The sequence below is a fragment of the Paramormyrops kingsleyae genome, chromosome 12 (genome assembly GCF_048594095.1).
Source record: "Paramormyrops kingsleyae isolate MSU_618 chromosome 12, PKINGS_0.4, whole genome shotgun sequence".
Classification (NCBI taxonomy): Eukaryota; Metazoa; Chordata; class Actinopteri; order Osteoglossiformes; family Mormyridae; genus Paramormyrops; species Paramormyrops kingsleyae.
This window is the reverse complement of record NC_132808.1, coordinates 26,117,118-26,260,191: the sequence shown is the minus strand read 5'-3', so window position 1 is coordinate 26,260,191 and position 143,074 is coordinate 26,117,118. Positions and strand designations below refer to the sequence as shown.

At 47.6% G+C, this 143,074-nt stretch overlaps 6 protein-coding genes, 1 long non-coding RNA gene and 1 other non-coding gene across 15 annotated transcripts in view; 4 read left to right on the top strand and 4 right to left on the bottom strand.

Annotated features, from left to right (window-relative positions):
* LOC111852109 (phosphatidylcholine:ceramide cholinephosphotransferase 2-like) overlaps positions 1–7,686 on the bottom strand; it is a 10,375-nt gene extending 2,689 nt beyond the window's left edge. The window contains exons 1-3 of the mRNA XM_023827654.2: positions 7,541–7,686; positions 1,007–1,580; positions 242–359 (exon numbers count right to left, since the gene is read on the bottom strand). Coding sequence (XP_023683422.2) covers positions 242–359; positions 1,007–1,580; positions 7,541–7,673 — 825 coding nt within the window. The 5' untranslated portion in view covers positions 7,674–7,686. The remainder of the gene's footprint in view (positions 1–241; positions 360–1,006; positions 1,581–7,540) is intronic.
* A 2,820-nt stretch (positions 7,687–10,506) lies between these two features.
* On the top strand, positions 10,507–10,579 carry trnar-ccu (transfer RNA arginine (anticodon CCU)). Its single transcript has one exon. It is a non-coding gene; the product is annotated as a tRNA-Arg (tRNA).
* Positions 10,580–34,046: 23,467 nt separating this feature from the next.
* Positions 34,047–42,134, top strand: LOC111852131 (dickkopf-related protein 2-like). Of its 3 annotated transcripts, none has more exons than XM_023827691.2 (4): positions 34,047–34,548; positions 38,006–38,156; positions 38,741–38,869; positions 40,475–42,134. In XM_023827691.2, exons 1-4 carry the CDS (start codon positions 34,357–34,359, stop codon positions 40,723–40,725), a joined length of 723 nt encoding a protein of 240 aa, XP_023683459.1. In that variant the 5' UTR covers positions 34,047–34,356; the 3' UTR covers positions 40,726–42,134. The 3 variants fall into 3 exon arrangements, with proteins under 3 accessions (XP_023683459.1, XP_072574558.1, XP_023683460.2); XM_072718457.1 differs by having other exon boundaries at positions 34,047–34,615; XM_023827692.2 differs by having other exon boundaries at positions 34,047–34,682.
* Positions 42,135–54,191: 12,057 nt separating this feature from the next.
* Positions 54,192–58,029, top strand: LOC111852112 (GTPase IMAP family member GIMD1). Of its 3 annotated transcripts, none has more exons than XM_023827659.2 (3): positions 54,192–54,274; positions 55,643–56,069; positions 57,551–58,029. In XM_023827659.2, the coding sequence occupies exons 2-3, from the start codon at positions 55,662–55,664 to the stop codon at positions 57,815–57,817; spliced, it is 675 nt and encodes a 224-aa protein (XP_023683427.2). In that variant the 5' UTR covers positions 54,192–54,274; positions 55,643–55,661; the 3' UTR covers positions 57,818–58,029. The 3 variants fall into 3 exon arrangements, with proteins under 3 accessions (XP_023683427.2, XP_023683428.2, XP_023683429.2); XM_023827660.2 differs by having other exon boundaries at positions 54,194–54,274; positions 55,648–56,069; XM_023827661.2 differs by having other exon boundaries at positions 54,205–54,274; positions 55,571–56,069.
* Positions 58,030–58,216: 187 nt separating this feature from the next.
* LOC111852110 (aminoacyl tRNA synthase complex-interacting multifunctional protein 1-like) lies at positions 58,217–63,865 on the bottom strand. 4 transcript variants are annotated; one of them, XM_072697792.1, is made up of 7 exons: positions 63,708–63,865; positions 61,639–61,721; positions 61,132–61,245; positions 59,928–60,041; positions 59,617–59,843; positions 58,751–58,919; positions 58,217–58,593 (listed from the first exon to the last, which is right to left on the bottom strand). In XM_072697792.1, exons 2-7 carry the CDS (start codon positions 61,715–61,717, stop codon positions 58,427–58,429), a joined length of 870 nt encoding a protein of 289 aa, XP_072553893.1. In that variant the 5' UTR covers positions 61,718–61,721; positions 63,708–63,865; the 3' UTR covers positions 58,217–58,426. The 4 variants fall into 4 exon arrangements, with proteins under 4 accessions (XP_072553893.1, XP_072553894.1, XP_072553892.1 ...); XM_072697793.1 differs by having other exon boundaries at positions 61,639–61,717; XM_072697791.1 differs by lacking the exon at positions 63,708–63,865 and having other exon boundaries at positions 58,217–58,283; positions 58,408–58,593; positions 61,584–61,704.
* Positions 63,866–81,220: 17,355 nt separating this feature from the next.
* LOC111852115 (nephronectin-like) lies at positions 81,221–95,412 on the bottom strand. The gene is made up of 11 exons (XM_023827666.2): positions 95,042–95,412; positions 92,593–92,693; positions 89,701–89,793; positions 87,145–87,264; positions 86,797–86,916; positions 85,813–85,947; positions 84,333–84,836; positions 83,518–83,601; positions 82,828–82,938; positions 82,230–82,489; positions 81,221–81,984 (listed from the first exon to the last, which is right to left on the bottom strand). Exons 1-11 carry the CDS (start codon positions 95,113–95,115, stop codon positions 81,874–81,876), a joined length of 1,713 nt encoding a protein of 570 aa, XP_023683434.2. The 5' UTR covers positions 95,116–95,412; the 3' UTR covers positions 81,221–81,873.
* Positions 95,413–114,875: 19,463 nt separating this feature from the next.
* LOC111852123 (methylcytosine dioxygenase TET2-like) lies at positions 114,876–135,347 on the bottom strand. The gene is made up of 10 exons (XM_023827679.2): positions 134,984–135,347; positions 121,947–124,514; positions 121,625–121,715; positions 121,453–121,546; positions 121,146–121,354; positions 120,172–120,322; positions 119,949–120,038; positions 119,528–119,665; positions 118,955–119,300; positions 114,876–118,831 (listed from the first exon to the last, which is right to left on the bottom strand). The coding sequence occupies exons 1-10, from the start codon at positions 135,024–135,026 to the stop codon at positions 117,534–117,536; spliced, it is 5,028 nt and encodes a 1,675-aa protein (XP_023683447.2). The 5' UTR covers positions 135,027–135,347; the 3' UTR covers positions 114,876–117,533.
* A 1,047-nt stretch (positions 135,348–136,394) lies between these two features.
* Positions 136,395–138,512, top strand: LOC140593540 (uncharacterized). Its single transcript, XR_011993938.1, has 3 exons — positions 136,395–136,752; positions 137,680–137,812; positions 137,974–138,512. It is a non-coding gene; the product is annotated as an uncharacterized lncRNA (long non-coding RNA).
* Positions 138,513–143,074: the final 4,562 nt, after the last annotated feature.

Genomic DNA, 143,074 nt, shown 5'->3' with positions numbered 1-143,074 from the left:
TGGCCGGCTGTGGATCCCAGGTGAAGGTCCCAGCAAACAACATGAGGGCCGCAGGACCGACATCACCTGCACCAAGGGCTCCCCTGTCTCTCTATCCTCAGAGAGACAGAGAGGAGCGCAGATCACTGTTTATATTAGTCACAACCCTGCCTTTGCAAGCATGATCCATGGAGGAGGTTACAGGGTACACCTGCAGAGCGGGGGCTCCGGCTGGGGGCCACAGACGGGCTGGTTGACTCACCTTGGGCGCACAGCTCATGAACATGCCGGGCACGGGCAGAGTGGTGATGTACATGGTGATACAGCGGTACAAGTACAGGGTCCCCATCAGGAAGAAGAACCGTCTGCCCACTATGGCCCTGGCGGGATGCAGGCACATGGTGAGACGAGGCCCCTCTGCAGCCCCCTGGACGCGGGAGAGAGCGGGCCTGCCGCGCATTAGCTAATGCTAATGAGGACCCGAACCCAGACAGGGGCTCAAACCAGCAGCAGCTACGCATGTAAACATCCGGCAAGAGGGGGGCACTGTCTGCAAACTGACAGAGTGTAGCTGGCGGAAACGAGAGCGCAAAGCAGGGCAGCGTGGGAGCCCCCCCCAAACCGACAGCCTGCCCTGCAGGGCAGCGTGGGAGCCCCCCCAAACCGACACCCTGCCCTGCAGGGCTCTTGCAGCCAGAATCATCCACCAGGGAAGTGGGGAAGCAGCAATGAGTCGAGCTTTTCGTCTTTTTCGTAAGCGATCCCAGGCGAGACGCTTTTCCATTTTATAGGCGAGCGCCGGCAGCGTGACACACGAGCCCCGTTAACCGGGCCAACCTGAACCGCGGTTTCTACTGGCTTTCCGGCGAACGCGAGCCAGAAGGCGGAGGCTCTCTCGAAGTGCACAGAACCGCCGATGTTCTCCCTGAGCGCGGTACACGCGCATCGCATAGTTTGTTGAATAAAAGCACATAGGTTGCAAAGGACAGGAGGGCAGTAGGAGGAGGTGAAGGAGGAGGCCACTTACTTGTATCTGAGGAGGAGCCAATGCCCAAACCACAGGCTGACCAGGACCATCCCATTGATCTCGGTCACAGAAAAGGCCCAACTGACACGGTCAAAATAATCAAAGAATTTATCGGGCAAAGGGGCGCAGATCTCCTTGGCCGGAACCCTCTCATGGACCACGGTGATCATGACGGTGGTGAGAAGCAGGTTGAAGAGGGCGTAGATGAAGGCCACGGCGGTCTTCCACCACTCCGAGGGCAGCTGCTCACTCTGCGGGTCCGACAGCGAGATGGTGACGTAGTCTCTGTGCTTCCTGATAGCCCGGCAGAGGCCCTGGCAAAGGCCGTGGCAGAGGCAGATCCGAGGGGCCCGCTCAGGGGTCCCGTCGGCCCCGTCCGTGGGCGGGATGCCCCGCGGCACGCCGTTGGGCAGCGGGCTAATTCCATCTTCAGTGTGGATGTCGACATGCCCATTAGGGGGCGCTGTTGTTACCGGGAGCTGAGATCTCGCCATGGGGCTGCTGCGGAGGGCCAGGCCTTTGGGATGACGGGGGGGGCGGGGGGTTTGTCCCGAGCAGCAACGGGACTGCAACCCTGACGGAGAAGATACGAAAAAAAGAGAAAATGCTGAATTCCCCTGAGTCAGGAAAAGAACGGCAGCAAGGAGTGACAGTGAGACCCACTTAACCTGTTCCAGAAGAGGGAAGCGTCACAATTTGTGTGCGCTCCCAGGGATTCGAACCCATAACCTCTGTGGCGCTGAGCCAGTATGTCCTTATGCGGGCAGACGGGGTATTACAGTTAGTCATCTGAAAAATGACTATATTATTCTATAGAGCCGTTCAGTGTTGTGCCGGGGAGTGATGAATCACTCTCCAAATTTACGAATAGCAAGCTTGCGCTGAGTAATGTTAGAAAACTGCCCATTACCCATGATAAGAGATCTATTTATACACATATTGACCAGCTATTTTCGCAACATTTCTCCTGCAGCCAAAACAGCACAAGAGAGGCAGAGCTATTCACGGCTGACATAATGATTTCTGTTTAAAAGGATTCCGAAGCAGGACTGAAAGGACGGAGCCCCGCCCGGCAGCCTGAGCCGATCCTCACGCTCAAACAGGTTTTCAGCTCTGTGCTGCTTTTCTGATAAGGACTCAGATTCCTCCTCAAAACGTCATCAACCCCCACTCCACCCCACCCAGAGGTTTCAGTGAAACCAAAGCAGGAACATCGATTGTCCTCTAGTGTCTTGTAACCAATTCACAATGACAAGGAAATGAGCAAGACCATACAGACAGAAGCGCAAGTCAACTGGCACAAAAGTGCTTTTTACCCCCACAAATCCAATAAAACTACAGACACATCAATCTTCTAACTGCTGATGCTGGTCAGGGTCGTGGGGGCGGATGGGAATGGGGCACAGGGCAGGGGGACACCCAGCCCACCAGTAAAACTAAAGGGGAGGAAATTATTTTAAGCAAACTGGGTTCTCTGCTCTTTGGCTAGGTTCACTTTGGCTAGGTTCACTTTGGCTAGGTTCACTTTGGCTGGGTTCACATTACAAGCCTCATTGTCTCAATTCTGATTTTTTTGCTCAGATCGGATTTTATCTTTGCGGTTCACATTTGTAATTATTGGGTACCTGTATCTAAATGTAACATGAACACATCTGCCCTCCGAAATGGCGCACATGCACACTGACACGCTTTGCATGAGCTAGAACAAAAAACACTCAGCACATGCGTATACGCCAAAAAAAAACCACATGAATTCTGATCTGATTGTCATGTCGTATGACCATGTATCTGATCTAGGACACACATGAAAACGACTTGAAACCATCAAATCTGTGTCACATTAAGGAAAAAATCAGATTTGAGTGACTCCGGCCTAAGAGGAAAGGCGGTATGTAAATGTGTGGGACAGCCTCCGGCACTCAGGGCAGGATAAGTGGGAGACAAACGCCCAAGCTGGGGTGTGTGAGGCTGGGAGGCCAAGCTGATCTGTGGAGGCTTGTGTACACAGCAGGTACACACCCTCTCTCTGGGAACCCAGGGTGGGTGTGAGGCGTCACCTCCGCAGGCTGCTTCCATGCCGACAGGGACACGCAGGCGCAGACACAGCCATGCAGGCGCAGGCACAGATGCAGCCACGCAGGCGCAGGTGCAGCCACGCAGGCGCAGCCACGCAGGCGCAGCCACGCAGGCGCAGACACAGCCACGCAGGCGCAGACACAGCCACGCAGGCACATAACCACATAGGCAAGCTTTCACACAGTGATGCAAATGTACAGTCATACAGGTGCACAGCTATGCAGCAGAGAACACAGCTATACAGCCACATATGCCCACACAGGAACATGGCCATACAGGAACACAGCTACGCACACGGCTATGCAGGCACACGGCCAGTCACACGGCTACGCAGGTATTTGGCAAAGCAGGCACACATGGCTGGGAATATCAGCAGTGGATAGCATGCATTCCATACTACGAGTGGTGCAATTACTCAAGACAGCGGCTGATATGTTCACGTGACCCAGAGCCACTGGATCAGGTGACCTGCGTGCTTGGCAGCGATGCAGAGCGGAGCTAAACAAAGGCAGCTTTACGCTTCACTATTAAGGAACTGGAATTCATTCAACAATCTGGCACACCCACTAACTACATACAGCCTGGTGACCAAAAATACACAGTGGAGGCACAGCACAGCCCTGTCTCTGCAGCAGCCACAGAAGCCGTAAACACAGCCGCGACCCACCTGTGATAGGGTCAGGGGTCAGGCCGTACCCACAGGGATAGTCATTGACAAGGCAGCCCTAGCTAAATCAGCTCACATTTTCTGATAAAATCTACAGCACAGAACCAGCACAGAAAAGGAGTCCGTTTCCTGCTCAGCAGCCGCAGATCAGTGGAGGACTGTGCGGCTGTGCGGCTGTGTGGCTGTGCTGCTGTGCTCCAGCATTCCAGGCCATTCCGGGCAATGACAAGCTATACAGGTTTTTCTGCTTCGCTTGAGCTCAGTACCAATCTATTGTCATAAAAGATTCCTTCAAAGGCCATTTGCTATTGCGTGGTTCCTGAAACACATCCGCCTTTTTCTTAAAAGGCTCATTATGCGGGCTGTCAGCTTACTCTCTATCTCCCTGGGGGGCTTGCCTTCCAAACAAACAAACAATCAGGAATGTGGCCGAAAGCCTGAGAGGGTCCTGTTCATAGTGCCTACGTTCACAGGGCAGGACAAATGTGGCCCAAATCCGATTTTCTGCTCATATGACTCAGATTGCATTTTTTCAGGACAATGTGAACAGCACAAGTCACATGGAATACGATTTTTTCAATTCCAATTTGGGCCACTTCAGTATGTGGTCATAAATCGGATACAGGTCTGATTTTTTTGCAATGCGACCTTAGTCTGAACAGCAAAATCGGAATTCATGCGACTTTTACGTCACTCTCGATCGACGTTCGTCACAATTCTGCGCAGGCGGAAGTCACCATATGTCCCCGTCAAAGTGCCAAACATGGAGGAGAGCACAGAAGCTGGCCAGTGGAGGGACAGTGAGGTGCTGGTTTTAAAGTATCTGGGGAGATAAATCTGTTTGAGCAAAACTGGAAGGCTCATATCGTAACCGGGCAGTTTTCGAATCAATAAAGTGACGTCTTTGTTTTTGCGAATGCACGTCATTGTGTCTTTGTTGTTTTGTGCGCACGTGGGCCAATTCAGTATAGTTGAACCGTTCACATGGAAATATGATATTGACCACTTTAGAAAGAGTAATGTGAACAGGCAAACAAAAAATCTGACCTGAGCAGAAAATCAGAATTGAGCATTAAGCCCTGCAGTGTGAACGTAGCCAGTGTTTCCAGCCTGAGATCCAGCTGATGACGTCACTGCATGATCAGCATGGTGGCACTCAAACCGCTCATCTGTGATGGAAACTCCTGTCATGTGTTCTTGTGGGATTATGGAGACACTTTATCTGAGGGGCAACCATATGGGACAATCTAATGGAGAGACCAGCATTGATGCCATCGTTGAAGGACACTCAGTCTCATACAGGACGGTCAGTTTCACACTGGACACACGGCCTCACACAAGGGACACTCAGACTTAGACTGCACACATGGTCTCACATAGAGAATACTCAGTCCCAGACTGAACACACGACCTCACACAGGGGACACTCAGACTCAGACTGCACACATGGTCTCACATAGAGGATACTCAGTCCCAGACTGAACACACGGCCTCACACAGGGGACACTCAGACTCAGACTGCACACATGGTCTCACATAGAGGATACTCAGATCCAGACTGAACACATGGCCTCACACAAGGGACACTCAGACTTAGACTGCACACATGGTCTCACATAGAGGATACTCAGACCCAGACTGAACACACTGCCTCACACAGGGGACACAGACTTAGACTGCACACATGGTCTCACATAGAGGATACTCAAACCCAGACTGGACACACGGTCTCACACAGAGGATACTCAGACTTACATTGCACACATGGTCTTACACGGGATGCGTGGCTTCACACGGGACACTCTGCCTCATTAGAGACACTCAGTTTCACAGAGGACATATGGTCTCATATTGGATGCTCTGTGTCATTGACACTCAGTCTCATATGCGAGACACGGTTGCACACAGGACGCTCTGTCTCATCTGGGACACTCAGTCTCACACGGGACGCTCAGTCTCACACGGGACGCTCAGTCTCACACGGGACGCTCTGTCTCACTGGGGACGCTCAGTCTCACTGGGGACGCTCTGTCTCACACGGGATGCTCTGTCTCACTGGGGACGCTCTGTCTCACACGGGACGCTCTGTCTCACACGGGACACAGAGCTGAAGCCTTAGGCAGCATCTCCATCACACAAGCCTTCTTTAACGATGGGGAGACTTTGAGCCCCATGTGGAGTCTGTGTTTTTCTCCACACTGCCTTTTCCTGTCCTGTTATCTCCTCATTACCTGAACATCGCAGTCACAGAGGCTGCAGACTTCCCTAAAAAACTTCACCGCGGATTTACAGCTCTGCAGGAAAACACGGCACCCCAAACGGGTCCAGGGTGCAGCTATTAACCGGAAACATTTTGCTTCATCAAAGCGAGCCTGGAGCCCCAACACTTCCCCATGTCTCAGATGACGAGGGCACATTCGGTGGGCCAGTGATTCACCGTAATCTTCATTTTCTGTAATAATATATGGAAAATCAAAGGCTTGTTCCTGCATTCGGCTCTCTTTAGCAAATGCTAATGCATCCTGCAGCACTCAAGTGTCTCAGCTGGAACTCATCTCATGTCTCCCATCAGCAACACAGCCATTTGTCTAATGCGATTTGCAGTGAAAACTGGGCAGTGAGACATGACGCCACATGGTGGCAGGACAGTGGCGGTGCAGGGCAGAAAGGCCACCGTGCTCCGGGCACATCCCACACAGAGGAGCCCGCCTCGGACAGGAGAACAGCAGCAGTCAGGGCGCCTCCCCAGGAGCCTGACAGTGGACATGGACACTTTCAGGGTAAAACCCAGAGATTCAAAGCAGATACAGAAAGTCAGACATTCAGGGTGAAAACAAACTCAGCATAAAATGCATTAATATGCAACTACACAGCTCATACATGAACTGTAATATCTAAGCAGGTTTCTCTATCAGAAATACCAACTGCAGTACCGTGCCTTTATCTAGCCTATTGTACATTCCTAACGAGAGCGGTGGCGGTTAGCACGTGCGGTACAGCAAGGTGGGGTTACCCTGGGAACCCTAGAGCTCACCAGAAATTCTGGGCCCATTGACAAAATGTCACCTTGGTCCCCTGCTGGGGCTGCCACTTTCAACCTAAAGAAATATGGATCCCTCCCACGGAACGGTTTACCGACGCTGGGGGGAGGAATCCCCAAAGGTAGGATTTGCCGAGCAGAGGTATAATGTTCCCCGAGCTCCGACGTCCATATATCTTTAGGAAGGTCTGCCGTGCTTAGTCAGGTGGGCGTTTCTGCGAGCGCAAAGCCCGGACTACACGCAGTCACCCACGGTGAATGAAGGGCACTACTGTACGTTTAGCCCATAATATGCCTTATGGGCTCCATCAGGTTATCACCCGCACAGCATCGCCAGCAAGGAAACTTCAGTATGATCGGTTACGACACTAATCCTTGAACTTGATTTATACCTTCGCGGAGAAATGATACACAATTAAACACAATTAAACACAACAGAGGACCCCAGACACCTGTAGAAATCGCATCTGATCTAACCCGTTTTTGATCTAAACCATAAAACCTATTTAGAAGAAGCAATAAGTAGTTAATGTCTGAGACGGCACCAAACGACAGCGCCGGATTTATCGAAACTAAAACTGGACTGTTCGTCCTTTAAATAGAGAGTAAAGAAATAGAAATGGCATCTGGGTCGGTACCGAAAGCTGTCGAGCTTTTACGTTCCGCATTGGGAGCGGGACGGAGTTAGAGCAAAGCGACCAGTCAGCCCATAAAACACCGGATAAGAAGCAACGGGACGGCAGCGCCTTACTTCCAGAAATTGCCAGGAGGTTCTTCGGGGCTTTCGTGGACCCAAACGTGGCCGAGATTGCTGTGAAGCCACGGCTGAAAGAGCACTCCCTCCGGCTGGCCGCCCCGCCTCGGAGCTCGGAGCCTCCGCCCATCCCCAGGGGCGGACTTACCGTGAGGTAGGTAGGCAGCCGCCTGGGGCCCCCGAAAACCAGGGGCCCATGAAGACAAAATCTCCATAAGTTACAGGATATAACACAGTATGAACATTCAAATAAACGCCGACCTGACCAGCCACAGCAGACCTTCCTAAAGGTACAGGGGCGTCCAGGACATGCCGATTATCGCCCTCCACTCGGAGAACATAATACTTCTGCTCGGCAAATCCTACCATCGTGTGTGTGTGTTTGTGTGTGTATGTACATATTACATTGTAGGGACCAGATTTCCACACAATGTGATACAAACTTGTTATTTTGACATTTTCTTCAGTCCTCACAAGGGGAAACTCAGTTTTATAAAAAAATATGTGAATGCAATCAAAAAAACTAAAAATGCTGAAAGTCTTGTATTTAGTATGGTTACTTATGGGTAAGGTTAGGGCTGGGTCGCCATAAGTGGAATTTGGGTTATGCCCATAGAAATGAATAGAGATTCCCCACAATGATAAGAATGAACTGCTGCTGTACTACCGTTCATCCTGCTATCAGAAGCAGCACCAGCTCCTGTCTTCCTTTCACCTGGCTGTTCCCTGCTTCAGGACCCAAATCTTAAAATTTAGACAGTGTGAATTGGGACTTTGCCATCTTGGGTCTCCTTAGGGTTAGGGTTAGGGCTTCCTCTGCTGCCCCCTGGTGGATGGGCTCCCCCTTTGGGTCTGGTTAGGGTTAGGGCTTCCTCTGCTGCCCCCTGGTGGACGGGCTCCCCCTTTGGGTCTGGTTAGGGTTAGGGCTTCCTCTGCTGCCCCCTGGAGGACGGGCTCCTCCTTTGGGTCTGGTTAGGGTTAGGATTTCCTCTGCTGCCCCCTGGAGGATGGGCTCCCCCTTTGGGTCTGGTTAGGGTTAGGGTTTCCTCTGCTGCCCCCTGGAGGACGGGCTCCCCCTTTGGGTCTGATTAGGGTTAGGGTTTCCTCTGCTGCCCCCTGGAGGACGGGCTCCCCCTTTGGGTCTGGTTAGGGTTAGGGCTTCCTCTGCTGCCCCCTGGTGGATGGGCTCTTCATTTGAGTCTGGTTCCTCCGCAGGTTAGTTCCTTCTACATTTTTCTTGCCACTGTCACCTCTAGCTTGCTCACTGGGGGCTTTGGGCAGGGATAATGTAATGCACTTTGAGACAATGTAATGTTGTGAAAATGCGCTGCACAAATAAAATTGAAATAGAATTGAATTGAATTTACATTTGTGATCTGATTGCCCAAGACACATTTTAAAACCAAGTGTAAAGATTCAAGATTCATTCAGAATCTTTATTAATAAAAGATTAAAAGAACTTTATTAATCCCAAAGGGAAATTGCTTTGTCTTGGTTATACAGTTGCTCTGATTAACAGGGCCTGTGACACAATTTAATGTTTGATATCTTACTTTATTTGAACATAATATGGTCAAAGTACAGCAATGACAGTAGCAGTTTTGCTTTTGTTTAACATGAAGCAAATAATCCATTTGTGTTTCACATTTGCCATGGATTTGTAATTAACTGAAACCTGTTTGAAGCATTACACTGCAGCTAACTATAAACACATTATAGATATGAATGTATCATTTACTTGAAGTAGACAATGAATTATTATACATTTTTATTATAAATTTTGACACAGTATAACCACAGTCTTCATGTCTTTTGATAACAACAAAACAAAGCATTTATAATGTTTTATAATGTTTTATGTAGAATTGGTAGAATGATTAGGAGCAGGTGCGATGGGGGAGCTTACGAAGTGTTATAATAAACACTGTAATGCCTTATGACTATTAATGGAAGATGCCTTAATGCTTTATTAATTCTTATTGTGACTGTAATAATGCATTATAGATGCTCTGTTGTCATGCCCTGCTCGCGCTGATCCTCCTGTGTGCCACACTGCCCTCGTTACCTCGTGTGGAATGCCCATGCCATCAGCTGTTTCTTGCTGCGTTTCATTAGCTCTGTGTATTTAAGTCCGTGTTAGAGTATGTTTCCCCAGTCCGCTCATTGACGTCACTCCTGCGTGTTGCTCCGATTTCCCCTTGACTCTTGGTTGTGTAACATTCCACTCTGGTGCCTCCATGTAAGTGTGAAATAAAAAATGGTTAAAAAAATGGATTATAAATGACGGCATGACTGTGGTCTGGAGAGACCCCAGTGCCACTGATAATCGAGGCAGATCTTACAAAGGAGATCTGAGTAACTTAACGCAATGAACACAGAAACAGGAGCCCTATACAACCATCTCGATATCTGACTAAAAGGTTCTGTCGGCTGTGGGTGAGGCTGGGTGACAGAGAAGGAGTGACCCTCGATCAGAAGTTTGAAAGGTACCTCGAGGGGCCGTGACTCTCTATGAGGTGGAAACAGGGAATGCCCTGGGAATGCCCTGGGAATGCCCTCAGTGCAGGGACAGGTACAGCAGCATTCCTCGGGGCTTTATGTGACGTATGCATTCATACACATGTTACGCTGTCATGGTTACATTCATACATACCTTATGCTGTCACATTCACATTCCTACACAGGTTACACTGTGACATAAGTATAAATATAATTAAATATATGGAAGATGGATGGATGGATGGATGGAATAGTATAGGCTGCTAGGGTCCTGGCGCCCCGTGACAATATCCTGGGTGAATGGTTTTTGTTTTTGGCTATGCTAACGTTAGCTTTGCTGCAGTATAACCAGCTAAGAAGCGGATCAGTATGAAGCAGAGAGCAGTTTGTGAAGTTCCTTCCCTGCTAGATATTCTATAGTCAGCTGTATTATTGCAAAGTGGAAGCATTTAGCTTAACCTATAGCCCCAGTGGCCTAATGGATAAGGCACTGGCCTCCTAAGCCAGGGATTGTGGGTTCAAGTCCCATCTGGGGTGACAAATTTCATGAGCCCTTCAGCAAGGCCTGTAACCACCTGAAATGCTCCAGGACTGATGGATGGATGACTGACCCTGTGCCTGGACCCCAAACTTCACTCTTACCTGTACATACACTAGATGGACAGAAGTATTGAGACACACTTCTCAATCATTGAATGTGTTTCATTCAGACCCAGTGCCACAGGTGTATAAAATCAAGCACCAAGCCATGCAGTTTATAAACATTTGTGAAAGAACAGGTTGTTCTGAAGAGCTCATTGGATTCAAGATTGGTACTGTCACTGGATGTCACCTTTTCTGTGTGTGTGTATGTAGCCTAAAGATGACGACCTTCTTGAATATCTCTGAAGTGGGGGGGGGGGGGGGGCCTGTGTGTGACTCCCCCCAGGATTCCATCCTGTCACCAAAATTGGTCGCGATTTGCGTGAGCTCAACAGGCTGTTTTGTCTGTGTTTCATGTGTTTGCCAGCAGAGGGAGCTCTGAGCTCATGAACACCCACAGCCGATTACATGAGTAATTTAGGGACACCTGTTCACTAGCATGTATGACATGAATATGTAATTCTTTCTTTGCTTTTAGCAGGCCCCCGTCTGGGGTGTTATTTACACTGTAAACGTTTGTGATGCTTTAGAGTCCTGTGGACCTGAATGGCTTCTCACTCCTTTTTAAATTGGACCTTACAGCTTTTTCATTTGGTCTTAATCTAGGGAATGATCCAGTGACCACTGCCACCCAGTGGTGGCTCAGGACCACTGCAACAATGTCCACTGAAAATGGAGAGACTTTGAGAGAGACACTTTTGGATGTTTCAAGTGTCATGCCATAATCTCATCAAAGCTGGTTCTGTATTTGATGCTTTCTTGTAGTGTGGTTCAGGATGAGGTGCAGACCGGTCAGACTCTAAGAGAGGCACAGACCGGTCAGACTGTGAGGGAGGCGCAGACCGGTCAGACTGTGAGGGAGGCACAGACCGGTCAAACTCTGAGGGAGGCGCAGACCAGTCAGACTGTGAGGGAGGTGCAGACCGGTCAGACTGTGAGAGAGGCTCATACCGGTCAGACTGTGAGGGAGGCGCAGACCAGTCAGAGTGTGAGAGAGGCTCATACCGGTCAGACTGTGAGGGAGGTGCAGACCGGTCAGACTGTGAGAGAGACTCATACCGGTCAGTCTGTGAGGGAGGCGCAGACCGGTCAGACTCTGCTCGACAGTATATCAGACACAGAGCTGTACAGCCAGTGTGCTCACCGATGGAAGCTGTCCTCGTGTTTTGTCTGTCACCCTCTGTGAAAAGCTTTAGTTCTGTAAGGTTTATCATGGATTTCCACCCGTCACATTTGGATTTGATCTTCATCCATGAGACTGTGATTTTGCAGTGAGACGCAGCCTTTGAAGCCTCCTCAGGCCGCTAGTAGTAAAAATCGGGGTGGGGGTGGGGGGGTCCCTGGTCCCCCCCCCCCCCCTCCGTAGAAGCTCCCTGCTGTTTCCAAAATATTCCTTAATGTAGAAAAAATTAATAAATAACTAAACAATCAAACAATAGAGCTTTATAATAATGGTACAGTTTCTCCAGCGTCTCATCATTAACAGGCAGAGTAGCACCCGGCTGCCTGACCCACCCTCTTCTCGGACCACACAGAATCCTGGAGGGGGGACACTTCAAGGTTGGCCAATGCAGCTCCTCTCAGGCTCCTCTCAGGTACACAGCAGACCTGTACGCAAGCTGCTGAGGGAGTGACACCCCGTTCCCCATAGCAGGACGGCAGGTCATCTCCTTGTCACGCTTCTCCCCCGCCCCCCAACGCATGTGTCTTCACTCTGCCCACAAACTGTGCAAAGTGCACCATTCACCACCAGAGGTCGCCCAGGCCTATAACCCAGCTACCTAGGTTCTCAGACCAGACGAGGGGAGTGGTGCCCACAGAACGGGCCGGAAATACTGCATCTCTCCCGACTAATCACATGGGCCCAGTATTCTGACACTGACACAGTGTGTGGTACCTATATTCTGACACACTGGATTAGTGTGTGGTATCTGTGTTCTGACATTGACGCAGTGTGTGGTATCTGTGTTCTGACAGTGACACAGTGTGTGGTATCTGTGTTCTGACAGTGACACAGTGTGTGGTATCTGTGTTCAGACAGTGACACAGTGTGTGGTATCTGTGTTCTGACAGTGACACAGTGTGTGGTATCTGTGTTCTGACAGTGACACAGTGTGTGGTATCTGTGTTCTGACAGTGACACAGTGTGTGGTATCTGTGTTCTGACATTGACGCAGTGTGTGGTATCTGTGTTCTGACACTTTCACAGTGTGTGGTATCTGTGTTCTGACACTGACACAGTGTGTGGTATCTGTGTTCTGACAGTGACACAGTGTGTGGTATCTGTGTTCTGACACTTTCACAGTGTGTGGTATCTGTGTTCTGACAGTGACACAGTGTGTGGTATCTGTGTTCTGACAGTGACACAGTGTGTGGTATCTGTGTTCTGACAGTGACACAGTGTGTGGTATCTGTGTTCTGACACTGACACAGTGTGTGGTATCTGTGTTCTGACAGTGATACAGTGTGTGGTATCTATATTCTGACACACTGAATTAGTGTGTGGTATCTGTGTTCTGACAGTGACACAGTGTGTGGTATCTGTGTTCTGACACTTTCACAGTGTGTGGTATCTGTGTTCTGACAGTGACACAGTGTGTGGTATCTGTGTTCTGACAGTGACACAGTGTGTGGTATCTGTGTTCTGACAGTGACACAGTGTGTGGTATCTGTGTTCTGACACTTTCACAGTGTGTGGTATCTGTGTTCTGACAGTGACACAGTGTGTGGTATCTGTGTTCTGACAGTGACACAGTGTGTGGTATCTGTGTTCTGACACTTTCACAGTGTGTGGTATCTGTGTTCTGACACTTTCACAGTGTGTGGTATCTATATTCTGACACACTGGATTAGTGTGTGGTATCTGTGTTCTGACACTTTCACAGTGTGTGGTATCTATATTCTGACACACTGGATTAGTGTGTGGTATCTGTGTTCTGACAGTGACACAGTGTGTGGTATCTGTGTTCTGACACTTTCACAGTGTGTGGTATCTGTGTTCTGACACTGACACAGTGTGTGGTATCTGTGTTCTTACACTTTCACAGTGTGTGGTATCTGTGTTCTGACAGTGACACAGTGTGTGGTATCTGTGTTCTGACAGTGACACAGTGTGTGGTATCTGTGTTCTGACACTTTCACAGTGTGTGGTATCTGTGTTCTGACAGTGACACAGTGTGTGGTATCTGTGTTCTGACAGTGACACAGTGTGTGGTATCTGTGTTCTGACACTTTCACAGTGTGTGGTATCTATATTCTGACACACTGGATTAGTGTGTGGTATCTGTGTTCTGACACTTTCACAGTGTGTGGTATCTATATTCTGACACACTGGATTAGTGTGTGGTATCTGTGTTCTGACAGTGACACAGTGTGTGGTATCTGTGTTCTGACACTTTCACAGTGTGTGGTATCTGTGTTCTGACACTGACACAGTGTGTGGTATCTGTGTTCTTACACTTTCACAGTGTGTGGTATCTGTGTTCTGACAGTGACACAGTGTGTGGTATCTGTGTTCTGACACTTTCACAGTGTGTGGTATCTGTGTTCTGACACTGACACAGTGTGTGGTATCTGTGTTCTGACAGTGACACAGTGTGTGGTATCTGTGTTCTGACACTGACACAGTGTGTGGTATCTGTGTTCTGACACTTACACAGTGTGTGGTACCTCTGTTTTGTATCTGTATTCTGACACACTGGATCAGTGTGTGGTATATGTATTCTGATACTGACACAGTGTGTGGTACCTATCTTTTAACACTGGATCAGTGTGTGGTGTCTGTGTTCTGACTATGAAACAAGATCTGTTTTCTAAGTCTGTCTTTAATTCGAAGTGATAATAATGCAGTACATAATACTGATAATGATAATTAAACAGTAATTATAAAAGTAGCTACATATGGCTCTGTACCGCGAGCTAACACAGCTGAAGCTGCACTATGTGTCCGAGTGTCACAGAGTAGCACCTGCATCTGTTATCACCAACCACTGTATTTAACCTGAATTTTTAATATAACAGGCTTTATGGGAGTCCATTCATAAGTACGAGTTGTTCGTAAGTTGGACATTCTTAACCCGGGCACTGCCTGTAATTTCCAATTAATGTGGCTTGGGTCATATCTAAGCAAAATGTTTAATCACTGGCGGAAGGATGCAGGTCTACTAATAAGTGTGTTTCCAGCTGGTAACATACAAATAATGTCTTTTGGTACAAATGTGTAAGCCAAATGTGTGGTAATTGTAGTGTAAGCATGTTAATAAAGCAGCTAGAAGCTGTGCTTTATACATTTTTTAAAGCACTCCGCAGAGGCAGAGGACACAGGACACGCAATGGAATCCCACGTTAACCCTTAATTGCTGTGTTATTGTTCTTTATTCATTTTAAATGGCTCATGGTATAATCTCAAACAGCTGGTGTGAACTTTTATACAGCTTATGGCCAAGAGGAAGGAAAAGCGAGAAAAAACCCCGAAGACCACAAAGTTAGTATTTAGCCTCAGAGTCAGCTTCAGAGTCACCTCAGAATCAGCCTCAGAATCAGCCTCAGATTCAGACTCAGATTTCTCTAAGAGTGACCCTCAATGTCACCTCTGAACCAGCCTTAGAGTCACCTCAGAGTCGCCTCAGAGTCTGCCTCAGAGTCTGCCTCACAATCTGCTTCAAAGTGGCCTTCTTTCATCATTTACTCTGGGCCTATTTTCACTTCACTTCTATTTCATTCACTTTTCTCACAGAAAAAAGGACAAAAACCGAACCTGATGGAGTCCTTGTGACCAGACCATTCTTCTATCGATCCTTCTGCTATCTGCCCTACAGATTCAGGGGAAAATACAACATCTGTACCCCACACCGGACTCCATTCCAGAGCCAAAAACAGCACAATTCACTGCTGTTGTTGGCACAAAAGCCCAGCAATTTGTTTTCAAACTTCCAAATGTAATTACATTAGTAATTACCACCATATTCAAGCAGTTAGACTCCTCGCTGCCATTATATTTCGTAAATTTCCAAGTTATGTACATCTGTGTGTTGTCTAACTATTTAGAAAAATGTAATTACTTTGACTCAATCAGTCATGACTCAGTGCAGATCAAGGACATGTACAGTTCTGGGAAAGAGAAAAGACAACAAATAAACAGCTGGACATGTTTTCCAAAGCAAATACATGATGCTACAAAGCATCAGAGTGCTGCACATGTTACAGAGAATCGGTCGGCGATCACTCTGGTGCAACTGAATTTGAAGCTATACGGTGTGAACAGCAGAGGGCACTGTGTCTAACGACGGTCATTCAGGCGGTGGGTCTGCGGAGAGGCCTGTACTGTCCCGATGGTCCTGACTGAGGTCTATTCAGCGTTGGTCTATGATGATCACTCAGTGCAGCTCCTTCCCCATTCGTTATAATCAGTGCAGGAATCGTTGGTTTAAATAGGGGTCAGGAATGTTTAGTGTCAGAGACAAAGGAGTGACTCCTTTTCCTGGCTTTCGTCTGGCAGACCACAGTAATGGCAGCGTCTCTCCCACTTTGTGACCTGTTTCCTCTTTACTTTAATAATTCACAGCTGAGGCAGAGATCTTATAGGTTACATATTCTTGTAAATGACTGTGTAAAATGTGCTTGTCTTGACAAAAGCTTGGGGTGAGATTATGCACTGTAATACTGCAATATTTAATTTTATTTTTAGCTTTTGAGTAGGCCTGAGTTTGTAATTTAAATTTGTTGTTATATATTTAATTATGTGTAAGACTATTTATTGTTTCATTATGGTTTGTACAGCACTTTGGTTTACTTTTGTTGTTTTAAATGTTCTTTATAAATAAACTGACTTTACTTGATATGACATTGTACTTTATTCCCTGTCATTGCAGTTTGGTGTTGGGGTTAGGGTTGAGTAGGGTATATGGTGTACCATGTGCCAAAAAACTTTCGTCATATGATGTCTGGGCGATCATCATGTGATCACTGGGTCCTTGTCATGTGATTTCTAGACCCTCACTGAGCCCTTCTAAAGCTTTATGGCTGGGGCAGTGACCAATACAGATCCTTCCCCAGGCGCTCTGGAACAGGGATACTGTGTTTTAATGGCTCTCCTTATGAAGGTACCAATATTCTCTATTACTCATGGAGCAGAAGGTGGCAGTGTTTTCTCTCCAGTATGTGCCTGGAAGCCACAGACCTTAGAATAATCTGGTGTCTTAGAGGGAGGAGTGAAATTGTGCGAGCAGGTCTGGACCTTGGACATGATTTGTGATCCTGCAATTTCCCAAAGAAAACCAGACTGAACATCAGACTTCATGATGCAGTTATCACTTTTATGAGTTATTAGAAAAAGCTTTAAAAAGTTCTGAGCTGATTAATGGAGTTCTTCGATTCTGCCTGTGGTTCTGGCATTCACAGCCTCACAGGCCTGTGTCTGTGAAGAGATGGTTTGAAGTCTGCTGTCCTTTAATCATTTCTTAGAAGTCGTTTGGAATTCATTGGAGCCTGATTGGTTTCTGTTGGATAAATGTGCCGTAGAAAAACTTACTATTAGGCAACATGATTGTAGGTATGAGGCCATGGGAAGCTGCCCTTCCTTCATCCCTCACTAGGTGGCATTGTGCAGGGCCGGAACCACAGCTTCCTCTTGAAAGAAGACGCTCTACTTCGTTCAGTTCATCATGTCTTTCTTCATTGTTGTTTTCACCCCAGGCTCATACTCCTACACATTTATTCATTTATTTCTTTGCTTACAACACATTTTATTACTCTACTTCTGTTTTTATGTTTGTTTTGTGTATTTGTGTCTTGACAATATGTTTATATACATATATTTATGCCACTACCCGCACAAAAACTGCCAAAACCTGTCAGAAAGGTGCATAATTGCACTCCTGTGGTCACCCTGCCCTGCTAGGCCACTGAATGGCAGCTGCATGACTTCAGTATACTTCAGATGCTTGATAATTAATAATTATTAAATCTGGTCTGCCAGTGGATCGATTGTTTTCCACAGAAAACACAAAATGCTTCAACGTCATTCTGCTAATCAGCAGTGGTAAAGTTTGCTTACACCAAACCCATCAATTTTACCATCGGCCCCCTCCTCCCCCATCCGCTTTATCTGAGATCTCCTAGCCTGTGCCTCTGAGGTTACTGTAGTCTGAGACCCCGGGTTTAGAGAAGTATGGGTGAAACTGAGGAACCTGCCATCAAATTACGGAATGGATGAAGCTCTTGACTAAAAGCAAAAACCCCAATTCTCTATAGTTATAGTGAATAGAGCATGAACTGCTGTTAGTCCCAAGCTTGAGCCCATCATTGCTGGGATGTAGCAGCTGACAGGGAGCATGCTCAGGCTTAGGGGTTAGGTTTAGGCTTAGGGAGTACCCTTAGGTTTAGGGTTAGGCTTAGGGAATATGCTCAGGCTTTGGGGTTAGGTTTAGGCTTAGGGAGTACTCTTAGGCTTTGGGGTTAGGCTTAGGGAATACGCTCAGGCTTTTGGGGTTAGGCGCAGGCTAAGGGGTTAGGCTTAGGTGTAGCAGTTAGGCTTAGGGGTAGCATATATAGACGTTCGGTTTAGGGGTTACTCACAACACCTGCATACTAACATTTTCTGTTTATTAATCTTTATTAACTTCACAGCATAAAAGCTACCTTTCATTGTACACTGTCTGTCCATGCTATAGAGATCAGATGTTTTGTCCTATGTACCAATATTACAATTAGAGAGTCATAATAATTGTTCTTAACAGACATTAGGTTAAACAGCTTTTGAGAGTAACCCCTCCTCCCAATTTTACTCTAATACTGGGTCTTCTAAGGGGGACCGTATGTAGAGTGACATCGCCATAGAAATGCTGCCTTCATACAAACATTCCCACAAATTTCCATCTCCATGAATGACCTCAGCTCAGCTGCTCTCCTGGCTAAGCAGCCCATCTGTCAACATGTGAGGTGGTGTCGGTCCTTCGGAGGGCGCTAAGCAGGGCCAGCTGAGAGCCACATGCACACGAGGAACGTGCAGGGTTAATCTCAGCTGCCACTGCCCTATTGGCCCTGGATATCGCAGCCTATCCCTCAGCCTTTTAAAATGCCCTGTCAGTGTAATTGAGAAATCAGCCCAGCAGCGACAGTATTGCTGCCAGGACTTGCAGAATATCAAATCATAATTTCGTTGTGGACCTTGATACCACTTCAAAAGCTCTGCTACGTGTGCAGGAATGCTTTGGGACGTGTATGTTTTCACTCGTCTTTTTGAGTTCACTGTGAAAGGAGGTGTACAGACCCCCTCACCCCCCCCCCCCCCCCCCCAGTGGCCCTGTCATGGGAGCTAGGTGCCATCAGGCACTGTAGTGAGTGTGGGGACAAGTGTGGGGATGAGCACAGGGATGGGGGCAGGGACAGGCCCGTGGACAAGGATGGGATTGAGCACTGGGATGGGCATGGGGACAATGGTGACGAGCATGGGGATGACTCCATGGATAAGGGTGGGATTGAGCACAGGGATAAGCGCGGGTACTGGCATGGCACTGGGATCAGTATGGGGACAAACACAGGGACAAGGGTGGGTATGAACACACAGATGAGCATGTGGATGAGTGTGAGGATGAGAGTGGGGATGAGCCTGGATTTAGTGATTGCCAGGACGAACATGGGGACGAGGGTGGGGACAAGTATGGGGACGAGGGTTGGGATGAACATGGGAATGAGGGCAGGGGCAAGCATGGGGACGAGCGTGGGAACTAGCATGGGATCAAGGATGGGGTGAACACACAGATGAGCATGGGAACGAGGTTGGAGACGAGGTTGGGGATGAGCCTTGATTTAGTGACTGCCAGGACGAGCATGGGGACAAATGCAAGGATGTGGCTGTGGATGAGGACATGGACAAGCATAGGGTTGAGAGCGAGGACCAGGGCATGGGTGACCATGGCGTCGAGAGCGTGGACCAGGGCATGGATGACCGTGGGACGAGAGCGTGGACCTGGGCATGGATGACCATGGTGTCGAGAGCGTGGACCAGGGCATGGATGACCGTGGGACGAGAGCGTGGACCTGGGCATGGATGACCGTGCGGATGAGAGCTTGGACCTGGGCATGGATGACCGTGGCGTCGAGAGCGTGGACCAGGGCATGGATGACCGTGCGGATGAGAGCGAGGACCAGGGCATGGATGACCGTGGCGGACAGTTACACTATGGTGAAGCTCAGCAGTTCCTAATGATCATGAGATAATTTGTAAACTTGGGAAACGTTACTGAAGCAGCCTGTCCCCGAAACAGGGGGCTGCAGGTGGGACCAATATGTGGGTGCAGGGTCCTCTGGTCAAATTCAGTCGTGGCCACCCCTTGCCCACCGGATAGCGTGACGTCACCCCAGTTTTAGGAGTGGCGCCAACATGCACTCCAGTTTCCCTGCATCTGGTTCAAATTGCATTCAAAGCGAGTTATGATAAAAAGAGACTTCTTACTCAAAACAAAATACCACGGCACATACCAAGACGAGGAAAAGGAAATCAAAGAAGAGGCCCTACAATATGCTGACTGAAGGGACCTGATCTCCTCACTTGATTTAAATCAAGTCCATACTGTAAAGGCTTAACTTGGTCCACACCATTTAGCCTGAACATTAGTCTGATCTGAATGAAGAAGCAGCATGTCAGAAAGAAGAACCTCCTTCTGAAATGTGTTGTCTTCTGTAGACGCCCGAAAAAGCTGCCACGGCAGGTTGGGTGATTTAATGTGTGCTGTGCTCACTGCTGTGCTCCACTCACTCATGAGGCTGAGACTATGCCAGGCTTTACTGGTCTCAGACATTCCCAAAATCAAAAGGATTTGAAATCCAACATGAATCTTTTTCTTCTAGTTACAAGTGCCTGAAAGGTCTTAATGAATGACTGTTGTGAAGAGCAGATCAACTGTGGAGGTTACATCTAAGTGCACTAAGTGATTCCTAGTGGGAGCCATAGCGATTACTGACCTCCGTCCTGCTAGCAGACACAGAGTACTGCAGCGCTAAGTGATTCCTAGTGGGAGCCATCGCGATTACTGACCGCCGTCCTGCTAGCAGACACAGAGTACCGCAGCGCTAAGTGATTCCTAGTGGGAGCCATAGCGATTACTGACCTCCGTCCTGCTAGCAGACACAGAGTACCGCAGCCCTAAGTGATTCCTAGTGGGAGCCATCGCGATTACTGACCGCCGTCCTGCTAGCAGACACAGAGTACCGCAGCGCTAAGTGATTCCTAGTGGGAGCCATAGCGATTACTGACCTCCGTCCTGCTAGCAGACACAGAGTACCGCAGCCCTAAGTGATTCCTAGTGGGAGCCATCGCGATTACTGACCGCCGTCCTGCTAGCAGACACAGAGTACCGCAGCGCTAAGTGATTCCTAGTGGGAGCCATAGCGATTACTGACCTCCGTCCTGCTAGCAGACACAGAGTACCGCAGCCCTAAGTGATTCCTAGTGGGAGCCATCGCGATTACTGACCGCCGTCCTGCTAGCAGACACAGAGTACCGCAGCGCTAAGTGATTCCTAGTGGGAGCCATCGCGATTACTGACCGCAGTCCTGCTAGCAGACACAGAGTACCGCAGCGCTAAGTGATTCCTAGTGGGAGCCATCGCGATTACTGACCGCAGTCCTGCTAGCAGACACAGAGTACCGCAGCGCTAAGTGATTCCTAGTGGGAGCCATCGCGATTACTGACCGCCGTCCTGCTAGCAGACACAGAGTACCGCAGCGCTAAGTGATTCCTAGTGGGAGCCATCGCGATTACTGACCGCCGTCCTGCTAGCAGACACAGAGTACCGCAGCGCTAAGTGATTCCTAGTGGGAGCCATCGCGATTACTGACCGCCGTCCTGCTAGCAGACACAGAGTACCGCAGCGCTAAGTGATTCCTAGTGGGAGCCATCGCGATTACTGACCGCCGTCCTGCTAGCAGACACAGAGTACCGCAGCGCTAAGTGATTCCTAGTGGGAGCCATCGCGATTACTGACCGCAGTCCTGCTAGCAGACACAGAGTACCGCAGCGCTAAGTGATTCCTAGTGGGAGCCATCGCGATTACTGACCGCCGTCCTGCTAGCAGACACAGAGTACCGCAGCGCTAAGTGATTCCTAGTGGGAGCCATCGCGATTACTGACCGCCGTCCTGCTAGCAGACACAGAGTACCGCAGCGCTAAGTGATTCCTAGTGGGAGCCATCGCGATTACTGACCGCCGTCCTGCTAGCAGACACAGAGTACCGCAGCGCTAAGTGATTCCTAGTGGGAGCCATCGCGATTACTGACCGCCGTCCTGCTAGCAGACACAGAGTACCGCAGCGCTAAGTGATTCCTAGTGGGAGCCATCGCGATTACTGACCGCCGTCCTGCTAGCAGACACAGAGTACCGCAGCACTAAGTGACGCTTGCCAGGAGCCATCGCAGTTACTGACTGCCGTGCTGCAGATCATCCCATTAAAATCTGCTTAAAAGCAGCTTTGCTTGCTGCCGTTGGCCAGATGCGGCTTCTTCTCTGCTTATGTTTTTGGCATTTCTGCTCGCTTTAATACCCACCTCTGATGTCGGCTTCAGACCGCACTTGAGCTATGCTGTCGCAGGCCTAACTGCCCGACTCTCCCTCAAACACATTTGCCATGCTGCACCTTCGTCTTGGTGTCAGAAATATCAAGTTGCTGCTCTGTCCGTAAACACGCGGCATCGGAGTTTCTCTGGAGAACTGCGTCAGCTGTAAAGACAAGACAGAAACACAAGGCCGCCCACAGCTTTGCCTGTGCCTTTCCTGGCCTTTTTAATGGTTTGATGCGTATGGAGTCTGTAAAAGTGTGATTACTATAAGATTTACAGCTGTGGAGAAACGTAAAGCAATGTTTGATCTGGCACAGCCCAAGGAGCGTCGGTAGGACTTTTTAATCATAACAGTGTGGGAAGATGGCGACCGCTCACTTCCACTTCGTCCTGAGGACCCTAAATATCACACGTGTCAGACATGTGTGTTTTTACTCAATATGAAAGGCTGGTCAGCAGGATTTACACTTTGAAATGGTAGTGAGAGCAGTGTGGTGTTTACTGGAACACAGAGCCCATAACTCAGAAGCTAATTAGATTTAGCCTGGCTGATCACAGCCCAGGTCAGTATTGCTCCTGCAATTGAGATTGTCTGTACTGTTCATGGTACTGAGTCTGTCTGTTCTGCACAAAATATTCAGTCCATCAAACCTGAATGCACTTCTGAGTTGATAAGTACTGCTGCTGGGATTGTGTTTGTCAGTACTGCACACAGTATCAAGTTTCTCAATACTGCTCAGGATTGAGTCGGTATTACTCGTGGTACCAAGTCTGTACTGCATGTGGTATTCAGTCTGTCAGTACTGTACACAGTAACGAGTTGTGCCTCACAGAGCTGTAATGAAAGGTGAATGTCTAAAACCGACCATTGTGAAGTTTTTGTGACCATCACAGCCCCGGGAAACCACATCCACTGCCTGCCATGGGACAGGAGGCTGTTAGCCTCTTACCGGACCATTCCGTGGTGAGGGCTTAACATGGCTTGATTAGCCTGCAGCGCAGGGCGCCATCAGTGAGTGGAACACGTTACATGCGGACAATATACACAGTGTATACTGCGATGGTGCAGATCGTAACGCAGCTCTGAGGATGATTTCTGCGGCATGTCTGGATGCTCTCTGTAAACGATAGTGACGGTAGGGTGGTGTGGGTCTCACGCCTTTCCAGCACCGTCATTAAGATGTGCCTGGCGGGCACGCACCAGTGCGTGCGATGTCACGTGTATGAGGTCATGCTGGTTGAGCTCACCTGCCCGCCTTTTGGAATGAGGTCAGTACACTACAGTCGCCGTTTCTCAGGTGTCTCTGGAATGGAGCCAAAGCTCTGTCATCAGGGAGCTCGTGGGACAGTAGGGTGGCTCAGCGATCACTCGATGGGGAAACAGCCCAGGATAACAAGGAGATATCAGTCAGCATTGCTTACGCTGTCCTTACCGGTCCTGTAAGTCGCTGACCTCTGACCTCAAGCTGGGTGCTTGTTGCTGGGTAATTGCTCTATTTGCCGATTGTTATGACCTGAGGTGACATCTGATATTAGGTATGTTCTTAGTGGGGTTTGACCTGCTACCGGCATAGCTGAAAGCATGTGGGAATGGATGGTGTAGCTGCTTAGTGAGCGTTCTGAGGGCAGAAATAACCATAAGAATATTCACACTGCACTCTGCAGATTACAGGCTGGTGTCAGATAGAGCAGTGGAGGTTCCGCTTGCTCACACTTGTACCGCTGGAGATGCACAAACTGGCCAGTGAGTGTCTGCGCAGACCCTCGAGGTCACGCAGCGACACCTTAGCAGCTGAGGGTCTCTCTGCTTGCTCACACCTGTACCGCTGGAGATGCACAAACTGGCCAGTGAGTGCCTGCGCAGTCTCTCATGGTCACGCAGCCACACTTTAGCAGCTGAGGGTCTGTCTGCATGCTCACACCCGTACCGCTGGAGATGCACAAACTGGCCAGTGAGTGCCTGCGCAGGTCCTCGAGGTCACGCAGCCACACTTTAGCAGCTGAGGTCGACTAAGACATCTTTAGCTTGTAGGACAGAGGACGTCTGGGAGCTCATGAAGACACCAAACACGGCAGGGGGGTGGAGGGGGGCAGTTGTATGGGGGAGGGCTTTATGCCAGCAGAGAGTTCATGCTTTACAATGGCTAAGTGGCACATGCATCCAGGTGTCACCTGATCAGACTTATTGCTTGTTAATCTTTTTTTGTGGTAGTCATGGGAATTTCTGGCTGAAAACAAGGACAGCTTAAGATCCCCCCCCCCCGAAAAGCAGCACAGTGCAAGGAACACAGGGGCACATTGTTATACAAGTGCAAACAGATTATGTACAAAACGCCGAGCACAGACAGACAGAACAGGCCAATTACACGGCTGCTTTGTGCTGAGCCTCAGCATACATTCTGCGTTCAGCTCGTATTGTGCAATGACTTTTAAATTACTAAGTAGCCCGGATATGTAAACGAAAGGCATGAAATCAAGCCAGATCTCTTTCCCTCTGCTTTCATCCCAACGTCCCCAAACAAAGGGGAAAGCAAAACAAAATAAAACTTGAGAAGTGAATGGAGAGGATTGTTCATTTACAGATCCTGGCTCTGTGGTGTACACGGGATTCCAGCACGAGTGTGAGTCACCGGGCTCCTGGACCCAGCTCCAACACCGTCGCCCAGGAACAGGAACCTGCTCTGATTGGCTGCTGAACACGTCATGCCCCCCCCCCCCCTTGGGGGCCGGAGATGCACTACAGGGGGCAAAAGCTGCAAAATCAAAGCACCATTGAAGGCCTTTCACACGGGCTGTGTGCTAATGACAATTAGCCAAGGGTGTGTCGTGAGGCCGCTGGTGCACTGGAGCGGATGGCCTGCTCTGCCAAGTGACTCATTACGAGAGGCCTTTGGAAATGGGTTCGAGCACAACCGATACGTCTCTATTTAATGAGATGGAACATAATACATGCAGCCGTTTGTTAGATCAGAGACCCTGAAACGAAATCACATCAAGAAAGTATGTGAGCATTTCATTCTTGAAGATGACCAAGCACTGATCAGAGTACAGCCCCTGGACATGAGTACACACACCACATGTGTAAACAAACAACACAAAGCCTGCTGTAACCTACAGGAAGACACTTTCAGAAACTTCCTCAGGGGTTTTAGCACTGCCTTGAGAGATAGCATTGCCAAGGCTTAGTTGCAGGGAATATAACGCGTGGATTACCTACCAAAATATACATATACTCTCCTCATAGGGGTGTCAGTAACTCCCGATGGGGATGTGTCAGTATCTTCTCATGGGGGAGTGTCAGTATCTTCTCAGGGGGCATGTCAGTATCTCCTCATGGGGGAGTGTCAGTATCTTCTCAGGGAGAATGTCAGTATCTCCTCATGGGGGAGTGTCAGTATCTTCTCAGGGGGCATGTCAGTATCTCCTCATGGGGGAGTGTCAGTATCTTCTCAGGGAGAATGTCAGTATCTCCTCATGGGGGAGTGTCAGTATCTTCTCAGGGGGAATGTCAGTATCTCCTCATGGGAGAATGTCAGTATCTTCTCAGGGGGGAGTGTCAGTATCTTCTCAGGGGGAATGTCAGTATCTCCTCATGGGGGAGTGTCAGTATCTCCTCATGGGGGTGTGTCAGTATCTCCTCATGGGGGAATGTCAGTATCTCCTCATGGGGGAATGTCAGTATCTTCTCAGGGAGAATGTCAGTATCTCCTCATGGGGGAGTGTCAGTATCTCCTCATGGGGGTGTGTCAGTATCTCCTCATGGGGGAATGTCAGTATCTCCTCATGGGGGAGTGTCAGTATCTTCTCAGGGAGAATGTCAGTATCTCCTCATGGGGGAGTGTCAGTATCTCCTCATGGGGGTGTGTCAGTATCTCCTCATGGGGGAATGTCAGTATCTCCTCATGGGGGAATGTCAGTATCTCCTCATGGGGGAGTGTCAGTATCTTCTCAGGGAGAATGTCAGTATCTCCTCATGGGGGTGTGTCAGTATCTCCTCATGGGGGAATATCAGTATCTCTTCATGGGAGAATGTCAGTATCTCCTCATGGGGGTGTGTCAGTATCTCCTCATGGGGGTGTGTCAGTATCTCCTCATGGGGGAATGTCAGTATCTCCTCATGGGGGTGTGTCAGTATCTCCTCATGGGGGAGTGTCAGTATCTTCTCAGGGGGAATGTCAGTATCTCCTCATGGGGGTGTGTCAGTATCTCCTCATGGGGGAATGTCAGTATCTCCTCATGGGGGAATGTCAGTATCTCCTCATGGGGGTGTGTCAGTATCTCCTCATGAGGATGTTTCAGTATCTCCTCATGGGGGTGTGTCAGTATCTCCTCATGGGGGAATGTCAGTATCTCCTCATGGGGGAATGTCAGTATCTCCTCATGGGGGTGTGTCAGTATCTCCTCATGGGGGAATGTCAGTATCTCCTCATGGGGGTGTTTCAGTATCTCCTCATGGGAGAGTATCAGTAACTCCTGAGGGAAGAGTGTCAGTATCTTCTTGTGTGATACAGGTTACGCCATCTGACCCTGAGATCCCAAACTGTCCTGATGTTTATGCTGAAGCTCAGCTGAGGTACTTTCAGACTCTGAGGTTTCCTGCAGAAAGTTTCACTGTGTCTGAGCAGCTCTAAGGCAGAGCATCACGCGATCCCTGGAATGGTAACAGCATGCTGTCCCTGCTGTGGACATAGAGAGGAGTGTTTACAGCCTGTCCGCTTTCACACCTCAAAGTCTCCACAGCAGATCAGTGACAGTGGCTTTGCTATAAAGACCATCCAGCCACAGCGATGCAGGAGATGTGGTTGTGGTTTAGCAACCAGGTGAAACATGTTAAGGAGCGGTCCCCCTGAGCGAGCTGAACACGGCCCTGTCCATCAGAGATGCCCACGTGCAGAGGCCTCTGATCTGCTCTCAGCACACACCTTCTGCTTTCAGTCCTGTGCAGGGTCCATATGCTCGCTCTCTGCTCCTCAGATCTTTGGCGGCAGGGATCACAGGGCGCAACAGGAAACACATGCTGCTGGACAGGACCCTGAGACCCTTCCAGAAGGGGGGAGGGTCAGGTGACAGCGCTTTGGCGTTGATACCGCAGCTGGGCACTTTAAGACAGTATCGCTTTACATACTGTAGCATATGATATAGGCCTTTTATGCGAAGCCTTGCAAATCTCTATTTAAATGACAAAGTTAAAAAGAAACAATTGCTCAAAAACAGATGTTTATTTCTTAGGTATATATATTCTCTATTTAGCACAACATGAACATATAACATGTGCATGTAGCAATAATATTTGTGAAAATAATTCAAATCACTGTTTTGGTAACTGCCACTAGGTAACTGCACCCCTCCTAGAGTAACTGCCCCCAGGAAACTGCCCCCCTCCCAAGGTAACTGCCCCCAGGTAACTGTTCCTCTTCACAAGTAACTGGCACCCCAGTAACTGCCCCCCTGGAAAACTGCCCCCTCCCAGTTAACTGGCAGCCAGGTAACTGCCCCCTCCCAGGATAACTGCCCCCCTCCCACGTAACTTGAACCCTGGTATCTGCCCCCATCCCAGAGTAACTGGCCCCCTGGGAAACTAACCCCCACCCCAGGATAACTGCCCCCAGATAAATGCCCATCTGGAATATTGACCCCCTGTCAGGTAACTGGCACCCTGGTAACTGCTCCCCAGCGTAACTGCTTTTCCCTCAAGTAACTGCCCCCCCCACTCATCTCAAGGTGACTCAGGGTGAGTGAATATTTGTATGATCCTTGATTGATTTCCAATTCATGGAAATATTTTGCAAATATGTGCTCCACAGACTGCAGTTTTACAGTTTTTCTCCCCAGCTCTGTGTGTGTGCAGTTTGCATGTTCTCCCCGTGTTTATGTGGCCGTGAATCCCTCCCCAGCTCTGTGTGTGTGCAGTTTGCATGTTCTCCCCGTGTTTATGTGGCCGTGAATCCCTCCCCAGCTCTGTGTGTGTGCAGTTTGCATGTTCTCCCCGTGTTTATGTGGCCGTGAATCCCTCCCCAGCTCTGTGTGTGTGCAGTTTGCATGTTCTCCCCGTGTTTATGTGGCCGTGAATCCCTCCCCAGCTCTGTGTGTGTGCAGTTTGCATGTTCTCCCCGTGTTTATGTGACCGTGAATCCCTCCCCAGCTCTGTGTGTCATGCCCCGATTGTCCTGACCCTTCCGTGTGCCACGCCCCCCTCTCTACCTTGTGTGGAATCCCCGTCTTCCCAGCTGTTTCAAGTCCTGTGATTACTGTAGTGTATTTAAGTCTGCGTCAGAATCTGTTTTCCTAGTCCAGTCCTTAACGTCAGTAACGTCGTTTCATGTTTCCGAGTCTGCTTTTCCCAATTAAATCCAGTGTTCACCTGACATTCCTGACTGCTGTGCCTGCTTCCCCACTCCATAACCTCTACGGCGTGGCACTGTGTGTGTGCAGTTTGCATGCTCTCTCCACGGTGTGTAGGTTTCCTCCAGCTGCCCAGAGACACTCAGTCACGCTAATTGACATATATCACATTGACCTTAAAATAATAATAATAATACATTTTAAAAATATTAACATGTCTTCTAGAAAATAAATATTTTTACCTGGAATGCTATCTGTAACTAATTGCTAAACATTTATAATATTTGTGGAGTTTTTTTTCTGCAAATGAAGTGAAAACACAAATGATTGTAGTCTGATGATTATGATGTCGACGATGGTCATCAAAGCAATTTAGTGATTCCTCTTTTGTGCTCTAATAGCTGATTGTCTTAGTAAGCACGTACAAATTGGCCACGGTTCGTCACTCTTTCTTGTTAAATTGGAAACAGCATCCTGCCTTTGATGGGCCAAACTTTAAGTTGCTCTGAGCTGTGAATACAGAGCAGACTCACCATGTCAGAGCAAACATCTGCAGCCATCATTTAAAGGCAGCAGCGTCGTGGAGAGAGTCATCAAAGATGCCCGAACCGCCTGCTCCCCTGCCACTTAAAAGGCACTTTTGCCTTAATGGTCATTATATTGTTTCATAGACTGGATAAAAACAAGAATGTAGACAATCATCAATTAATGCTTTTTTTAAATGAAGTTTTTAACTAAACGAATCAGACATGCAGCTAATGTTGACAAAGCAAACGTCAAAAACAGGAGAAATCACAGTATGAGGCTGGCAGCCCCAGCCGTCGCCATAAGAGGGAGACAGTGAGCAAATCATGGGTCACTTACGGAAGGATTATGGGTACAAAGTATACGACCTATAGAAATGCTGATTGAGGCTATGAACCTGACTAGAAGATTCTAGACGTCTGCTGCTGTTGCAGTCGTTTAAAAGAGTTTTTCTATGAGAAATGGGTCATTTTCAATTGTGTTTGTCCAAAACAGAACAAAGACCACCAGCAACTCAAACCCTTCAAATGTTCTTCCTGCAAATGTCTGATGGAGAAATCAGCCCGTTGCTGAAGCGACATTGGTTACACCAGCCGAAGCCTGGGGAAGGCCCACCTCGTTTCCATAAGCAGAGTCCTGCGTTCCTGTTTTCATGGAGAGCGCCACCTAGCTGCAGCCTCACCTACATTTTTATTCATCGTATTTTCCAAGGCAACAAGGGAGGGGCCATCATTGTTTAATTTGTGTTGGACGTTCTGGTATGACAGCTGGGGCCAGTATTATGAAAGCGGGTTCTTTGCTTAGCTGGATAACTTGGAGGCTAATTACGCGTCGCAGTAGCTCTGGCTTCTCGAAATCAAAACGCCGGTTCTCTTATTAGCGGGACACATCACCATGTTAACTCATGCAGGGCAAACCTGTTTCAGAGCAGGTAGTGTTTCAGGAGCACGGATCTTACAAAGTGTTTTGACCAATCAAAGATAAGAAGTCAGTATATTACCTAAAGTGACAAATGGGCTTTCCCAAAGTTTCGAAATGGCTTGTCCATATGAATCCCGTGACTGCGGTAAAGTTAGCTGTATATTCGATATTAAGTCTTACGGTTGCACAAGCAAGCAGGCAATTTTTAATGTCAAACCTTTGATGTCCACAGGCAGAAATACATTTTTGTGTTTGCTATGTGTTTTAAATCATGTTAAAAAAAATTTAATTGCTTTGGCACATTCCATGAAAAATATTTAACATTCTCAAGACTGTGAGAGCATTTCTCAAATCAGTTCATGCAAATAGTGCAACACTATGGTTTAGCAGCAAAACCTGTAATCCAAAACAATTATCTCACGTCTCAAAAGCAAATAATTCCACCAGTGAAATAGTACAATCAGCATCTTTTTCATCATGAGAGCCGAATTGCTTAGATACATTATCAGTATGTCAGTGTCAGTCTGCTCCTGAGCTCCACAATTCTGAATGACAGTCGGTTCCCACTTTCTCATTGACACTGACTGATCATTTTTCATTAGCAAACTGATACTTATTCGTGTCTAAGACACCAGTTTAAACACTGCAAGGCTCTACATTACAGTATGTAAAGCTCACTGGCAAGAGAAAGCGCTCGCATGCACATGTGAGTGATACAGCATTGCTGTGTTTTTGGTTCTCACAGTACACGATTGTCATTTTGTTGTTCTTCCATTGCCATGTTGCTGTTTTTGCGTTATAACAGTGCTGTGTGACTTTTTTGTTTGCTAGTGTACTGTGTCTGAAGAAGTTACATGTGCATACGAGTGCTTTCTCTGGCCAGTGAACTTTACATACTGTAAATGGTGGAGTTATTTGCCTTTGAGTCACAGACTTGCAGCTAAACCATAGTGTTGCATTAAATGCATAAACTGTTTTGAGAAATGATCTTATAGTCTTGCACATGTTAAGTATGTTTCATAAAATGTGCCAAAGCAATTGAGCAAGACTAAAATTTGGAAATGTGTGTGAAGCAATGAGAAATTATGTTCTGCTGTAAAGTAGTGACATAATGGTGTGGGGATTACACTTGTTGTTTTACAAAAAGTTAATTATCATTTGAGAAATGCTCAAAAGCAAAACTGCGCATTTAGTCATTTCAGTTGCACTAAAGGAGTCTACAAAGACTGGTGCCTTATTTTCATAGATGTGTATCAGTGCCACTAAAGTAGCTGCACTAAAGTAGCCTGCCTTGTAGTCCTCCCTTGTGAGTACTCCAACTCCTCATGCAGCCTTGTGTAGTCTGCCTTGCATTCCTGTGTTGTGAGTACTCCTACTCCTCATGCAGCCTTGTGTAGTCTGCCTTGCATTCCTGTGTTGTGAGTACTCCTACTCCTCATGCAGCCTTGTGTAGTCTGCCTTGCATTCCTGTGTTGTGAGTACCCCTACTCCTCATGCAGCCTTGTGTAGTCTACTTTGCGTTCCTGTGTTGTGAGTACCCCTACTCCTCATGCAGCCTTGTGTAGTCTGCTTTGCATTCCTGTGTTGTGAGTACTCCTACTCCTCACGCAGCCTTGTGTAGTCTGCCTTGCATTCCTGTGTTGTGAGTACTCCTACTCCTCACGCAGCCTTGTGTAGTCTGCCTTGCATTCCTGTGTTGTGAGTACTCCTACTCCTCACGCAGCCTTGTGTAGTCTGCCTTGCATTCCGGTGTTGTGAGTACTCCAACTCCTCATGCAGCCTTATGTAGCTTGTCTTGTAGTCCTGTGTTCTTCGTGTTTGTGGGATTAAGGGATATTTAAGAGATTAAGGGAAATTAAGGCGCTCCTCTGGACAAGAATGTGTTTGGATAGTTTGAGCATATTCTAGAGATCTTTTTATATCTTTGTGTGTGAACAATAATGTTGTTTTCTTTGTTTATAATTCAAACGTTTCTGTGACTAAGTATAAAGGCTAAATAAATAAAGTAATTTGGGAAAAAAACTTTAGAGGCTCCAGTTAAAACAGCACGGCGGCTTTTTATTTGCCTAGGAGGTAGAAACGTTCTGCAAACGAAGCCCTTATGCTGCCTTCAGCTTCTCTAACTCCATGCCCCCAGTTACCTCAGAGCTGATGGACCTACCAGTCACGTCACGGAGAGCCGGAGTTCCCCCTCAGCCACGGCACTCGCAGGAGCGCTGACAGCTCACACCTGTGCACAGATCCAAACGGGACACAGCTGCAGCCGCAGGGAGGCTCACCGGGACCTACCTGCGCATTGAGGGGCTGCAGAGACGCTCAGCTGCTTTACATTGCCGGAATTAATTAACGAGCTTGTGCTTTTAGTAGCTCAGCACAGAGAAGGGTTGCAGCCAGCAAGACTGATGAAGCTCCACATGCAGAGGAAATGCGTTTTATTTTGATTTGGGAATGTAGCGCATTTTGGTTCTTTGGAGCTACTTTCATTCTTAAAAGGCCAGATGTCCTGTTGTATGTGAGCCCGGCCCATGACACAGCAGTGGCCTGTGCGAGATGCGTCTCTGTCACACCCTGTGAGGTACGCAGCCAACTGGAGCGTAATTTAAAATAAACTGCGTTTGAGCGAGTGCCGGCGCACACCCTCTGCCCCGCTGTGAGCGCGGCCAGCCCTTTCAGGATCATTTAACTTCACAGTCAAATCCAGCACCGCCAGAATCTCTGTGTCAGATGTTTGCTCAAATCGCATGTCTGCTTGGGTTTCCCCACAGTTGGCTCAGGAAATCTGATTGTTTATTATCCGTAAGTTATTTTATCAGGCATGTATGGGGAGGGCTCCCAGTCACAGCGGACGTGAAAGTGAACCAAAAGTTCTCAGCACCAGCAAACATCCTTGCTGCTTTTTCCAGCTTTTACTTTATTTGTAAGATAAGATAAGATAAGATAAGATAATCTTTTATTAGTCCCACGAGTGGGAAATTTGCATTGTCACGGCAGAAAGTGGACAGTACAAGAATAGAACAGCAAAAATTAAAAACAATAGGATAAAAACTATATATGTACAGAGTGGAAATATATAAATATATGTACAACACTGTGGAATATACGTCACATGGCTGAGGACCATGAGGAAGCAATGCATAGATGCCTGTTTCACACTAGGAAGCAATGCGCAGATGCCTGTCTCACACTAGGAAGCAATGCGCAGATGCCTGTCTCACAGTGGAAAGTAATGCGCAGATGCCTGTCTCACAGTGGGAAGCAATGCGCAGATGCCTGTTTCACACTGGGAAGCAACGCGCAGATGCCTGTTACACTGGGAAGCAATGCGCAGATGCCTGTCTCACACTAGGAAGCAATGCACAGATGCCTGTCTCACAGTGGGAAGCAATGCGCAGATGCCTGTCTCACACTGGGAAGCAATGCGCAGATGCCTATCTCACACTGGGAAGCAAAGCGCAGATGCCTGTCTCACACTGGGAAGCAATGCACAGTTGCCTGTCTCACACTGGGGGCTTTACAGAACATTTACAGAACATTTACTGAGACAGGCATTTACACACATCCCTGAATATGTGTGTGTGTGTGTGTGTGTGAGAGCCAGTGTGCAGCACCACTGGGCCACTGACCCTCTACTGGGCCAGCCATTAGCGGTGACTGCTCACACAAGATGGAAATTGATTTGACTTGCGTTTTCAAAGAACAAACTAAACGAACATATCGACAGTGCATCTTCTTGCTGTAATGCATGCGCTTGCAACGCCGCGCGGCAGCGGTGACCGGGAGCTCTATGCCAGTGCACACCGAACGCGCGCTTAGAATGAGCAGCGCGCCGCGCGGCTCCCTGCTTTCTCGCGCTGTTTCTGTAGTCTACTTTTGCCAGTGATATACTATATAGCAGCTGTAATATAACTGCTGTCCTATTGTAATTACACTGGCTGTCAGTCTGAGTTCGAGCATAGTGTAAAAGACAAAACAATAATAAAAGACAATAGCTTTTATAAGGGCTTTCCCGCATCCCATCATATCCAAAGCGTATTATTTAAGTGGTTGTTATGTATACAGTGTATAACTTCATAGGGTGTTTTTTTCCCCGGAGGGTCTCGGATGTCGCTGTCTGTAAGAATCGGACTGCGGGATCGGTTTCACTCTTTGTCGGCTCTGAATGGGGCGGAGGAAGCGGACCCATTAGGGGACTATAAAAGAGCCGCTTTGAGCTGTTTATACACCGGTCGCATGCACAGGACCGCATTTTCAGTCCCAATTTCTGATTCAATTAATAAGATATAAATCAGACAGTCGCTCAGATCCTCCACGGTGCGAAGACGCCTGCCATGCCCATCACGGCGTGGGCTCACTGTTCCTGGCTTGTCCCGCTTCTTCTTGCCCTTGTGTGGATGGTGGAGGTGGGAGCCAAAGCCAACGCCATCCGGCCAGCCAGACCGGGGGAGTCTGCAGCCGTGCCGATGGAGCGCACAGCCGGACCCACGGCCACCGGCTTCAGGAAGGGGAACAGCCCTGTCCAGGTAAAAGGGGTCCGGGTTGATGAACGTGTCCGCAATTAATCACGGGAAGAGGAACAGCCCTGTCCAGGTAAAGGAGGTCCGGGGTTATGAATCTGTCCGCAATTAATCACGGGAAGGGGAACAGCTCTGTCCAGGTAAACGGGGTCCGGGGTTATGAATGTGTACGTCCGCAATTAATCATGGGAAGGGGAACAGCCCTGTCCAGCTAAAGGGGGTCCAGGGTTATGAATGTGTCCGCAATTAATCACGGGAAGGGGAACAGCCCTGTCTAGGTAAAGGTGGTCGGGGGTCTCACATACACGTCAGTTTTATGAATGTGTCCGCAATTAATTACTTGAACTGATTTTTATTCCAGAAAGGGACAGTAGCTCCCGATGAACACAGCATTTCGTTATTTTAATGTACGCTTTTGATGGACACAGCATTTCGTGTTATATAATACACACTTTTGATGAACACAGCATTTCGTGTTATATTAATGCACGCTTTTCATGAACACAGCATTTCCTGTTATATTAATGCATGCTTTTGATACATGTGACTTTTGTGCGCATTTGGTGTTTGTCAGTAATTACATGCAATCGGACCCCTAATGGTCTACATCAAGGTATTTTCTCGTTATATGCTTTCGTTAATTACCTGTTAATTATTGGTATCTCCCAGGCTAATCAAAGCCTCACATGGAGGGCTTGTTTGGTCACGTTTGAACTTCCCTTTAATTAGTGGCGCTGCAAGGAGTTCGCGCCTGTTTGTCTATCTCGCGTATATATAAATAAATGTAATAATTTATCCTAAAATGTTTTAAATACACGTGGTCACTATTTATCAAACAAAAAAAATCGAATCAACTAGAACTATTATAATGTAAGACGCTCCCTGTAGGTAAGACCAGGTTGCTAACTGCATAAAACGTAAGCACTTATAATTGATATGCTACATAACTTTAGTGCTGTGGTCTTGGCTTGAAAACTGGCACATTTCCACGCTCACTTCATAAGATAGGGTATGAAATAGAAAATGTATAAATTATACTTTTCCCCTGCCTGCACAGGATAAGGGTTATGAAGTTACATGGATGGATGGACTGTCTTATGCCGGACTCTATACTACTTTTATAGTGAACAACCCTTCTAGGCTTTCTGATATTTTGTTGTTGTAGCAGTTCAGTGCAATATAAAGGCAGTGTGTTTAACAGACAGAAATTTGGTGATCACCAAACTGGATCCCTGATAAAGGATCCCATTTTAACTGCAAGGATACGGTCTGTTTGCCCTTAAGTAACATAACATAAACACACTGATATCCAAGCTCATAAATCACTGTGGATCGGGGGTCTCCGGCCCTGCTTGCAGTGTGAGTTATGCTTTACCAAGAGAACATTCAGAATGAATTCTCCTTTCATATCCTCTCTGCAGTGCACTGTCAGCATATATATGCAAAATACAGAAAATAAATGAAAAAGCATTCTGCCAGCGTTTCATTGGCTCCCTGCAAGCTTCCAGTGGTGACCACTGATATAAAGTTACCTGTAGCCTGTTAGTGTTATAAGCTGCTGCTGGAAGAAATGGTCTCACCTGTTATATTAATGATGGTGATGGACAGAGACCATTAAAGGAGAAAATAGTGCTGACCTGTTGTTAAATATCACAGGATCGACGTGTAGATGGTTCCTGAATGGAACACAAATCAATAATGGGGCTGGACAGACACATAAGTGAATAAAAACAGGTGGAAAAACTACACAGCAAATGAATATGTGGCATCGCACAATCGGCACATTATCAGGGGACTGTTAGCGGTGCCTTTCTGTGCTTGCATGGGTGGTTAATCAGCACCTCTTCATCCAATGGGGGGTTTAGCTGAGGACGAGATCCTCATACACCGGCACACCTGTCACACTCAATCACATCACACAGCAGCCTGTCACACTCAAGCACATCACACACTGGCCTGTCACACTCAAGCACGTCACATACCGGCCTGTCACACTCAAGCACGTCACACACCGGCCTGTCACACTCAAGCACATCACATACCGGCCTGTCACACTCAAGCACATCACACACCGGCCTGTCACACTCAAGCACGTCACATACAGGTACCGGCCTGTCACACTCAGGCCTGTCACACTCAAGCACATCACACACGAGCACGTCACACACCGGCCTGTCACACTCAAGCACGTCACACACCGGCCTGTCACACACCGGCCTGTCACACTCAAGCACGTCACACACCGGCCTGTCACACTCAGGCCTCTCACACACAAGCACGTCACACACTGACCTGTCACACTCAAGCACGTCACATACCGGTCTGTCACACTCAGGCCTGTCACACTCAAGCACATCACACACAATCACGTCACACACCGGCCTGTCACACTCAAGCACGTCACACACCGGCCTGTCACACTCAGGCCTGTCACACTCAAGCACGTCACACATCGGCCCTTGAATCTTGATTTTTGCATTTTATTTTATCATTTTATTTAAATGAGCAGAGGCCCAACAGTGACATCACTCTGCAGACCCCCGGGATTTGAACCTTTGACCCTGAACACAAGCACAGTTAGAGTCCTAACCCTAACCCTAACCCATTGGCCATTCTGCTTATGAAAATCTCAGCTGTTTTTCGTTGGTGAATATTTTTCAGTCTTGGGTCTTTGTTCTGGGTTCCTCTTGTTGTACCGGTGACCTTTGGGTTCCGTGCCCTGTAACCTTGGAACTACAGGCTGTCCCTCAGCACTCACTGGTGCAGCTGTAATAATGCTAACAGTAAGTGTGCAGATTATCCAGGTGTCACTGGTCACATGGTCACATGGTATCACGGCAATGCGAGGCTGAATGAATCTTAAGCAAGGAGCAAGGAAAGATAAAACCCACACATTAGTTTCTGATTAACTCTTTAAATGTGTCCAAATGGAAAAGGAAACAGGAGACAACCAAGAAAATAAATAAAGAGAGAGATGATAATAATAAAAAAAACACTGGCTGCAGTGTCCTCAATTAGCACTGGTCTGACTTAACAAGTCACTGGCACAAGCCAATAATTCATCTGCAAATCATTGCTGAGGTAGAAAATCTGGGCACATGGGACTTTTAATGTGTCACGATGTTACAAAAGTCCATAATTGCTCAAAATACCCCCTAACTACCAGAAACATTTGCCAGAGCAAGAAGTAGAAACAGCAGTGATCTTGCGAGTGCCAGGACAGACAGCGTCAGGAGAGGGAACAGCCCGGGGACAGCCTGCAAACAGCCTGAGGGCGCCCCCTAGAGGAGAGGCATATATCAGTCGGCCTCCCTGTCCCTGCCTTTGCTAGAGGGGAGAAGTTATAGTGCCCCCTGAATGAGATGCTCAGATGGGTCAGCCGTCCTGTCCCTGCCTCCATTAGGGGGAGCAGTTACGGCGCCCCCCCCCCCCCGAGATGCTGACAGTGGGTCTGTCTCTACAGGTGCAGCCCTGCGGTAGTGATAAGGAGTGTGGCGTGGGAAGTTACTGCCATGCCCCCCCGCAGGGCCCCGCCCGCTGTGCTGCCTGCCGCAGGAGGAGGAAACGCTGCTACAGCGATGGCATGTGCTGCCCCGGAAGCCACTGCAGCCACAGTACGTTGGGATCTGCGGGGATGGGATCGATCCATCAGGAAGTGTGGGACCACAGCGGGTCCTTGTGGATCAACATCTGTGCATTTAGCTGCCCATTGACACAAGAGGACACATCTGCACGTAGAATAAATCTTTTGAATTGTGGTGATTTTGGTGGGGAAGCCCCAGCCACATCCCTGGAAGGGAGGGGTTCGGCCCCCATGTGGCCAGACTCATAGCTGCCTCTACCTTATAGAGGAGATGTATGATGGCATGAATCCACAATCAGCATCTGTATCACTGCCTTGTCTTAATTCTCGTATTATTGTATTTTTTTCAATTTTTGTTCAGTTCAGTTTCTTTCCCAGTCTAAGAGTTCCAGTCAATGGCCTGAGACATGGTCTTTATCCTGAAAGACAGGAGATGCAAAGAGTCCGGCCACCCGAGCTGCTGCAGGTCCCGGCAGATAGATTGTTGCTGGATCGCGGTTTCAGTGCAGGGCTCTCAGCTCTATTTTGAAGGGTTACAGGCTCTTCCTTGATTTATATTCACGTGTCTCATGTTTGAATTGCATGTAGTAACATTATCTGTGGTTGGATCTGCAGATATCTGCATTGCCATCTCGGAGAGCACCCTGTCTTCCCAAATCACAGCACCGGAAGATCATAACAAGTATTCAACTAAAGGGAGCATCTGGAAAAAGACCAGAAGAGTGAAGATTTCCTTTGCCAAAGGTGAGCTGTGCAGATTTTCTTTAAGTGACTGGCATGACCACAAGAATGCCTCAGTTTTTGAGAGAAAATTCTTGGAATCCAATGCAGACTTCCAGTCACAAACTCAAATTAAAATGTTTAAAAGAATCCCCCTGATTTATGAATGTGTGTGAGCATTGTGGTTTCAGGATGTCTAAGGGATGATGAATTTAATGAAGTGCAATTTAAAACCGTGAAGCAGAGATTGGTTTTCAGACGCTGGCAAGCTTACAACAAATAACCGGGAGTGAATCAGCAGCCGGAAACGCTGCCGATAGCATTGTGCAGTGAACCTGTCGCTTAATGACTCGTGCTGTTGGACCTTGAACTGTGATGCCATTTACCTCAAATTTCAAAATTAAAGTCACATTTAACATTTCACTATGATTAAAAGGTAAATCACTACATGCAATTGTTCTGTGCATAAAGAAAGATATAAGTCATTTGGGGAATACTTCACAATTGTCTTCTGAAGGAGATGTGATGTAGGCACTGTTCATAGTTTTCTTCTGGTGTCTAATCCCTGTTCACTATTGTCCCCGGAAAGAGATGTTGTATAATCACTGTTCACTATTTTCTTCAGTAGAAATGTGGTGTATACACTTTTCACGATTGTCTTCTAAAGGAGATGTGGTGAAGACACTTCATTATTGTCTTCTGGTATAGGTGCTGGTCATGATTGTCTTCTGGTGGAGACGTGGAATAGATGCTGTTCATGATTGTCTTCTGAAGGGGGTGTGATGTAGATATTGTTCAGAATTTCCTTCTGGTGTCTAGTCCCTGTTCACTATTGGCCTCTGAAACAGACATAGTATAGATGCTGTTCATAATTGTCCTCTGAAAGAAGTGTGATGTAAATTCTGTTCACTGTTGTCTTCTGAAGGAGACTTGGTGTAGACACTGTGCACGATTCTCTTTTGAAGGAGATATGAAGACACTGCTTTCTGGTGTTGATGCTGTTCATGATTGTCCTCTGATGGAGACGTGATATAGATGCTGTTCATGATTGTCTTCTAGTGTAGATGCTGTTCACGATTGTCTTCTGAAGGGGATGTGGTATAGGTGCTGTTCATTATTGTCTTCTGGGATAGATGTGGTTCACGATTATGCTCACATTCACATTAACAGCACACTAGCCAATGAGTATCAAGGATTCACCTTGTTACCTTGGGATTTTAAATTCCCAGGCCAGCAAAGATGAGCATTTGAGAGGTGAAGCTGTATTAGATTATTTGTGTTTGAACGTGATTGAAGGTAAGTGGACTGAAACACTGGATTCTAAGCATTAAGTCAGATGGGGAAACTCTGGCAGGGAAAGATAGAATAGCATTAAACAGAATGGAAACTTCTTTTGCTGATTAACATCTATGCTAAATGTTTTCTTTGCTAATTACTACTTTCATGTAATGTGAAGCACATGAGGGGAATATCTCATAGCTGGAGAGCAGAGAGCCCCCCCTCAGCTGCTAGCGGCCTGCTTCCCCCCCCCAGCCATGTTACTCCTGGCTGCCCGACTCCCTGACCGGCTGCCGTCTCCACATTTCTACGGCCCTCGTGTTAAGCGCCCTCCCCCCTGTCGCCCCACAGGCCACGAGGGCGACCCCTGCCTGCGCTCCTCGGACTGCGCAGACGGGTACTGCTGCGCCCGCCACTTCTGGAGCAAGATGTGCAAGCCGGTGCTGCGGCAGGGCGAGGTTTGCACACGCCAGCGCAGGAAGGGCTCCCACGGCCTTGAGCTCTTCCAGCGCTGCGACTGCGCCAGGAACCTCACCTGCGCGCCCTGGAATGACGTCGCCGCCGACTCCCGCTCACGGCTGCATGTTTGCCAGCGGCCATGACGGCCAAGAGGGGGCGACGGGGAGCTCCGGGGTCTGGACGTGCCACCAGGTTGGAGCCAGGGGTGAGGTGAGGAGGTGGGGGAGGTGGAGAGCCTGACTGAGGAGCGGTGAAGCCCAGCTGAGCTGGCCAACGGCCTCCGTGCCTCAAGGAGAACAGACACGTTAAGCAGTGTGTGTGCCGAGCAGTCATGGGAACAGGCTTGCGTGAAAACTGTCGCATTCACATGTTCACACGCTAAGTCTCACATGTTGAGCTGCATGCCAGGACGCTGCGTGTGGTGCTGAGGGACTGGCAGCGGCTAGGATTTCCAGAAACCCCACGCAAGGACAGCCACCGTATGGCCATGGGGAGGCGCCGCACGGCACCACGCTACATGTTCCAGCAGATGCCCGCAGCGGACAACTCCAGCTTTCACAGACAACACGCCGTATCGATATCGGTCAGACAGTGAATCACAGAATGGGAGGGTCTGTTTAGAATGATTTAATGTCCTACTGGGGACCTTTATCTGGCCAAGCTGGGGGCACCATGTGCGGTTGTTCTGGTACATTCTATAGCCGTGTTACTTCTCATCATTGGAGTATAACAGAGATGAATCTCAGAAGAGCCAGCGTCAGCAGCATCTGTGCATGATTGGGGGGCCGGGGGGAGTGTTGGGGAACTGTGAAACAAATGTAATTAAAAATTATTTATAAAAACAGTCATATTGCTTTTGTTACTAAGTATTTCATTGATACATGAAGGACCAGGACCTTTTCATTTTACATAATGTGGCAAATGTATGGTTTGAGTCATTAAAATGTCGTCTATTGCAGGTACAGGAACCGATATCAGAGAAACATTCTTTTAACTATTTTAACCATTCAACAGATATTTTAGTGACTTCAGTTATGGTTGTTACCTATTCTTAAAATAAAATTGCCCAGATTCCCTTGTTAAACATTATTATTGAATATGAGGGCATTTGCATATATAATTGCTTAAATATGAGCTGACAATTGTTTGAAATTATACTGAGCTTTAATTTTCCCGTTAATGAGACATTGGAAATGATTATTTAGGTCTTAAAGGTGATCAAATATGCTTTAATATTTAACAATTACTTTTTTCCAAACAGTACAAACATTTTATATAGTTATATTCAGTTTTCTGTTACTTTAAAAGATGTTTTTTAAAAATGTATTAAACATTTCATCTCATATGACTTGATTTATTATTATTACTATTATTATTATCACAGTAGAGAGCTTCTTTACTATAAATGTTCTGTGATTTCAGTGATTCTCACAGAACAAGAATGTTAATTTTGCATTTCTGCATATAAGAGGTTTGCTTAAAAATGTGGCACAAAAAGATTTTTTTATTTGAACAGAACAACAATTATTCAAGAGGAAATTATTTGTAGACCTAACAATAGATTATAATTTGAAAGAAATGTGTATTTCTATTAATAAATGCATAAAATGAACTTGAGTACATTGATTGCAGTTTGTGTTATTGCTGTTGTTACCTCTGATTATTGTTGAGCTGTAAATGAGCAGCGTCGCATAGGACCTGGAAGCAGCTTGTGGACGTGACCAGAGCCTCTAGACCTCGGCTCTCGCTGCCACCGCTGCTCAGGGAGACATGAAGGGCTCTGGGGTCTGGGGTCTTAACAAATGAGGGAGGAGGTTGAAGGTGAACCATGATGAAACCAAAGAAGATTGCAAAGTCACTCCGGGTGAAGGACTTTATCAGCTGCAGCTGAGCGGTGGGGGGAGTCACCTTTATATGTGATGCTGGGCGGCTCGATGGTCGGGCACCAGTGCATTCCAGCAGAGACACGTTTCCGGCACGGTGAGTAGTAGGAAATGCACATGAGGCAGTCCGCAGGGTCTGACTGACCAATCCAGACATACGTCAACTCCCTCTCTCCTCTGCAGAAAAGCAGAAATGCAGTTTGCACGTGGCACTTTGTACACGGGCCACAGATTCTGGTTGCATGAAGCCAGAACGGAACATGCAGCATCTCAGCCGAATGGTGAGGCTCCCGCTTTACGGTAAATCATATCGGCCCGATCAGCCTCGGTGCCTCTTTATAGACTGATGCGGGGTCTGACTAATCTAATTTACTTGCACTAATCAGCTTTACTGCGCACATTTGAAATTAAAATGTCATCATTCTGGACCGAGGCCTTTAAACAGCATCCATGGTCTTCAGCATTGTGACACATATGCAGTTACCATGAACGTGACCATCACGCCAGGTCCCACTCTCTTGGCTTGGTACCAGTAAGGTCCAGCTGGGGCTTTCTTTCCAGTGCAGCCGTCCACGGCCAGTCAGGCTGACATCTGAGAGCGTGGATGATAATAAAAAATCCAGCACACAGGAAGAGGACAAACTAACTCAAGGGGATGTTGAGCAGGATTTTGTCATGTGGTTTGATTCATAGACTCTGGCCTCTTGTAGCTGTGGGCCAGATGAATGGTGAAATGTGGAAATTGAGAGATTGCAGCTTAATTGCAACAATGAGATGTTGGAACGTTAATAGAAAACCATGTGCAGAGTTTCTGTTCTAGGAAAATTAAATCACAATCATGTGATGAGATGCAGAGGGTACTGGACACAGTGATCAAAGGTCATGCTTGAGAGGAACGCCGTGACTGATGCTGTGTGGTGAAAATGAGCATATCTGTGTAGGGAATCTAACACCAGGCAGTCCGCCACTGCTTAATCAGACACTGCGCAGACGTCCCTGCAGACACTGCGCAGCTCTGTGGTTAAGTAGTGACAGGCAGCACCTGTGTAGAAATCCTTACAGACTTGATATTGTGCAGCTCTGAGGCTAAGATGAAACCTGAAGCATCTGCGCAGAAATCCCTGCAGACACTGCATATTTCTGGGGCTAAGCTTAAACCTGAAGCATTTGCGCAGAAAGACCTGCAGACACTGCGTATTTCTGGGGCTAAGCTTAAACCTGAAGCATTTGCGCAGAAAGACCTGCAGACACTGCGTATTTCTGGGGCTAAGCTTAAACCTGAAGCATTTGCGCAGAAAGACCTGCAGACACTGCCTATTTCTGGGGCTAAGCTTAAACCTGAAGCATTTGCGCAGACATCCCTTATTCCCAATTAATCTACCACCAAATTTACTGACAGGACAGTTTGGCCCGTTCGTATTTAATCTTCTGTCTAGCTAACTGACTTCAATCTTTCAAAATTAAAGAAGATAGAAAGGAAGTTAACACCTTAATTTAGAGCACAGACATGCCGGGATCATGGAGCAGAGCTGTATGCACACTGCAGCCTGTGACCAGCACCTTTCCTCAGACAGATGCACCCTATTCCTGCCATGTGTCACTCAGGGCTGAAACTGGTACCGCCTCACTGACGATGGACCCAGAATGTCCCTGACCTGCAGCACCTTGTATCTGAGAGCTCTGGAGGACACTAGTCCAGGGCTGCTTGGTGTCTCCTCCCTGACTGTGAATGCCAACCTCTTAAAACCCCAGATTAGAGGCTCCCTCAGCATTAATCCTTCGCCGGAGCAGAGCAGGCCTGGGTTTTAATCGGACCCTCATGTTCCGCCCACGGGACGCCCTTGTAACCCTTCCCGTCTAGTCACCTTCATCTTCACTGCTCCAATTATGTTGCTTTCCAAATTTTGAGGAACATAACCCTGTGCTGTCCAGCTTGTCAGGTTTTCGGATGTCAGTGCCGTGAAGGTCTTTGGTCTATGACTTTCGAACACATCTGAACAGGAGTGCCCTGGGTCACTGGTGTTGATCAAACTGATATAAACGAATTGCTTCCTTTGGGCCTTGGAAAATCACTGCAGATAAATCTGTGTTTCCAGATGGAGGCCAGAGATGATGACACTGCATTTCTGTACCCTAGAAAAAGTACTATAGTATTATCATCAAAGTAACAGCATAGTAGTACCACTATGGTAAGACCATTGTAATTTGGCCATCTATATACCAAGGTATACTATACATTATTACAATGTATCTTCAATTAAAATACAGTGGTCATCTGATAAGCTTTATTTAATTTTTCCTTTATTATTTTATTATTATTCAGTTATTTGTTTTTCTGTTATTTATTTTTCCGTATTGTACCATAGAAATACCATCTTTTTAAATATGCTATACTATGGTAATATAAGCTTATTCTCAATAGTATCTTACCATAGTTTACCATAGTATTGTAATGATACAGCACCGAAACTAGACACCATAATTACATTAAATGTACCATGCATGAAATGTATTTGTTTTGGCTTAGTGAAGAAAACAATTTAACAGTTTAATAGCCGCATCCATCAAACCAAAACTGAAGGAAATATTTTTACCAAAAAATGACCACATTTTAAATTGTGTCATTTGAAATGACAAAAACAAAATGCAATGTCATAATTATTTATTTCTGCAAGCTGCTTTGGTGAAATTCTCAGATTCCATCACAAAATCCAATACAACTGAAATGATCGCAGTCCAATGTGTACAATGCAGTTACTTTTTAGTCAGGGATCTGTATCATATGTCCTTCTTGGCAATACCATGAGTACTAAATTCTATAGTACCCATACAGGCTGGATATAAGTACTATGGGATGCAACAGAATACTATGGTATCAGAGCAAAGTACCATAGTATAAAATAAAAATAGAGTTCAAATACTAGGAAAATAGGCTACATGTATATCATCATGCCATAAATGTACTATGCACAAAAGTACAATCCGGTGCAACCATGGTAACATTAACATTTGTTAAGTGTGTCCTGATCACTGACTGCTCCATCATCTGGTCTTTTTCATGAATGAACCGCTATTAAAGCCCTGTATAGCTGCTATCCATTTGAATCTATTTAAAAACAACTTGAACTGCTCTTAAACATCTATTTGAAAAATTTGAATTTATATTGATGACACATTCTAAAGAATTTGACTTTGATGTGTAAAAGTGCAGATCCTGTCAGCAAAGCCATCAACATCAACAGGGAACAAATCGGCCTCTGAATCAAAGGAACAGAATGCATTTTGGTGGAGATGTAAAGCTCTCGATTTGGCTCTTCAAGCAGAAACACAATGTGGGTGCTGTTCGCTGCGGTTTCCTGTGCTGCTCAGGTGCTCTCTGCTGCGGTCGCATTCATCATTTATCAAAATATTCATGAAGCACCTTTTGAAGGCGTCACAAAGAAAAACATATTGTGGATGCAAACAAAGCCTGTTATTCAGCCCAAAGTGTTTAATTTCAGTATGCGGGGCTTTACTCCCCATAATGCACTGGCTTGTGTGGGCACCTGCGTTCACGCACTCATCCTGAGCATTACCACCATGCATTTGCGTGGGCGCCTGCGTTCACGCACTCATCCTGAGCATTGCCACCATGCATTTGCGTGGGCGCCTGCGTTCACGCACTCATCCTGAGCATTGCCACCATGCATTTACTGCAGTGAGAGCCTTGATGGACACACTTCCCCTGGACCAAATTATCATGTGTTAAGTATCAGATTGTTTCATAAGCAGCAAACACATGACCCAGCTTTCGCTATAGAAACCACCCGGACTGCTAGGTCCTTTTAAATAATGGTCACAATGTCCCCTGTTATGACCAGCAGGATAAGGGGCAGGGATGTCCTCTGCTTCATTAAATACGAAAATAAAAATGGTGAACTGTAATTTCAGAAGACTGCAAAGTTTTAACATGTGATTTTATTACCCTTTTACCAGAATAAACAGTGCAATTGTACGAGTCCTTTTTCTTGGTATGCATGCATCAGGGATCTCTCAGAATTAAGTTTTAATTGCAGAAACATGTCTGGGGCCTGATTCCTTACACTGATTGCAGCCAAGCCCCAGCTGTTTGCTTGTGCATCGGCTCCTTCACTGCGGATGATCAATCACAGGGATAGTTGGTCATTCACAGATGTAAATGCTGGACAGTGTGTGATCATCCACAGCCCCCAAAATGTTCAGCTGTAATGTGTGTCACTGCAGAAGCTGCAGAAACACTGTTGTGGTTTTGGTGTTTTTCCTGAGCTACATGGACCATGGATGGACAAGGAGCTTTGCATCCTGTGATCCCTAACTAACCATAACCAGTGACAGCTTCCTTTTTGAAGGCCACCATTCATAGGTGTCATTCTTATGTTGTTTAGATGAAAATGAGAGGGTGAAAAAACAGTGTCCATAAATAACTCCTGATAATCAGATCTACGCACCCAGGAATGATCCTTTCAATGACTGCATTCTGAAACTTGTGCTGAAGATTGTAGCTTAATTTCCTTCAGTGAGGCAGGCAGTTGGTCTTTTGTTTCCACAGAGATTAATCTTTATGTGTCATTTTCTAAAAACAGATGAAAGCTGGCACCAATTACAATGCAAAATGTTTAATGCGATAAAACATTTCACATGAGGACTTGTGCTTAAATGTGTTTAGTTCCTGAAGGAATGGTAGTTTGCGATTGTCATGAACTTCTACAGAAGTTGCAAAGGATTCCATATTTGGTTATATGTCGCTCCTTTCGTTAAAAGTTACTGAAATGATCTTTTAAGAAAAGCACTCAGGATCTGACCTTTGCATCCTGTATTAGTTATACGGATGCGTTCTTGTTTCCAGCACAATATATATGTCAGAAAGAGAGATCATTTAAAGATTTATTGTAATTATTTCCATTCACAGACCCTCTTTGGTTATCTTTTTTCTTAACAGGAACCAGAACACAAAGCTGTACATTGTCTGTTAATATCTCTCAGCAATATCAAGCAAACAATCCCCGAAGGACACGCTGGCTCTCCATACGTTTGGGCCCCGTTCCCGGCCCCTCCCTCTCCCGGGAGGAGAACCCTTCTGCTCTAAATCTCTTCTTTCCTGTTTTATTTTTCAGCCTCATCAATATGTGCTGCTCAGGGAGGTCAATGGAGTCAGAACTATTGTGTATTTATAGGCAGAGAGTGTATAGTTTGCACATGCAAACAAAAGCGGCACAATGGGATTATCTCTGTGATGAATCCATAGGCTCATCTTTCCCCCAGCAAACGAAACAGCAGGTAAAGTGGAGTGCAACACTGCAATGATTCACACTCTCAATGAAACCTCACTGCTGACCTTATTCTGTGTGTATGACTGCATTTGTGAGTACTGTGCTAGACACCCAGGACCAGTGAATCTCTCACACAGTGAATAGATCTGTTTAAAATAATTATCTGCATCTGATCCTCAATTTTTTTTTTGTTTATAATCTATTTTTGACAGGAAAGTTGAAAAGAGACTTCAAGAGCCTTATTAATGAAACATTAATGAATTATTTCTGAGGTAGCAGAAAAGGCACTTAATAAATTTGGGTAGAAGTTCATAATATTTTAGGCATCAGTTTTTGTGCAGTGATGAATCATCATGGGTCAGCGCTGCAGGATGAAGGGGTAGGTAGTGTATGGGAAAGAGAGTGTGAGCAGCCCTGATACCCCCAGAGTCTGAGTAGCTGCCCCCTGTAGGGGTTTACGGAGCCCTGATACCCCCAGAGTGTGAGTAGCTGCCCCTTGTCGGTGTTTACGGAGCCCCGATACCCCCAGAGTGTGAGTTGCTGCCCCTTGTCGGTGTTTACGGAGCCCCGATACCCCCAGAGCGTGAGTAGCTGCCCCCTGTCGGTGTTTATGGAGCCTGATACCCCCAGAGCGTGAGTAGCTCCCCCTGTCGGTGTTTATTGAGCCCTGATACCTCCAGAGTGTGAGTAGCTGCCCTTAGTAGGTGTTTATGGAGCCTGATACCCCCAGAGCGTGAGTAGCTGCCCCCTGTCGGTGTTTACGGAGCCCCGATACCCCCAGAGCGTAAGTAGCTGCCCCCTGTCGGTGTTTATGGAGCCTGATACCCCCAGAGCGTGAGTAGCTCCCCCTGTCGGTGTTTATTGAGCCCTGATACCTCCAGAGTGTGAGTAGCTGCCCTTAGTAGGTGTTTATGGAGCCTGATACCCCCAGAGCGTGAGTAGCTGCCCCTTGTTGGTGATTATGGAGCCTGATACCCCCAGAGCATAAGTAGCTGCCCCCTGTCGGTGTTTATGGAGCCTGATACCCCTAGACCGTGAGTAGCTGCCCTTAGTAGGTGTTTATGGAGCCTGATACCCCCAGAGCGTGAGTAGCTCCCCCCCCCCCGTCGGTGTTTATGGAGGCTGTGTCTTTTTATGAAAGCTGACCTACCGTTTTACTCTCCAAGCTACTGAGTATTTGAAAGCCAGAGGACATGAAGTTTTCCGACATATCTGCCTAGTTTATGAACCTCAAACGTACCTTAACACAGTTCCTCTATATTGAATCCCCAGCATTATATCTCAACAGTCTCAGGAATATGTTGAAAAATAAGTTTTTTTGTGTCTCAAAGGAATAAACAAAGGACTCACAATCAAATCAATGATGAAGTTTCTGGCTTCCAGGCAGGATGACAGTAACTACTATAACTTATAGGTGAACATGGATATTTTCAGGAATGGTGCTCTGTAGAAATTCTACAGCAGATAAATTAATGTCAGATGTATTTAAACGTCACGTTAGGAAACAACCAGCTTATCATGCCGTGGGATCAAAGCGAAGCATCCTTAATAATTGACAGCAGATAATATTTTCCTGCTGCACAGATATGTTGACATTATTCATTATAATTTGCAGCTTGGGAAGGCATCCTCGCAGACTGGCCCAGGCAGACGCATGTGTGACCGATGATTATAGTGATATGAAGCATTACTTGATGTGAGCCTAGCTGAGAGGCCCTGCACAGTGACGTGGTGATCAGCTCTGTAGGGGAAAGGCTCATAACCCTGTCCCTGAATGACTCACTGCCTGGCTCTGCCCCCTGGCCCATGGCCCCCAACACTTCCCTCTGCTCAGTTTCCATCTGCTGTATAGGGGAAAGGCTCATAACCCTGTCCCTGAATGATTCACTGCCTGGCTCTGCCCCCCGGCCCTTGGCCCCCAAAACTTCCCTCTGCTCAGTTTCCATCTGCTCTGTAGGGGAAAGGCTCATAACCCCGTCCCTGAATGAGTTACTGCCTGGCTCTGCCCCCCGGCCCTTGGCCCCGAACACTTTCCTCTGCTCTGTTTCCATCGGCTCTGTAGGGGAAAGGCTCATAACCCCGTCCCTGAATGAGTCACTGCCTGGCTCTGCCCCCCGGCCCTTGGCCCCGAACACTTTCCTCTGCTCTGTTTCCATCGGCTCTGTAGGGGAAAGGCTCATAACCCCATCCCTGAATGAGTCACTGCCTGGTTCTGCCCCCCGGCCCTTGGCTCCCAACATTTCCCTCTGCTCAGTTTCCATCTGCTCTGTAGGGAAAAGGCTCATAACCCCGTCCCTGAATGAGTCACTGTCTGGCTCTGCCCCCCGGCCCTTGGCCCCCAACACTTCCCTCTGCTCAGTTTCCATCTGCTTTACAGTGAAGACTGCGGTGCAGGGCGATGGCACCATTTCAGATGATCCTCTGCCGTTATTCTCTCTCATGTACTGCCCGCAACCCCAGGCCCATTGAGAGGCCCCTGCGTAGAGCCACACCCTGGGAGGGGCCCGGGGCCACAGCGTGACATCATGTCCTGCTATTGTGGCCGCCAGTAGGTCGGGACCATTTTTCTTTTTCCTTCATTTTGTTTTCACAAACAATAAAGGAACGCCAGAGTTTTGTCAATCTATTGATACCCGTTATATCAAAGAGAAAAGGTCACTGGGCCCCCCAGGAGGTCGCCCTTTCACAGGCAGGCCTCACGTGTCATGCCGCCCCCCCACTGCCTGGGACACCCCCACAGCACACCTCACCGCACCCTCTGCTGTAGGCCACCTTTCGGCTTTTATGTCAGCTAAACGTACAGCCCAGAGTGAGAGTGGCTGCAGGGGCCCAGGGACTCGAACCAGCAACCTACCAGAGATATATCCATTAACATGTGTAGTGTGTGTGTGACAGATATGTAAAATACAGAACCAGAACAATAACATTGGGTAAGTTAATTAAACTAATGCATTATTTGCATCTATGAAATGAGATGCATCATGGGAAAATATTTGGCTATAAGACACAGATGGCTGATCCATCTATCCATCCATCCATCCATCCATCCACTGCCCACCCTGGAGAGGATCACACCCAGAGCAGCAGGTGTGCAGGATGAATTAAATTTTGCTGGCAGGATATCAGACATATTCCACAGCCCTTTGTGAAAACGGTGACCTTGAGTTCACAGGCAAGTTCGTTTCTTATCTCCATTTTCGTCACAGCAGAGTGTGATTTATGGAGGTGTCAGTATTTCACTGGACCCTGCAAACAGCTAGCAGATTTCGTCTTATTGACTGTAATATATTAGCAGATGACCTTTGCAAAAATGGAGGCCAGAGCACGTGAGCTTGACCCCTGTGTGACATGCGCTTCTGTGCTGCATCGTCTCCAAGGCTCTTATTATTACACCACATCTGTACCAGTACCAGGGCGTCCAACGACATCCATCTAATGAGCTAAAGTGAAATGAATAGGGCTGTAAAGTGCTGCTAATGTGCATTTTACAGCACCTTCACATGGGGGCGCTGTGGAGCTGGTGGCTTCACCTGTGGATGTGAGTGTCTGGACACAGATGGCCCACATAAGCATGGCTGATTAGATGTTTGTTGCTGTGACCATTTAGCATACAAGAGACGTCGTTTCCTGAAGGGGCTCCAACGTCTTCCACGGCTCACCTTCAGCTACTCTTTACCACCTCCATCAACCATCGCATGGTGGTCTGGGGGAGCCCATGGTCTGGATGAGCCCGTTCAGGCTGTCCCTGGACACGCTGGTGGTGGTAGCAGGCAAGAGGATGAGGGGTAAACACACCACTGGCATAAGCGAGGATTAACCAGGGACTGAGCGCAGCACAGGAACACAGCGGCCGTCTGCTGCAGAAAGGCAAACAAAACTGAGACTAAAAGAGACCATTTCCGTGCCTCTATTCAGGTGGAGAAGTAAAATTACAAGTAGTAAAATAGTAAAAACAGTAAATAAGTAAAGGTGCATCCAAAGACTGCAGATGATCTTCCAAACAAACCCCTCATACTGTAGAGGATCCATGAAGTAGCCTTTTGAAAGGGTCACAAAGTGAGTCTCATCTGAGGGAAATCGACAGAAAATGAGTGGCAAGCGTATGTCACGGTGCGAGCAGAGCGAGCTCTGCCCTGGGGAGGGCCGTGCCAGCGATCGCCGGTCGTCTAGGGGGTTGCGGCCCCCTATCTGCTGTGAAATAGGGACCCTTTGTATCACAGATCCATGTTAAGATGGATCACATCTGCGATCGCAGCAAGCGCCTAAATATTCTGGCCATTCACCTCCATCTCTCAGACCCCTGAAATATATCAAAATTGGCAGAGAAGCTGACGACTGACCACAGAAATCACACTCCAAGGTTTAGACCATGAAAGAAAACCAAACGGAAAGGTTTGGCAGGACTAGAAAGGTTTATGTCTTGGAGGAATCACTCTGTGAGACGCCCGGAGAGGGTGCTGCTGAAAAGGGAGGAATCCAAAACAAAGAATAATAATTTATGAAATCTTTTATTAAAGGGAAATGGAATTAGGATTTCTGCATTTTCCAAGCACTTGCTTGGAGTATTTAGTATTACATCTTTTTAATCATTTTCAGATCTGCTTTGAAATGAAGGGCAGTGATTTAAAAAATGACCAGAATTTCAGTGTTCAGAGCAGGATGTGGCTGAACAGAACATTTAGACCTTTGAAAATGACTGAAAACGCTCAAGGCCTAGCAGAGGAAGTAAGCCCTCAGATCTTGTGCTAACCTGATGGTTGCAGTGCCAGCAGCAACACAATATCTGGTGCCTAAGTGGGTTAAAATCAATCACAGGGCCGTGGGCTAGCGGAGCAGCCATGACGTACATGGCAGGAACACGCAGGACTAATCTTTAGTACAGGAGTATATCTGAATAGATGAAAAGGTAAATATAGGGTGAATCCTTCACAAGAGACACAACCTGCCCCATGCCCCCCTCACAAACATCCGAACAAAAACCAGACAACCTTTAAATAAAACCAACCAATGGCATTCTAGCACATCCCCACGAAACTGAACTGATCAGTCTCGTTCCAACACATCACTCTTCCCACACACCTGACTGTCCACATGACAAGGAAGCCATCTTGACTTTGGAAGTTGAGCTGATACTCACTAATAGTGTCTGTCATGAATAATACTGTAAAGCAATGAATGAATGATTAACAGCATTCTTCGTAAACATAAAGATTCCACAGGACCTCAACGTTTGTCGTTTTTCTTTTTTGAGGACAGATTTTCTGCTGTGATTTCCACAGAAGCTTAGGCTTAGCAGAAACCCTTTAAGGTATCTTAGTTTAAATGGATTTTCTCTTTGTTTACTTGCATTTAACCAGACTACCGCAAATCTGACAAGTAATCCAGCTAAGCAAGAAATCCTTCTTTGTGATACTGGCCCTGGTTGTATTTTCTGAGGTGTGATTGACAGAGTTGTAAACCATTAAGAAGCTGAGACCCTCCTTCCTAGTTCCGGGTAAATGCCGCCATACTGTATTTGTAGTCCCCAAGAATCTTCACTGAGGGCATAATGTCAGCATGGGCCAGTTGAGAAATAAGGCTTCTTCGAAAAAACGCTTATTCTCATAAATATCAAAAGGAAATTCAAATACCCTTACTATATCCTCTGGTATTCATTCTAGTCCAACAGAGAGGACAGATGTTTACACGTATTGCTGCAGGGATGCTCTGTTACTCTGCCTGGACAGATCTGGATGTAGGCTGCTCTGCATTTTCGCAGGGTGAGGAATCCCTGCCCTTAGGCACTGGGCTGTGCCCTTATGTCATATTCTGCCTGTTTTCCGAGAAGGTGAGGCCTGTTTCATCCTCAGCCGTCATCATGCTCCTTTCACCCTCTGCAAGCCGCCCACTGTGAGCTGCAGGCGTGTGCTGTGTGTTCATGACAGTCCCGGCTAGCCGCCCTGTTTGTGAGCTGCACGCGTGTGCTACGTGCTCACGGCAGTCTCGGCATCACCGACGCCTGGGGTCTGAATGCATAGGTGTCACACCTCATGGAACTCTCCAGCTAGGGGAGTAAAGGGGCGCAACCTCATCACTTTCCAGAAAAAGGGGCTGTGATCCGTTCCGGGAAACGTATAGAAAGCCGTCAGTCTTACAATTCCACAACCTCACAAAACCTTGGGTAAAACAACCTTTCTCCAATTTTTTTTTGTAAAAAATTAAATATTTTTTATAATTATCAAGGGTGTAGTGCTTCATATTTATTCCCTGCGGGAAAATGTTAACAGAGAGTAAAATAATATAAAATATAATAAATGCTCTGCTCAGTGTAATGAATCAGCTTTTTAGGAGAATGAAGAGTGTAATGTCCGCTTTCATGTGCTCACATGGTTAATGTTTATCAATTTTACAGCTTCCTGCTGATAATGCAAGAAAGCAGCTGGTGAGCAGATTAGTAAACCTGTAACTACCGTAAACAGACGGGCACCATCGTGAGCGGGCACTGCGCTCTCGGACACGGCAGGACGGTACCGGGGAAGGGGGTAAGCAGCACCGTCGCAAATGGGTTTGTTCATCTGGTCTTAGCTGTGAGGCAGCTCCAGATAGTCCAGGGAGTAGTAGGATATCCTCACCTGGCCCTTAATGCGGGACAGAATAGGTGCAGTGAGGAGACTTTAACCCAGGGCTCTCAAGCTGGAATAGCTAGGGGGGGCACTGGGTGGTGGGGCTTTTCCCATTGCGACCACTGAAGCTATTTTAGAGCTGAGATAGAATAAAACACAATGTAATGTCAACGAACCACTAAGCAGCAGGTGGGGGTCTGGTGGTGAAATATGGGGGGTGCAGAATAAATGGTTTATTTTTATTTTTCTTGATGAATGATTGATCTGGGAGTTGGATTTAATAGTGAGTTAAAACCCATCATGGGCTGTATAAAATCATATCATGAGTCAGTACTTTGAGACGTCTGCATAAAAGTGTGTGATTTAAGGCAGGATAATATTGATAAGGGAGGGAGACAAAAACAGAGTCTGCCAGAAGAAGAATGAGGAAGCGTGAGGCAGCTAGAACAAGACCGAGTAAGACAGGGGAAGACAGAGACAGCCAGAGAAAGAAAAGGGAAGACAGGGGAAGACAGAGGAGGAACAAAGAGGAAGCTGGAGGCAGTTAGAGGAAGACGGAGGCAGCCATAGGAAGAAAACAGGAAGACAGGTGAAGACGGGGGAAGCTAGGGGAAGACAGAGGGAAAAAAAGGAAAACAGAAACACAGAGGAAGACAGGGGAACACGGCGGAAGACAGGGGAAGACAGAGGAGGAACAAAGAGGAAGGTGGAGGCAGTTAGAGGAAGACAGGGGAAAACAGGAAGACAGGTGAAGACGGGGGAAGCTAGGGGAAGACAGAGGGAAAAAAAGGAAAACAGAAACACAGAGGAAGACAGGGGAACACGGCGGAAGACAGGGGAAGACAGAGGAGGAACAAAGAGGAAGGTGGAGGCAGTTAGAGGAAGACAGGGGAAAACAGGAAGATAGGTGAAGACAAGGGAAGCCAGAGGCAGCTAGAGGAAGACAGGGGAAGTGGACCTGTCTTGGGTGACATTTTCTGGTGTCTGTGTGCCTGGCTTTTCAGAGGAAGCAGGCGCAGATACAGTCTGCAGTGCCTCTTCATAACTGAGATAAGTTGCTTTGAATCTCAATGGCCTCACAGTAGGCTCCTTTATTAAAAGCCTAGCAGGCAGCAGCGCGGGCTGGGTGACACTCACATGTATGTAAGGATGTGTTCTGTGAGCTCACCACACATGGGAAGCTCTCACCGATGGTGACACCTTGTCTGTGTACAGATTTGAAGACCTCTGTGACCCGCGACTCGAGGCACTATGAGTCCCTCAGTGACATTTGGGTGTTTTGCGCAGAACAGCGTCAGACGTGAGAATGAGCTGCCCATCACCTTCCTCTGGGGCTGGGTGTACGGACCTGCGGCTCGACGTCCTGCTGCTGGGAGGCCCCCAGAGCGGGAAGAGTGCCACGGGGAACACGCTGCTGGGCAGCCGTGACTTCCCCAGCCGGCTGTCCCCCGGCGCCGTCACCACTGAGTGCAGGCTCCAGCGCCAGGTCATGCCCGCCTTCCTGCGCCGGCAGGGGCGCCAGGCAGCGCTGCACCTCTCCGTGCTGGACACCCCCGCCTACCCCAACCTTCTGCTGAGCCCGGAGGAGGTGAAGCACACTGTGGCCCACGCTGTGGAGCAGGGGTTCAAGGGCGGCCCCCATGTCCTGCTGCTGGTGCTGCGGGCCGACACTCCCCCCTGTGACGCCGCGGGCCAGCTGACGCGCTTCGCTGAGGTGGGGGGATTTCCGACTGGTTTCACAACTCAGCATAAAAAGATTGAAAGCTACTCCATGGCAGCTGTTTTGGGGGGGGGGGGGGCAGATTTCCTTCAGGCTGCCCCACATCTCAGCCATAGGGGTGTCAAGTTCACAGACACCTCAGGAGACGCTTCCAGAAAGTCATTTGTCAAATGGCTGCTGTGAGCCTGAGGGGGTGGGTACTCACATGTGATTAGAGGTCAAGATAGCAGGCAAGGGGGGGTACACAGTCAGTACCAAAGATCACACACAGAGGGGGTGTGAGTAAACAGCCAGTACCAAACATCACAGGCAGAGGGGAGAGTGAGTACACAGCCAGTACCAAACATCACACACAGACGGGGGTGTGAGTACACAGCAAGTACCAAACATCACACACAGACGGGGGTGTGAGTACACAGCCAGTACCAAACATCACAGGCAGAGGGGGGTGTGAGTACACAGCAAGTACCAAACATCACAGGCAGAGGGGGGTGTGAGTACACGGCCAGTACCAAAGATCACAGGCAGAGGGGGATGTGAGTACACAACCAGTACCAAACATCACACACAGAGGGGGGGTGTGAGTACACAGCCAGTACCAAAAAGCACACCCAGAGGGGAGTAATTTAAACAGGCTCAGTCTGTCAGGTGCACGACCCTTCAACAGGAACCATTTTATGTACCATAGTTCACACAAATAACCAGTATGGAAAATAGTACTCTTAACAAAAATTTGTAGTATTTTATTACATATATTTTTACATATTCTATTTTTGATCATTTTGGAGAGCTACAGCTACATTCATGCAGAGCTTTGTTGTGAATCAGTCGTACTGTGGCGCTTGAGCGATGTTTACGGACGTGACTGAGGAAGGTCGTACTGAAGAGCTTCTCGTGTGACCTTAAGACCCTGAAGGAGACATGCTCTCTCAGCACGGACATGACTGACGTCTTCTCTGCCGCCAGCTCCTTCATAAACACCTCTGGCTCCTGGGCTCTAGCCTCACACTCTGACACTCAAACCAAGTTTATTTTTGGCGGGCGGGACCTGTAACTCGTCTCAGAGCGGCGTCCGCCATGTGTAGGTGATTTACGGCGTGACGTGACAGCGGCAACTTCGCGGCTTGGTAGCTGGACCTGCTCTCGCGGACTTCCTGCAGCGAGTGAGAAAACTCTGGAAAGTCACCAGAAAGCTGGTCCGGAGTGTTATAGTCGGCTCTCGGTATGATTTACTGTGTCTGACACTCTTGGAACAGAAACACATTTTCCTTATTTTTTTCATGCCTGATGATCCTTTGTGTACGACTGCCCCTTCCCCCTTCCACACACGATGATCTGAGGTATATTCTATTACAATATTATAGCTGACGTCAAGGCCGCTGAAAGCGGAGTCCCTCTCGTACCTGGGGCGCCTTGCGGCTGACGGCTGCCTGACAGACCCCTCACCCTCATCTCCACACCTCTTTGTCCTTCAGGATCTCTTTGGCCCCGAGTGGAGAGGACACACCCTGCTGGCGCTCAGCCACGGCGACCGCGTGGACCAGGCCCATCTCGGGTCCACCGAGTACCTCATGCAGGCTTCCGGCGCCTTCCAGGCCCTGCTGGAAACTGTAGAACGCCGACACCACTTTGTGGACAACTCAGCAGCCTGGCTGCGTACAGAGGGACGACCCCTGCTGGAAAAACTGGTGCTGCTCACCAGGAAAAACAAATACAGAGGACTTCAGCTAAAGAGCGTCTGAGTGCTGAAAGACACTTCACTTAGGGAGCGTTGTTACTGCCTTTAGTCCATGGAGGTGGACACTGTCCTAAGAGCATCCTAGATGTAGTGTTGAGCAGAACTGCCCATGTGTGAACAGGTGAATACTGCAAGGTCCTTTGATAGACAAGGTTGGAAGTAAACTAATAATGCCCTCAGTGTCTCACAATACAAATTAAAAAAATGTCCTCTTGATTTAATTTCATTTAATTTACTTCACATGGTGATAACAGGGTATGTGTCTGAGATGATGTATTCCTGTGTTAATGCTGTTGTCTGAATGACTCATTTCTGCTCACTAGCCGCATTTTTACGGATGTATGTATCTAAACCACATAACCACACAATTAACCTGCAGAAGGTGAATTCACAGACAGACCAGCAGGGGGCAGCAGGTTTATTATGCAATTAAACAGTCCTGGTTGGTTGGGATTTTGCTGATGTAATGAATGTAAAAAAAAAAGAAAAACAGCAAACTTCAAATGACACGTTAATGCTACAATGTGTAAAAGGTACATATGTACTGCACACTGCATAATGTGTACTGCACACTGTGTACTGCACACTGCGTACTGCACATGGTGCTGCTCTTCTACTTGATGGCACAGCTGCTCATGGTCTGTGCCCTGCATGCGCCTCGGCCCCGGACCTCGAGGGCCCGCCCTCTATAGGTGGCCACACCCCTGTCATCCACACGCAGCTCCGTCTGTGTCCGCTCCCACAGCCTCTTCTTGGGGTTTAGTTCCCGGTCCGGTTCACCTGCATCAGGAGGTGAAGGCTCAGAGATGAGGGCTGACAGGCTCTGGAGAGACAGCTGATGGTGGCTGCCTCAGTGCGATGGGTTTGGCTAAAGCTCCCGATTCCAATTCAAACCCAGCTCAGGGTGAGCGAATGTCACCAATCAGAGGACGGTTACCAGAGAAGCCAGGGATGGTCACCCTGTCCCCAGGGGCGGCTCCGGCGGGCGGCCCCAGAATCTCCAGCTTCTCCGGGGAAGCGGCGCACAGCAGCATTGCCTGAGACAGCACACCCCGCATCCGGGAAGGTCGCAGGTTACAAAGGAGGACTGCCATGCGGCCCTGCATCTACACAGGAAACACAGCATGGGACATTCTGTCACAGAGCAGCATGGCACTGGGCAGACCAGAGGAAGACGGAAGCCCCCTACGGGTGAAGACTCACACGCACCATACAGAAAGCAGCGTTTGGTAACACACGATCCCTCTCAGAAACAGCATGTGCTCCACATCTTCATGTATATTACGTAATTTCCAGCACAACCACACATTAACTAATGCCAAATATCAAATATCATGAAGAGCAAGAGCCAATTGGTCATAAGGGCCGGGTGTGAGCCTATTGGTCGCGTAAGCCGGCCGCGAGCCGATTGGTTGTGTGAGCTGGGTGCAAGACGATTGGTGGTATGAGTCAGGTGCAAACCTATTGGTCGTATGCAGGGTGTGGCCATAAGTGGAAATTAGCGGGAGAACATTTTAAAATTAATTTGAGGAAACACTTCTTTACACAGCGTATAGTTGGAATAGTCTTCCTGCTAGTGTAGCGGAAGCTAAAACCCTGGGTTCCTTTAAGTCAGAGCTAGATAAGATTTTAACAACTCTGAGCTATTAGTTAGGTTCTCCCAAAACTAACTTGATGGGCCTAATGGCCTCCTCTCATTTGTAAATTTCTTATGTTCTTATGTGTGCGCGGGATGTGTGCGGCGTGTGTCTGGGCTGTGTGTGGAGCCTGGTTGTAATAACGCCCGGCCACCGGACCCCACACCTCCTCCAGGGCCACGTGCTTTGCCAGGCCGCTGACCAGAGTGCGGGGTGTCTCCTCGCCCACGTCCACCTCCCCCACATACAGGCTGTCAGCGTCCGGGTGCCTGGTGGCCATCAGGATACGACCCACGCGGACGTCCAGCCGTGACACGTCTACCTCGATGTCCCCTGCCAAGCCCAGGGGCCTCGCCAGGCCCGGGGCCCCCGCCCTGCGCTCCTCTTTCACTCCTGTATCCAAAGGAACAGGGGCTTCATCCACAGAAAGTACCGGAAGCCGTCTGTCGCCCCCCTCGCGTTTTCTTGGGGCCTCACCTCTCCTGGCAGCTCGCCTCCTCCTGCCCTCGCCATCTTTCTGGGGGGGGGCGGTGGCGACACTGGGGGCTCCCTGGCTGGGGGTCCTCTCCGCAGGGGCAGCTGCCTGTACAGCTGCAGAGTCACACAAAGGGGCATGAGAGTCATCACAGTGTTTACCACCACTCAGGCCGTGCATGTGTATGGGCCCTTGGGGTTTGGGCCCCCAGTTGGTCTCTAACAGTCACTGCAGTGAGGAGGGAGACTTTTTTAGTGGCCCCCCAGAAAGAAAGAAGTTGCCCCTGGACACAGCCTGTCAGACAGGCGGATGACACTGTAATTGTACACAGCAGGTCTGATCTGCCAAACGGCTGCACCAGCACAAAAAACAAAAACAAAGTAAAACAGAACCATAAACTATATTCATATTTATATACAAATACAGCATATATCCCACCATCTGGAGATTAAAGCAGTAACCAGACCTGCTGTTTTATTTTCCTTCCTCAGAAAATGACATTTACTCTTTTAATACGAGTCATAAAAATGCAGAAACGTCTTTGTAGAAGCTCCAACGTTTAAATAAAACAAACCATGTAAAGGATTTAAGCCTGACACAGTGTCAAAGATCAGGCATCCACAAACATCTTGGTTTAACTTCAATCAGTAAAATGTGTATAAGCGTAACATGCTCTAATCATTCACCCCTGTAAGATGTTAGGTCAGTCTTAGTCCTAGAACTGCCTCTGACTTGTGAACATTATTTTTAACAAATACAGCACGTGTTTGTGCAACTCGCAGCGGATCTGGTGGCCTGAGGCTCTCCTCTCTGCATTTCAAGGATTCATTTGCCTCCTTTGGATGTGAGCTTCTCTGCCATTCATCAGCAAACTGCTGCCGCTCACACTGAGCTGATAAAGCCAGCGTCATCTCTTCCATGTTCTCTAGATACCAGCGTCTGCTCCAAACTGACAAATCAGAGCTGATTTCCTTCATCACCACAGGGGAAGCAAATGCCTTCCTGGGTGGGCCTTTGAAGCCTGCAGAAGGTGGGACATGCAACACGCTATCACTGCTGTACTGACCCAGCAGAGCTCTGCTTACAGCCCTCAAACATGCTGGGCATTCAGACGTCCCTCCAGCATCAGCAGACCCCGCACGGCCACATCACAGGCAGGCAGGTGGACATCGTCGAGCCTCGCAGTGACGCGCGCCTCCTCCCTACCTGCTCTGCTCTTCTGCTTCTCCAGCAGGAGCCTCTTCAGGTCCTCGATGTCGTTCTTCAGCTTGGCGTTTTCCACCAGGAGCTTCTTCTCCTCGCGCACAGACGCCTGTAACACTTCGGCCACATTTCCATGGGAGACAATAAGCAAACAGGCTGCGATCTGCTGCTAATAATAAATAATACAAAACCAAACCAACAGACACGCAGCATGCAGTCATGTGCAAATGCAGATAGTAAAGATGGATGGGTGGATGGATGGATGCTCATTCAGATACATATGCAAATATGCATGCTTAAAAATAGACATATACTCAGCATGTAATGTTAGTGTTTGCATGCATGCATGCTGGATTATCATCATCAGAAATGCTAACTGGCATTTCATCCCCATACTATACAGGTGGTGCCCTTTGTTATTGTCCTGCATTCCTCTACATCCTTCATTCCCCTACAAGCTTTCTCCTTAAGCAGCAGCATGCAGCGTGTCCGAGCTCTGCATTCCCCTACAAGCTTTCTCCTTAAGCAGCAGCACTTGCTGCTTGAAGTACTCCATGATTTGATCAGCATCATTGGTCTTCTGCTCCATCTTCCTGGGAGAGGGAAGGACAGCGTGAAACTGCATCCTCCGATACACACATGCACACACACAGACACACACACATACAGAAAGACAGATACAGACACACAAGAAGACACAGACACACCTACACACAGATGCACACATAGACAGACACAGACACAGACCTACACACAGACAAACACAGAGACAGACACAGACCTACACACAAACACACACACACAGCGCGTTGTTTGTAATGCGACTTTGTGAGACCAGCTGTCGGCGCTGGCACGTCACACTTTGTGTAGACAGTGGCAGCCACAATACTGATACATGTTTTATTAAATGAAAAATCTGGGACAGTAACGTGACGGGCAGAGGGTGTCCTACAGCTGAGCACAGGGGCTGGGAGACTGCCTAGGTCAGACACTCAATCCCAACTCCCACATGGTAACAGAATCACAAACGTCATATCAGCTGAACAGAAGAAGCTACCAGATTTCCATTTACACACCGCTCTCCAGGCTAAGAGGTACTAGCCAGCTCAGTGCTGAACACCCTTCTCCTGCACCTGTGGCTTCAAAACAGAAACTGCAATAGATTATCTCCAAATGCCCCCCCCCCCCCCTCCTTTTCTCAGTTCATGGTGAACTGAGCAAAGTTCGCTGGAGAGCAGCACAAACGTCATCTCACACATAACAGGAAATCTTGAGTCACACAAGAGTCAGAGAGATACAGACAATGTGATAGGCGAGTTCCCCCAAGATTGTGTTTAGAGAGTTACATATAGAGTCACGCAGACCGTGCTTAGAGAGTTCCCTGTTTAGAGAGTCACACATAGACACAGAGACCATGTTTAGAGAGTTCCCCAAAGATTGTGTTACAAAGACAGTCACACAGAGACTGTGATTACATTATTAGTAGTATCGCACTTGGCGATGCATTTCCGAAAACTGGGATACTGAAAATTTCCAACCTCCTACTTGAAAAAGTACTATATAACTGCTGAACAGAATGGATTTGTAATGCAAATTTACGCAAGCGAATGCTAATTCCGTTAGTGTCTGATGCTAACAAGACGGTGATTCTCACAGACGTGCAAGCAGAAATTAGCACACAGTAAAAATATATAATAACTAATAATAATTATTATAATACGTATATTATTGATATATAAATTATATAAATCATGATGTACCTCATGTGAACAGTAAATAAGCGCCTCTTAAGTTTTACATCACTGCCCCTCTCCAAACCCGACAACGCGCCTACCGAGCCGAATCTTCTGCAGTGGAAAATCGCAGCATGATGGAACCGAACTGTAACTAGTGTCTCTTAGCAGTAGAGCTCGGTTCTTGCATGCCAGTGGAAAAGCGTCAGTAGAGTTTCACAGAGGGAATGTTTTTGGAGAATCGTAAAGAGACTGTATTTACTGCAGAGCATAGAGGAATTCATTGTCAAACCGCTACGTTTACGAGGAGAATATGGAAAACGTCAGCACAGCCCAGAGGAATTCAGTTAATATGCCCAGAGCTCGTATCCACAGATTAGCTGTTGAATAATAGCAAAGTGGTTCTTTGTGATATTATCATTCACACAGTATAGTTTTCAGAATGGGTACAGTACCGAACAGCACGTTTCTGTAAACAGCGTGTTATTTTACAGCAGCAAACCTTGACGGTCGGCTGGCCGCTCTCACCCTGCATTCGCCAGGGCTGCCAGCTTCGGTCAGCTGGCTGGAGTGAGATTTTCAGTTCGAGACAGTCTGCACACGCATTTACATGTATGTAACGGTTCTGTTACTTTGTAAATAGTTTGTAGGGTTGATGCTGCCCATGTTGATGCAGCTAATATTAGGTTTATAAAAAATAATAATATAGTTTCGCCGTAAGATTTCTTGCGTGACTGTCTGAACGCGTGAGTGTCACCCCAGATTGACAGCCCTGCCTTTGACAGTTTCACAGTGTGAGAATGTGAATGTAAAGCGTCTAAAGGAGCAGAAAAGCAGCTTAGTCACCTTTGCTGAGAGGGATCGGCGCGGCTGCAGTTCGGGAGCCGGAGGAGCGTCGCTGACTGCCTCAGAGGCACATGCGGTCACCCCCAGCCCCGGGACATGTGCAGGGACTCTCTCACATTCCAGCCAGGGGAATCGATACGTGGGAAATGGACCCTGGGAATGTCAGGCTGCTCCGAGCAGCCAAGTGGGGGCACAGCAACGGCTAAAATTAGCGGAGGCAGGCTGCTGGACAGCTGTTCTGCAGAATTCCATCATAACTGTACCACAGTGGAAAAAAGTACTCAGTACCATAGATAGGTGAAACTGTGGATCTTTTTATCTTACATTTGAAAATAACAGTAAACAAGTAGAGTAAATCGGGCCTAATCTATCAGTTAACCCGGTGTTTTCCAGCCTCTTCCGCTCCGACACTCTTTCCATAAGGTCATTTCCCCCAGGGCACAACATGAACACACATACAGTAGTACCAAGTGGCTCATACCAGTAACACGTATCACACTGCTTTTAACCGGATGGCTCAGCATCAGGTACGTTTCTGAAATGTTCATTTTCAAAGGAAAAAACACAACATAACAACACGGAGACCATTTTACTACAGGCCAGGTTATGTGTGTGCGATGTTTGGTGGCTCTGCCTTATATTTTTGTCGTTCAAACCACGTTAACCAGTTTTTATGTTAACCATATTGATCCATAAGGTGCATTATTGGCTAAGTCCGGATTAACTTGTGGTCAGGACTTTAAATGGTGAGACGGGACGCAAGGGTTTGTTTTTACAAACTCGTTTACTTTTTAATTTCGATAACTTGCAGAATCTGTAAATATTGCCTAAATATATTTTTATGTAATGCTTTTTCATTAATACGTGTCATAGCAAAAACCCCGAAGCTGGAGAGATTTCGCTGTGTTGACGGTGCCCGCCCCCAACACCATTTATCCCACCCACCAGGCTCAAGGAGCAAAGGCAAAAAATAGAAAATAAAATGTGGATCTCAATACTTCCATCTTTTGGTGAAAAGTAATCACTGCATTTCCTTTGCTCGTAAGCAGCGCCAGTGTTTGCCAGGTCACAGTGAGCGAGGTGCAGCCATCGCTGACCCCACCCTTTAAAGCAGGCAAGAAATACGCAGATGTACAGTGAAGGCACAAGAGGGGCAGGGGCGTTCCAATCCGTACACACTTTTATATTCCAAAAAGTAGACATAGAACAGTCCTAACACTGCACCCCTTTTCACTGGATTGTTCACTTCCCCTTCCCGCCAACCTCCCGCACTCCTCTCGCTCCTCCAACACCCTCTCACCCGGATGGGTGTATGTCCAACAGAAAATATCCCCCACCAGCAACATCTGTAACACAGTTCCTAAACACACCACACTACCCCCCTCTTACTTAAGTCCCCGACCCAGATCAGCTCCCCCACTGTGAAGTGACGCCCCTGGGCATGGAGGTAGTAATTCCATTTTTGCCACAGCCCAGCACTCAGCAGCTGTCCCCTGGCATATTTGTGAGCTGTATCTAAGTGATCCTGGAGCCGTCTGGCATACTCAGGTCCAGCAAGGGCAGATGCGGCGTCTGGGGGCCGTCCAAAGGTCAACTCCGCAGGGGGCCTGATCTCTTAGCCTAGCATTAGGAGGGCTGGTGTACAGGAGGTTGAGCTCTGGACCATCATGGCCAGAGGTAAGCATGCATCCCAGTCCTGCTGATGGGAGGATGTTACGATGGACAACTGGTCTGCTAAGGTTCAGTTAAACTGCTCCACCAACCCGTCACCTTGGGAGTGGAGCGGTGTGATACGAGTCTTTGTGATCCTCAACCATGCGCACATGATGAAAAATACCCGGGACTCAAAATTCCGCCCTTGATCGCTATGGATGGACTATGGGACCCCAAACCTGCTGAACATCCCCTCAACCAGGGCATTGGCCACAGTCTGAGCCTCCTGGTCCGGCAAAGCATAAGTGTCCGACCATTTGGTAAAGTAGTCCAAGGCTGTCTCTTTGAAGGACATCAGCCACTGCAGGGAGGCATGGTCAGAGCGCAGGGTGAAGTGCCGACCACTCAGGTAATACCTGAAATGCCTGATAGCACAGACTGCAACCAACAGTTCCCAGTGGGTGACACAATACCTCCACTCTGCTTTGGTCAGTGCCTTGCTATAAAAGGCCACCACCCACTCCCCACCCGGCCGCCTCTGGGACAGGACTTCCCCCACCCCCTCCCCGCCTGCATCAGTGTCCAGTACGAAAGGCAAGTCGGGGTCCGGGGGTGCCAGAATGGGGGAGCTAGTCAGGGGTTCCTATAGAGTTTGAAAAGCTACCTGGCAATTCTCCGTCCAGACAAAGTGATGTTCTTTTTGTAGCAGCTTGTACAAGGGGGCTGCAAGGCAGGAAAACCCTTGTACAAACTTCCTATAGTAGGAAGTTAAGCCAAAGAAACTTTTCAGCCCTCTCTACAGGTGTGGGTCACACGTGTATGGCACAAGCCTTGTCCTCTACAGTGCTCACCACCTCACAGCCTATGCGATGCCCCAGGAAAGTCAGTTTCCTGCTCAGAAGCCTGCACTTGTCAGGGTGTAGCTTCAGTCCTGCTGCCCTGATCCTCTCAAGCATCAGTTCCCATGCACCAGTATGTCATCCAGGAATACGAAACATGCATGACGCGGGGCATCTTCCACCACTCGTACCATCAAACGCTCAAAGGTGGCCGGTGCATTACATAGGCCAAAGCTATGAACCCTGAACTGCCACAACCCCTTACCAGTGCAGAACGCAGTCTTAGGTCTAGATTCAGGGGACAGAGGGACCTGCCAGTAGTCGCTCTTCAGGTCCAGGGACGAAAACCAGGAAGAGCCAGCTACCAGGTCAAGACATTCATCCACACGTGGGAGGGGGTAAGAGTCTTTCTTTGTTACCTTGTTGAGTTTCCTGTAATCAACACAAAAGCACCACTCTCCCCCCTTCTTAGGGACCATGACCACTGGAGATGCATAGGGGCTCTCAGAAGGCTCTATTATGCCAGCACATAACATATTTACTAGAACCTGCTCTGTGGCTTCCTGATGGCCCAGCAGGAGGCACCATGGACGCGGCCGTACGGGAGCAGCATCCCCTGTGTCGATACTGTGCTGCACCAGGAAAATCTGCCCCAACTCGTCACCATCACATGCAAAGCAGTCATGGAATTCCAGCAACAACTGCCACAGTTGTTCCTGCTGCTGCGCATCCAGGTCGCTGGCACTCTTGTGCCAGATCTTCCGTAGAGTCGCCATTTTCCTACCCTCTCTGTCCAGCAAAATGTCAGGTCTGCCCTGTCACCCCAGTCCCCGGCTTGGAATGCACACTTAGGTAGCAGGAGCCTCAGTAGCAGATATGGGCCCCTTTTTGTGGCTATGCTGCATCCCCTCAGGGTTTCCAGACTCCTGTCAACAGGTAGGTTGCACGCTCATCTTCATCACATGGCCACTGTTGGACCCTAATGTGGCATTCGCCAAGTCCAACTGACAGCCCTGATGCCTCAAAAAGTCTAAACCCAAAATGCATACATTCTGCACATCAGCTACCCAAACCAGGTGCTGCACGTTCTTGCCCCCAACTGCTAACCTCAGCAGTCCTCTTCCCGTCATCAGCGCCAGCTCACCAGTCACTATGCGGACCTCCACCTCTGGCCGGACCACTATGACTGTAGACTCTGTGTCTACCAGGGCAGTGCACAGAATCCCTTCGATGGAGACTGGGATGTGGCAGAAGTCTGATGTACCACAACCACTCCATGCTCGCCTCCCCTGTTGGTCCAATTGGGCAGGACAGCCTGCGTAAGTGATGAGTGGGACACAGGTGTGGGGGCCTGCAGCATCCCACCTACTGTGACACCGTGCGGTTTCCCACTGGTTTAGCTCATGCTGGGCAAGATCTGACCAAGTGGCCTGCCTGGCCACATCCCCAGCAAAGATGGACCGGTGCCTGCTCTTGCCTGGCTGGAGGCAGGGTTAACCCCCGTATTATCTCTGTGATCTCCTCCACCCAGGGAGGCTTCTGTGCCACCCGTCCGCACTCCCCGGCTGCCCTAACTTCAGGTGGCGAATCAGTACCCTGCAGTGCCGCCCCCACTGCATTGGACAAACTCCAGGGCATCAGACATGGTCCGCGGGCAAGTCAGCTGTATGTGGACATGCAGAACTTCCGGAGAGAGCGCCCTGACGAACTGGTTGCGGGCCAGCTCACTCTGCACATCTGGCGGCATGTGTGCGTAAACTCGCCTGGCTAATCTCTGGATCATTAGACAGGGATCCAGAGATTCCCCTGTGAGTCTCAGGCTCAGACCGAAGGAGCTCCGACTGGTAGCACTGCCCGAAATGTTGCCTCAGCGCGCCGACCAACGCGCTGTAATTAGCCCTCTCGCTTGGGTCCAGCAACAGCGAGCAGCACTAACAGTAATGGTGTACAGTCTGGCCTTAACGTCGAACAACTTTGTGTTACGTCCCTCCTCTGGTGGTGCTGTCCTCCCCCCCACCCCCCACTTAGGAGTGTGCCGTTCTGTTCTTATTATCCACAGGTGAGTGGGGCATTCTCAATAAAACGGCAGCAGAATCAGAAATTTTATTGTCATTATACAGAAGTATAACGAAAATTGTGTGCAGTACCTTGCAGTGCAAAGATAATAGAAACTTGCAGAGTTATTTAAACGGTTTGGTGAAATTTCTGTTAGATCCCACTGGCGGGACGGCCGACTCCAGATGGGTTAAGTCCCTGGCATTAGGAGGGGAGATCATTCTAGGGCTCCAGAGGCTTCCACACTGTATGTGTGACCTTGCTGACTTTTGTTATTATAAATATTATTTAATAACCACCCCCCCAGATAGGAGCTTGCCGACTTCTGTCTTTTATGTTGCGGTCAGTGAGCTCAGCCGTAACATATTGAGGGTTAACCTGGGATCATGTGAATTTGACTAATAAATTGACTAAAATTGACTAATTATCATCCTGAGAGCCAGGGCACACTGGAATGGTGTCACAAAACGTTGAAGAGCATGTTGCTTGCAGTCTGGTAGAGATTGGGCAGACACCGTTCCCTGGCTGCTATTTGCCTGTAGAGAGGTAAAGTAGGAATCACCTGGTTTTAGTTCTGCTGATCTTCTGTTCACACACACTCCGCAAGGCCTTTTGGCTGTGTTGAAAGATCAGTTTTTAAGTAAGTTAGCTGAAAAGGGTGTCCTGACTCATGTGACAGATTTTCATTCCCGCTTGCATAGGGCTTGTGAGTTCGCCCGTGAGAATCTGGGGAGAGCTCAGGACAAGATGAAAAACTGGTATGACCGCAAGTCTATTCATCGTCACTTTAATGTAGGTGATAGAGTCCTTGTGTTACTGCCCATCCCTGGTTCTGCCTTATGGGCTCAGTACAGCTCCAGACTGACGCCAACAGAAGCGTCTTTGCCACATTAACATGTTGAGGCCTGATTTTGAGCGTGATTCCTCCTCTGTAGGCTCTGCGTCACTTACAGCTGCGCCTGAGTCTGACTCCTCTGGATCACCTGGTGGAGCAGCAGTGCTGATGTCTGCCTTAGTGGAGGAGAGTAATGAGACGGAGAGTAGCCCATCTCGTGCAGTAACTGAAGGGCGTATTAACAATTCTCAAATGCTCTCAGTTCTGGCTGATCACCTCCCTCACTTATCCGTCTCTGAATAGGCTGACATTATGGAAGTGGCACATCAATCCCCAGAGCTTTTTGGTGATGTACTCAAGCAGACATCTCTCATTGAGTACGATATTGATGTGGGTAGTGCAGCCCCAATTAAGCAAAATCCATATTGTGCTAATCCACTAAGGCGAGACGTTTTGAAACGAGTGAGTATATGCTGTTGAATAATATTGCTGAGTCCAGCATGAGTGTGTGAAGCTCCGCGTATATCTTGGTGGGGAAACCAGATGGGACGTTTTGTTTTTGTGTGGATTACCGGCGTGTAAATACATGCTTCCCGTAACCTAGGATAGATGATTGCATTGATCGTGTGGGATCTGCCATTTTTGCCAGCAAGTCCGACCTGTTGAAAGGTTATTGACAAATCCCGCTTAGTCGTGCAAGAGAGATCACTGCGTTTGTCACACCAGGCAATATTTGGAATTATTGAGTAATGGCGTTCGGATGTGTAATGCTCCTGCAACCTTTCAGCGGTTGAATAATATGGTGCTGGCGGGCATGTGTGCCTGCGAGGCTTATTTGGACGATGTTGTTCTTTACAGTGTTTCTTGGCCAGAACATGTCGCCCAAATTCGAGAGCATTTTTGCTGGTTGTCTGCTGCCAATCTTACCATGTATGTTTGGGAAAGCGAGTCACATACTTAGGTAAAGTTGTGGGGGAGGACAGGTGTGTCTTTTAGACGCGAAAGTTTCTGCTGTGGGTAACATCCCTGCCCTTGCTGATTGGTGTCAGCTGAGTAGATTTCTGGGTATGGTGGGATAGTTCCACAGGTTTTGCAGGAATTCCTCATGCATAGTGCTTAGCCCAAACTGCCTTTTCAGTGGTCTGAATGGTGTCTGAAGGCCTTTGAAAATGTCAAGGTGCTGCTGATCTCTGCCCCTGTGTTGGCTGTGCCTGACTTCGAGAAGCCTTTTGTTTTAGCTGTCGACGCAAGTGATCAAGGTGCTGGCGCTGTCCTCCTGCATGGAGAAGCTGAAGATGTTCTCCACCCTGTTTGCTACTTATCAAAGAAGTTTAATCAGCAGCTACGGTGGTATTCAACAACAGAGAAGACTGGCCCTTGTACTTGCTGTACAACATTTTGAAGTTTATTTAGGCGCTTCTGATGAAACGGTTGTGTACAGTGAACACGATTCTTTAGTTTCTAAGCCGCATGTGAAACACTAACCAGCTATTAATGTGATGGAGCCTGATTTAGCAGCTGTTTAATATTAAGATGAAGTATGTTAAAGGTGCTGACAAAGTCAGAATGACTTCTGTCTCCTAAATACAAGCACAGGTTGCTTGCAAATGCCAGTAGGACACAGCCTGGAGAAGTTCACCGTCGTTCACCCTGGATCTTTGGGAAGACTCAATTGAATCAAGATTCATTCAGTAGGGAAATTATTTCATTATACTGTCTAGCATATAACATCACAATAACTTCCTGTTGTTTTCTTTCATTTTAGAAAAACAAGAAAATAGAGGGAACGTGTGAACAGATTTTTGCCACCAGATGGAGCCATTCATGTGCTGTTCTTATAAGCAAGTTTCTGGTGTTTGTTCACTGCATTGAATACCACAGAGCTCCAGAACGTTCCAGGACAGCAGACCTTTAAAATGGTGAAAGTTTTTACTGTGTGTTAGATATATCGTACATCGTGGAGCTCCAAAACCCTCCAGGACAGCAGACCTTTAAAACGGTGCAAGTTTCTGGTGTATGCAAGCAGTATTGATCACAGTGGAGGTCTGGAATGTTCCAGGACAGTAGGCCTTTAAAACAGCACAAGTTTCTGGCGTGTGTCAGCTGTATCAAACACCATGGAGATTTGGAACGTTTCAGGACAGCAGGCCTTTTGTGCAAATCAGGCTCTCTACTACGTCAGCTTTTCTGAAGATTTACTGTCACTGTGACGGAGGCCATGGTGGTCTGCTTCTCAGCAAGAGACACGGTCTGGGGGGGATCTTCATGAACCTACAGCCAGCACCCACCACATAGGGACAGAAAAGCTCATGAGGGAGTCAGGAAGCTCATCGCCCTCATATTTAAGGGCCAAGGCTCTGAGGCTGTACAGTCATGGGCAAAAGTTTATTGACATGATGCAGAGTCAATGGAGGCTCTGATTGGGGGTCTCAAGAGTCTGAGTGTCTGGGATTGCGGGTGTCCTGGATAAAGACCAAGATCCAGGCATTAATGAGTTCTTAGGCACAGCCATCAGTAGTGTATCTGCGGGGAGAATGTCGACCTTATCGAGAGATTTACCTACCTCAAGTCTCTAGTGACTCTTCCTATGAATTCAACAGACGGATTGGAAGAGCAGGGGGGGGGGGGGGGGTCATGATGCTTCTGATATCTTTGAAAGAGGACGAAGGTCCAAGTCTTTGGAGTCCTGTTGCTCCCTGTCTTGCTGTATGGCTGTGAGACATGGACGCTATCCAGTGAGCTGAGATGAAGACTGGACTTCTTCACTACTGTGTCTCTAAATCCTTGGATACCGCTGGTTTGACTTTGTGTCAAATGAGTGGTTGCTAGAGGAGTCCCAAGTGAGGCACATTGCATTGTGCGGGAGTGTCAGTTACGGCACTACGGCCATGTGGCGTGATTCCCTGAGGGTGATCCGGCTTGCAGGATCCTCATTGCTGAGGACCCGAGCGACTGGACCAGGCCAAGGGGACGCCCACGTAACACCTGGCTGCGGCAGATGAATGGCCATTTCCGGAGGGTGGGACTGCGCCGTGTGTCTGCCTGGGGGGTTGCTGGCTGGCATCCTGAGGAGTTTCGCCATTTGGTGGGTGTGGCGACATGCTGCATAAGTTCATGCTCCCCAATCTGACCTGACCTCACCTGATTCGATCACTCTTCATGACATTCTGGAGTATATGCAAATTGTCATCATAAAAACTGAGGCAGCAGACTTTGTGAAAATCAATATTTGTGTCATTCTCAAAACTTTTGGCCACGACTGTGCTATGAGAAAGCCACAGAGGACCCAGAGCGCCCCCTAGCTGCAGCATTGTTATTCTTATTCTTTTGACTGTATTCAGATGTTCAGATTCGGTTTTGTGGTGCATCTTCTTCGAACACATTGTGTTTCTTCCTCGAAACATTTTGGGTCTAATAGGCTATCAGCTTGCACGCTTAGTTGATCACTTTCCTTCTGCCCTTTTGGCCCAGAACCAACAACCATCAAGCCAGAAGGTTCTGGAATATCTCCAACCGCAAGCTATTAAGCCACTCAGCAGCTGCTAATTACACGCTATAATAAAGCACATTCTTCACCGTCTGTGGTGTGATTCTCTGTGATTCATAGCTGAGGGTTAGTTTCTTTATTTATCTGCATTACTTGCTCTTCCCTGTTGTACTTTTTCCAGGCACTCAGCGGGATTCCTGCCAGGAAGCATCTCCTTGTCCGAAGTGGTTGGAAACTGCATCAGTGCTGCCATCAAGAGATGGAGCCTGTGGACCCGCCTCCTTAGGAACCGTTCTGCTGACCTTCAGCTGCTCACCTGGTGTTCCTTTTGAGTACTAGGCCAGGCAGACACTTCTGCAGCAGGTCTGAAAGTCAGGCAGGATGACCACCCCCCCCCCCCCAGACCTGGAGTAAACTGCATAACAGGTGAGGAACAGGATACACTCACACTCAGTACTCTACATATCTGTAAACAGGCTCCCTGAAAAGCTGTAGTGTGCCAAAATTTTACGAATGTGAATGGAGAAAATGCCCCTATTTTTATTCAGTGACTCATGGAAGGCTGCTTATTAGCATATTAAAGCTGTTATGTAACTGCTGGCTAAATGTAGCATATATAAAAGCATGGTCTGTGAAGGATATTTACCTTTCCTCAGCATTTCTGTAGACAACCTGACTATGAGAGTGATGTACGGGGAGATACTGACTGCCCCCATTCTGCTCATGTTCATTTATCACGGGAGGAGATGTTCAGTTCTCAGTGCCAAAGACTCACAGAAAGGATGAACAGCAGTCCCATCACAGGTACTATCCATTTATTTATTTATGTATATGTTGTATTTTTAACATCTCTCTTGTAAAAGAGATATTTGATCTCATTGGGACTGCCTGATAAAATAAAGGTAAATTAAATAATTAAACAATCCAAGAGAAAATAGAATAAAAAGTAAAAAGGCAAGAAAAGCAGCGGCTTTTAATTATGTGCAGTCTAAACCCCCACCTGCCTTTCCTGCTAAATCATCATGTGATTAAAGCGTGGATTGACAGATTGGGGAGGCTTTGTCAAATCATTGTTTTGGAAACTCTTTACAATATCTGGAAGCCTGTTGCAGAGAGTAGGGAGCCCCAAAAGGGGCAAGGAGGGGAAAAAAGTCGATGGTTGGAAAAAAATGGACTCTCGCAAAGTTGCGATGCTTTTAAATTACCATGGCTGCACTGCATTTTGTCCGTTTAAAGTACAAAAGATGGAATTGATTCACGGACTAATAAGGATGAACCTGAACGATGCAGACATGTCCTGTACAGTGTGCTTTAAGCATAAAACTATGGGGGACAATGAACACCATGTAACTTGCATATAATGTTTTTTAGGCATATTTATTAATAATTGCAATGAATCCATTTGCTGCCAATGACTTTAAGCAAGACAGCTGGACTTTTGAATGTGAAGTGCACACATACGAACACTGAAATATATTACAAACATTGAAAGTGTCACAATCGCTACGAACACGGCGTCCAGGATACAGGGAAACTCAGGGTTTAATGAGGGTAGAACACAACCAGGAGTACGACAAAGCATAAGCGACCAGGAGACGTTAATGACAGGACTGGGGAAACATACTCAAATGCAGACTGAAATACACAAGACTTAATGGAAATAACAAAAGACAGCTGAAAACAATCGGGATTTCCAAGCTGAAAAGAAACTTTGCAGTGAATGACATTGTTTTGATTGTGGATCCTTCACGACCACGGAGCTCATGGGTGATAGGCTGTATCATCAAGACCATGCCGGATTACCAAGCAATATTCGGAGTGTGCAAGTTCAGACGAAAGGCAGTGTTCTTGAAAGACCTGTGACCAAGGTATGTTTATTGCAGGAAGCAGTGTGATGGATTGTATGCTAGAATGATTGCCCAGTTTAAATAGACTGCAATGTCAGTTATAGTTTAAATGGCATTCTAATGATTGCTTAATTGATGGCTCTATTTGATGAGTAAGTAATAAGTAATTGAAGTAGTCCCCCTGCCTACACAATTAGGGGCCGGGCATGTTAGAGCCATAGCATAGATTAGAGAATATGATGTTGTTTCCTTTGTGATGTATGATATTATAGAAATGTTTAAAGGAGTGACTGTTTATTTGTATTGTTGAATTTCAGTTTAATATTGTTTGCCAGATATGAACAGCTGTCTGACGTCACGTGTTAAAGAAGTCTCACGTCAATGACTTTATTCTCCCACCAAGAAAAACGCGGAATATTAGGAACAGCACAAATAGGGGGCGTGGCACACAGGAGGATCGGATGAGCAGGGCGTGACCGAAAGATATTACAGCCTGAAAACTGCATAACTTTACCGCAGTGTTGGACTTAAGGTTAAAACTCGAATCTGCTGTCTGGAATATTTCAGTATAGATCCACATATCCCCACACACATCTAGCAAGAATACCAGGTAGGTAAAACACCAGGAAGCCGAAAGTGGGTTCAGGTTTATGACACTGCAGTAAAGTCAGCTTTATATTCAGTTTCTGGCTGTAATATCTTTCAACAAAAGCAAGCGACAGCCCTTGGTTTTCCAGATTTCTTTGTGGGCAAATTTTAATTAATATCATGGTAGAGTTAATGCAGCTGGGGCAGCATCTGTTTATCCAGGACACAGCCCAAAAGAGCCCTTATGTTCGAGGGAGTCCCAGGGTTGTTGGGTCCGAACTGCAGAAGACATCACCTTTAACCAGGCCGTTGAGGACCCATTTCACAGCCTCAGCAGCATCACCTCCACCTTTAATGAGCGTTTCCTAAATTAATGGTCAGTGACGTCAAGTTCGTAACTGAAATTCATAAGCAGTGATATGCAAATGCATGCATCTTGTTTTTGACTTGACAGCCCATCTCTGTGGGATTTAGGTGTAAAAAAAGGTTATCACGCAAGACTTTTAGTTTCCCAGCAGTTCTGTTTACAAGCCTCTTCCTGCGCTAACCGCCATGTCCTCAAAATGTAGGAACACCTCTTTGCTGACCTGTCTGCTTCAGTGCTGTCATTAATCTGGGGCATGTGCCGCTGATGTTTTCTTATTTAAAGCTGCTTTGTCAAATCATGTTTCGGACATTCGAGACAAGGATAGAGGTGATTGTGTGCATTTCCAGTTTTCCCATGCACTGTATTCCGTGTTCATGGACCACTGCAGCAGTGAGATGCTCCTCAATCCCATGAAAGGTGAACCTGGCTTATTGAACATGCTATATTATTCAGTAGCAGATCTGTTTGATTAAGAGCCTCAATTTCCATTTGGGCAGCGCCTGCCCAACCCTGTCCTTTGTGTCTCCTCCCCAGTTGGCCAGCAGGTGTCGCTGGCCATCTTGTCCTCTTCTCTTGCCTTTCAGCCCCATTGTGTCTAATCCCCTAGTGTGTCTGGTCTTTTTCCCAAACTGCTGCATAGCTCAGTGGGCTGAGTGTGCTTCCTAAAGCCTATAACCCTCTAGTCATGGGTTTGAAGCTGCCTAGGGCCCAGTCTCACCTGTTTATTCGTATTTATTTTTATTTTTTCACCTGTTCCCCTGTTTCCTGTTCACTTCTGGTCTTATATTATTTGGTTCTGTTAATTGTCCTTCTATATTCCCAGAATGTTGGTTAGTGTTTTCTAGTTTTAGTGTTTGTAGTACTTTCCACCTGTTACTCATTGTCCTGCTCCTTTTGTTATTGCTTTTTTTGATTATGATTTACACCTGTTCCTTGTTTGCCCTGGTGTTCCTCTCTATATTAGTGCCTGCCTGTGTTCAGATCCTTCGAAAGTCATTGAGTTGTGTGCTGTCCCCGAGTATCGGAAGTGCTGTCCCCGTGTATTGGAAGTGCTGTCCCCGTGTATCGGAAGTGCTGTCCCCGAGTATCGGAAGTGCTGTCCCTGTGTATTGGAAGTGCTGTCCCCGTGTATCGGAAGTGCTGTCCCCGTGTATTGGAAGTGCTGTCCCCGTGTATCGGAAGTGCTGTCCCCGTGTATCGGAAGTGCTGTCCCCGAGTATTGGAAGTGCTGTCCCTGTGTATTGGAAGTGCTGTCCCCGAGTATCGGAAGTGCTGTCCCCGTGTATTGGAAGTGCTGTCCCCGTGTATCGGAAGTGCTGTCCCCGAGTATCGGAAGTGCTGTCCCTGTGTATTGGAAGTGCTGTCCCCGTGTATCGGAAGTGCTGTCCCCGTGTATCGGAAGTGCTGTCCCCGTGTATTGGAAGTGCTGTCCCCGTGTATCGGAAGTGCTGTCCCCGAGTATTGGAAGTGCTGTCCCTGTGTATTGGAAGTGCTGTCCCCGTGTATTGGAAGTGCTGTCCCCGTGTATCGGAAGTGCTGTCCCCGTGTATTGGAAGTGCTGTCCCCGAGTATTGGAAGTGCTGTCCCCGTGTATTGGAAGTGCTGTCCCCGTGTATTGGAAGTGCTGTCCCCGAGTATTGGAAGTGCTGTCCCCGTGTATCGGAAGTGCTGTCCCCGTGTATTGGAAGTGCTGTCCCCGTGTATCGGAAGTGCTGTCCCCGTGTATCGGAAGTGCTGTCCCCGTGTATTGGAAGTGCTGTCCCCTTGCCTGTTCTTGGCCCTTTGGTTTTGTTAGTGTGATCCGTTGCCCATTTGCAGGCTCTTCCCGACAGCAATGAAATCATGACGTGTACCATGTCACTATCGTCTCGGAACCTGTCGGGGTGGGTGGTCTATGAACACTGCATCAAAAATGCCTGGCAATAGTTGTGGTTCCCACTGTATCGCTCGGGCATTGCACTGAGCATCCCGGAAGACTGCAGGGGAAATTGGGCCTAGAGGAACTGCAGCTGCTACTCCCTGCTGCAGCTGTCTGATGAGCGCGGTGAGTTGATCGATTTTGTATGAGCAGAAGGGTTTGCTAGCCGATTGGCCAGTCCTATAAACGGGGCATGAGATAGGAGGAAGGCACACCAGGAAGGTCAGAGGGTTTTCGGATTGGAGAGGCACAGGAACTGGGCAGGCAGGAAGGTTCAGGGCTAAACAGGAGATGCTCGGTAAGCTGCATTCGGATCAACAGTACCTCGTACTTAACACAAGGTACACCGGGGAATTAAGGGGGCAGAGAAGGTGGCTCCGCTCACTACCGATGAGCTGGCATTCCCACAAGGAGGGGGTGAGACAATAATGCCCATTTGAAATGTGTTTTTCCCCCATTTTATAGATGAAGTCAGCAGGAAACTCACAGGCATTCTACAACTCTATGCAAAGCCGTGTGCTCTGCTGTACAGGTATGTGCTGACTATATATGACTTTGACTTTGAGGTGACCTCTTATCTAACAGTTTGGGGCTCTGAATGCTTCCTTCTGGAATTTTTCTTTGATAGCTTCAAGCCAATCAATATCACTCTGATAAGTGGTGGCCCCTTATCCGCACATGCTCTGGGGTCCAGACGGCCTTTCCTTGCCACTGGGCATTGAGTTCTCATCCTGCTCTGGAAGGAGCCGGCTACATTGGGGCCCCTCGCTGTTTCCTGTTTGATCCCAGCAAACGGCAGAAGGACACTGACGACAGCTGGCAGCTGCATGGAAAATCATTAAGAGAAGGATGAGACACTTTAGGGAGGTGCAGACTTTCTCTGGTCTTTCTTCAGATAAAATTGGAATATTTATTTCAAAACAGGGTACCGATGTAGGACAGTTCTGGGGTCTTGGAAATCACTTGGATCTTTGCTGTCATCAACAATATTTTGAGGTTGTTCAAGGTTGGCACATGAAAGGCAGCACCATTAAGCTTACATACTACTGGACTAGAGCATGAAATATTCTTCTGGGTCAGCTGCAGAGTTACAAAGTAACAGAAAGTCTAGTTTAATTAAAATTCTGAGTGATTCGATCAAGCAACTCTAAAGATTTGATTAGAGACACTGTGAAACCTAATGTGCCTTCAGAGTCGATTTGAATGGCAGGCACTGATTGGTTATTTGCATCGAGTTGCCCGTGATGCTTACAGTGTATTTTCAGGTCTGATAATTTACTTGATTGGCAGGAACTCCTAAAGGTTTTGTATACCCATGGCTCCAACGTTGAGAATTAAGATTTGACTTAACCGTTGCTAAGACCTGAAGCTCATTCCGTCTGTCAGATACGAACAGAATACACAGGAAAAAGCTGAGAGGCTGATTTTCACCCAACCTTTCCAGTCCTGGAGTCGGCACACTTCACTGGCTGTTCTTGGGTCTCTCACTGCTGCTGCAAAGTCTGATATGAAATGCATGCCCCATTACAGAATAATACAGACTCAGAAGACACTGAAAAGGAGGGAGCTCTGCAGCCTGCAGGGACCAGAGGAACAGGTGGTGGAATCAGGCACAAGGTTTGTCTCGACGCTGCTGAGAACACAGTAGCCTCTGTAAATTGCTGCTTTTCCATGACATTGTCCCTGGCTGTGGACATGGGGGTGAGCGGCAGCCTTAACTAACAGCCTGGATGTTCCTGAATCTCCTGCTGAAGTCTCACTGACCTCTCAAACATGCAGGGCTCTAATGTAATGTAGTGTAAGACTGAGTTATTTATGCGATTGTCAGGGAGGGGATGGGAGAAGTGGGCCGGGGGGTGTAGGGGCTGGTTAATAAGCGAACGTGAGGGTGAGATGGAGAGCTACATCCTTCAGCGGCTGGATGCTTGTGGTGCCATCTCTGCAATTTGACTCTCCCTGTCGCCCCTGGAGGATGGGCTCCCCCTTTGAGTCTGGTCCCTCCCAAGGTTTCTTCCTTCTTGGGAGTTTTTCCTTGCCACTGTCGCCTATGGCTTACTCACTGGGGGCTTTGGGTGGGGATGCTGTAAAGCGCTTTGAGACGATGTAATGTTGTGAAGGGGTCACACATTAGCGGGGCTAAGCGCTCCATGGGGTGGCTGCATTTTGGGTAGCGGACATGATGGCTGTAGGTGGGTGTCACAAGTAATCCAGAAAAATCTGTCGCGAAATTACCACAAAAATGACACAATGATACAGGGAGAAGATCCCAATATAACAACACATACTTTCAACCTTTCTGCATTGCGATGTTCCCCATTTTGCTTTCGGTATATTGCAGGACTGGCATGAGAAATTAAATGGGAGTTTTTCGAAAGCTGCAGACGACACACAAAAAGTTCAGTAACTCATAAATGCAGAAAATATAAGTACAGCAGTGGTTGGAAGTGTGTTTAGGCAGCCTCTGACGTGATATCTTGCAGTAACCTTGCAGTGATCTCACAGTGATCTTGCAGTGATCTTTGTATCTCACATTTCTTGTACCTTTTTCTTTCACATGCTCACTTCTCTCATCCAGGACACAAAACAATTTCATGTTTTTCCAGATCGTGGGGGGCTGTGTCCCTAACCCCGAGATGTGGGAGGGTCGACTGTATAACTGTTCTGGACAAGGGGAAGTGCAGGAAATGAGACAAAGGTGATATAGCAATTTAGCAGAAATATGAGGCCTTTAGAGGACCTTGAGGTCACTGTGTGTGTGTGTGTGTACAATCGCTAGGCCATTTGTCAGTGGAACACCATGTTTATCTGTGCGTTCACCCATTACCGACTACCTGCTAGTGAATATGGTGGGTAATATTCCTCCAGAAGGCTTCTGCCACTTTGGTGCCTTGTGATGCAAGCATACTGACCTGTAGGGGCTTTTAGAGGTGTTTGTCACATGCCTGACTGAGTCTGATTTATCCGAAGGTGCTGTAAGTTAAAGAGAATCGCAGTACGGTGCCCAGAGGACACCAACCCCCATCATCAGAGAGCTGTACCCCACAGGAAGTGGCAGTCTGGTCACCCCGGAGGTCCTTTTCAGGAATGATCGCACGCACGCACACACACACACAAACACACGCAAAAAGACACACATAGACTCAAACATACACACGCACACAAACAGACATACACACAGACACACACATTCACGCACACATACAGGGTTACACACAGATGAAGGCTAGTCACGCCACCTGAAGGTGACCTGATGACACACGGATGGAAACACGCATGTCATTCACAGAAGCATGAAGAACGACAATTTGAAGGTCTGACTTTTTTTTTTTTTCGGATAAGGCTGGAGTGTCTGTGTGGAAGGCACACAGGAAGGCACTGCCATGAAACGCAGTGGGCAGCATGTCACCTCCACGAGGGCACCGCCATGAAACACAGTGGGCAGCATGTCACCTCCACGAGGGCACCGCCATGAAACGCAGTGGGCAGCATGTCACCTCCACGAGGGCACCGCCATGAAACGCAGTGGGCAGCATGTCACCACCACAAGGGCACCGCCATGAAACGCAGTGGGCAGCATGTCACCACCACGAGGGCACCGCCATGAAACGCAGTGGGCAGCATGTCACCTCCACGAGGGCACCGCCATGAAACGCAGTGGGCAGCATGTCACCTCCACGAGGGCACCGCCATGAAACGCAGTGGGCAGCATGTCACCTCCACGAGGGCACCGCCATGAAACACAGTGGGCAGCATGTCACCACCACGAGGGCACCGCCATGAAACGCAGTGGGCAGCATGTCACCAACTTGAGGGCACCGCCATGAAACGCAGTGTCACCACAAGGGTGGCGCCATGACACACAGGCTTTTTGTGGGGCTTACAGTGACACACACATTAACTTGGACAGTTCAAGCCGGTCCTTTACTATGTTAATTATGTAGATCGGCTACAGTCTCCAGGTACAGTTATACATACAGTTATACATACAGTTATACAACTGCATACAGCAGTTTCATTTAGAAGACATTTCCATAAAAACAGAGGATCCTGTACTGTAATTGCTTTGTAGAATCTCTACAATGGTCCCTAAAAGATAAAAAATTATTTCAACAGTACTGACAGTTCAAAACTGACAGTTAAATGTTAAATCCACAGCTGTGATGCTGTTTGGTCATGTGATCTGCTCCGATGGTCCCACCCGTTGTGGAACTCGTCAGTTCAGGTGTGTTTGGGACTAAATATGGTCTGTCATGGTACCAGGCAGCATATGTGTGTGACGTCAGTGATGATGACATCACAGAGCTTCACCATCGTCTGCACGTCCCACGGGCTCCAGCCACGGACGTCTGTGGGCATCCTGTTCCCACTCTTTCATGGTGCTTTCTGTCTTTGAGGAGTGTAGCTTCTCTGTCATGCATGGGGACACATGCACACTAGGGGGCGCTGAACCTTCACACACTTACTGCTTCTCGATTTTGTGAAACGTTCTAGTTTATTCCATCCTGTGTCTGTTCGGTGCGCCGCTCTTTGGGCTGGTGGAGCCGGACTGCCTCCCCAGAGCCCCCCCCCCCCAGAAGTTAAAGCTTCTGCGGACGGCGATCCTCAGTGCAGGGGCCGGTCCTTAGGCTGATGTCGTCGATGGCGATCTCCCCACTCTGGCCGCGCCTGCGCTCGCCCTTCAGGGTCACCTGTGAGGAACACCAAGCCATGAAGAGTGGAAGAGTGGCCATGGATACTACAGTGGCCCAGCTGCCCCGCCCCCAAGCCCTTAAGCCCCGCCCCCCACAGTGCGATATGCGTGCTGCTCCATCCCCACCCCCGAGCCTATGAGCCCCACCCCCGAGCCCATGAGCCCCGCCCCCGAGCCCATGAGCCCCGCCCCCGAGCCCATGAGCCCCGCCCCCGAGCCCATGAGCCCCGCCCCCACACTCACACTCTCAAAACCGCCTCCCCACAGTGTGACCTGCGTGCTCCTCCAGCCCTGGCCCCCAGTACGGCTCCACAGGACCCGGCCCGTCTGCTCGCCCATTCCGGTGAACAGCTGCAGCCCGCCGACCCGATGCCCCATCAGCTTGTGCCGGAAGGAGAGGCAGGAGTCACCTGCATTCCACGGCGTGGCCAGCAGGAGGAGCAGCCGAGCCTCCCGGCCAGCCCGCCTGGACGCCGTCGCTGAGATGGTCAGAAAGGTGCCACCTTAAACAGCAGGACAGTATGATCAGCGGCGGGTCACCGACAACCTCTTGTCTGCATAAGCGCCTTAATCACACAGTACCGTGTTGCACTGGCTGTTACTTATAAGAAGCCACCAAAGAGCGATGCTTGCTGTCTGCCCGCCAGCTTCCTGTGGCATTATGGGAAGGGCGGCACCCTGGAAGCCGCGTCTGTCCCCGTGTAGCACAGCCCTCTTATGCCATTGACATGAGCCCCTAAGCTGATACAGCGTACTGAGAGCAGAAAGTAGGACGGCTGTTCTTGTCTGGGGACACTTTGGGCTGGAACCATGACGCAGTGAAACCGGAAGCTGATGGCACCTGCGGGGTCTCTCGCTGTTTCCCAGCGTGTCTCTCCTTCCCCGTCTCTAATCCAGTCACACGGGCCGTTATCAAAGCTGCAGCTTAGGAGTCCTGCATCTTGAAGAGGATCTGCCACAGGATGAGATCGGCTTGTGAGGCAGCATTCCTGCACATTGGGCTGCCAGGGCAGTGAGGCCCCACAATCATTTACAAGGACCCCAGAATAGTCACTTTAAGAAGATAGTCAGCAGGCGCACAATTCACATCCCTGACTGAAAACCTACAAGAGACCATGAATCTTTAATGACCGGCCCCACAAAAAGCGAGGGGAAGTCTGGAGTACATTTGGTTGAGTCTAAAATCATCTGATCGCGAACCAGCACACTGCTGCAGAATGTTCCGTGTGTGTATCTTATGCCTGGTCAGCATTTGTGAGGCACTGTCTGATATGCACACTTTAGGTAAAGGGCTCTCACGTCCGCGCTGAAGGCTGCTGTTTAGCTTCATAACCAGCTTGAAAAAACGGCTAATCTTTCTAGTGTTTATCATTTTGTGAGACTGAGGTGGAGCCGCAGTACACAGGAGAGACTCTTATGCATAACAGTGATTTTTTCCCCCCTTTCTTTCATTCAGATCTCTCCACAGGGCCTCCCAATGCGGCACTTGTCTCATAAACAGGACCCCGTAGGAAGCTGAAAGCCTGTTTACCTGAGTCTGCGTGCAGAACCTCTGCAGTGTTTCCCAGCTCAACGTCAAAATCTGCGATGCTGTCCTGACCATGATTGCGTGGAACTAAAGAAAAACAGAGAAACAAGCACTCAAATGTACAGCCTAATATCACTTTTTGCTAAAATGCTAATTCCTAAGATGCATGTTAATACTTAAATTCTGTTCCATTTAAGAGTAGAGAATCGCTCCTGTGTTTATCCACTTGGTGCTTCTCGTGTTACGTTTTGTAACTCTCCTGTCTTTTGTGACATGATCTTTGAGGTTCGTCATGTTCAGTGGACACTTTTTATTGCCACAGCGAGATATGTGGTTATACAGGGTGAAAAAACGGATAGAAAAAGAATAAGGCGAAGTCAAGAGAGGAGACTCTGTCCTGCTTCCACACAGGAAGGCCGACACGGAGGTGAGAGCAGCACTGTGCTGATTATTGGAATCTGACTGACTATCTGATTCACTCCACGTTAGGAATCTGCAGACCTCTCTCTTTATCGTCTGCCTGAGTGTTTCTGAGCTGCTGTAACAGTAACAGCAGAGGAAGCATGATAGGGTAACACCCCCCCCCCCCATTTAAGGGGTAAAAGCCAGGCCCTCTGAAAAGCAGCTTAAAAACCAGGGATGTGTTATTGTCAGGGATGTGTCTGTGAGGAAATATCTTCATGTCCTCAGTGACAAACTCTAATCAGAAAGAAATTAGCAGTTACTTGAAACCAGGAACAGGACATAAAACCCTGTTATTTGTTAACATTGATCATCAATCCATCGCTTGATTTAAGAGGAAACATGGAAGTGCTTACTGTGCACATCGCCCCTCTGCTTCTGAGGGATCTCCTTCTGAACGATCTCTTTCTGAGGGATCTCCTTCTCAGTGACCTCCCCCTGTGGGATCTCTTTCTGGGTGACCTCCTTCTGAGGGATCTCCTTCTTAGTGATCTCTTTCTGGGTGACCTCCTTCTGAGGGATCTCTTTCTGATGGATCTCCTCAGCAATCTCCTCCTGCAGGATCTCCTTCTGGGTGATCTCATTCTGAGGGATCTTTTTCTGAGGCACTTCCTGCTGAGGTATCTTCTGAGGATTGTCTTCCTGAATCTCATTCTCTAAGGTGGTGGCCTCTGGTTTAGGGGCTGGGAGATGCTGGTTGAGCACTGAGGAGAGTCCCGTAGGAGTGTGGGGAGGAGCTGTAGGACGGGGAGTCGAGACTGAGGAGGGTTGGAGGGGAACCAGGACATGTCCTCCGGGTAGCACTGTTGCCATGGTAGCAGATGTTCTTTTCGTTGGCATGATGATCACCTTTGGAGTAGCTGTAATGATACAGTAAAGCTGAGGAGCACAGCATGTACCGTGGTGTGTGACACCGCTACCGGTGTAAACAGACACCACATCAGTGTTGTCGGTGGAGCAACGCAGCCTCTTACGCACAGGCCGGCACGCCTCCGAGGATAACGCGGCTAAATTGTCACACTCTGACACCCTTCTCTCTGTCACCCTGCTTTGCAGTGTCAGCTATGAAACATGCTCTGGCATTCGCATGGGTGTGGTCATTTTAGTGGTTCCTCAGGTAACCCACTGTCGCAAAGGCACTCTGATGAACGCTCTCTGAAGTGCGTAATCAGTTGCATGTGTCAGGCCATGGTGATATGCTCTCTGCTGCTGTCACTGTTAGTGTCGCTCGGTCAGTATCACTTAGTGTCATTCTGTCAGTGTCACACCAGTAATGTCACTCTGTCAGTGTTACTGTAAGTGGCACTGTCTCTCTTAGTGTCACTGTCAATGTTAATGTTAGTGTCACTTTGTCAGTCTCCCACTGTTATTGCCACTCTGGTACCAGCCGTTCAGCACCAATCCTCCCCTATCAGGAGACCCAGTTCAGCCGGCTTATCCAGTGTTGGTTCTGCGTGGTTCTGCGTGATGTTTTGCTCTAGCAGCCCTGAAAATCAGCTAAAGTGGATGGAGCTGCTTGCTGCCTTTCGACTGCTGCTTCATTTCATCATTCTTAATTTTTCATTAACATCAAACATAGCAGGATTGTCTATTTCAGTGGCTTTCCAGAGAGCTGTTAATGTTGATCGTTAGCTGCTCACTAGGGTTGGGGGGTGGGAAGGGGCAGAGGAAAGATTTAGTTCCTTAACAGCAAAGGTGGAGTTCCAACCCCCAAGCCCCCAGTGGCAGCTCTGCTTAGTAATATGCCTGAGCTATGCGGGACTAAAGAGGCGATACTCATTGGCCCAGGGTCCCGGCTGGAATTCGGCACCGGCCAGTCATGGCAGAGCTGGTTACCGATGCACTGGAGCTTCCCGCTGACGTAGTGCAGCTCGAAGCCGACATGGCACTTGCAAAGGAAGCTCCCAAAGGTGTTGACGCAGCGGCGCAGCTTGGGGCAGACAGCAGGCCGCGCTGAGCACTCATCCACATCTGAAATGGAGCCAACGTTACTCTCACATCTGCGCGCTGATGGTCTGCCAAAATAGCGGCTCCCCCGCTGGCCCGCAATGAATAATGCATGCCCTGCAAGCTTTAATTTAGCCCTTCAAATAAGCTGCTGTACCCAGTGTGTTCTTCATGTGATGGTCTTTACAGGAAGCGAGGCCGTGTTCACTGGCTGCCCTAATAGAAACCTGAGGAGCAGGGGATCCGCACCCCCTCATACCCCCCTCAGCCCCCCATCACTGTCTGCTTATTTCCTGTTTCCTCTCAGACCTGAGCTATAGGAAAATAAATGGGATCCCTGAAGTTGATACAGTGATACAGTGGCTGGGTGTAATAATAGAGAGGGGGTGCAGTGCTGAGAGGGGGTGCAGTGCTTTGAGGGGGTGCAGGGCTCTGACTTCGCCATCAGGGAGATACACAGTGGGGCCAATTACATTAAGCATGGAAAGACCTCTCTCCCAACCCCCCCCCCCCCCCCGCAGAAATGCAGACCCCCCGCACAAACACAGCCCCAAGGCTGTTAATGAAATACTTGATAAATGGCACATCTGTACAAAAAGAAAACAGAAAAGGAAATAACTTAACACTTATGCCCCATTCAATAATAATGCACAAAATATATTACTGGTCATTCATCAAATTGTCTGACTTATTATCCCAAAAGAATCCATAAAGATAATCCAGCAGTTCTTCATAAGGTACATCTGCTCTGTGTTTTGCTGCTTGCAGCGTCTTTGCTGTCTGCTCTGTTCCCATCCTACCTTCTGGTCTTTTCTCTCAGAGCTCACAGCATGCAGGTTGCCATGTTGGGTGTTGAAGCCAGGCCCTACATACCCACGCAGGTCCTGCCATCAGGGCCCAGGCGTAACCCTGGCGATGGGCACTGGCAGTGCACCTCCCCCTTCAGCACCTCACAGCCGTACTGGCAGTTGGCCATGGCACAGCTCCGGGCATCTGGATGGAGAGCCAGAGGTACAGCGGGGTGGAGATTGGGGCCGGCTGCTCAAATCGAACCCTGACCCTAACCTCAGCAACTGCAGTACAATTAACTCTGGGCTATCCAATCACAAGACCTTACTGGAAGGGAGTACTCAGGGCTACCCAATCATGTGGATTTACAGGAAAGGCAGGCTTTGACCCAGCCAATCACACGGCTTTATTGGAAGGGACAGGATGACTTACTTCGACAGGTGCCGTCGGACATCATGACGTATCTGTCCGCACAGTAGCATTTGTAGCTGCCCACGGTGTTCATGCACCGGTGTTTGCAGGGCCGAGGTTTCAGTCCGCATTCATTCAAGTCTGCGGGCACAGAGAAAGGTGGGAAGCAAAGGTCAGGGGTCAGTTCCAGCTAATTGGGGGCCGTTTCGAAACCGCCTCCTTGCCCCCGCTGTAAGGTTCACATGGGGGTGAGGCAGGTGGGAGGGATGATACTGACAATGGCAGCACATCATCATTCTGTCTTTGTTTGATTTAGGCACACATGGGTGCCAAGCTGTGAGAATATGCACCTATGGCCCATTAAAGCTGTCACTACCGCTAACATTCTGACAGACCACCCCATTCCAACAGACCACCCCTCATTCCGACAGACTGTACTCCGTTCCAACAGATTGTCCCGCTTTTCAACAGACCCCCATTCCAACAGACCGCTGCTCATTCCAACAGACCACCCCATTCCGACAGACAGCCCCCCCATTCCTACAGACCATCCCCCATTCCAACAAACCGCCCTCATTCCAACAGACCACCCCTCATTCCGACAGACCACCCCCCATTCCAACAGACTGTACTCCGTTCCAACAGATTGTCCCGCTTTTCAACAGACCCCCATTCCAACAGACCGCTGCTCATTCCAACAGACCACCCCATTCCGACAGACAGCCCCCCCATTCCTACAGACCATCCCCCATTCCAACAAACCGCCCTCATTCCAACAGACCACCCCTCATTCCGACAGATCATTCTTATTTCCGACAGATCGCCTCTCATTTTGACAGACTGCCCCTCATTCTGACAGGCCATCTCCCATTCTGACAGACTGTCCCCCATCCCAATAGACTTCCCCTCACTCCGTCAGACTCCCCTACTGCTGTCTGCTTCATATCCACCAGTTGATCTATGCCTCCTGGCTCCTTCCTGCCAGATTGCAGTAGCTGTCACTTCTTCACTGTGGCCCCAGACTGAATTCCCTCGTATGAGCAGCGCATTTGTCTAGATGATGATGCATCTGCTCATCCATCTTCACATAAAGATCATTGCTGAGTGTTTCAGCAGCAGAGCTGATCGCTGTGTGGAGGATGTGTACGCACAGTGCCACATCCCTCATATAAATCCTGCCTTTGTACCTGATGCTACTGTAGTCTGCGGAGACTGACCACACACAGATGCAGAGGCAACTGACTGTCAGCTGGGGAACCAAAGGCCTGCACCATCAACACACACCACCTGAGGCTTGACTGCTTGTGGGTTTGAGTCCCCTACATGTGTCGCTGGTGTTTCTGCAGCTGTTACTATTCAGGGCTGGATATTCAAAGCAGGCCTTGACCCATCCCTTGGCTGTCTGGTTCCGGGTGCTCGTGGCTGCTACACCATCCCACCGGCAGAACACCCTGGACTCCTGGCTCTTCCAGTGCCTACATGCGACCTAGCTGCCCTTCTCCACTTCATGAAAACAGTAGCTGGTGCTGCTGCCATGAACAGGTTTATACCGAGGCGTCAGGCAGACTCTTCACACAGACAGGTGCAATTTGTTCTTGTTTAAAAGACAATCAGAAGCAGGAATCTTTCTGCGTTGGGGGGGGGCTGAGACTGCCTCCCGCTACAAACTTCAGTGACACAACCAGATTGAGCAAAGCTAGTGAAACACATACTTTTAAGTGGCAATCAGTGTCCCCAAATATACTCTCCACATATAATCCCCCATTATACTCCCTACAATATACTCTCCACATACACTCTCTACAGATACTCCACACAATATACTACCCCTAATATACTCCCCACAATATACTGCCCCCAAATATACTCCACACAATATACTCTCCACATATACTCCCCCTAATATACTCCCCACGTATACTTCCCACAATATATTCTCCACATACATTCTCTACATATACTCCCCACATATATTCCCCACAATATCCTGCCCATATCTCTGAATGGATCAGGCTACACCTTCACCTCCAAATAATGGGCAGGCTGGAGCACAAGATCAGAACACTGGGCGATAAGGACTTTTTGTGGTGGAAATAATCAGGCGCTGTCAGTCAAAAGGGAGATAAGCTGTCCTAGATCAGGAATAGGGTCTGAGAGCTTAGTGTAATGCACGGGCGGTGCCGTGTCCCCTCGCTGCTGGTGTAGACAGCAGGGAGTCTGTACCCCAGCTCTCTGGGGTGTCACTGACAGCGGCTCCGCTCTCTACAGATCACCTACGGGAGCCATATCTGTCAGTACCTACTTACTCCAGCATTCATGAAGGTTTCAGAGGAACAGCATCTTGGGGGTTCTATATGTGTGGCCTATCGGGGGTGTCATGGTGACAGTGTAATATCATTTGCTGACTTACCGGGCAGGTCTGTGACTTGCTTTAAACTAAGCACTGGTTCTCTGTGCCCCTTGGGAAAAACATATTTTCTCAGAAATTGTAAAACTGCAATAGACAGACATGCGAGTCCAGACCCAGCTCCCTCTCTGCAGTCTCAGAGGACAGTCGTTAAGAGTAGCTGTGCTCACCTTGGTTGCAGGTCTTCCCAGCGTACCCTGCATGGCACCTGCATTGGTCTGGTCCGACACACTCCCCATGCTTACAGCCATGCCGACAGAGGGCTGCTTGGGAGACAGCAACACGCAGAATGGGGGTGGTCAGGTGACAGAGTGTCTGTGAAAGAGGAATCCAGCTACATATGGTCATGAGGCAATTAACATCCATCGAAGCACCTTTAAAGGAAGTCACTCATGTACACACTGAACCTATAAAGTCTGCTGGATACGCTCACGTGATTATAAAGATTTAGGTTTAGAGTTAACAGGCAACACTGCTAAACACTGCAGTCTGTCCTGTAATAGCAAAGCTTTTGGGATGATTCTTCCTGTGAGGCGGAGGGTCCCAGTGTGATGTATGTGAGGAAGAACTCCTTCCTTTTTCCTGATGACAGAGGAGAGTGTGGTAAACCAAGTCAGACGAGACACTGAACATAATCCTGGCCATCATTTTGAAGTGCGTCCTGAGGGAGCGCAGGGCGCCCTGACATGGCAGGCTGAGTGTGTACAAGTAGAGCATCAGAGACCCATAAAAGACGTCAGCCAGTCCCACAGGGCAGCAGCTGGAGATTAGCAGCTGGAGATTAGCTCCCCACAGCCATTGGCTTTCGAGAGAAGCTGACAAGTCAGGGCTTCAGTGTGCAGACTGAGTAGCAGCAGGGGACAGACGCACAGAGCAGATATACGAGCCCTCACAGCGCTACGACCATCGCTGTGCTGCAGTGCATTGTGAGAGAGCACCATGGGACATCGGGATTGGGGGTGGGGGGATGAACATTAAACATCTTCTGAATAAAAAAGCATGAAGTTGAAATTCTGGGAGACAGAAAACGCAGACCAGACAATGCACAAGGCCCACTCTGGGTCACCTACCCCAAGACTCCCACCCCAGAGCACGCACCCCAGGACGCCCACCCTGGGCCCCTCTACTCTGGAGCACCCACCCTGAGGCACGCACCCCAGGACGCCCACCCTGGGCCCCTCTACTCTGGAGCACCCACCCTGAGGCACGCACCCCAGGACACCCACCCTGGGGCATGCACCCTAGAGCACGCACCCCAGGACGCCCACCCTGGGCCCCTCTACTCTGGAGCACCCACCCTGAGGCACGCACCCCAGGACACCCACCCTGGGCCCCCCTACTCTGGACTACCCACCCTGGGGCACGCACCACAGGACAATCACCCTGGGCCCCTCTACTCTGGAGCACCCACCCCGGGGCACGCACCCCAGGACACCCACCCTGGGGCATGCACCCTAGAGCACCCACCCTGAGGCACGCACCCCAGGACACCCACCCCGGGGCACCCACGCTAAGGTGCCCACCCTGAGGCTGGGTCCCAGGATGGTCCTGCTGACATACTGGCCTGTAGCTGGCCACAGATGGCATATGGGGTCACCCCCCAGGGAGACGTGTTCTAGGCGCCCTTGTCAGCACTCTATTCCACTCACCAGTCTCCATGGGGCAATTCTCAAGGTTTCAGGACCCGATGATGTAAGTTATGTTGTAAGTAAACAGTAAAACGAGGATTCAAAAAACACCAACAGGCAACAGTGATGGAGGGTATGTCTCTAAGGATTTATGATGCATCTGGAGTGAAGCTATGCTGGATTCACGGCATCTACAGAAGCACGCAGACATAGGGAGCAGAAGAGCCTAATCCTCAGCAGTATCAGCAGGAGCCGACAGGGGCTCTCAAACCGCCACACTGATGGCCATATGCAGTCTTTGAAATAAGAACATTTTCCTGAAGCCCTGCAGGCAGAATTACAAATACAAGCCAGCCAAAATTCACACATGCACATACACACACACTGTCATGTACAGGGACAAAATAGTTCACGTAAAGATTGCTCACATAGGCTAATAATGCCAGCTGATTTCACTTTGGGGGGGGGGGGGGATCCCAGCGATGCAGAGATGACGCATGAAAATAGACTTAAGAGAAGCCGGTTATTTCACAAAGCTGTCAAATTCCAGCTAACGTTACCACCCCGTAAAATGTCATCAATATTTTAAGAGCATATAGGCTCCGAGTGAGACACTCCGCCGTCATTCCCTTTCTCTTTGTAATGACAGAAGCAGACGGAGCCTTCTGATCCAGACGTGAGTGCTGAGGACAGCTCAATGTGCCGTAACAGCGTGAGAGAGGATGGGGGCCCTACACCAGTGTCACCAGTGCTAAGCCAAAGAACTGAGGCTACTGCCCAGACTCAGGAAGTCATCAGCGGAAGCATAGGCATACCTGCAGTGCTGAGCAGCTGAGAAAACCAGAGTAAGAACTGAAAATCAAGGGAGTAACACAACTTCTCCTTTACACAAAATGTGCCCGTCTGTGGCAGCGAGGCAGATGTCTCTGTCCCCAGACCCTCGGCCGTGTCACCAATGTGACGAGATAAAGAGTCACGCTCATCCATCGTTAGAGGACAGTGACATATACCCTGAAAGACAGTTGATACAGGAGAACTGAGGGCTTATCAGAGCTGCCAAAATGAGCAGCACATTGCGTGAAGCTGGGGAAGGACGTGTCGACCTCACCACAGCAAGGCGCTTGAGAAAGATCCACAGCCTAGATGGACAGTGTACAGGAGCACGCACATCCATGTTTATGCTGGCAGGCATCAGTACTCAGTACTCATGCAGACACTGGCCCAAGCCCAGCATGCAGTGGTACTCATACTCAAGCTACCACTGACCCAGGACCAATGTGCATTGACAGCGGTACTCAGTACTCATGCTGACACTGACTCAGTCCCGATGGGCACTGGCAGCCATACTCAGTACTCATGCTGACACTGGCAGCCATACTCAGTACTCATGCTCACAATGGCCAAAGCCCAGCAGACCCTGGCAGCAGTACTCACGTTGACATTGGCCCCAGGAGCGGCGCGTCCAGCCCCAGCAGCAGTCGATTCTGGCCCCGTAGCGACAGAGACCTGTTGAGGAGATCATCGGTCTTGGCCACCTGTGAGAGGAGATAGTCCTGGGTTACTGGGAATAAATATCTGGGAGAATCACTCCTGCATCGGCGGACAGTCACTCAGGTCATGGGAGATACTAAGCAATAAATCCAGGACCATAACACACCAGGTAAGCTAGACACAAAACATAAAATAAAATGGTCCAGTAAGTGTGAGGCAGAGACATGCAGATATATGTAAAGATAGACATTTGGCTTCATAGGTGGCTGTGGCAGGACCCTCTGGGCCACCCAGGTCATCCTCATCTCCTACCAAGCAAGACATTACATTTTTTTTAAATCTTGGTAGAAAACACCTTGAGACAGATGTCTGCTGCTGTCAGGCAGGACAAACAATGACAACAGACGCATGGTGCATATTAAAGGTGTTCGTGAATCGATTCACGGTCAAAGGAGCTTTTCCAAAGGGGCGTGTCTGTACTTCTACTCCAGCAAGGACACGAGCCCTGCGGACGTACACAGATCCGCCTTCCCGTGTAGGAGATTCCAGTTATGGTGCATTCACTAGATTAATGGGATAACAGAAAGCAGACTACGTATTTACTGAAGTGGGGCTAACCAAATCCCTCCTAAAATGGCACAAGGTCTACATCTCACACTTTACATCTCACACTTTACATTCAATCCTCTACATTTCACGCGCTACATTGTACACTTTACATTTTATACTTTGCAATTTACACTTTTTTAGTATTACAGCACAGTGCTTTATATTCCCATTGATGGCGTCATGCTTTCAATCTCTGAAAGACCATTTATTAGCCTGCTGCGATTTTATGTTACAAACTGTAAACACCTCAGTCAAATCAGAGTAGCTCATGCAAATGAGGTAAGAGAAGATGTATGAGAAACAACAGGTGCCTGTAATGGTGGGCAACACGGGAAAGCGGCACCGCATAGGGCACAATGCAACTGCAAGGTCTGCCGGGGTAGACAGTGTGTTTAATGCAGCAGATCAACACTTAACACATCAGTTCTGTGTTTGTCTGTGTGAGTGTATGTCTGTATGTGTGTGTGCGTGTGTGTGTGGTGAGGCGGGTTATGTATATATTATATTGTATGTATATATTATATATGTATATATGTCTGCAGTGCGATAAAAACCTATTATTATTGGTATTGTGGGGACCTGTAAATGGAGAAACTTATTTATATAAATATCTGTGACTGCGATCAAAAAACTAAAAATGCCAAGTCTTGCATTTGTTTGGTTACTTATGGTTAAGGTTAGGGCTGGGTAGGGGTTAAGTGCAACTGATATTTACACAAGATGAACAATGTCACACACAGACACACACTTATTCATGCAGACTTATTCATATTTTTGTGGGGACTCTCCATTCATTTCTCTGAGCATAACCCTAATCCCAACTATGACAACCTTAACCCCTACCCAGCCCTAACCTTAACCACAAGTAACCAAACAAAATGCAAGACTTTTCGCATAATTCGTTTTTTGATTGCAGTAACAGATTTGTATAAAATTGAATTTCCCCTTGTGGGGAACGAAAAAACAACGTCAAGATAGCACACACCACAATGTAATGCATATCTGACCCGCGGTCACACACACGCACGCACTACACACACACACACATACACAGACCCACACAAACAGACAGACACACACACACAAAGTCATACGGTACTGGCAATTTAGAGAGAAGAGTAAAACAGAGAGGAGCGTACGCACAATCCCTACACACGGGGGGGCAGGTGTGAGCCAACACCTCTGCCCACTGATGCATACGGAGTTAATTTTTTTCCTTATACTAATATGCATCTTAATTGCTTGACTGTCAAGTTAGTGGCTGCCGGTTCCAGCGACCTGATCAGACCGCCGGTCTAGAAAGTAGGTACAATCACCTCCTATTCCATTTATTTAAGGAATATAATCTGTATCATTATATCATTTTATGCTGTTGTCATCTTTATAAAAGACGGAAGCGATGCAAACCGCGCGTGAGGGCAGTGAGTGACAGAAAGCAGCACACAAACGATGACATATCAGCAGGGCTAATTTCGGTTCCTGTAAGCCCCTTCCCAACGGTCACTAATATTAATACGCTGGTTTACATTAATAATAAAGTTTGCGCATTTTCTAATAATGGTTGCTCAAAAAACAAAAGAAATGCTTCATTTTGGAAAATATCGGTAGCATCTGTACCCAAAAAGCATTTCCACATGTGTTTATTTTGCAGTTCTTTCTAAAGTAAATCATTTTTTTGTCAGTACGTGTGTTATAGGTACACTTAATCGCACGGGTTTTCCAAATGCTATAAGGTGATAACGATCGCAATTTAACTTAACATTTAAAGTAACGTTTCCTTTACCTGCCGCCAAAGTCCGCACTTGCTCCGAAACAACAACAGCTGTACAACAGCATCAACTTTATCCATATCTGCATGGCAAAAGGCGCTTTCGTGCAGCTGACGCCGAAGATAATGTGAGCTTTGCTACTGATGCTCGACGGTAAATAACGCGTGTGAGACGCACAGGCTTGCGAGCTGGAGAAGCCAATCTGCCGTCCTTGGATCAGACGGTTCGCTGGGTGTCCGAGGTGGCGCCTCTGCGCTGCCCGGTGTGAGAGGAGCAAGTGAAGCCTCCTTGCCTACCCAGGACCTTCTCGGGAAGCAGGGTTATGACGCGCTGTTACCTCTGTTTCTCTATCAAGTGGCTGCCCATGGAGCTATGCTCAGCAAAGAGCTTCACAGGCAGAGTCTGGGCAGTTTATCAGCCCGTCCCACTGTGGCTTTCCAGTCATGGAAGCACAGAATACAATACATGTCACAAAATTGCTGTTTAAAGTATTTTAATGGTATCCTGAAGGACAAGAATTAGCCTGAAGCTGGGATCAGATGAGTGTGTTACCCTTACAAGACCGCACCATAATGTGAAGTTGATCTTCTTCCTACATGCGTAAGGGGGACCTACTGAGGGAGATTTTTGGAAATATAAGCACCACAAAATATTTATGGCCGGATGGATGGACTAGTCTACAGTAAGTTCTAAGCCGAACATGACTCTGACCAGCATTAACGGTTATAAGATGGATGGTCTATAGAAAAGTCCAATCCCTCCTGACTCTGACCACCATAAGCTGTCAGAAGGTACTGTAATGGTGTCTCCCACTGAAGTTCTCTGAAGTCCAGGCGTATCACCACGAGAACTTCGGGGGTCTTCAGAGCCTGGGCTGGTCTCCTTGGGCTCATTGAAGTGGAGCAGGATGTACAGAAATATCACCTTCTCAAACCCTGAATCCCGGACAGCTAATCAGACCAAAGCTTCAAAGGGGGGGGGGGCACTATTATTGCTGTTTTTCTCAGTGTGTGATTAAAGGATCAATTCTGTCTCATGAAAGTGACTTTTTTAAGGTTTAAATCTGTCTCCCATTCAGACAGGATCATACTGCGATGAGTAAACTGCAAATTATGCCCGTCCTGCCGAGGGCTGTCACGAGTCAGCACTGCTTTGCCTACATTGTTTGTCCTGTTGTTTTGTCCTTCTGTCCCCCTAAGCATCTGCCTCCTACCCTCTATATACAATTACATGTTTCATTTATAATGACTGCTGTTGTGTTCCTACATGGCAGTCAGTAAAATGTGGTGTTTAATTACTTTAATATTTCAAACACAGTTTAATTTATGTGACAATGCTGGTGTCCAGTCAAACCTGTATTGTGAAGATGAAGGATTTTTAAAGATTTATTCTTTTCAAAAAACGCTGTGGTATATTAACTTGCAGCTGGTAACAATAATGGGAGGTTTTTCACCATGAAGTATCAGTTCTTATCACAGGTTATACTGTATATGGGATCAGGATGAACGAAGCACCCTGAGCAGACAGCCCCCAGCCCAAAGCTGAACCCAGAAATACATTTAACATGAGAACCATATAAGTGTACAAACACAAATAAGGACGGTGTGGATTTTATTTATATGACATATGTGTGTCTTGTATGATACAAGGATTTTTATCCATGAAGTGAGAAAGAACTTTGATTTTTTTTCCAAGCTGTGAATCCCTCCCCAGCTCTGTGTGTGTGCAGTTTGCATGTTCTCCCCGTGTTTATGTGGCTGTGAATCCCTCCCCAGCTCTGTGTGTGTGCAGTTTGCATGTTCTCCCCGTGTTTATGTGGCTGTGAATCCCTCCCCAGCTCTGTGTGTGTGCAGTTTGCATGTTCTCCCCGTGTTTATGTGGCTGTGAATCCCTCCCCAGCTCTGTGTGTGTGCAGTTTGCATGTTCTCCCTGTGTTTATGTGACTGTGAATCCCTCCCCAGCTCTGTGTGTGTGCAGTTTGCATGTTCTCCCCGTGTTTATGTGACTGTGAATCCCTCCCCAGCTGTGCATGTGCAGTTTGTATGTTTTCCTTGTGTTTAATCTGCATGCTGTTGGTATGGAGAGAGTATTGTTTGATTACAGCAGCCTTTGGCCCAGGTTGGGTGGAATTAGCCCATTAGCTTTTGATGGCTAGCTGCTGCCACTTCACTGCCACCTCAAATGCCCCCCCACCAGGATCTATTGATTTATTGAGAAGGTCATACAAAACCCAGTTCTCGTCAAGACTCTCATTCAAACCTCTGTGGCTTTAGCATATAAAATGCAGTATCCATAATCCACATCTCGCCGGCACCAAGTCACTGTGATTCAATCCTTCATGAGGCGCTGACATGACGGACTGCTTTTTCTCAGTAAAGGAACAGCACAACATCTCAAGAACAGATTTGATGTCCCTCTGCTGCAGTTCTGTTTGACCTGTCAGAGACACTGAAAATGTAAAACATGAGACTGCAGCCAGTGCAGATATGGGGAGTGAGCGTGTGCACACACAGTACACACACATACTACACGCAATACACAATGCACACAGTACACACACATACTACACGCAATACACAATGCACACAGTACACACACATACTACACGCAATACACAATGCACACAGTACACACACATACTACACGCAATACACAATGCACACAGTACACACACATACTACACGCAATACACAATGCACACAGTACACACACATACTACACGCAATACACAATGCACACAGTACACACACATACTACACGCAATACACAATACACACAGTACACACACATACTACACGCAATACACAATGCACACAGTACACACACATACTACACGCAATACACAATGCACACAGTACACACACATACTACACGCAATACACAATGCACACAGTACACACACATACTACACGCAATACACAATGCACACAGTACACACACATACTACACGCAATACACAATGCACACAGTACACACACATACTACACGCAATACACAATGCACACAGTACACACACATACTACACGCAATACACAATACACACAGTACACACACATACTACACGCAATACACAATGCACACAGTACACACACATACTACACGCAATACACAATGCACACAGTACACACACATACTACACGCAATACACAATGCACACAGTACACACACATACTACACGCAATACACAATGCACACAGTACACACACATACTACACGCAATACACAATGCACACAGTACACACACATACTACACGCAATACACAATGCACACAGTACACACACATACTACACGCAATACACAATGCACACAGTACACACACATACTACACGCAATACACAATGCACACAGTACACACACATACTACACGCAATACACAATGCACACAGTACACACACATACTACACGCAATACACAATACACACAGTACACACACATACTACACGCAATACACAATGCACACAGTACACACACATACTACACGCAATACACAATACACACAGTACACACACATACTACACGCAATACACAATACACACAGTACACACACATACTACACGCAATACACAATGCACACAGTACACATAAATTATATGCAATACACACAGTACACACACACTGCATGCAATACACACAGTCCACACACTACATGCAATGCATGCACTATGCACACACTACATGCAATAAGCGCAGTACACACACACTACATGTAATACACAATACATACACACATACTACACAGTACACACACGCTAACGTAATACACATACTACACAAACTATACAAGCAATACAAACATGCACAGGCTTAACCAGGCCTAACGGCATCGTTTACAGTTTTTTACAATTGTTTTCAGACTTGTCTCAATACTTTGTCCCCATTTTTAAAACACTTAACACATGCACCGTATCAGTAAACTATGTGACCTAAACTGTGCATATCAGAGGTGGCCAATCTTATCTGCAAAGGGCCAGTGTCTATGCAAGTTTTTAGGATAACCTTTAGGTCAGATGTTCCTTTAGGTCTGAGTTTGAGGACTCTTCATCCAATGCATGTTTACAAGCCCCAAAGTCCTTTGGACTGATGAGACAAAACTGGAGCTTTTTGGCCAATCACATCAGCTCTATGTTTACCAAATGAAAAATGAAGCTTAAAAGAAAAGAACACCATACCTACTGTGAAACATTGAGGGGCTAGGATTTGTTTTGAGGCTGCTTTGCTGCATCTGGCACGGAGAACGTTGAATCTGTTCAGGGCTCAATGAAGTCTCAAGACTACCGAGGCATCCTGGGGCGAAACGTACTGCCCAGTGTCAGAAAGCTCAGCCTCAGTCGCAGGTCATGGGTCCTCCAACAGGATAATGACACAAAATATCTAAAGCTAAAAGCACTCAAGAATGGCTGTGAAAAAAACATTGGCCTATTTATAGATGGCCCTCCATGAGCCCACATCCTATTGAACATCTATGGAAAGATTGAAAATTGCAGTGAAAATTGCAGTGTGGAGACGCCACCCTTCAAACATGAGACAGGTTAAGCTCAGGAAGAGTGGGCCAAACTACCTGTTGGCAAATGCAGACGTATCATTGTGAAGTACAGCGAATATTCGATTGAATCGATAATGAAAAGCAAAGTCTGATTTGTGTTAAATATGGAATAAACAATAAGGGATGTTATTAAACTTTTGTCAGTTTCAAGTTATTTAAGAGATAGTTGTGTTTTTTCGTTTGTTTTTTATGGAAGGGTACCAACAAATTCTGTATAACTACTGCAAAATTTTCATTTACATACTCTGCTCAAAATAGTTAACTTTCAATTCAAAAGCTAACAAAATTTAAATCAATGTAGATGGAAATATCCTGCATTTTGATAGGAATTAAAGTATACTTACACCTGAAGTAAGATAGATTATACTGACTATCAAAAGTTAATTTAGTGTTTTTAGCTTGCAGCTTTGTTACCATCTATACGAAAATGGAAATGTGCAAATACGCTGTATATTGGGACACCAGGCCAATATACACAGGAACATTTATGCCATCCCATTCCAAATCTGTAGGCATCAATATGGCGCTACCCCCCTTTTGTAGCTATAATAGCTGCCACTCTTCTGGGGGCACTTTCCACAAGATTTTAGCATGTCTGTTGGAATTTCTGCCCATTTGTCGAGAAGAGCATTTTGCGGGGTCAGGCACTGATGTTGAATTGTCCAAAATGTCTTGGTATGCATATCAAGACATTTTGGACGATTCTATTCTTCCAACTCTGTGGGAACAGTTTGAGGAAGGCCCTTTGCTGTTCCAGTATGACTGTGCCCCAGTGCACAAAGCAAGGTCCATAAAGATGTGGTTGGGTGAGTTTGGTGTCGAAGAACTTGACTCCCCCCGAGTCCCGACCTCAACCCCATGAAACACCTTTGGGATGCACTAAAACAGAGATTGCTACAGTAGCCACCTTTGATTTATTCCTGCTGTGTATTTAGGTAAGGTTCCTTATTTAGTACCTTCGTTTAATTCCTGCTTGTGCCCCAGATTTAAGTCTTGTTATCCTGGTTTCTCCTAGTGTTTGAACCGTTAAGTGTTTGTTATAACCCTCACCTGTTAATTAGTGTTTGGTTAATTATTTTGGTCCACACCTGCCCCTCATGAAGGCCTTGCTATCTGTGTATTTAAGTGCCTGCCTTCCTCGTTCTGTTCCTTAGTTGGTCATTCTGTTCAGTTGTGTTGCCTTGTTGTTGCTGTATGTTAGTTGCTGTATGTTAGTTGCTGTATGTTAGTTGCTGTATGTTAGTTGCTGTGTCATTCTACTCCTTGCTTGGTCCCCACGTCTTACTTGTAGTTTTTGGTTTCTTTGTGGTTAGTTCTAGTTAGTTCTTATTTTCCCTGTTTTGTTTTGACCCCTCATGGTCCCTTTATTTTCTGGTTCTTTCTTTGTGTTCTGATTTGTTAAATAAACCCCTTTGTTGAGAGCCGCTATGCAGATCGTCTCTCCTTCGTCATGCCCCGCCATAACACTGATCCTTTCATCCTGCCATTTTATTGCAAAACATATTGTCTATATTTACAGCAGACTACAGTGGTCGCTTTATTGTTTAGCGAGAACTGTACACATACTACATGAGAATCTCCCATTCTGCCACTTCCCATAGGTGCTGTATTGGACACAGGACAAGCACAGGCTGGGAGATGCGGGACCAGTGCAGGCTGGGAGATGCGGGACCCGTACAGGCTGAGGAACACAAGACAAACACAGGCTGGGAGATATGGGACCAGCACAGGCTGGGAGATGCGGGACCAGCACAGGCTGAGAGAATCAGGACCAGCATAGACTGGGACAACACTGATCCCCACCAAGCTACTAGCTACTGTTTCATAGCCATTAGGTTTCTTAATCACTGCAAATTGATAAAAATGATTAAATTAAGTTTTACAAAGGATCGCTTTTCGATAACACCATCAGCTGGACATTTTCAGCTTCACCATCAGTAAGACCTCCAGGATAGTCAGGGTAATGAAATGGCCAAACTCTACGCTCTCTTCCCCAAGGAAATCAATCAGCAGAAGACTGTAGTTCCATGCTACCCTGCATGTGTGAAGATACTCTTCACACAATAAAAAGATGAGACATCTGCCCTCAGACTCATGTGCAAACATCTCAGGTCTCCTCAGCTTCATGCACTGCTCATCATTGGCTAGCATGCACGGGGTAAGCAGGATGGACGGATTAACATTCCCCATTCCAGTCAAAACAGCCTGCAGCTGGTGAGGCTCAGCGATCAGTCTAACGATGGGGAGCTTTCCCACACAGAAAAGCTCTTTCCCACACGGAACACTTGGCCACAGTCCAACACACAGGCGCGTAAACAGGTGCAATCCCAAAGCACCACATCTGACACTCCTCTCTGGATGACCCCACGCCTTAATACTCATTATGAAATATGCAAGCAGTGCTCAGCTGTGGCCCATAGTAACGCCAAAACTATAACAGTGTGAGGACCCTTAGGTACGGGAACATTCCATAAATTATACGAAGAGATGTACTCATTGACAGAATGATGCCAGGAAGCCCAAGGGATTTGTCTTCTGTAGGTTCCTTCAAGAAGCCCTAACAGTGACACTAGGACAGTGATTCCTTCTGGGCCATAGTGTCCAAACATTGCAAAAGCTTTGCTGAAGGAGGGGCATGCTTCTGTCCACTTAGAAAAACAGAGGTACCTCAGGGAAGGTGTTTAGACAGGATGTCTTGCTCAGAGGAGTTTACCGTTTAAAGAATGAATGAATATGAATGAATGAATGAATGAATACCTAAATAAAAAGGCGAATAGGTCAATGATTTTATATCTAAGGGATGATAATCTAAAGTTAAAAGTAGGGGTTTTGGGAAGGGAGTTGGGATTGTGAATGAGGGAATACATAGGGCTGGGCACTGTGGTATAGAATGGAGAATGGGTTGACAGGTATACAAAATATATTGGGATCTAGTCCTTAATATCTATAGCTCTAGGAGTCATGGTACAAGTACCCATCTAGGTATAAAACTAGTTAATAGACTATGCAATGTAAAACAACCTGTGCCTTTTGTAAAATTCCACAATTCGCATGTTCCATGTCTCTTTAACTTTATCACATTCAGCCAAATTCGTTAAACATATCCATTCTACGAAATTAAAATTAATTGAATGGTATCCTGCCTGAAATACCTCCCTCCACCACCAGGGGCTTGAAGAAAAAGATTTTTATGATAAAAGATCATTTTAAATAATTTAAAAGTAAAGTATTTTAAAGAAAGTCCATTCTTTTTAGGTGGGGATCCCATCTATCATTACGGCCGTACGGGGGCCGTGAGTTTAGTTCCACTTGCCTTCCCTTGCTTTTCTCTTTTGAGTTGTCCAATCTATGTGTGTTTCTATTCAATTCAATTCTAATTCAATTTTATTTATATAGTGCTTTTAACAACAGTCATTGTAACAAGCACTTTACATTTAACCGGCCAGAACCCCACCAAGCAAGCCTGAGGCGACAATGGCAAGAAAAAACTCCCTCTAGCAGGAAGAAACCTTGAGAGGAACCTAGACTCGGAAGGGGATGCCATCCTCCTTTGGGCGACCGGGGAGCATGAAACTGCATTTACATTGACATTACTTTGAGTCCATATAGTTTTAAAAGTCCCAGTTGGTTTCATGTAGTTACTCTCCAAGGAGTCCAGGTAAGGGTTCAAGCAGTGAAGTGTCGGCTCGGGATCAGCTCGGAAAAGAGAAGATGGAAAAGAGTTATTGCCCTACACCTAACCTAACCTCCGGCAGTACTAAAGTAACTATGGCAGCCTGGTTAAAAGAGAAGATGGAGAAGAGAGTTATTGCCCTACACCTAACCTAACCTCCGGCAGTACTAAAGTAACTATGGCAGCCTGGCTAACAGAGAAGATGGAGAAGAGTTATTGCCCTACACCTAACCTAACCTCCGGCAGTACTAAAGTAACTATGGCAGCCTGGCTAACAGAGAAGATGGAGAAGAGTTATTGCCCTACACCTAACCTAACCTCCGGCAGTACTAAAGTAACTATGGCAGCCTGGTTAAAAGAGAAGATGGAGAAGAGAGTTATTGCCCTACACCTAACCTAACCTCCTGCAGTACTAAAGTAACTATGGCAGCCTGGTTAAAAGAGAAGATGGAGAAGAGAGTTATTGCCCTACACCTAACCTCCAGCAGTACTAAAGTAACTATGGCAGCCTGGCTAAAAGAGAAGATGGAGAAGAGTTATTGCCCTACACCTAACCTAACTTCCGGCAGTACTGAAGTAACTATGGCAGCCTGGTTAAAAGAGAAGATGGAGAAGAGAGTTATTGCCCTACACCTAACCTAACCTCCGGCAGTACTAAAGTAACTATGGCAGCCTGGTTAAAAGAGAAGATGGAGAAGAGTTATTGCCCTACACCTAACCTCCAGCAGTACTAAAGTAATTATGGCAGCCTGGTTAAAAGAGAAGATGGAGAAGAGAGTTATTGCCCTACACCTAACCTAACGTCCGGCAGTACTAAATTAACTATGGCAGCCTGGCTAACAGAGAAGATGGAGAAGAGAGTTATTGCCCTACACCTAACCTAACGTCCGGCAGTACTAAATTAACTATGGCAGCCTGGCTAACAGAGAAGATGGAGAAGAGTTATTGCCCTACACCTAACCTCCAGCAGTACTAAAGTAATTATGGCAGCCTAGTTAAAAGAGAAGATGGAGAAGAGAGTTATTGCCCTACACCTAACCTAACGTCCGGCAGTACTAAATTAACTATGGCAGCCTGGCTAACAGAGAAGATGGAGAAGAGTTATTGCCCTACACCTAACCTAACCTCCAGCAGTACTAAAGTAATTATGGCAGCCTGGCTAAAAGAGTTGATGGCGAAGAGTTATTGCCCTACACCTAACCTAACCTCCCGCAGTACTAAAGTAATTATGGCAGCCTGGCTAAAAGAGAAGATGGAGAAGAGTTATTGCCCTACACCTAACCTAACCTCCGGCAGTACTAAAGTAACTATGGCAGCCTGGCTAAAAGAGAGACCTGGAAGGAAGCACAGACATGAGGGTTTCCAGGGGTTTTGGCGTCAAGCCAAACTACCGTCAACAGCTTAAGTCATCGGCGAGAGTGGCAGGACGACAGCACCAATCCCCCCTTTCACCTTTAATCTCAAATGACCATGACCCTCCAGATCTCCCATTCACCTTAGAAAAGGGGATTTTACTGTCCAAAAGACTGGCTAAAGAGGTACGTCTTAAGCCTTGACTTAAAAGCAGAGATTGTGTCTGAGTTCCGAACACTAATAGGAAGCTTATTCTATAACTGTGCTGCTTTATGAGCAAATGCTCTTCCCCCAAAAGTAATGTTCTTTATTCTGGGTATGAATAGAAGACCTGCTTTTTGCGATCGAAGCGTATGATTCGGAATGTAGTTGCAAATGAGGTCACTCACATACTGCGGTGCAAGACCATTTACAGCTTTATAAGTTAAGAGTAGTATTTTGAAATCAATATACTACAAAAATACTACAAAAACATTTCTAGTGCCGATACCCTGAAATACTGTGTCCCATGTTCCGTAAACTGTGTGATCAGGTGAGTACTCTTGTTCTGTTTTCTTGTCTGTGATAAAAATGCTGTTTAAGCCTAATTTGCAATTTATGTTGTGTTTTGCCAGTGTATATTTTGATATAACGTATGCAAATAGTAACCAAGCTGCTTGTTTGTAAAGACATTCACTGCCAGATGGGAACATTCTGACCTGCACTGGAGAGGAGTCTGAGCTTTTGAATACCTGTTCCAAGGAGAATGAGCTGCTGCAGGACTGGACGAGAATTTAGATCTGACTAATAGGTTCTGTAGGTTTTTCTTTTTTTTGCAGGCTGAAAATATCCTGTAATTTTTAAGTTGTGGAAGGTTACACTGCGCCTGTGCAAAAATTCTATTATGTTATTTAACAGCATGATTGACTGTCAAAAATGCATAAATGATTGAGAACGACCTGTGTGAAGTCTGGCTTCACTGGCTTGTCCCCATTCCTAAGACTAATGTACAGTACTTGCAAAAATACTCTGGATCCAATTGAAAATCATTCCTCGTTAGACTGATTTTCACTATTTGTAGTTATTCATCTTGCCAGGATGGATCTGTATGCTTTGAAAAACATTGCCTGACTGTCTGTAATCCTAAATCAGTGCTGATATTTGTGTAGAGACTGTCAAAGTACTTGGAAAGGAGTGATTTTATGAATAAAATGTATGTATGTATCAGATTACTGGGGTGGGTTTGAGAAATAAGGCTTAAGTAATAGTCAATACAGCATGCAGTACAGGTCTCACTGTCACAATCAGAGACAATAGGACATTCTTGGGGGGTTTCATGTATAATGGTCCAAGTTGTTTTATCTGTATATTTTGGGTTAGAGATAAAATTGTAGGGGTCTAGGTTGATTAGAGCCCAATAAAAATGTTTCTGGATGATCAGTGAGGTTTAGGGGTTAGGGTGGATGATCAGTGAGGGTTAGGGGTTAGGGTGGATGATCAGTGAGGGTTAGGGGTTAGGGTGGATGATCAGTGAGGGTTTAGGAGTTAGGGTGGATGATCAGTGAGGGTTAGGGGTTAGGGTGGATCATCAGTGAGGGTTAGGGGTTAGGGTGGATGATCAGTGAGGGTTAGGGGTTAGGGTGGATCATCAGTGAGGGTTAGGGGTTAGGGTGGATGATCAGTGAGGGTTTAGGAGTTAGGGTGGATGATCAGTGAGGGTTAGGGGTTAGGGTGGATGATCAGTGAGGGTTTAGGAGTTAGGGTGGATCATCAGTGAGGGTTAGGGGTTAGGGTGGATCATCAGTGAGGGTTAGGGGTTAGGGTGGCTGATCAGAGACTACAGAAACTGCATTTAGCAGGCGCTGGAAGGAGCAGAGAGAGGATCCCAGCACGAAAAGGGCTACATTGTTCACACATTCACACTGTTAAAATGAAACATTTTAATGGACAGTCCGCAGCTCAGCCTCTAGTACTGCGTCAAGGAGCAGGTCTGCTCACCTGAGGAAAAGACTGCAGCCTGTCTGCATCATTTTGAAAGGTCTGTTAGCGGCTGCATATGAAATGTGCTGCATATCACCCTCACATTTCCTTCCTTTAACCATGGTGGAGGAAGCCAGTCATCTGCACGCTGCCACACTAGACTGTGGTTGCGTGAATCATTCGCATTACACGGCCAATTCCCAAAAACAGTATGCAAGCCTAGCGGGAATGGTGAACGGCATCCAGCTCTGACGGCACGACATTACCGCATTCCCAGCTGCGGTCCTCCATTGCTGTGGGAGCAGAGGAGCTGGCCGGCCTGTGTTTCAACAGCTTTGGCTGCATGCATCGTTTACTTACAGTGTCCATACTGCAGAAATGTGGGGCGGACCGGGTCATTAGCGGGTGCTGTTGTCTCACACCTTTAGGGCTGCAGCCTTTGCGTCTGCATGTGCTCCCCATGCTGTTCGGATTTCCTGTGGGGTTATTCTGCAGTCCAAAGACACGCAGTTAGGCTACCTGGTCTTTCTAAGATCTCTAATTTGTGTACGTCTATGTTCAATGTAATGGACTGATATCCCGTCTAGGCTGGACCCTGTTATCTCATCTTACCTCAGTTTTGTGCCTTGTGCTGCCTAGGATAGGATTTCTAAAATTAAATGATTGTATTTCTACTGATTCAATAGACAGAAATGATGACCACAGAAAAGCACTCCCAAGTGACACAAATCAAAGCACTTACCTTTGGTTTTGAGTAGATTGCAAGTAGACAGTGCTAAGTACAAGAGTAAATGACAACTCAGACCACATATTAGGTAGTCTGTGACACATTTGATCACATTCCTTTTGTAGTGTAAATGCTAATGTATCCCCTGCGCCCCTAAGAAGGACGTTACAATAATTGTGCGTGGGACAGTAATGAAATCTAAATACAAGTGGTCAGCTGGACACCATGGAGAAGCATAATAGACACAGATGTGAACAGCAATGTGTCTCAGCTGTCTACTTATTGCCTAAGACAGATTTTAAAACCAAGTGTAAACTAAGCCAATGTGTCCTGACCAAAGGTTAAATAATGAACACTTTGAAACTGGTCTATTAGCATATCAACAGTGTGTTGAATGAGTGATGCTTATTTCTGGCTTTCTCATTCCAGAGTTGGATGTTGACCAGATGAGCAAGCAGGTGATCCTCCATGCTGCTGAGCATGATGGCTGGTTGCCGGATTCCTGCCTTTCCGCGAATGACAGACAACCCTACATGTTCAGCACTGTGGGGGACACACTCTTTCCATGAGCCTCTGCATTCACAACAGAGTGCTCCACAGGACCCAGTGGGACAGTTCTGCTGAGACACCAGCGGAAGGAGCCACAGATGGTCATCTCAGGATGTTTCTGCCAGGATCACCTGACAGCCACTCCAGCCTCAGAGTGTCCCCAGGGTGCAGAGTGTCCACAGTTTGCAGTGTCTCCCCAGGGTGCAGTGTGTCCCCAGGTGTGCTGAGTGTTACGATCCCCAGTCTAGGGTTGGAGACCATCAGAAAAGGACAGGTAAAGGGGAGACGAGACAAGCGGGGAATAGGGAAAGAGAACACGGGAAACAAGAGGGATCTTTTTTTATGTTTTTTATTTTTCGCAAACACTTTCACAAACACCAGGTGTAACAGACTTCGGGAGTGACAATGGCCAAAATAAACAAAACACCGCTACCGAACGAAACCCAATCTAAGATAATCCTACGTGCGATAAACAAATTACAGACAAAACCAGAATACTAACAACTAGCTCCCTAACCAAACCAACAAATAAGCAACCCATCACGCAGAACAAAAATGGCAGTTACTCCTTACACACCTAGTTACGAACACACACAACAAGCACACAAAACCCGAGCAACGGTACCAAAGGGAGAAGGCAAAGGGTCAAACCAGAAAAACAACAAACCAGGGCAGAAGTACCGAATAAGGGCGAAGCGTAAATCAAAAACCAAAACTGTCATACACAAGCAATCAAACAAATCAACAATCCAATAATAAATCAAGCAATGAGCAAAAGCTTTTGAGGTGTGCGAGCTATGGCCTTTTCTTTGCAGAAACAGGAAGTAGCGCCGAAGACAGCGGGCGTGGCCAGGTCCAGGAGGCGGAGCCGAAGGGAGCAACCAGCGAATGGCGACGAGAATCTGCCAGGACCTCCTGAAAACACTTACGGCACGTAACATGAGTGTTCCCTGGGCGCAATGTGTCCCCAGGGCGCAGAGTGTCCACAGTGTTCAGTGTGTCCCCAGGATGTAGAGTGTTCTCCAGGCACAGAGTGTCCTCAGGGTGCAGAGTATACCCAGGACGCAGTGTGTCCCCAGGTGCAGAGTGCCCACAGTGTGCAGTGTGTCTTCAGGTACAGAGTATCCACAGTGTGCAGTGTGTCCCCAGGATGTAGAGTGTCCTCCAGGCACAGAGTGTCCTCAGGGTGCAGAGTATCCCCAGGACGCAGTGTGTCCCCAGGTGCAGAGTATCCACAGTGTGTAGAGTGTCCTCCAGGCACAGAGTGTCCTCAGGGTGCAGAGTATCCCCAGGACGCAGTGTGTCCCCAGGTGCAGAGTATCCACAGTGTGTAGAGTGTCCTCCAGGCACAGAGTGTCCTCAGGGTGCAGAGTATCCCCAGGACGCAGTGTGTCCCCAGGGTGCAGTGTGTCCCCAGGTGCAGAGTGTCCACAGTGTGCAGTGTCTCCCCAGGGTGCAGTGTGACAAAGTGACACTGACATTTACTGTTGTCATAGTCAGGCTCCTATTGGTGAACTGGAGCTTGAAGGTATATCCTTCGATTTGTCATTCCTGCAGCCCCAGCAAACAGTAGCAAGATTCCCGTCATCAGAGATGGATCCTCTGTGATACACAGTTTGCAGTGTGGAGAACAACGCTTTTATGTTGATGATGATGATGCTGATGAAAATTATGGTCGTGATGATGACAGTGATGAAGATAATGATGGAGATGTGAAGAAGATGATGGTGGAGATGGTGATGAAGCTGATGGCGATGATAGTGATGCTGATGATGGTGATGAAGATGTGATAACAGGTCCAGACAATCACAAAACGCATTTCAGTCAATTAACGGCATGTTTGAAGGAAATATAGGAGCTTTGAGACCTACGGCACAGTCATCAATCATGGGCTTGTGGTTCTCTAAGCCCCATAAACACAATACAGCTTTAATTAGATTTGCCGAGAAATCGGTTGTGCATTAGTTAAAGTGTAGCATTTGCAGAGAAAGGACAAAAAAGAAAGGGAACATGTAGCAGCACTTCTCTTAACTCTTCTGATGAGTGTTTTATCTCTAAATCTTCCAATTAAAGCACAAAATAGGTTTAATTAAGGGCCAGAAATCCTGGCACAAAAACAGTCTGTAACCTCTCCCAGGGGGCTGTCTGGCAGACCCAGTAACTGCTGAAATGACTCAAAGTGCTTTACAGCCAAGGCAAGATGGAGAAACTGGCCTTTATCTCCATGTTTCTCTCTTCCACATGTTCAGTCACACCACGCCTGAAGGCCCAGCTGTGTGTAATTCTGCATCTCGACCGTCACTCCGGTAACTTATGATGCACACAGACCCGATCCTGGTGAAAAATGGCGAATCATGGACTAATATCTGTCGCCATTGCAGTTTTCCTGTTCATTGATAAGGGGCCCAAAGGATAACATTGTCTTTACATGAATGCGTGCTGCTTGTGTTGTCTCCATGTGTGCATGCCTGCAGGGACAGCACAGGCTTTGGGGAAAATCTGCACTTCAAGATGCTACAGATTGTGGATCTTCATCTTCTTCTTCTTCTTCTTCTTCTTATTATTATTATATAACCCGTGGGGTTTTCGCCAAGCAAGCTGGCCTGGCTGGAAACGTCCTCTCTGTTATTCCAGCAATCTCCCCCTAGAGAGCAGCCAACAGGAGTCTCATTAAGCCAGTGATGATGCCGCAGCTCCTTGGGCCCCTGTACCCAACCAAGAAGAGACCCGGTGCCAGCGAGGAACCCATGAGGAGCCCCCCCACAGTCGGCCAGCGAGGAACCCATGAGGAGCCCCCCCACAGTCGGCCAGCGAGGAACCCATGAGGAGCCCCCCCACAGTCGGGGAGTGAGGAACCCATGAGGAGCCCCCCCACAGTCGGCCAGCGAGGAACCCATGAGGAGCCCCCCCACAGTCGGCCAGCGAGGAACCCATGAGGAGCCCCCCCACAGTCGGCCAGCGAGGAACCCATGAGGAGCCCCCCCACAGTCGGCCAGCGAGGAACCCATGAGGAGCCCCCCCACAGTCGACCAGCGAGGAACCCATGAGAAGCCCCCCCATAGTCGACCAGCGAGAAACCCATGAGGAGCCCCCCCACAGTCAGTCAGTGAGGAACCCATGAGGAGCCACCCCCACAGTCAGCTAGAGAGGAACCCATGAGGAGCCCCCCCACAGTCGGCCAGCGAGGAACCCATTAGGAGGCCCCCCACAGTCAGCCAGAGAGGAACCCATGAGGAGCTCCCCCACAGTCGGCCAGCGAGGAACCCATGAGGAGCCCCCCCCACAGTCAGTCAGTGAGGAACCCATGAGGAGCCCCCCCACAGTCTGCAAGCGAGGAACCCATGAGGAGCCCCCCCACAGTCGAACCAGCGAGGAACCCATGAGGAGCCCCCCCACAGTCAGCCAGCGAGGAGCCCATGAGGAGCCCCCCCACAGTCAGCCAGAGAGGAGCCCATGAGGAGCCCCCCCACAGTCAGTCAGTGAGGAACCCATAAGGAGTACCCCCACAGTCAGCCAGCGAGGAGCCCATGAGGAGCCCCCCCACAGTCAGCCAGCGAGGAACCCATGAGGAGCCCCCCCACAGTCGGCCAGCGAGGAACCCATTAGGAGCCCCCCCACAGTCGGCCAGCGAGGAACCCATTAGGAGCCCCCCCACAGTCGGCCAGAGAGGAACCCATGAGGAGCCCCCCCACAGTCAGTCAGTGAGGAACCCATGAGGAGCCCCCCCACAGTCGGCCAGCGAGGAACCCATAAGGAGCCCCCCCCCCCTCCTTCACACCCCCACCTTCAGGAGTGTGAAGCACATTCCTGCCTCATACCCACTCTAATGGTGAATGCCAGCTAAATACATACCTTATAATAATAAATCCCCCCTCCCTTTCTAGTGCAAACAGCCGTATGATAATATAATATGTATGTGTACTCAGTGTCAATTATAATGAAATGGATATGATGAAACTACTGTATGTTCATCAGTTTTTCCAGCCCATCCCATGAGGGATGGATGCATTGTGGTGTTGGAGCGCCCCCTGCAGGGCACTCATCACAAGGCTTAAAGAATAAAGGAACATCAATGTGTTTGAGTTTCTCTTTGTTCTTCCATTTTTGGGTTAGATAGGGTTGGGTTAGGGCAGTCGTGGCGTGCTCCTGTGCCCAGGTGAGCCTATGTACAGACCATTCCTGAACACTCATTTGTCTGCCTGGTCCACACAAGTTACTGTCTGAACGATGTAATAACTGGCAGGATTTCTATGCAAGGTCATGTGTATTAGGCAACTTTAAAAACATTGCGAGAAGATCATAACTGCTGCAGATTCAAAACTGACCTCGAGCAGACATCTTGCCAGTTAGCAAACGGCTTGAGGATTACAATCGTTCGGATGTAACTTATGTCAGTCTGAGGCATCTCTGTGAGATATACATAGACATATAAACAATAAATGAAATAATAATATGTATTAATAGTTCAATTATGAACGTACTTTCATTGGCACAGACGAAGAAAAAGCTTTGTGAATAAGCAACTTTTAATTTAATTATCCAAAAGGCTGCAAGAGCGCTTGTCACGTAATCAAATGCAGCGGAGAATATGTCTGCACTGCACCTGGCACCCGGTCATGTACACATGCAAACTACCCTGTAGTAAAATGGTCTCCGTGTTGTTATGTTGTGTTTTTTCCTTTGAAAATGAACATTTCAGAAACGTACCTGATGCTGAGCCACCCGGTTAAGAGCAGCGTGTGATATGTGTTACTGGTATGAGCTACTCGGTAGCATGTGTTCATGTTGTGCCCTGGGGTATTGAACTTATGGAAAGAGTATCGGGGCAGAAGAGGCTGGAAAACACCGGATTGGGGTGTAAGGAGCCATTCTGCCTTTCCCAGGTTACACTACATTACTCACTGTGTGATTAGGGATCGTAAGTCACCCGCAGCAGCAGATGTGGAGCCCAGCTGTGGCGGCCGCACTAAGCTCTGACGGGAAGCGGGTCCCATCGTCAGGACGGTTCTACAGGCGCTTTCTCTGCTACAATGGCAAAGCTAAAGCATGAAGCACCAGACTGTGTCTCTAATGCATCAGTAAAGGCTGTTGCTGGGCCCTTTCCTGTCGTGGTGCCCCCCCCCCCCCCCACCCCACACCCCACACCCCACCACCAGTGCTCCGAAGGACTGCAGTCACGGCTTGTACGCCTGCCTCTCCGCAGTGGAGTGTGTCTCCCCCTGCAGGTGGACGACTGAACAGCAGCATGCATGATGTTAAATGTACTCGAAAACAGGTGGCAGCGAGAACAGAGGTGGCCGAAGTCGTCAGCTGCCTGCTGTCTGCATTGGTACAGCTGTAGGAAGAAGGAGGTACTGCCAGTCTCAGAGGATCAAGGAGGGAACAATGTCATCAATCCGCAGTCAGGGGACAAGGGACAGCATGTCCATCTGTCAGTAACCAGGTAAACTAACGTACGGATTACGTCACAGATCTATCCCTCTGCCAGCTGAGTGAAGGGTCACTAAGATCATATGTATGAACAAAATTCCATTTTAACTGCTGACAAAGGGTGCAGATCATCTCCCTGCTGAACAAATCCTCTGATAAGACTTCCAGCAATTACAGCACAGTCTCCTACATGACACATCCTCCGATCTTCAGTGCATCTACTGTCTTTATGCAGCAGTTTCCCAGCACAATTCCACCAGAGACAAAGTAATATCTAGAATCCACCGCCCCATCATCTGAGGGAATTGATCCATTTTTACTACAGTTTCCTGGACTTATTTACAGTACCAATCTCATCATCTGGCAACCTGTATATATTTGACCATCTAGGAGATCTGAGCATCTTGACAATGTGAAAGCTGCAAGCTGTCCATGGATAAAAGTGATTTACTACAGACAGTGAACGGGTTCATCATGGGTGTCAGTGGAGTGTTACTCAACACAAAAGGGACGATTTAATCACGCAAATTGTACCATCTGAAGACTCGCATTACCTGCAGCTCAGGTTAAACCAGAATAGATAATTACACAGAAATACGAGGATGGAAACAAAAGTAATGACAAAATATGAGACTTGTGCACAAGCTGCTGTGAAGTATGTTTTTCATAGCTCCAAAATAGCCTCCTTTAGAAAAAATACACAACCTGTAAATGTTATATGTGCATGAACCTTTACAGTTGATTCCAGATTTGGAAAAGGGCCAGGATATTTCAATCTAATCTATGAATATCAAATAAAGCAGAAGTAAAATTTGAAAGCTCCATTTCCTGTTCCCTAACTGAAATGAATATGTGGCAGTTTGCATATTTTGGCAGACGGTGTTTGACCTGTTTAACTGATGCTAAGATCATTTTTCTTACCTGGTTCAGCTTGACTCAGTTTGCACACATTTTTTTCAGTTATATACTTGATACTCAAACAGCTTGGGCTGGACTCATATATGATATGAAGACTCAGATCAGTTATTCAGTGGAAATGATCCACCCGTCACATAATGACATGAAAAAGTAAATAACGATCTTACATAGTTTACCACATCAGCTATTGCATGGATACAAATATCCCCAAGATGACAATTTTATCTTATTTAATGCATACATCCATATATATTAGGGATTCTTCATTAATCCCCATGGGGGAAATTCTCTTTTCACTTACCACATCCTGCTCTCCATGACATGAAGAAGTGAGATCACGCTAGTGGGTGAGAGCGCCAGGTCAGCCAGCCTGCGGCTCTCCTGGAGCTGGGGCTTAAGGGCCTTGCTCCGGGGCTTGCATGCGTGTAACTACTCTGCTAAGGCCAGAGCTCCAAGCGGTGACCTTCCCATCACAGACACAGAGGCTTATCAGTTTAGATCAGGGGTCTCCAACTCCGGTCCTGGAGAGCTACTATCCAGTAGGTTTTCTATCATAACCGGCTTCTGATGAGCCACACTAGTTCTCAGGTAAATACCAGGAGCAGGTGTGGCTTAGAAAGTAGTTTAATTCGAAATTGATTGTGTGTGTGCTGGTCATTATGAGATGACAAGAAAGACACATAACAATGATCAAATATGCTTTAAATAAATATAAATTTTAATAGAAACACCCACATCTCAGCAATATCAGGAATGATATAATGAACAGTTTTCAGAAACCGCATTCAGTACATTGCAGTGCTTACAGTACTCAGCATCGTCATTTATAGGATATTTGTAAAGCACACCAAACACCAGGGAAGATGGGAGCTGTTCAGATTTACAAGCAATGCCGTACGTTTTAGTGTGTCAGCCGAGCTCCACAAGCCATTCAAGTAATTCCCTCCCCATGCAGAAGGAATCCAGCTGCTTCCCCGCAGTGACACCCCCTCTGTCGGCACCTGCTATGGACACTCGGATCTGTACACAGACCTCTCATTTCACCAGGCATCTCCCGTCCAGCACTGAACGCTGCGGGAATCACAGCCTGCTCCGTCTACAAGTGAACATTCATCGGGTGTATTTAAGGGTCAGGACTCTGCAAATTCATCCATTTTGACTGAATGGGGCTACAAAGGATATCATATGTCAAATTTATATTAACATTTTAAATGCAACAATTTTCAGATCCAGGTTTATTAATACAAATGCATGTTGCATGAGTGAGATTCTTGACAAGGTACAGTACCTGTAACATTTATATCTCGACATTTAGTTTAGTTGTATCCATTTATTTTTTATACAAAAGAAGTGCTTTCACAAATGATTGTATAAATGATGTATTGGAGTGATTTGTTACATACAACCTTAGGTTCAACCAAATAAAAAAAAGAAAACAATAAACACAATAACAATAATTTATACGATAATGACTAAACAAAGTATGCATGGGTATGCTCTGCCTTATCATACAGACTCGTATGATGCACATTCATTATATTCATCTTCATGGTCTTTGTCTGATGTTGGATGGCATTTGTTTCACCTTAAGTGCCATTCGTTTCCCTTTACTCGAGTCAGTGCATATGGTTCTTTGACGTTAAATGATGTCTTTACACTTCAAAATTACACACACACAAACTAAAGGTAATATTCTTGTAGAATGAATTTGTTTCATAGTATACAGTATATACAGGCAAAGAGTGGATTCAAACCCGTGAGGAGGAGAAAATGTCATTATACAAGAGGTTATGTAACCTTAGAAAATGGACTCAAATATCCCTGATTTTGCTATAAAAGAAACACTTGAAGTTCAAGTTATATATATAATAGATTAATTTGAAAAACAGTAAATGATGCATTTTGCATCATTCTAATCTAATGGTTTTTGATGAATGTGATGACATATAAACCTAGTAAAACTGAGTTTTTATCCACTAAGTTACACTCATATTGCCAACTGAGTTCTGAGGTAATATGACAAGCAGGAACATCATTCATCACGTCCTGACCGCTCATAAAAACTGTCACATTATACATAGTTACAGAAGGTCGATAGCACCATTTGAAAGAAAATCAGCTAAACCCAAAAAAAGAAACATTTTCTTTACAGTACTAAAATCTAAAGCAGACAATTTTAGGCCAGAAATTTAATTTACTGTACAAATACGTTTATCTTTTATTATACACGTACAATACACTTTAAAAACCACACAGCAAGCCAGCTGCTTTTGAAACCATTATGCTTACATATCTAGAGTTAACAGTGTTTAATGTATCTACTCTGAACATTTTTGATCATTAGAAAAGTCGTAGCTAATCCCAGAAGGCTGTTTTTGTTTAAAAGAACTGCTCTGAATGTTGTTACAGTTGTCCGGTTAGTGGAATGACCCGGAACAGGGAAAGGGAAATGTTATATCGCACTGTGCATGTGCATCTTCAGAACGGCGCTCTTAAAATGGCTCAATCTTAAACAATATTAAAAATAAGAATATTTTCTCTTTTCACTACCTTTATTTATTCATTTATTTTATTTTTATCATTGAAGCACCACAATAAATATGTGTAAAAACCCGTTTTCAAACTCCCCAGAACACAGGCCATTTAATAGTTGAAGTTGTATTTCTCATTAGTAATAACATCCATTGGCTCTTTAATGGCTGGAATATTTTACTGTAACTATGGATGCAGGTGTAGCATTATTTGAATAAGTTTTTTTTTAATAAAACATTATGAAAATGTTTAGCTGTCTATAAAATCTGGCCACTGTATGTTTCAAATCCCGGCACGAGTTGTTGATTGGAAATGCACCTTTTAAAACTTTTTAAAAAACATCTGCAAGAGTGATACATGAGCATGAAGGCAATTGAATAGGAATCTCTACTGATGTCTTATTTTTAGCACCATGAATTTACTTACTCATCAAGTCTGTGTTTCTTGCTTGTTTCAATAAACTCATTCAGTTAAAAAGAAGGAAAACGAAAATGGAAATTTGTTTCCATTAATAAGTGTCCTGATGCATAGGACGAGAAGCACCACAAGTTTAGTACAGCAGTAACAAAAAATAAATAGATATTGCCCTACGGTAACACCAGCGAGAAAAGCTCAGCCTGGGGCCCCTGTGCGACCAGGCTGCGCAGTTTGCCATTTTTACACTTTATTCGTCGTTCATACAATCCTTTGCATAGAATCTGAGGGTATATCATGAACTGAACTTTCTATCGCTTATAAGATCTGGGGTCATGAGGTTTATATAGAATAAAGAATTAAGAGAATAACTCCTGAATTTATGGTTGCAGACCTGAATATGAACGCTAAACCAAGGTGCTGTAGGGTCCTGATACCTTAGTGAACACGTACGGCGCGGTATACATGTAGGTGTTGGTGGTGCTGGACACCGAGCCCTGGGTCATGGCTCGGATGTCGTGGCGGCATGACGGGTCCAGGAACTGCAGCAAGTGGCCATGCTCCCTCTTGATCTTCTTGCCTTTGCTGGGTGTCGCCTCATTGCCATTCTTCTCTGCATCCTCCTCTTTCTCACGGGCCTTCTCGGCCATTTTGGCCTCCCACGCTGCCAGCCCGTGCTTGGCCTCATTCAGGTTCTTGTGCTGGTAGAAGACCAGCGAGATGCGGGTTGGGTGGTTCCGGTCTGGGTTCTTCAGTGGGGTGGTGGCGTGTAGCTCCCGCTTGGCACATTCAATGAGGATGGAGCCGTGGCTGGGAGCTACTGCAATGCCCCCGATGTTTGGATCCAGGAAGTTGTGCTCATTGTCTGACCACTCTTCCGCATTTTTAGCAGACTTGGGCTCCTCTGATTCTGGCTTTTCGAGGCCACCTGCGATGTTGCCATTGGGCAGCCCAAAGCCCTGCTCAGTGGAGCTCTCTGTTCCCGGAACCTTCCCGTTCATGCCACGCAATTCCATCTCTGCTACGTCGTGCACATGGATAGAGTCTTGAGGTGGGGCGAACATCTTAAAAGCTTGAGCAAAGTATGAGTTGGGAGGTGCACCATATTGACTGCTTTTATTCATGGCCCCATAGTCTGGATGGGAAGACGGCTGCTGAGATACAGCCTCCATGTACTGAAGGTCAGACCTACCATTAAGGCTAAATGGGGGATAAGGACCCATTGGATGCACTGTAGAAGGTGTGTTACATTGGCCGTAGCTGCTGACTTGAGCACCAGGGTCTGCATGCTGAGGTGGGTAGCCGACTCCAAACGGAGGCTGGCCGGCATACTGCGGCGAGTACAGCTGAGGCCCTTGAGATGGGTAAATGCTGAGATGCTTTACATTTGAAGAGTAGTACGGACTAAAGGCGTCCACAGGGACCGTTCCATTGCATGGGTAACCGCGGTAGAGATTTCCGTTGTTCAAAGCACCTGGATAAGAACTTGCAGGATGCGATTCACTTGGAACACGCAAAGCAGATGAATAGCAGCTCCCACTTGCTGGTGATTTTGAGAATGGGTCGGCCTGGTGCGGAAAGTGGCCGTAGTTCGGCTGGGGGTGCTGTGGGGAGCCTGGGTAAGGGGGGGGTGGGCGGAGCTGCTGGTGCTGTGTCACTAATTGTGACTGATGGGCCAGTGCTGTGGCAGCCATGTGAGAGGAGCCTATATGGGGAGAAGCGCAGAGAAGAAATTAGCAGGGAAAGTATTCCACTACCGAAGCAATAAGTGGTTGGCAAATCAGAATGTGGATGATGTGAGCAGGCCATGTGCTTGACCTCACCGTACCTGATTCTGGGGCACTATCTCCTGCATTCTCCTGCTTCAGTTTCACCTGAAGAGCTTTCTCACCCTTGGAATTGGGTGTGTCAGGGTTTGGCGGCTTGCTGGCTGAAGACTTCCTGCTCTCCAGCCTCCTCAGACGGCAAGGCTTCGCCGGCTCAGACAGCTTGCGCACTTCCCGCCGGAAGACGCTCAACACCTGGATGGCACCCGATTCCGCCTTCTTCTGCTGGCCCTCCACACTGCCAAACTCGTCGGTGGGGGACACCGTGTACAGGGGCAGAACGTGGAGCTGCTCATCTTCAGGGATCTTCCCGATCTGCCGGTTGTCTTCTCGAGTCAGAGTGCACACCTGCAAATAGCACAAAAGGTCGGCACCATCACAGACACAGCCACACGGAAGAGTTCTGGCAGGTATGGAAAGCAGTCCCCAGAGCCACGGGGAGCAGTCTCCACAGCCACAGGGAACAGTCCCCAAAGCTGCAGGGAGCAGTCCCGACAGCCGCAGTATGCAGTCCCGACAGCCGCAGTATGCAGTCCCCACGGCCGCGGGGAGCAGTCCCAGCCACCCATGCTTACCACTGTGCTGCCTCCTTGCATGTTGTGAAGGTCTCTGTGAGCATGAGCACAGAAGTCCATGCAGACGGTGACCCCAGAGAACGGCCGGCCCTCCTGCAGCCCCAGGCGGCAGCTCTCCGCCCGGTTCTCGTGCTCCACCTGCACAAAACATCTCAGGGTTACAGCTGCAGCTTTTGTATGCCAATGTCTCTCAAGACATAGCTGTACTGATTACTGAGCTACATTGAGGGGTACATATGTATGTTTTCGGTACTTAATATGGAGAATAACATAATTTTTGTGACCATTAAAAGTAATAAATGTACTGGGTTAGGGTTAGGGTTATTTTACATTTATGTTCAGATTTGTTCCGTTATGGACATAATCAAAGTGAAACGTACAACTTGACAATAAGATGCGGGTTAGGGTTGGTCTTCTTTACCTGGTTAGAATATGCATCCGGTGCCATTTTCTTATAAACAGGAGCTATTAAAGTAGCAAGATTCTGCAGGCGTTGTTCTACTTTCTCTTCCTATTAAAGAGACACATCAGTTAACCTCGAATTATCACTGAGTAGCAGAGGATGTTTCACAGAGGATACAGGATCTTGCGCGTGAGGTCTTCTGTTCTGACACATCTGAGTAGTGAATGTTCTGTGGTCTTACCTGTTTGGAGTCATCCACAAGAAGCTTGAATTTTCTGGGGGTTTTACTTCTGGCAAACTTGCAACCGTTGTAGTACATGCTCCAGGAGCAGCCAAAAGAGAAGGAGGCTCCACACGAGTCGGAGTTCCAGCCCTGGCAGGCACATGTTCTCCTAAGCGGGAAGGAGCAGACTTTAAGGCCCAGTACTCAGACAGTTTCAAGGCATGTGCCATTGTAAACATGCACTTCATTCAAAACAGAGCATGACTAAAGCTAAGTAAAGCACAGTGCTATGCATGTGTCTGCCACGGGACCATTTCAGATACGCATATCTGGCATATATTTCTTTAGTGTATTTTAATGATCTATTGCACTGATAACTAGTTATAAGTGAATCTGGAATTCTGAGTGATAGGCGTGTTGATGCACATTATGCTTTTTTGTGAGACATGCACCTTCCCTGTGGCCTGAGCTCAGAGTTCAAAACAGCAATTGGTTATGTAGGGCAGTGTTTCCCATCCCAGTCCTCGGGGAACCCCGGACAGACCACATTTTTGCTTCCTCTCGGCTCTCAGCGCACCTGTACGAGGTATCCAGTGTTCCTGATTGGCTGTGAGCTGGGAGGGAGCCAAAAACGTGGACTGGGCAGGGTTCCCCGAGGACTAGGTTGGGAAACACTGCTGTAGGGTGTTACACCCCTCCACTGTGTAACAATACACAGCTATCAGTCAGGTTGGTGTGTCAGTCTGAGATCTGTAAGCTGTATCTCACTATATCAGCTGTACAGGAGGTATGGGGTTGCTATTCAGAACATGCAGGTACACCCCCATTGCAGGGTTGCAATATCCACACTGATGGTGCACAGCACCAGCAGCTCCACCCCCCCCTTTACCCAGGCTCCCCACAGCACCCCCAGCCAAACTACGTCCACTTTCCACACCAGGCCAACCCATTCTCAAAATCACCAGCAATATCCATACTGATGGATGACTTACTCTTCATTGAAGGCACATCTGCGGTTGGTCAAGACCCCGTGTTTTGTCAGGGTGTCACTGAGCTCTGTGTACAGCTGGTCGGCCAGGCTGGTGGAGATGCCCTCCCAGATGACAATCACCACCACGATGGCGGCCGTCGCACATGTGTGTCCGGCCCGTTCCCGGACCAGCACCAGCAGCTTCTCGTCCTCGCTGCCTCGCCGGATCACCTGCCCAGCACCCAGTAGATGCCAATGACCTTACTTCATATACACAATGCTACACTAAAAGCAACGTTCATTCTCTCTGGTTGGTATCTTGGTCTCACCCATTTGGCTATTGGGCATCCCTGGTTGCTCTTCCCTTCCTTTCCGGTGTACACCACCTTCTCGATCCTGATAGAACTGCCAGTCTGGCCATACCTTAAAAAGGAATGAAAGCAGTGTGAAAATGCCATTCCAAAGATGCAATAGAAAGCGTGGGGTGAAAGACAGCCATACCTCTGCTCCATAAGCTCCCGTATGGCTGCTACATTTGGGGCTGCTCCTAAGTGAGTGTAGTAGGGTCCTTCATCTCGCTCGCTGAGTTGTTCTACCCAACGCAAAGACATTAAACTTTACAGCTAGTATTCAGCATAACATCTGCATATATGCATTTATTCATGCCAAAAGAACACTGATTAATGTTACAGATAATTGTTCTTGCAGTTTATTAAGAAACAACTCAAGTTGTATATTTGTGTGTTACATTAACCAAAGGTCTTCACAATGATGGATGAATGACAGATGTAAAATACTGACGGTCCATTTGTGACCCGCTTACCGACACAGTGACATGATGGAATCTCATATTGCGTTTTCACAGGCATGTCTAGCAGGCTTTTGACTCGAGGGTCCAGCAGTCTTCTGGGAGATTCGAGGAAAGTGCTAAGACTGGACACTGAGTTCTTCTCATGATTGACTTGCAACAAGCTGTTTTTCTCAGCTGTAGGTCCCGTGTCTACGCCTTTGAGGTTTGCATGCATTGACAGGACGGTCACAGGACCCGAAGTCTCCACCTTGACTTTGTTAGGCAACTTCTTGGCCAGGGGGTCCCCTCTATGCAAGTTGGCTGCTAGCTGGTATTGCTTTAAGTGATGTTCCGTGGTGGTGATAATGCTGTCCTGCTGCAATGCACAGGTTGCATGTGGTTCTTCCTGCTTCACATGTATCTGAGGAGAAGGGTTTCCAGGCTCGTGAGCCTGATGTGTGCTTAGAGACTCCAATCCCAAGTCATTCTCTGTTTTGATAGCCTTTAGCCGGTATTTAAAATCATCTGGGATTTTCTGGTGCTCCTGTCTCTCCTGCTTCTGCAGCAGGTACATCCTAAGCGCTGCGTGTCTCTGGAGTTCCCGTTGCTGTGGAGTCTGAAGCAGCCCTTGCTGTGAGCAACATCCCCGTGACTCTGCTTTAAGACACATCTGTAAGGTTGAGCACTCCGGCCCCTGTGGTCTCAACATGTCATGAGGAAACTGAGCCCTTTTCTGCATTAGTGTTGGTGCTGCTGGTAGCTGCGGAAACTTGTTTTGGTTTGGCACAAGTTGTTGCTGTTGCATGCATTGTTTTTTAGCCATAGGCTCATGAGCATGTTCTGGCTGCGGGGGGAGCTGTGCTGTTCTGTCAAATTTATAATTATCACTAATTCCTGCATCATTGACATCATTATATGTCAGCGTCAGCCCATGCTGAGGTTGGTTGATGTGATCAAGCCTTTTCTTGTAGGACAGCTGAGGGTATTCTTCATGTTGCTGCATGCTGGACATCTTGAAATCTTGTGTTTGAGCGCCTCCTGTAGGTTCAGAGCTGCCTGCTTCTAGGTGTCTTTGATGCAAATGGGAATCAAAGGTCTTCCATGCTTGTGCAGGAGGGGAGGAATTCAGATCGATCCAGCTCAGGTCACGGCTCGCCCTTCCGGACTTGGATGTCCCATCGGCACCTCTTTTGAGAGCCAGAGCATTTTCAGCTCTCCTTATTTCTTCTGCATTTCTCACTGATTGAGTCTGAAGACCTTGATCACACTTCAAATCTGGAACATTTTCCACCAGGTTGGCGGGGGGTTGCTGGTTTGACAAATCTGGCCCAGCAAGGTTCTGTAGACCATAATGAATAGCTTGTCCACGGCTGTCTGCCTTCTGCTGGACGCCCAACTGGACCTGCTGTTCATATTTCTGGGAGAGCAGGGTGCTATTCGTGGCCAGTAAACAGTCCTCAGGGTCTGACACTGCATCTTCTATGATTTGTAGGGCAGATTCATCGCTGAAGGAGCCTGGGCTACCAGTGTCACCAGTCTGAGATGTAATTCCCAGGAACGTCTCATTGAGTTTCTCACTCGAACCCTGATAAATGTCAGCGGAATGCAGACAGTTCTGCAGCCTCCCCGTGGTGTTCTGATTGTGTAACATAAGTGGTTCCCCTCCAGGGACCAGCTCCTCCTGGACCGCTCCTTCAGAGATATCCTGAGGAGGATGGAGCTGCTGCTGAGGCTGTTGGGATTCCATCGACGGCGCTCTGCCGTAGTCCACGCGGCGTCCTGCTTCCACAAAGTTTTCGTCCCGTCGACCATAAGAAGGGATTTGGGGTAATGTAGGCAATCCTGAGGTAAGGAATGGAGAATGCATGACCCGTTCAGGATCATCCTCTGTAGCTAGGTGCTCGGTTGCATTCTCTTGAGGTGGTGAAGGAGTGCTGTGGTCTGGGTAATACTGACACAGTGCTTCTTCCAGAGTGTTGCTGTTCAGGCCCTCCATGGCGGCCGAGGTCATTGTAGCACCATTAGACGCTGCTGCTGTCGGTTTGCCCCTCACACGTGCAAAGACATCCCCCTCAGCAAAGGCGCAGATTCTCTTGTCCGACTGCTGCTCCTGTAAAGCACCACAGTCCACTTCTTCTGTGTCTGTAAACTCAGGAAAACAGTGCAGGTCGCTTTTACTTAAAGGGATTCCCACGTTGTCTGCCTTTCCATTCACCTCGGGATCCACCTGGCATTTCTCCTGGTGTAGTCCCTGTGATGATGGCTCGCTATAGGCATGCGTTATTTCACCGTTGGTCCTGTATGGGTTATTTTCAAACATATTCTGTGCATCAGCAGAGCAAGAATGGATTTGGTGATGCCTCTTTATCTGGCTAACCTCTGTATAGCTTTTGAAGTGGTTCCAGCTGTCTTCCCCATTGACTTGCTGAGCGAATCCTCCTGGTAGCTGGTTTCCATTTTGCAGTTTGGAGATCTTGTTTCCGTTCAGCTGAGGAACACTGGGAGGTGAATGTATCAGTTTTTCTTCCTCCTCATGATTGGCCTGCTCTGTTTCCATCTGGTCAGCACTGGCTCCATGCACAGGGCTGTCCTCTGTGTCTCCTGAAGGAAATCAGAACAGGAGTTGTCAGGGTTCCTAAATTATGGACAGACCTACACACATTAATATATAAATGGATATAAGCTGAAGTCAGAATTTTCTACATATAAGTTATCCTTAAACTACCAATGCCACATCTACTTCTGGCTGCATATTTGGCTGCTTAAGGTGTGTATTTTACTGTAATTAAGCAAGCATTTAAAGAAACTGATAATGAAAAGGACCTAAAAACACGTGAGCCATACTTTTCCATCCATCCTGCTCATCCTATTCAGGGTTACAGGGGGTCCGGAGCCTATTCCAGAGGCTTTGGTTACAAGGCAGGGAATGACCCAGGATGGCCCAGTGATAGGGATGGGATTCAAGCTCTGAACAACCAGTAGTGTGAGGGGTCTGCACCACCCACCGAGCCGCCATGCCCATGAGCACCACATCTAACATGCATAGTGTGAGGGGTCTGCACCGCCCACCGAGCCGCCATGCCCATGAGCACCACATCTATCATGCATAGTGTGAGGGGTCTGCATCGCCCACCGAGCCGCCATGCCCATGAGCACCACATCTAACATGCATAGTGTGAGGGGTCTGCATCGCCCACCGAGCCGCCATGCCCATGAGCACCACATCTAACATGCATAGTGTGAGGGGTCTGCATCGCCCACCGAGCCGCCATGCCCATGAGCACCACATCTAACATGCATAGTGTGAGGGGTCTGCACCGCCCACCGAGCCGCCATGCCCATGAGCACCACATCTAACATGCATAGTGTGAGGGGTCTGCATCGCCCACCGAGCCGCCATGCCCATGAGCACCACATCTAACATGCATAGTTCTCTCGTGTTCCATTTAAAAGTTGTTCAACTTTTCAATCTGCCCTACAAATCATAGAAAGTTGTTCAACATCCTGATTCATGATTAAATGCTCTGTAAGATGCTTTGAAACACAACACTCTTCCAACTTAGAATAAGCTGATGTGAAACCGTTTCCTTTACATTTTTAAGTAATCAGAGTACCATAATATTCACAGAAATATTAGGAATATATGGCCTTATGAACTGAAATCTGCAGTGTGTGTCTAACAGACAAGCCCTACTGTGTCACTAAGGCACATGAGCCTGGTATAGAGGGATCATACATGGTTCTGATGGACATCATATGTTTGCATGTTCATATCCAATAATTCATTTCTTCAGATGAGATTCAGGGGTGATAAATATGCACACGGGCAGGACATGCTGCTAAAGCTCCATTCAAACCCGGAACACACCGAATGCCAGGCATCATGCTGCTAAAGCTCCATTCAAACCCGGAACACACCGACTGCCAGGCATCATGTTACACCGCAGCCAGATGGCCAGCTGATGTGGGAGGAGTGCTGGCTGAGCAGTACGGTGCTGTGGCAGCAAACCAGACCGTCCTGACAGCCTGCTCAGTCCACAGGAAAGAGACAGAGGGTAGAGCTTGGCTGTGGGGGTGTCCTGTTCCTGCTCACTGACGTGCAGCCAGCGTGTTTGTCTGTAAGTGGCTGCTGAACCGGCTGAGGTTAATCATCAAACACTTAGGAAAATGAGGCCACTACCTTATCCTATTGTCCAAACCGGTTTTGTGCTGTTCAACTGCTGTGTGTGTGCGCGTGTATGTATGTGTATATATATGTATGTGTGTGTATCTGTATGTATGTGTGTATAAATATGTGTGTGTGTGTATGTGTATAAAGATCTGGACTATATGTGGCTGTGTAAATAAAGAAATTACTGATACCTCCAATCCATCAATTTAGTTATATTTAAAGCAAATGAACGGCTTATGATTAAAAATACTGAGGTGATAACATTTAAAATAAATGTCTGCTCTTCTTGCTCTCATCCACAGAAGTGATTCTTCACAGACTGACTGGCCCTTTAAATAGCAGACTCCAGTCCAGTGGCCCTAGGCAGCCGCTTCGCAGTTTACCGTTCACCCGGCTTCCAGCACACTTTGTCACAGTTACACCCACAGTGAGAAGCTCAGAGACACTGAGAGGGAGCAGAGAGGACCTGGCCAGGCGACTGCAAACCGCTACTGTGTACTCCCTTAAAGTGGCCCGGCCTTTCCGGGGGGGCTGTTTGCCAGCCTATTAGGTCCAGCTCTTTCTCACCTATTCATATCCGCACTATTTTAGGCCGTGTGTTAGTTTACATGAGGCATGACTGGAATCGATTTACTGCGACCACTTAAATAACTTCAGGCTGGATATTTTGGGAGGGGCCTGTACCTCCTGTATCCTATGTCAATATGTTGCTTTGTGCTTCTTTTTGGGGGGGGGGGTTCCCATAATTATGGAACCCGTTGCACCCTAGGGCAATGGCTTGCTTGAGATCCCACAGCAGTGCAGAGACACACGTGCTGGCCAGCGTGCCTGTCAGAACCTGATGGGTCGCAGCAGAGGTTGAGCCAGCTGCCCATCCTGCTCAACCGGTATTTACAGGAGCTCTGTGGCTTCCAGCTCCGAGCTCCAAGGCGGGGGCCTGCTAGGTAAAGACAAAGCCTCACTGCAGGAATCAGCCACGCACCAGGACCTGAAGGAAAACAGGCCAAAGACTCCAAGCCTCTGCTTAGCAGGTAGATGGAGCAGCAGCAAGCACTGGGTCGTCCTTGTGTGACACTTGGCAGAAGCAGAACCACTTGGCTAAAGGGGAACGAGAAACATCTCCACCCCCTCTGTCACCGAAAGTTGACTCAGCTTGATAATGTCAAACCTCCTCGACACGCCTATAACCAACATTTTTCATCTTCTGGTAATTCTTGTAAAACCACTGTTTGGGGGGTTTTACACAGTGACACTCCCATTCACAGGCATGATTCTGTGTCGATCGAGGGCAAACGCAGAGGTGATGAATGACTCGCCTTGGGCTTTTTTTCACTAGCTGCTTTTCGTCACGCGTCATAACGCCTGTTTGATGCCACAACTTTCCAGTATGGTCACTTTTCTCACACGGAATCACAGGATCCTCATTCTGAAGCACTGTCTCATTGCTCAACCCTGTTGATCACACAAAAGTCCACAACCTTTATGCTGACTGGCAGACGTTACCCTGTCCTGGGGAGTGTTAATTTTGTTTACAAAAACTAAGACAAAAAATATTTGTCAACAACATTTTATCTGACAAAAACAAAATAAAAAGGCGCCTTTAATGAAAACTAAGATGAATGCTTTTAAAATCATTTTCGGTGAAAAATAAGCCAAACAAACAGACAACTGGACAATGAGCGATGTGAAGCTGTTTGCACATCCCATTTACACATGACACAGTCCGCCAACAAATAAAGAGTATGGATGCAGTGGTGCAATTTTTAAAACTTAAAATCAGGAAACCATCACGTCAGGCAGAATTCTGCTCTGATCCGCTGGGTCGGCCCACACGTTTCGAATTCTGTTACCTGTTTGTCTTACCTCCCAACCCTGCCCTTGTGTAATTCACTCCAGCTGCCTCTCGTTTTGCTCCCTCATTAGTCCTTGTATAAAAGTACTCCCCAGTCTTGGCATTATTGTCAATCCTACTTGTTTGTAGGATTCCGAGCTCCTGGTTTTGATCCCCCACGATCCCGACTTGCCAACTCTCATGCATCTGGTGTGATGCAAGCAACTCATGCTTTCTGTATCTCGCGCAAGAAATCTTGCAACAAATCTACATTATTCCACTCAAGGCCTAAAATTAGCTATATCAAAAGCATTGGGGTAGTTTGCAAACCCTACAGACTGGTTACAAGGTAATAAGTTCTTACATGTGCTGACTCGTCTCAAATTTAGAATCTCATTCCAGCCAGCTGACCAAAGTTGGAAAACCTGTCATGATCCTGTTCCTTTCTGTTTTATTCTATTAGTTGAATAAAACCCTGTTTGTTTGCCCCATCTGTGGCTCCCATGCCCTTCGTCCCTTATTGCATAACAGTCTGAAACTTGATAACATTTTGAAAGAGGACACTTGAGTTTTGTTTCTTTTGAATGAAGATGTGTTAATATGCAAGTATTTTGTTTGAGAATAAATTTTGGTTTTATTTACATTTTACTTAATGATAAAGTTCATATAAAGCAATTTTAGAATTGCATAGAATTGCAATGTTTTGCATTACAGCAGTTAAATCTATGTCCTTAAACACTGTATGCTCAAACCAAATAGCACACTGTAACTGCAGCTTTACAGATGTTTCCTTCAGGAATCTAGAGTGCATAGAGGTAGACTAATCTGTCTACTATGATGCATTTTCGTCAAAGGATTAAGACTAAAACTAAATTCAATTCAATTTATTTTTATATAGCGCCTTTCACAACAGAGTTGTCCCAAAGCGCTTTACGGGGATGTGTTGTGATACATTAAACATTATTAGAGAGAGTATTTACAGAACAGGAAAAAGGAAGGAAAGAAATTAAATAAAGAAAGCCAGATGACAACAGAGATCAAAATGTGCTGTCAAAATGAACACTGGCCCTGGGTCCCTTCCTTTGGTCAAACTGCCTAATAACTAGGCCATTTGCACCACTTTGGATCACCGCTTTAAATTTAGAAGTGGCCTTTTTTGAGATGCACCTTCTGTGCTCGTTCTGGTTTCTGTCTCCCCACATCAGAGCGCCTGGTAACTGGTGATGTGTGACATTATAGTAAGCAGCTGGTGAGTAAGCAGACTCCTCCACGCTGACTTTCATCCATCATCATTCATTCGTATTTTTTTTTTCTTCTCAGAACGGCGGCTTGAAAATCAGCTTTTCCCAGTAATGAAAAAGATACTCTCAGCGAGAAACGTGCATTCAGTGCTTTCTGTCACTTTCCTGTCATTCCCCTGCACTAATGCTAGACAGGAAACACTGTGACCATGGCGTAAGTGAAGTGGTGCCTCATTACACTGGAGAGTAAACATAAAAACAAACACAGACAGCACCATTTTGCCAGAACCTTTTTGTTTTTCTTAGCTTTCGCTATTTTGACACCTAAAAAGAACATTGTAGGTATTTTTAAAACAAACATCACGCAAGTTTTTAAACCAAACGACCATGACGGTGTAAGCAGGCAGCCACATAGACCTCTCAGTCTCGGCCTCCTGCAGGAGCTCATGAGCATTTCTGGCACCATCTGTGCGCCATATGCACGCCGCTCACCGTAAGACAGCACTCTTATTCAGCAGCGTGCAGTTGGAGGATGCGAGATTTTCTCCACCATCAGTCAGGGGAGCGCTTTCCAACAGCCCCTTAACTGACTGAGGTGTGTAACAGGAAACTGAGGCCTGTGGTTGTTATTACACACCAACACTGAAGCGAGCATTATAGCGAGGTGTCATGCTGCTCACACACTCCATCCCGGGAGGACAGCCATGACTAGGGTGACCAGATAATCCATGTCAGGGAGGACACTCTGAGCTAGGACAGGAATTGTAAATTACCATTTCAATTAAACGGACCTGGATTTCACTTGAGCACTGAGTTCTTGCTGTGTGCTGATTGGTCAGTCTCCTATAATCATGCATGTGTCACTAATGTTAATGTGAAACAGCTGGATGAGTCTTTCAGTCAAGGAAATAAACCAGTCAAAGCACAAGAAGAGCTGAACTAATTAGCCGAGCACAGGAGCCTTTCAATTTGAAAGTAGTTTGTAAAACCTGAAGTAGCTCAAAGTGTCCTCCCTGACATGGATTATCTGGTCACCCTAGCCATGACAGGCTGCCAGCTACCTTTCTTCATAGCTGCTTTTAAATGCTCACTCCGTTTCAGGTACAGCCGACTTGTGGTGCTGTTCCGCATGTTTGGGTAACCAGGAGTGCATTTGACCGTTTCGAAATATATGCGACAGCTAATTAAGCAGCCATTGCATAGATTCATGGTACCAAGCCTTATGCCACTTCATCTGCCAAAAATATTAATAATGTTGGCATCAGTAATTCTATATTCGTTCTAAAGTTAGGCTTCGGTTTTAAAAGCAATAAGCATTTGTGTGGATAGTTTCCATCTGGGCTTTTGCTTAGCTGCTTATTGTCCCAGGTCCGTTATAATTGAGCCCACCGCTAAGGTAACACAAGGTAGCAGCTGCAGAGATGGGGCCTCCTCTTCCCAAAGGCCGCTAGGTGGCTGTGACAGTGCTAATGTGCTAAGACGTGTGTACACATAGAGATGGGGCCTCCTCTTCCGCGAGGCCGCTAGGTGGCTGTGACAGAGCCGCAGCTAACGCTAATGTGCTAATAAAGACGTGTGTACACACAGAGATGGGGCCTCCTCTTCCGCGAGGCCGCTAGGTGGCTGTGACAGAGCCGCAGCTAACGCTAATGTGCTAATAAAGACGTGTGTACACACAGAGATGGGGCCTCCTCTTCCGCGAGGCCGCTAGGTGGCTGTGACAGAGCTGCAGCTAACGCTAATGTGCTAATAAAGACGTGTGTACACACAGATGTGGGGCCTTTGTGCCTCTGCCCTCATTGTCCCTCTGTTTGTCTGTCACTCATTACCGTGCGTCTGATGGCCTCAAGGAGCCGTGTGCTGAAAGCTAATGTCCACGTAACCATGGCGACAGCTTATCGCCACCAAAAGCCCTCCGCAGTAAACATTAACATGGTGAGGAGCACAGACGGTCAGTCAAGAAGCAGAATTCCTCCGTGTGGGACTGTGTTATAAAAGCTGGCTTTTCAGGTGTAAATGCTGACTTTGGTAAAGGCAGTAGGAACATACATATATGACATTTGAGGTCAGTAAAGGCACAGTGGACTTGATGTGTGAAGCCTCTTCATTCCCCAGCAAAACAGCTCTGCTTTTATTTGACAGTATTGATCCACTTTCTTTTTACTGTTCTATAAACTGCTAGTTTTCAATGTCTTCGCTTCCTACCTACCAACAATCAACCTGAGACAACGAGCACATCAGTGTGAGCAGATTGTCACTGATTCATTTAATCAACAGAAAAGTAATTAAGCAAGCATTCTTTTTATTTTGAGGACAGCAGCAGAGTTGAGCCTCATGTAACTTTTAGCAGGACACAAACTCAGGAGCCTGATACGGTTGGCAATATTGTTTGAAGCTCTTAATGCCTTTCAGAATCTGCGCGGGGCAGTTCACGGGTGGCCAAGCAGACACTAACCCCCAAAGACAGACATGTAAACATTCAAACCCAGTACACGTGTTTACGCAGCACTGCATGTCGACAGTTTGGTAGTTCAAAAGCATAACACTGAAGTTTATGGAGGTTTCCAGTTTTGACTGTAATCTGATGACTGTAAATGAGTGTTCATTTCTGGCACAGCCAGCGCATGAATCCTCAGTTTCAAAACCGTAACTCAAACACGGCTGTGTTTTGCTGACTGCAGATTTTCCACCAAAAATGAGAAAGACGTGAAGGGGACTGCATGTGAGACAGTGGGAAAATCACATGACCATGAAAATCACATGACCATGAAAATCACATGACCATGAAGGGGAACCTCCTCGAAGGCTTTATGCCACAGACTTAGAGTATGCATGAAGTTACACAGACAGAGAGTGCATGAAGCTGAGGAGCACATCCATCCATTTTACACACCTGCTAATCCAGTGCTCAGTGAACCAGGATACAGAGAACTTAAGTACTTAGACTGGATGCCCAACATGATTTCTAAGGCTTAATATTATCATTTGCGGTGTTACAACCTGACGGAATGTCCAATCAGTTAAACACAAACCTGAGCCTGTCAAAAGCACAGAGAGGGCACTTTGATGGGTAACATCACGCTATTCGTCAAAGTTTACGAGCACGATGACAGAAATGTGCAGCAGGCCCCTCCCACCAAAACACGCAAACACGCACGCTGAGGAGAAGGGGCGGTGATGTGGGCAGGCCTGCGCCGTAGTGAGTCCACGTTATTCGCACGCGGGCCGCCGTGGCCGCAGCGGGCTGCCTTACTTGTGATTCTGCGGCATTACGTAACCAGCCTCGGAAAACACGGGGATAGTGTTTGTAAACAGTGAGCCATGTGCTTGCGGCCACGTGCAGAGCTTTCGGGCCGGCCTGAATGCGGCCGGCGCCACCAGTCCGACACCTTCGCCGGCAACACTGACATCAAAACACTGAATAACCAGCAACACTGACATCAAAACACTGAATAACCAGCAACACTGACATCAAAACAGACTGTAAAATCTGGACCACCTGACATATTCACTTGCTAAACATAGACCGTAGCTAGTGCAGAAAATAATTCCGGGGCTTAGAATAGGATGCGCAGGGTGACCCTGACTTAAACTACGGTAAATTAGAATGGAGCCCATAGGAGTGACAGCTGGGCACTTATTACCATACAGCCTATAGGAGTGATGGCTTGGTAGCGGTTAGCATGCAGCCCATAGGAGTGACAGCTTGGTACTTATTACCATACAGCCTATACTAGTGATGGCTTGGTAGCGGTTAGCATGCAGCCCATAGGAGTGACAGCTTGGTACTTATTACCATACAGCCTATACTAGTGATGGCTTGGTAGCGGTTAGCATGTAGCCTTTAGGAGTGATGACTTGGTAGCGATTAGCATATAACCCATAGGAGTGATGTTTTGGTAGAGTTAGCCTATTGGAGTGACTGCTTGGTAGCGGTTAGCATGGAGCCCATAAGTGTGACTGCTTGGGATAGTCTGAGAAACTGAAGCAGCTGAGAGTAACATGCGCCGCCGTGACAGCGTGCAGCCAGTAGCCGCGCTCTGAGCGTCACAGCTGTAGCCGTGGTCTTGGCTGAGCGTCAGGTGGTTTTGCTCGGACTCGGAGGCCCTGACATGCAGCCAGCCCCTTTCATAGCAGACGCAGCCAGTGTGCAAGTCTCTCACAGTCACTGCTTTTCACTGTCTAAAATGGCTGACGGATCAATGCACGCTTCCAAGGTGAAGTGACAGAAAATGGGAGGGGCCGAGATCAAAACAACATTAGTGATTCTGCCTCAGAGAAATGCCAGAGGCACTTCTTAACACCAGAATATTTTCTCTTCCATCTTATTTTCAATTAAACTAGACCATGGTTACAATAACACAGAAACCAAATCAATGCAAACCAATGTCGCTAAGATCCCCTTATCCTTCCATTAGCTTCAAATAGCTGAGGCACCCTGACAAAAGACACACGGTTGTGCTTTTCACACCCATTAGGGAAGCACACGCAGCCAGTGAAAGTGCCAAACAGATAGGCAGGCGAAGCCCTGCCACTCCGAGGCTTTGTGATACTAATGCTGAATTAGCGCAAAGACAAACAGAGAACAACATTTCCAATTCACATTTGAAGGAGCTAGATCTCCCAGAAAGCAGTTAAATGTCATCGGATTTCTGAATTATATTTAAAACATCTTTGCACAGAAATAAAATCCACCACATTTAATTGTGTCTAACAACAACCTTAAGATAAACACCATCTTCTTCCCTAAGTCTGCAGCAACAGCCATTAAGATGCTAATGTGGCACTTTCAGGTAGCCCAGTACATCTCTGATGACAGGTTACAGCAGCAGCACCTCAGGACCCGCACTATATAATCAAAGTGGCTGGCATTAAGGGCCATTAAACCTCCCTCACATCTGCTGCTCTAGTTTCCATCCACCCGTAAATTGTGGGTCAGCATTTTGCCAAAACATCACGATGCCTCAGCAGTGTGACAATTCGTGGGCTTTTTTTTAAATACTACACTTGCTTAGGCACTGATTAAAGGGGTAACTGGACATGCTACATGCATAGAAGCATTAGGTCATACATGTGTATGTGTGGTTCTCCCCGTAGGTACATCTCCCGATCAGCCCTCCTCACTCACACACAGCTTTCCTGCTCCAGCTCCTGACCTTGCTGGTCTTTTTTCACTGCTATCACATCCCTCCCCCCCCCCGGCCCCCGCGACTGCCTTTGTGTCTCCCGTCATTTGCCGGTGAGTCGTGCCGCGGCACCCGGCCCCAGGGACATGCGCTGCCGCCCCCCGACCCCAGCCGCTGTCTGTAGCCCCCCCCCCGAACTCCCCATTTATCTCGTCAGATGACAGAAAGCTCGCACACACGGGCGTGCAGAGAGAAAAAAAAGCCACATGGACAAAGGAGAAAGTGTTGGAAAGGGGAATAAGGTCTGTGGCACAGCAGGAGAGTCAACGCTGAGAGAAAACGGCAGCTCAGAGAAGCCGGAGAAGCAGCCAGAAAGAAAACAAATATTCCAAAGAGCACAGAACACCGGGAGCCTTTATCAGCAGGAAACCGCTTCGCTTAGCTACGTCTGAGACACTCAGCAGTGCCTTAAAGCAGAGCAGCTGTGCTATTTTAGGTGAAGAGCCATTAACCATTCGAAAATGTACATAGAGACATTGTCGGAAAAAATGTCAGCCATGTTGTGTGAGCTTTAATAAGCCCTCCTTATTACTGTCACCCCTGGCCAGATCAACACGCAGAGAACTCAGCTTTCACATGCCGCTCACATGCAGAAGGGCAGCTGTCCCTCGAGTATGAGAAAAAAGAGAGCCAGCTCTCACCTTGTTTTACGTCCCTCCACTTTGCAGAATCCCAGCACAGCATCCGCTCACCCCTTTAACAACTACTACTCGACCGCCATCTTGTTTCCTTCTGTTCGTCTATGAGACAGACAGGCCCCCACATCAATATTCATGTGGTTGTGACGTCACTGCTGGGGCGAGGGAGACATGCGGCGGCACTGCAGCCTCTCCGAGCGGCGTCCTGGCACTCTCGTGTGTGTGTGTGTGTGTATGTGTGTGTGTGTGTGTGTCACACTGGCTAGCTGAAGTCATTGTGAATCATTCCCACACAAAGACCTGCTCGGTGCGCTAGCGGCTGCCCCGAAGCCCCGGACTGGATCTCCCGGACTGGATGCCTTTTCTCCGGTTCCCTCACCCCCACCCCCTGAAGCCTGTCATGGTAATCCTCAGCAGGGAGCAGTTATGTTGGCTCCACCCTTCATAGACCTCCTCTTTCTCTCTGCTGTGATATAGCTCCAGCAGATTAAAGCTGGTCACTGCGCTCCCTGCAGTCCAGGTCCAATGCAGAGCAGCGTCTCCTGCAGCTGGCATGTTTCTTGCTTTGCTCTGATGAGGCTCCGCTTCCTGTTTACATAATCCGTCTCTGCCGGGGGGGGGGGGGGGGGGGTCTTTCAGGAGCAAAGGCAGCCCTTCCTCCATTAAACACTGAGTGGCTCTCTGTGCTGTTGGGGGGCGTGTTTTGCAATCTCCTTTTCAGTTCCTGCTCCTCTGATTATTTCTCTTGTTTTGTAACAACTCTGGTAAAGGGTGTGATCCGTTACATTCTGGCCATTAGGCAGGTGGTGAAGCTGCCTGGAAGTGAGACTTTCTCCTACAAGTGAGTCATGGGTTGGGGGCTGGGGCAGGCAAAGGTTGCTGAAGGTCGGAGGAGGAAGAGGAGGAGGAGCAGGTGGGTGGCTGGGGCAGGCAAAGGTTGCTGAAGGTCGGAGGAGGAAGAGGAGGAGGAGGTGGGCGGCTGGGGCAGGCAAAGGTTTCTGAAGGTCAGAGGAGGAAGAGGAGGAGGAGTGCGACTGAGGGAAATGCCGGGGGCACCACGCTGCGTCCTGCCACTGTGGCAGCAGTCTGACACACACTGTTTACATCCATCACTTCTGTCTGCTCATAAAAGCAGCCAATCAAGTTCTCTGTGGTCGAGACTCTTTAAATGTGTACAGCAGTACATCCAAAGAACATCCAGTGTGATTTTATTCCTGTAGATAAATGCTCAGAAGCTGGAGGACACACACCAGTCAGAGCCTGGTCCTGCAGGCTGCCGTTCCTGCTGGTCAGTGGAGTGGATGGTTCAGTGCCCACAACACTGAACTGGCTGTAATCTGTCATGGGCCTTTGCCTGTTTTCACAGAAGGACTCGCTGAGATTAGACTGTGGCTTCTGTGAGTGTCTGGTTTTTATGACTGTTCATTGGTCCTTTTACAACTGCCTGTTCCACACTGTCTCCTAACCCAATAACCTTTGACCCCAGCGCTGTTTAATGTTACGTGACCTGGAGGGTGTAGAGAGTAGCTGTTCACATTCCCAGTGTCAGGACGTGTTTGACCAAACAAAAATTAACCAACGTGGGTTAAAATCGTTGTTTTCAAAAGCAGAAATAACAGAAGCACAGCACTGGATTCAGTGGCTGATGCTTACATGACGGGGCTATTTACTCCTGACCTGTTTCTGATCCCATCTGAATGAGACCCTCAACTCTCTGCCTTGTTTTAGCAGATCAGGCTGGAAGCTGAAAGGCAGGATTGTTCATGCATATGGTGAGTTATGTGAACAGAGAAGCCATTTCACAGAGACAGCTGAGCTCTGCCTTTGCCCCCACAATGGAGTACAGTATGTATAACACAGCCCTTAGGTTCCTGTTGACTTTACGCTGGTCATTTCTTATTCAAACATACATACAGTTCTGTAGTGTTTTATGTCAAAGAGAGGAACCACCCAGATGCAGCCGTGGAGCAAGGATAAAGGGGTTTTATTATTCCCAACAAAACAGAACCACAAGGGGTCAAACCTGGGAACTAAGAATGAGAATAAAGGTGGAGGGGAACAGGGACCGACTAAAGAGAGGTACAGGGCAGGACTAACATGGTGGAGGACTCTCACAGGCAGATAGCAGCACTGACCTCTGCTGGCCAAATGGGAACATGACAAACAAGTCCCGACAAAAATTAAACATAAGATTTAAATTGTTACTATATTTATGAAGATATATATTTTTATATACAAAAGATATACATGTATGTTCTGTATTACTGTAATTCACAAATGCAATGAGTGGAAGTAAGTACAGATCCTCCTCATGGAACGGAACCGTGTCATGGTGGGACATTAGGTACATGGGGGTGGGGTGGGGCCTTATGTATATGGGGGTGGGGCATGGTTATGTGGGGCGGAGCCTTAGGTACATGGGGGTGGGGCGTGGTTATGTGGGGTGGGACCTTAGCTATGTGGGGGCAAGGAGAGCTGAGGTGCCTGATGAGGCCCATGCTGAGACGCAGAAAGATTTCTTGGTTAGTTAGATAACTTGTCAGAGTTTAGATGCCTCAGTTAAAACAGACGTTTAAATCTTCATTCACTTACATTTAGCCCAAACTTACTTAAAGCCAACAACTTATCTTACTAACCCAAAAATCCAGCTTTGTGATACAGGCCTCTGGCAGATATTCAGGACCACAATGATAATGCAGGGCATCGCCATGGAAACCTCACCGAGGAGGAATATGCAGGAATGAGGTACAGTCCAGTGCTGGAGGATGGCACCCTTGGGTCGGAGGGCACTCAGCAGATCCTCTGGAGCAAGGAAAGGTCGATGTGGTGAAGGTAAAAATAGGCCACTTTGTTAATGGTGACATGGATGACAAAGAAGACAGAGGACACTGGAATCAATGTCATGGATAAATGATTGAAATCAAATTGATTTTGTAGACATTCAGTATGACATATATGACATCTATATAGTCTCTATACGGTCTGTTTTCCAGAAGAAGAATTTCTACACTGCATAAGAAGCCAGAGTCAGGACCAGACATGGAGGAATGGAATCATTCCAGAGTGGTAAAGGAGACAAAGACACATCTGAATTCCTGTCCAACTCATCAATAATGCCTAATGAGTGAAACTGGACTGGAAGAAAACAGTTCTGGACTGGTGAAGAGACACCATCAATCTTCAGTTTGCTGGTGACACCATGTTGGAGGAAAACAAGGGGATCTGAAGGTTCTTAGAATGAACTGAAAATTAAACTTTATTGATCCCCATGAGGAAATTCTGTTTTCAGCCATCCCATCTTCCTGTCATGCCGAGCAAGCTTGGCAGTGAAGGGCAGCCACCCATTGCGGCACCAAGGGAGCTGAGGGTTAACAGCCTTGCTCAAGGATCCATTAACATGCTGAGGCTGGACTTGAACTGGTAACCTTCTGATCACAGACACCGAGGCTTAGTCCACTGAGCCTCATGCTGCCCCATATAATGAAGGCGATGATGAATAGCCTGAAAAGAGGGGATTATGGCTGGAGGTAAAGAATGCAGAGGCTATGAGCACATTGACGGTAGCAGCAGTCAGTGCCGATGGTGAAAACACAGCTCTTTATGACTGTCATGATTAGCAAAGGATCCAGAAGTCAAGACATAGACTGATGACTGGCCCTCTGCAGTGAAAGACCTAGATAAAAGTCTTCCAAAATACAGATGCTCTTCAACTTCAACAATATTTTGACTTCATAATGATGTGATAGCAATGCACATTCAGTAGTCATTGCACTTTAAATTTTAATCTGTTCCCGTCAGAGCAATATGTCATACAATATGTTCTACAAATGCTGGGTAATGGCAGCATCCAGGCTTCAAAGCTCTGTAGCAATCACGGATGTAAACACCTCATACAGCGTTTAACAACATATAGGACAGTGTTTTTATGTGTTTTAACAAATATTCACTTTCGATGACAGTATACATATACAGGTTGTACTTATTTATCATTTCATATTTGACTATTATTTTCAACTTGGGTTCATCAGAACTGAACCCCATTGCATATCGATTAGTATCTGTACCTCTAAGGACTGCTATCAGAATTGCTGGGAAATGTTTTCATGCTGCCTGGGTGGGAAGGGAGGTGCGTTAGTGTGGTGTGACTGTCTTTGGCGGATTAAGCTCTGTGTTTCTTTAAGGGATGGAGGCAAAGGGCCCTGAGACAGTCTTTTAGCAGAAGAAGGAAAACACAGGAGAAAGATGAACAATGCTCTTCACAGATGAGCCTTAATCCCATGGAGCCTATCGCTAATCCCAGGGAGCTTAACCCCAACCCCAGGAAGCGTAACCCCAAACCCGGGAAGTGTAACCCCAACCACATGGAGCCTAACCCCAACCCCAGGGAGTCTAACCCCAACCACATGGAGCCTAATGCCAACCCCAGGGAGTGTAACCCCAACCCCAGGGAGCATAACTCCAACCCCAGGGAGTCTAACCTCAACCCCAGGCAGCCTACCGCTAACCCCTGGGAGCATAATGCTAATCCTAACTGCAGGCAGCCTAATGTTAGCCCCTGGGAGCATAACGCGGACCCTAGGAAGCCTAATGCTAACTGTAACCCTAGGAAGTCTAATGCTAACTTCAGGGAGCCTAACCCTAACCCTAGGAAGCCTAATTCTAACTTCAGGGATCCTAACGCTAACCGTAACTCTAGGAAGCCCAATGCTAACTCCAGGGAGCCTAACGCTAACCGTAACTCTAGGAAGCCCAATGCTAACTTCAGGGAACCTAACGCTAACCCTAACCCTAGGAAGTCTAATGCTAACTTCAGGGAGCCGAACGGTAACCGTAACTCTAGGAAGCCCAATGCTAACTCCAGAGAGCCTAACGCTAACCGTAACCCTAGGAAGCCTAATGCTAACTCCAGGGAGCCTAACGCTAACCGTAACTTTAGAAAGCCTAATGCTAACTTCAGGGAGCCTAACGCTAACCCTAACCCTAGAAAGCCTAATGCTAACTTCAGGGAGCCTAACGCTAACCCTAACCCTAGGAAGCCTAATGCTAACGCCGGGGAGCCTAACCCTAACCCTAATCCAGGATATAAACCCATGAGAGATGCCAGCCTGAGTAAAGCAGGTAAACTGGGACCACCCTCCATTCCCAGCGCAGGAATCAACCCCACCCTCTATTGCCGGGGTGTGAATCAGCCCCACTCTCCATTGCTGGAGCAGGAATCAGCCCCACCCTCCATCACCGGGGTGTGAATCAGCCCCACTCTCCATCGCTTGGGTGTGAATCAGCCAGGATTGTAATCAGCCCCACCCTCAGCTGCTGGGGCAGGAAACAGCTGGGATGGGATTTAGCCCCGCCTTCCACTGTATGGACAGAAATCAGCCCTGCTGTACCTCCCAGCAAATCAGAGAGCGGAACTATCATCTCCGAAAGCTGCTTTTATAAGCTTGTGTGCCACCCCACATTGGCGCTAATGCCCAATCAGTAACTGGCAGGGTGTTAGAAGCAACGCCACTGTTTGTGTGGATAATTATCTGAGCCAGGCTGGGGGGTGGATAACAGGCGTCAGCCGGCAAATCCTGTGATCCCGAGCTGTCACTAGGTGCGGGATGACCTTGTGTTTATACAACCGCATGGCACACGCCTGAGGTGGGAGCTGGGGGCGGGGGGGGGATTCCACTGGGCCGCGGCACGTTGCGGTAGTGGGGACAGGATCAGCCAGGCAGCTCCTGCTCTCTGTGGGGGGACACTGTGGCCTTGTCCGGTCTAATTACGTTTCACACATTGGGGGGGGGGGGGGGGGGAGTGGATGAATCAGTGTTCAGACGCAGCCCATGACAGTCAGGACCTGGGGCTTATCCTCCAGGAACCCCAGAATAATTACCCATGATAACAAGCTAGAACAGGCTCACTGGAACTTACCCTGCCTTTACTGGGCTGAAACACACACTTGCCAGGTATACTCCCTGCGAAGCTAGCCTATATTCAACAGGTCGAAGCGCACTCACTGGGAAGTCAGTCTTTCATGGGCTAAAACTTGTTCTTTCAACTTCCTCTGCTGCCCCCTGGAGGATGGGCTCCCTCTTTGGGTCTGGTTAGGGCTTCCTCTGCTGCCCCCTGGAGGATGGGCTCCCCCTTTGGGTCTGGTTAGGGTTTCCTCTGCTGCCCCCTGGAGGATGGGCTCCCCCTTTGGGTCTGGTTAGGGTTAGGGTTTCCTCTGCTGCCCCCTGGAGGATGGGCTCCCCCTTTGAATCTGGTTCATCCCAAAGTTTTTTCCTTCTATGGAGTTTTTCCTTGCCACTATTGCCACTAGCTTGCTCAATGGGGGCTGTGGGTAGGGGTAATGTAAAGCGCTTTGAGGAAGTGTAATGTTGTGAAAATGCACTATACAAATTAAACTGAAATGAATTGAATGTTCAACATGCTTAGCAGTAAATTAACGGGTTAAAACGCGTTCACCAGAAAGACCTTAAAATGGGCTCACCTCACCAGGAAGTTAGCCTGACTTTAGCGGGTTAAAACGCGTTCACCAGAAAGACCTGAAAACGGGCTCACCGGGATGTTAGCCTGACTTTAACACACAAAAATGCAAAGTGAAATCACTTTTATTTCTATAGCATGTTTAAAAACAGTAAAAAAAAACAAAAACAACGTGCTTTACAATAAAATTATGAATAAACATAAAATAACCAAAAAGCATAACCTGAATAAAATAACATAAGTAAAGAGAGAAACATAAAACATACAAGAGACATCCATCCATCCATCACCATAAGCGCTTAATCCCAACCGGGATCACAAGGGGAACCAGAGCCTATCCCAGGAACAACAGGCGCAGGCAGGAACCAACCCTGGGCAGACGCCAACACACCACAGGGCCATACAAGAGACAGAGAACACTAAAACCATACAAAGAAACGCCAAATGCTAGTGAGTAAAAATGAGTTTTCAGGCATCTCCTAAAACTCAAACCTAGAGGAAGACCTCCTGAACAGTGGGAGAGTGTTCAGCAACTTGGGAAGCTACAGAAAAGGCCCAGCCACCCTTCATTTTGTGCTTGTTTCATCCTTAGAACAGCCAAAAGCAGTTTGTCAGAGGATCTCAGTGACCTCGGGGGACATAAATGGTACAGAGGTCTGAGATACATGGTGGAGCAAGACTATTCAGTGTCTTAAACACAAATAATAAAATCTTAAAACAAATTCTCGAGGTAGCCAGCAGAGAGAAGCTGCAAGAGGGGGGGGTTATGCTCATATTTTTTGGACTCAGTTAAAAAACAAGCTGCGGCATTTTGGACCAGCTGGAGTCTGGATAATTAAGTCTGGCTAACGCCGTTGCAATGTGCATCACAGTAATCTCGTCTGATCGATATAAAAGCAGGAAACCCTTTTTCTAAGTCCAAAGGAGACTCTAGTTTTAAACTAGAGTCAAACAGAACCCCAAGATTCTTATCAATAGGTTTCCAGTAGGAAGCAATTGGACCGAAATGCCTGCATCCATGCCCCCAGAACCCGCCTCCCAGCCTGCGAGAGCGGGGGCCTCTTTCACCCGCAGCCTTCATTATTCCTGCCTGTGTCATTGGATGCCCCCAGATTAAGGCCCCCCCACCCCCATAGCCTTCACACACAGCCCTGGCCTGCCGCCACATCAATATTTCATGATGCGGCGGATTAAATGCAGCCTGAATTGCAGCACCTGGAGGAATGCGTGAGCCGTACTCTCTGTCCTCTCATGGCTGGCTGTAGACAGGAACAAACCGGTGGCTTCACCTGCTCCTTTTCATGAGGCACTTTCATCCTCATGCATACGCAGTGAACTTCATTATGATTAAAGCTTCCTGCTGTGCTGCTAATTTGCTAAATGACATGCCGTTTCCCCACAGCTGTAGCAGTGTGTATGTCACCCTGTCACTGTCCTCATCCAAATGCATTCTAGCCTGCTTTTCTCTTAAGTCAACGAAAAAAAGACAAACATCCCAAATTCGTTACTGGCCTTTATAGCACTCATCCTGCATTGCCCTGCCTCCATGACCAGTGACACCCAGTCTCCAGGTGACCTGCTCCTAGTGCTTTGGGGACTCTTGACAAGCTTCTCTCATGC

Excerpts from the sequence above, each read along its gene's own strand:
- LOC111852131 (XM_023827691.2), top strand. The coding sequence starts at position 34,357 with ATGCCCATCACGGCGTGGGCTCACTGTTCCTGGCTTGTCCCGCTTCTT. Across the intron at positions 38,157-38,740 it reads CGGAAGCCACTGCAGCCACA|ATATCTGCATTGCCATCTCG; the intron begins GTACGTTGGGAT and ends TTGGATCTGCAG. Across the intron at positions 38,870-40,474 it reads GAAGATTTCCTTTGCCAAAG|GCCACGAGGGCGACCCCTGC; the intron begins GTGAGCTGTGCA and ends GTCGCCCCACAG.
- LOC111852112 (XM_023827659.2), top strand. The coding sequence starts at position 55,662 with ATGAGCTGCCCATCACCTTCCTCTGGGGCTGGGTGTACGGACCTGCGG. Across the intron at positions 56,070-57,550 it reads AGCTGACGCGCTTCGCTGAG|GATCTCTTTGGCCCCGAGTG; the intron begins GTGGGGGGATTT and ends TTTGTCCTTCAG.
- LOC111852110 (XM_023827658.2), bottom strand. The coding sequence starts at position 61,701 with ATGATGCTGATCAAATCATGGAGTACTTCAAGCAGCAAGTGCTGCTGC. Across the intron at positions 58,920-59,616 it reads AGCACGTGGCCCTGGAGGAG|ATGCAGGGCCGCATGGCAGT; the intron begins GTGTGGGGTCCG and ends TTTCCTGTGTAG. Across the intron at positions 58,594-58,750 it reads GACCATCCCTGGCTTCTCTG|GTGAACCGGACCGGGAACTA; the intron begins GTAACCGTCCTC and ends CTCCTGATGCAG.
- LOC111852115 (XM_023827666.2), bottom strand. The coding sequence starts at position 95,115 with ATGCAGATATGGATAAAGTTGATGCTGTTGTACAGCTGTTGTTGTTTC. Across the intron at positions 86,917-87,144 it reads GTCCGACGGCACCTGTCGAA|ATGCCCGGAGCTGTGCCATG; the intron begins GTAAGTCATCCT and ends CTCTCCATCCAG. Across the intron at positions 82,939-83,517 it reads GGTTCTGCACGCAGACTCAG|ATCCTCTTCAAGATGCAGGA; the intron begins GTAAACAGGCTT and ends ATCCTGTGGCAG.
- LOC111852123 (XM_023827679.2), bottom strand. The coding sequence starts at position 135,026 with ATGCTGTGCTGGGATTCTGCAAAGTGGAGGGACGTAAAACAAG. Across the intron at positions 121,716-121,946 it reads TCCATCATGTCACTGTGTCG|AACAACTCAGCGAGCGAGAT; the intron begins GTAAGCGGGTCA and ends TGCGTTGGGTAG. Across the intron at positions 119,301-119,527 it reads TGCAAGGAGGCAGCACAGTG|GTGTGCACTCTGACTCGAGA; the intron begins GTAAGCATGGGT and ends TGCTATTTGCAG.